This window comes from Notolepis coatsorum (genome assembly GCF_963971535.1).
Source record: "Notolepis coatsorum genome assembly, chromosome: 18".
Classification (NCBI taxonomy): domain Eukaryota; kingdom Metazoa; phylum Chordata; class Actinopteri; order Aulopiformes; family Paralepididae; genus Notolepis; species Notolepis coatsorum.
This window is the reverse complement of record NC_140182.1, coordinates 29,097,286-29,219,043: the sequence shown is the minus strand read 5'-3', so window position 1 is coordinate 29,219,043 and position 121,758 is coordinate 29,097,286. Positions and strand designations below refer to the sequence as shown.

Below are 121,758 nucleotides of genomic sequence, written 5' to 3'. Positions count from 1 at the left end.
TGTTGACCACGCCCCCGATCCGTAGGCCACACCCCCTTAGGCCACGCCCCCATTGTGTATCTTTTGAACCGTTTGTCGTAGAGACTTGCGGGTTGTGGCATTGTACTCAGTAGGGATATCCTCTTTCATTGGTCTATGTTGACCACTCCCCCGATACTTAGGCCACACCCCTTGTGCCACGCCCCTTTTTGTATCTTTTGAACCGTTTGTCGTAGAGACTTGCGGGTTGTGCCATTGTACTGAGTAGGGATATCCTCTTTCATTGGTCTATGTTGACCACTCCCCCGATCATTAGGCCACACCCCCTTTTTGTATCTTTTGAACCGTTTGTCGTAGAGACTTGCGGGTTGTGCCATTGTACTCAGTAAGGATATCCTCTTTCATTGGTCTATATTGACCACGTCCTTAGGCCGCGCCCCCTTTTTGTATCTTTTGAACCGTTTGTCATAGAGACAATACAGACCCTCTCCCATTGGCCGGCGGTGCACAGGCATCACCCACACTTTCACAATTTTCCTGCGCGGAAATGTTTTTTTGTCTATTTGTCTAATTGTCTATTTTTTTATTTATTTTTTTTATTTAATTTTTTTTATTAAAAACGAAGGTTCGAATGTCCGTTCGAAAAACCCTGACGAAGTTTGAATAACTTTATTCAAATTGAGGATTTAGTTTGAGGATAAAAAATATACATACATACAAATATACATATATACATTTCTTTTTTATTATTTAAATTATTTTATTAAAAACTAAGGTTCGAACGTCCGTTCGAAGAACCCTGACGAAGTTTGAATCCCAAAAACAGGCTTCGGGGACAGCCTTACCAAACATATTATTTATATTATTCAAATGGAACTCAAACATGTTCCGTTGTGATGTCACAGTATGATGTCATAATAGTACATTCTAGAACATTTGTGATGTCACAGTATGATGTCATAATAGTACATTCTAGAACATTTGTGATGTCACAGTATGATACTGTGACATCACAAATGTTCTAGAATGTCTATTATGACATCGAACATTCTAGAACATTTGTGATGTCACAGTATGATGTCATAATCAAACATTCTAGAACATTTGTGATGTCACAGTATGATGTCATAATCAAACATTCTAGAACATTTGTGTATCTATTCAACAATTCTCTCAGAAGATCTCATTGTGCATCTTGAAACTACTGAACATGACTGAACAGAGACTAAACAACATAGATTGAAGCCTGCATTTCTCAACCAAGGTGCCTTGCCTACTGGTTTCCTGTGGAAAGAGAATTGTCTAGTTTTTTTTTATTATTTATTTTCAATTTATGTTTGAAATAAATAAACGCATTCATTCAAGATATCTGGCCTCGCGCGGATCTCACAGCTGTGCCCGCACAGTGCAATACTCCAATTCAGCCATTGGCAATTCAGCCATTGCCCATTGGGTGGGTGGCGCTGCTGAGCGGCCCTTACAGCGCGGCCGTCAGAGTGCGGCCCTGAGAGCGCCGCTGGCTCTGCGGCTCTGCAGCTGCATACATACTATTGGTGTTACAGACTGCAACAATAATAAATCATGCGATAAGTCAAGGGACAAGGTACAAGATGTCACCTAACCAGAGTCTTGGATCTAAAACATCAAACTAATTCCTCTCTAATAATTCCAATTATCTCTCTACAACTTGTAGTACAAGTGCGCACAACTCAATTAGGGGGGAAGGTCGAAGACGCGATATTTGACAAAAAAAACTGATCGCGAGATTTCACTCGTAACCAAGGAAACACTGGGTTGTATGAACGCTGTGTCTCTGGGTGAATAATAATGCCAGCATGGAGCTGCCGGAGACGATCAGAAGACGTTTAGGAGATTTCTCTCGAAATGTGTTCGTCGACCAGAGTCTCCCTCAACTAACCCGAGAAGATCACGTCCAAAGTGAGTAGAAACCCACTTTATTTTATGCGGAACCAGCCCGATTGCAGATAGCCGACCTAGCTTGCAAGCTATGATGAGACTCTTATATGACTGGAACAACAACGTGTGCCCTTTAGAAAGGCGTCTGTAGCCTACTAACTAGTCTTCCCTTTTTTAGTTTTTAGTATCATTGATGTAACGCGAATGGTAGCAGTAGCAGCTGTAATTGACTTTCCCTGCGTGCTGTGTCTGTCTCTTTGGACGTTCAGGCAGAGAATTTGTCTCCAGTCTACCTCTCCAGATGTCCCTGTTCTTCAACATGTGGTTCTTCCCCTTGTGGTGGATCAGCGAAATCCTGATGCTACATCTAAAGGTGAGAACAGAGGGGAGTGTGAATGAATGAATGAATGAAAACTTTATTGCAGAATGGGTACAATACAGTACGGCTCAATACACACAATTGTTAAGGGGATGCAGACCAGAGAAAGACGTTTGTCTTGTTTACATCAGGGTCCCCCATTTTCAATTCATATTGACATTTATGACATACACAACATACATGACATTTATGGCATAGGGACATACAGGTATTTAGTACTGATACATTTGTGACATAAACGGTATTCAAATATACAGTACTGTTACCCATATATCCTGATATGATGGGGAGGGGACTGTACATTAGGAGGGGGTGGGTGGGTGGGAGAGAAATATACATACGGTGGGGAGGAGACTGTACATTTGGAGGGGGTGGGTGGGTGGGAGAGAAATATACATACGGTGGGGAGAGAATATATACATGCGGTGGGGAGGAGACTGTACATTTGGAGGGGGTGGGTGGGTGGGAGAGAAATATACATACGGTGGGGAGAGAATATATACATGCGGTGGGGAGGAGACTGTCTATTAGGAGGGGGTGGGGGGTTTGGACATTTACAGTGGCCAGTTTGGAATTGCAGCCTCCCGTAGGTGCTCTTTAAGAGCGGTTTTGAATGTGGGTAGGGATTCACATTCCTTTACAGCTTTGGGTAGGGCGTTCCACTGAGATGGGAGTCGCTTGGAAGTGTCTGCTAAATGTCCGCCAGTCAGTCTTGCTGTTAATAATAACAACGCAACTCTTTCTTCATAACTCTAATATGTTCTCCAGTACTCCTTCCTACCAGACTACTACAAGTTCATCCTCATCACAGTCCTGGTTCTCATGACTCTGATAGAGGCCATCAGACTCTACCTGGGCTACACAGGGAATCTACAGCAGAAGGTAGATACACACACACACACACACACACACACACACACACACACACACACACACACACACACACACACACACACACACACACACACACACACACACACACACACACACACACACACACACACACACACGCCTTTATTTCAGTAAGTTGACTAAGAACTAGTCTTGGGTAGCCACTCCAGACCTCTCTCCACACTGTCAGCACTAGAGAGAGGTCTGGCTGAACCTATTATCATTCTGCTATAGGGGCTCTGGCTTGTTTGTAATTATTTAAACCAATCACAATCATCCTGGGCAGCGCTAAGCCCAGGATGCAGTGACAGTGTCCTTGTAAAATAGTGACACAGATAGCAGGAGGGGAGGAGAATTCCCACTGAAATAGTCGGCTAATGGCAGCTTAGAGCCACAGTCTATATCCTGTGATTCAGACTAATAACAGATTGTTATTTACATTTCAGCAGGAAGGGTAAAGGGTAAGTGATATTGTTCGTCTAGCAGTCGAACTTGTGCATAGTAATATAGACATATTAGCGTAGTAGTATAGGGATAGTAACATAACAAGTAGATACTAGTAAAAGTAAGAAGACAGTTAGATGGTTCATTTTTAAAATTTTATTATTTCAGATATTGTTTGAAGAGGTGTGTTCTTAGTTGATGGTGGAAAATTTGCCAGGTTTCAGCTGTCCTGACTGTGGTCGGAAGTTCGTTCCACCATTGTGGAGCGAGGACTGAGAATAGCCTGCTTCTCTTTGATGACCCTCCCGGAGCTCAGATAGGAGTAGGTCTGAGGCCGCCAGAAGATGCAGAGCGTAGGGGTCTTGAGGGTGTGTAGTTAGAAGATGCAGAGCGTAGGGGTCTTGAGGGTGTGTAGTTAGAAGATGCAGAGCGTAGGGGTCTTGAGGGTGTGTAGTTAGAAGATGCAGAGCATAGGGGTCTTGAGGGTGTGTAGTTAGAAGATGCAGAGCGTAGGGGTCTTGAGGGTGTGTAGTCAGAAGATGCAGAGCGTAGGGGTCTTGAGGGTGTGTAGTCAGAAGATGCAGAGCGTAGGGGTCTTGAGGTTGTGTAGTTAGAAGATGCAGAGTGTAGGGGTCTTGAGGGTGTGTAGTTAGAAGATGCAGAGCGTAGGGGTCTTGAGGGTGTGCAGTTAGAGACCATTGACTGGAGGTAGGAGGGAGCCGTTCCCCTCGCTGCACGGTATGACAGGTCAAGGACCTTGATGCAGATTTCTGCTGCAATTATTTACAGTAATTGTCTGGGGGAGTTGTTGCAGGGGGTGGGACGGTTACACACACACACACACACACACACACACACACACACACACACACACACACCACAGTCTTCTACTGTTGGCCACTGGAGCAGTTGGAGGCTCAGTGCCTTGCTCAAGGCCACCCTCACCTGACTTACTAGCCAACATAGTATGCATTGGTGACTAGTCTGTATAACATGTTTGTTTACCACTATAATGGCTATAGCCTCAGGTGAGGTCAGTTCTAATCGGTTTTTTCTCTACCTGAAGGAACAAGAGCTGGCAGGGTTCTGATCTATTGTGTCTGTCTCTATCTCTAGATACCGGAGCTGGCAGGGTTCTGATCTATTGTGTCTCTAGGTACCGGAGCTGGCAGGGTTCTGATCTATTGTGTCTATCTCTAGGTACCGGAGCTGGCAGGGTTCTGATCTGTTGTGTCTATCTCTAGGTACCGGATCTGGCAGGGTTCTGATCTATTGTGTCTATCTCTAGGTACCGGATCTGGCAGGGTTCTGATCTATTGTGTCTATCTCTAGGTAGCGGAACTGGCAGGGTTCTGGTTGTTGACCATCCTGCTGCAGTTCCCTCTGATTCTCTTCCAGCTCTTCCATGAGGCCATTCTCGTCCAGCCCCTGGAGAGAGGGGTTCACATCGTCCTCGCCCTCTTCATACTCACACAGGTACGATTATACTGTACGTACCTCATGAGGCTCTGATGATACATACAGTACATGTACCTCACAGGTATGATTATACTGTACGTACCTCATGAGGCTCTGATTATACATAATCACACAGGTAACATTATACTGTGCATACTAGGGCTGGGCGATTCTTGCTCAAATGTGAATCACGATTTTCTCTAAGAATTGAGATCACGATTCTCTCACACAATTCTTATTTTTTCAATAAAATCATTTATAGGAAAACGCCAACATTTTGGGAAATTAGCTTATTTGCCATCTTCCCTGGAGTTAGACAAGAAGATACATACCTTTTTCATCTCTGTGTGCATGCATTAGGCTTAGGCAACGCCCGCACCGTTAACCTAGCTTAGCGTCAGTCACTGGAAGTAGGTTCCTCCAGCAGCCTAGTTTTGATTGATTGATTGATTGATTGAAAACTTTATTAACAGATTGCAGAATGGGTACAATACACTGTACAACTGTACAAGCAAAACTGTACATTGGAATATTGACAACCATGCTAGGTAATTTACTGTACATTGGAGGGGGTTGGGTTAGGACATTTACAGGGGCCAGTTTCGAATTGCAGTCTCCCGTAGGTGTTCTTTGAGAGTGGTTTTGAAAGTGGGTAGTGATTCACATTCCTTTACAGCTTTGGGTAGGGCGTTCCACATTGATGTGGCATAATTGCGAAACGTGTTTAGTCCCTTGTTTGAGCCGAATCTGGGTTTAACATGATTTGTGGAGCTCCCTCTGGTGTTGTGACCGTGGTATTCACTCAAGTTCAAGTTCTTTAATAGTTGTCATACAGAAGTACAGAATACTTTCATACAAAATGCTTCTTACTGTTACGCTCCAGAGACTGTGCTAGACAAGATAGTATCAAATAACATAATAACATAATATAGCATGAATTTAGAAGAAGAAAATGAGGTCACAGTGTTCGGTATAGACATATGTACAATGTTCTGAGTTACCATATAATATACAATACACAATACTATGCAGTGTACTAATGTACAGTACTATCTAGTGCAAAGCAGAAATGGGATGAGGTACAATTTTAGGTACAATTTACAGTAAGGTGTACGAGTTGTAGTGCAATCCTTCATCCATAAATATAAAGTGTGGGGAGTGGGTGCTACAGTGTGTTTGTTTAAAGTGGGTGTGTGCTATAAAGTGTGTGGAGTGGGTGCTACAGTGTGTTTGTTTAAAGTGAGTGTGTGCGTGTGGATGTGTGTGCTATGTGCGTTTGGTGGTTGTTGTTGTGTAGTGTTCATTCATTGTTCGTTTAGCAGCCTGATGGCCTGGGGATAGAAGCTACTTCTGAGTCTTTCTGTGCTCGCCTTGAGACTCCGGTATCGCTTGCCTGACCGCAACAGTTCAAAGAGGCAGTTGTTCGGGTGACTGGAGTCTTTAATGATTCTCTTAGCCTTGCCCTTGCAACGCTTGTAGTAAATGTTCTGGAGGGTGGGGAGCCCCCCTCCAATTGTGCGTTCGGCTGAACGTGTCACTCTTTGTAGTCTGCTTCGGTCTTTTGCAGTGCTATTCCCAAACCAGGAGGTGATGTTGCCGGTCAAGATGCTCTCTATTGTACATGAGTAGAAGTTCTTAAGGATCTTCTGGCTGACTTGGAACTTCCTTAGGCGCCTGAGGAAGTAGAGGCGTTGTCGTGCCTTCTTCACCACACTGTTAATGTGTGTGGTCCATGTCAAGTCCTCGGATATGTAGGCTCCGAGGTACTTGAAGCTGTTGACTCTCTCAACCGGTGCCCCGTCGATGCTGAGGGGGCTGTAGTCCTTGACCCCCGACCTCCTGAAGTCCACAATCATCTCCTTTGTTTTGCTGACGTTCAGGGAGAGGCTGTTTTCCTGGCACCATCCCGCCAGGACCTTGACCTCTTCCAGGTAGGCCCTCTCGTCGTTGGCAGAGATCAGGCCCACCACCACTGTGTCGTCAGCAAATTTGACGATTGTATTGCTACTCCGCTGAGCCACACAGTCGTGTGTGTACAGGGAGTAGAGGAGGGGACTCAGAACACAGCCCTGGGGGGCCCCTATGTTGAGGGTGATGGATGAGGAGGTGCAGTTGCCTGCTCTCACCACCTGGGGTCTGCCAGTCAGGAAGTCCAAGACCCACTGGCAGAGGTCATAGCCCAAGCCCAGGTCCCTGACCTTTGGGATGTATTTTGACATGTACATGGGTACCTTGGTCGTGTAGTGTATCTTGTAGACCAGGCCCATTGCAAGTTGCTGTACTCTGTCGTCTACTCTAAGCCATCCTAGGTTGTCAAAGTGGGCAGGGGTGAGGTGGGTTCTAGGAGTAAGGTCAAGCAGTAGTCTGACCAGTTTGTTTTGAGATGTTTGTAATTTTGTTTTTAGCGCCTTTGAGGTGCTTTGGTACCATGAGGTGCAAGCATAGTCGTAGTACCCTTGAATGAGTGCTGCTGCCAGAGTCTTCAGGGTATTCTTGTTTACCAGAGAGGAGATCCGGTACAAGAATCGAGTTTGTTGGTTGACTTTTTTTTATTACATTGGATGCCATTTTGTCACAGGAAAGATTAGCCTCTAGGATGGAACCCAGGTAGGTAATTTCATCTTTCCTTGTGACAATATTGTCACCCACTGTAACTGAGAAGCCGTCGGTCTTGCTGAGTTTGTTATTTGAACCGAAGAGAATGGACTCTGTTTTGCCCATGTGTAATGATAGTTTGTTATCAGCGAGCCATATGCAGATTTTGCCTAGGGACAGCTGAGGAATATTATACTAGGTCGGATAGTCCAGCAAAGTTACGTCCTATTCATCAATCTCACAATATTCGCTAACGTTAGACAGATGGAATACAGCCTTCCATCTAAAAACATAAATGAAAACTTACCACAGTCATGGTATCCATAATAACTTCAATCGGTTCGGATCCTTGAAAATGTAAACACTGGCCTCGACGTTAGAAAGTAGCACTGCGTTGCGTGAAATCACTGAGCCCAGAGAGGAGTGGTTAGGCAAAAAATTGTTCAGAGTATATCTGCTTAGAAAACGTAAATGTCTAATTCAATAATTTTTTATTTCTCCACGTGGTAAATACACAGGTCACAACATGTTTATAGGAACGTTACAGGAGTGTATTTCGTGACTGTTGGGAAGTAGGCTGAGAACTAGGCTGCTGGAGGAACCTACTTCCAGTGACTAACGCTAAGCTAGGCTAACGGTGCGGGCGTTCCCTAAGCCTTATGCATGCACAGAGATGAAAAAGGTATGTATCTTCTTGTCTAACTCCAGGGAAGATGGCAAATAAGCTAATTTCCCAAAATGTTGGCGTTTTCCTTTAAACAGACAACATAACATATATGAAAGTGCTTGACTTAAACTTAAACATAACATAATATGAAAGTGCTTGACTTAAACTGAAACATAACATATATGAAATTGCTTGACTTAAACTTAAAAGTCTCTTGTAACATACAAAATAACTCAAGTCAGAATCGTCATCATTTAAAAAAGTTAAGTAAAGTTAAAAAAAAAGAAAATATATATATATATTTTTTTAAATTAAAAAAAATCGTCATCATTTATAAATGAGATTGCATAGGTCTATGAATCAATCGCATACATACCTCATAGGTTAGATTATACTGTACGTACCTCATGAAGCTCGGATTATACATCCCTCACAGGTTAGATTATACTGTACGTACCTCTGGCCCTTCTATTAGCCCTGGGCCTATTCCTATTCTTATTTTTTCTTTATTGTAAATTCTCAGATTCTATTGTGCTCTATTTAATTTAGTTTATATCCCATTTAATATTATTCAACCTCTTATTTACAGTTGTACAGCCCTGCTGCCTATATTTTATTTTATTTCATAATTCTATTCTATTATATTGTGCTCAACTTAGTTCATATTTCATTTTATCTTACTCCACCTCTTTATTGTATTGTCTGTCCGCTAATGTCGCACCGAAAACGACCAAAGCAAATTCCTTGTATGTGAAAACGACTTGGCAAATAAAGACCATTCTGATTCTGATTCTCATGAGGCTCTGATTATACATACATTTAGGGGTGTAACGGTACACAAAAAGCACGGTACGGTACAGTACATACCTCGGTTTTGAAGTCACGGTTCGGTACGGGTTTTCGGTACAGTGGGGCAAAGTTTGGCTTTCCATGTTCCACTCAGGGGTGATGTAGTGTGCAGTAACTAATTGTACTTGTAGGGCTGTCAACGTATATTCTATATTGAAATTAATAATCGACTTGTAAAAATAATAATAATTATATTAGATTGTGAAAAAAACAGCCCCCGGTGGGCGGTCGTTAGTGGTTAACATACCGTTGTATTCGTTCGGTACACTACACAGCCGTTCGGTACTGTACTGTACGGTACTCACTGAAACGGTTCGGTTCGGTATGGATACGTGTACCTTTACACCCCTAGTACATGTACCTCACAGGTTAGATTATACTGTGCATACCTCATGAAGCTAGGATTAAAACTATGCTGTACGTACAGCACACCTGCACCTGAATTGAATATCTCTTTCCCCGTCTGAATCAAGAAGAATCAAGAAGTTTATTTGTCACATACATACCTACAGTGAATACAGCATACAGTGAAATGCGGGTGGTCATGCCCGCATTGATTGTGCAAAATACAATAATAAAAATAGGCATAGAAAAAAAGAAAATAGGTAAGACACAAGATATGCATGATAAAAAAAGACATGCTAAGTTCCTGAGAAACTGGTTCCTATGTACACTACTATACAATATACAATTTTAACTCTTAATGTATCTAAACTATACTATACAATGCTCTCTCCTCCCAGGCCCTCTCTGGTTTTGTGACGCTGCGGGAGATGGTCAGACACACAGAGAGTCAGTTCCACCTGCGGCAGTTTGACTGAAACCCAGGAGCTCTCGGGTCCTCCCTGCTCCGCTCAGCTAATGCAACAGAGACAGGCCTGCTGGCCACATCAGGTTATTCTCAACCCGTTTTCCCACCATCTATTCAATGGAAATCACATGGACTGGGACCATGGATGAGTGAGGTGTGTTTCTCTGGGTAATTGCAATTCAACCCAACAGGGTAACAGCACAGCAGACGCCCACCCTGCCTCCCTGCTGGAGGCAGGGTTATATGTGGGATATGTGTGACAAAATATATGAACAGAAATGTAATCATTTGGTGTCTTATTACTGGATCTTGTAAACAACAGTGTTTTACCTGCTCTACCACTGCACAGAAATTAGGCATTTTCTTTTGAACGTGGTTACCAGTGGTTACAGGCAGCCATGCTGGAAGAGAGAACTACACAAGGCCTCTACTGTCAGAAAATGTTGTTTTTGTGTGTGTTATTGTATTGGGTGTCATGCTTTTATCCTTACTATTCTACCATTCTCAATGAGAAGGAGTGCCTTGGAATTTTTTTAAAGACTTATTTTATGTTTACTCTTAACAGTTTAAGTGCCAGCCATTAACATGGGAAAGAAACATGGTTAAATGCCAGGACCCACTTCAATGATAGCGTTGTGAACGCATAATCTCTGTCTTAAATTATGGTTATGTGTCTAATCTGCCTGTCGTTTATCAATGATTTGTTTGCAGTCAACATTGTCGAAACGGATTGTTTTTTAATCGGTTCATTTTCGTTTTATAGCATTTTGAAAAGCCCTTGTTTTTCAGGAAAATATATAGATTCCGTGATGAAAGGCATTTACTGGAATATTCTAGCATACACAAAAACGTTGTCATTTTGCGGCCTATTTATGAATCGTTTTCAAATAAACGCTAGATTATCGATAGTATATGTGTACTTATGCACGCTATAGAGGCGGGCTGAAAAATCGATTATCTCATTTCCTCATCAGCGATCACACACACACACACACGCATAGGGCAAACGCTTATATCTCTGTGAAAACAGCTCTGATTATCCTAAGACTGGTAAAATAAATTCCTTACCTGAGATCAGATGTTATCCAAAAAGATTATTCCAATTCCTGATCGCCATTCCAAATATCGATCACGCTTATTGATTACAGTGTTGGGTCCTGTAAATACATAATCCACGCCTTTTCCGGGCCGGCGAGCACAATCGCTCCTTCAGTTGGCTTGAGGGAAAAGTAAAATGAGCAAACTGGCCACCCCCCCTTCAGCAGTGTAAAGTAATGGGGTGCAGTTACACAGGGAGAGACGATAGAGGGCGGTATCTTCCCAATTGAGCTCAGAGAGAGACTGCAGCACTAACCCGAGGCTCGATTGATGAAATATGAATTCAAATCGCCAATAAAAAAAAAAAAGACAAACAAACGCTATATAGCGTCGGGGGCACTCAAAGGTCGGCATGAACTAACGACAAAACGCGTCCGTGGCACTCAATGTGTTAATTGTTGCCTTATTCCTTCCTGTATGTCCATTTGACCCTACAGACCCTGCAGTGATCATTTTATCTTGTGTTTTAATCCAGGACATATTTAAGTGTTTTCTTGGTAATGTCCTTTCTTTGTTTATTGACTGTTGCCAGGAGAGCTGCATCCAGCCTCAGCCATCCCTTCTCCAAACGTCAGTACTGAGAATAGGTTCTAGGCTGGAAATCACCATAGATAAAAAAATATATAATAATAATAATAATAATAATAATAATAATAATAATAATAATAATAATAATAATAATAATAATAATAATAATAATAATAGAAATAATAATAGAAATACATCCACAGAGCTTTTAGAAAGATGTGGAATAAAAGTATTGCTTTTCCCCCCCAAAAAATATTGATTCATTCATTTATAATAAAAAAAATTGGCAGGTCCAAAATTAATGTTGTTATTAGCATTAATACATTTATTTCCCATTTCCCCCACGTGGAACGCACCTGATTGGATAAAGGACATGCTGGTGCTCTAGTGCGACATCTAGTGGCTGAATGTTATATATAAGCTCCTTCAACTTTGTATGTCTGGAACTTCCCTGTGTTTCAAAACCATAATAGTTTCAGTTTAAACTTTATTTGAACAGGGACAGCACACATTAATGAACATAAATGTAAATGTGTGAGACAGTGTTAGCCAAAGCTAATTTTCGACTGTTGTCCTTGGGCCTGGTGTTAAAAAGCCGCTAAATTAATTAATATAATACACAGCAACGTTGCCCGCTTATCCCCATTGATCTAGTCTTAGATCCATCCCTGCTGAAGGCAATATTATGAGTTGCATTGCCTCAACAAGTTGCTAGTGTATCATCGTCCTTACACAGGGGGAGGTTGCCTGGCAGGTTGCTCTAAGACTTCAGAAACCCTCAGTGGAGAAAAGCAGTGTTGGGGAAACTACTCTAAAACTGTTTACAGAACTACCAGCTACTTCACAATGAAAAGTAGTTAAATATAAATATATATATAGTTTGTCAAACTGACACTAGTACTACTTTGAAATAGTAGTTCAACTACATCCAAACTACATTATTGAAAATGAACACATCGGAGTCTGGAATCTCATATGCTGGTAGTTCCAACTGAACTGACTAAGTGTGGATGTGTTTGATTTATGGACTAGAACCTCACGTAGGCAGCCTGAGGACGGGGACTAGGGGGTAGAACCTCACGTAGGCAGCCTGAGGACGGGGACTAGGGGGTAGAACCTCAGGTAGGCAGCCTGAGGACGGGGACTAGGGGGTAGAATCTCACGTAGGCAGCCTGAGGATGGGGACTAGGGGGTAGAACCTCACGTAGGCAGCCTGAGGACGGGGACTAGGGGGTAGAACCTCACGTAGGCAGCCTGAGGACGGGGAGCAACTTTTCAGGTGGAGTCAGGACATTTTTTTATTTCTATGCCGTTGTCACTAAGCTACTTGACCCAAAGTAGCTACAGTACTAGAAAAGCTACTGAGATTTTAATGTAATTAAAACTACCACCCAACTACTGCAAAATGTAGTTCAACTAATAACTGTAACTACTCTAAAACACTGGAGAAAAGACACTCATTCATTGAATTGCAATTTGTTTATTCAAAGATAATTCCAAAGTAGGCGGGGTTATTTGTACAAAATCAAATAAGTGTGTGACCATTCATTATGGTGGTGAGTTATTAAAGAAACGTGTTAAAAGGTTATATGTAAGGGATAATGTATAGCTACGAGGTCATTGTCGCAAAATAATTGACCGACACGGAGTTTAGAATACCGAGGCGCCTCGCCCAGGTGTTCTAAACGTAGTGAAGGTCAATTATTTTGCAACAATGACCGAGTATAGCTATACATTATCCCGCTTATTACATGGCTAACTTACTAACAATATACCTAATTCATTTTACACCATCGACAAGACGAGATCAAATGCAGACGCAGTTGTTCTGTGGCTCCGTCCGCTGTCAGCCCAAATAAAGTTATTATTATTATCGCCGGCAGCCGGCAGGTGTGTGGACTGATTGCACTGATGCAGTGTGTGTCAGTGGGCTTGATTGCTCCAGCTGCGAACAGCGGTCATTATTGCCAATAATCACAGATGATTATAGCGATTATATTATCGAAAAATAATTCACAGCGCTATTGACTAATCACAATCAAGCATTTCAGCTAATGTTAAAACGCCATGTAATAAAAAGAAATTATTGTTTGCACTTTTCTTTTCTGTACAGTGTATTTTTGCATAGATATTTTTGTACTGTAATAAATTACTTTTACATAAAGGTTTGGTCTTTTTTAAACTTGTTCCATGCAACAAATGTACTTCCTCATATCATCTAATAATAACATAACCATAATATAGTCCTATGCACTGCAGAGTTGGATGACATTCCACAGGCTGTGTGACGTACAGGCAGCTCTGTGTAGGAGTGTTTCAGGCAGGGGTGTAAAAAGGTACCCAGAAATTATTCTTAATTGAAAGTATGGGTACCGTCTCAAAATCGTACTCAAGTAAAAGTCAGAGTATCTGGCTAAAAACACACTTGAGTAAAAGTAAAAAAGTTTCTACTTTTAAATGTACTAAGTACTAAAATGTCAAAGTAAAAACTTTTATTCTTCTATTCTTCTGATAGCAGGTCAAAGATCCCCACGTTCTAGTCTTGCACAAGGACCAATCAGCATGGGTATGGGCGGGTTAATTTTCCATTGATGGGGATTTGATTGGCTGTTTTAAAATAAAGTGCTGCCGCATGATTAATAACATTAACGTTAGTTCGGCCAGAGAAACAAATGTACTAATTAAAATGGTTGGACCTGCGATATTTGTACTTTGTAGGTCTCCATTTTAAATGTAAGGAGTAAAAAAATGTTTTTTTTCTCTGAAATGTAATTGAGTAAAAGTACAATTACTCAATTACTTTACACCCCTAGTTTCAGGCTGTGTGACGTACAGCAATGTGTAGGAGGGTGTTTCAGGCTGTGACGATAGTCTGTCAGTGGGTTCCAACACCCTCTTGCTTCACAGCTTTAATCTGTTTTTCTTTTGCATGGAGGCTACGCGTGTGAGACAACAGGTGATTGTAATTGTGATCACCATTAAATGACAACCGTGGCTCTGTGTCATTGTATGACAAAACATACGTGGCAAAATAATAAATACATAGAGAATCAATGTCTTGGCATGTGAACGAAACCAAGACAATTAAGTAAAACATAAAATAAAGGTACAGTAAACATTTCTATTGTGAACACCTTAGGGAGGCTAGATCACTAAATAAAAAAAAAAAAAAAGAAAGTAAGCTAAAAACATATCCCTTCACCATAGCCTTTTAATACATGCACACTGATTATTGTATTGTAATTGAGAGCTATTCTATTGCACTGCTTTTATTATGTCTTATTTTAAGCTAATGTCATACCTATTTCTACTGAATTCTATGTCTGCACTGGCATTGCTTTTATTCAAAGATTCAAAAAATCTATAAAATGATATCTATTGTATGTCTATTGTATGTATTTTTGGCTGCGATTCTTGTTTAAAAGGTGCTATACAAATAAAGTTTATTATTATTATTATATTTCTTAACATGCCTGTTGAAGCCTCATACTCAGAGACAATAAAGACGTGTCCATCATAGTGCCAGCACTACAAAACAAGGCTTTAATGACACAGAAGAACAACAATATACAGTAATAACAACACAGAAACCATCAACAAAACACTGGCGCTAGTATTCTATTGTTTGAATGTTTGGTGCTATTTTTATTCTCCCCCTTTATTTATATTGTAGTTTATACTAATAAAAAGAAGTGTGTTGAAATAAAACATGGCATGTTTTATCAGGATTGAGACAGTCTGTTTACATCAGCATGTACAGTATGTGTAGTGCATGTCCATGATGTAGTTGTCAGCTGGAGGGTTCTCTAGCCTGCGGTGGGGCAGACTCCAGGGGCCTGGTGACCCTCCTCTCACTGGGAGCCTCTGTAGTAGAGGAAGGCAGCCTGGTGGCCCTCCTCTCACTGGGAGCCTCTGTAGCAGAGGAAGGCAGCCTGGTGGCCCTCCTCTCACTGGGAGCCTCTGTAGCAGAGGAAGGCAGCCTGGTGGCCCTCCTCTCACTGGGAGCCTCTGTAGCAGAGGAAGGCAGCCTGGTGGCCCTCCTCTCCCTGGGAGCCTCTGTAGCAGAGGAAGGCAGCTTGGTGGCCCTCCTCTCACTGGGAGCCTCTGTAGCAGAGGAAGGCAGCCTGGTGACCCTCCTCTCCCTGGGAGCCTCTGTAGCAGAGGGAGGCAGCCTGGTGACCCTCCTCTCACTGGGAGCCTCTGTAGCAGAGGGAGGCAGCCTGGTGGCCCTCCTCTCCCTGGGAGCCTCTGTAGCAGAGGAAGGCAGCCTGGTGACCCTCCTCTCCCTGGGAGCCTCTGTAGCAGAGGAAGGCAGCCTGGTGACCCTCCTCTCCCTGGGAGCCTCTGTAGCAGAGGAAGGCAGCCTGGTGACCCTCCTCTCCCTGGGAGCCTCTGTAGCAGAGGGAGGCAGCCTGGTGGTCAGACGGCGCTTCTGGAGCCTGCAGAGAGACTGGTCAGACATAACCATTTTACATATCTGTAGATACTATAGTGTCTATAGCTGTAGCTAGTACATATCCCTTACCTACTCTTATTAGTTAAGTTACACTGCTGGCCAGTATGATTACTACCCTGGTGTCTTTATACCTGTATCACTGTACATATTATATTACAACTATGTACATACATCTGATTAGCACTATTACTCAGTAGTACTAATTTATATATTTTATACCCAGTTTAATCACCTGTACATTGTATATTACTATTGCACTTTACTGTTACATTTGCATGGTTGGATGCCAAACCCCTTTTTGTTGTACAGTACTTGTGCTGTATAATGACAATAAATGTAAGGCTGAGACCATTTATCGATAATTATCGATAACTGCGTGAAATCGATAAGTGGCGTCACTTATCGATTTTTTTGCATGTGTAAAAAAAATGTATACATTTTTTTTATACTATACTAAAATACTAGGTCTTGTGGCATGTTTTAGTTAAAACCTCCCTATTTCATGTAAATTCAGTTGAATTGCAACTCTGCACTGTGCATTCAATATACAGAGACCACCGACTATAACATGAGAAAGATCACTGTGGTAGTTTTGAATGGGGAAATCTGTAACACTAAAGATTACACTGAAGACAAAAGTATTGAACATTTGACACTGAAGGCACTGAAGGATAAAATAAATCAGGAGCACAGTTTTGAGTAAAACATAAAAAAATATCTTTTTTTTCTCTTAAAAAAATGGGGACAAATTTTATCTTGCAGCATATTTTATGTTTTCTTTCTTATATTAAAGTATATTTAGTTTTTAAGAATTGTAAAGGATAGACAAAAATAAGCATGTGCTTCAGCCTATTCCTTTTTTCGGTCATTGAGTTTGGATTTTGTGTGTGAGCTTACTTTGAATAGGTAGCTACATTTGTGATTTTTTCTTTTCTTTTTTTCTTTTGAAAGTCCACACATGTGTGTTTTTGATTTATCTGTAAACAAAGACCGAAAATAAACTATTCATCATCATCAAGATGGCGGCAACGACAAAGAATTGCTGCAAAATAAACATAAATTAGTTGTTTAAAATTAAATAATAATAATACATAATATTTTTATCATAATTAAAAATATCGATATTTATATATCATTTTGTCCCGATTTAACCGTTGGTAGTGCGATAGTAAAGGGTTAACCTTCTGTAGTGTGGCAGTGAAAGGGTTAATGAAATGTATTTCTTCTTATTGAAATCTATTGACTAGTGTAGCGTTGAGCTGCGCATGGACCAACCTCTTCCCCGGCAGCCCAGGCAGCACTGAGCCGGCTGGTCCAGGGTCAGCCAGTGAGTTCTCAGGGTCCAGTCCTCTCCCAGGCAGCACTGAGCCGGCTGGTCCAGGGTCAGCCAGTGAGTTCTCAGGGTCCAGTCCTCTCCCAGGCAGCACTGAGCCGGCTGGTCCAGGGTCAGCCAGTGAGTTCTCAGGGTCCAGTCCTCTCCCAGGCAGCACTGAGCCGGCTGGTCCAGGGTCAGCCAGTGAGTTCTCAGGGTCCAGTCCTCTCCCAGGCAGCACTGAGCCGGCTGGATCAGTCAGTGAGTTCTCAGGGTCCAGTCCTCTCCCAGGCAGCACTGAGCCAGCTGGTCCAGGATCAGCCAGTGACGCAATGACAAGAGCAGATGTTAGCAGCACATATTCAAACGAACACCAGCCACCATGTGTACATTCTGTACAACTACTTGAGGTGGACATCTATTTGGCAGGTGCATCCATGAGCCTCTCTTTCTTCCAACATGGCTGCCTGTAAGGCACTGGTAACCAAGAAATGGGCATTCTAAACATTCTGTGTGAGGCCTAAGGTAGAGTAAGATGTTAGATGATGTTAGATGATGTTAGATGATGATAGATGATGATATATGAAGTTAGATGATGTTAGATGATGATAGATGATGATATATGAAGTTAGATTATGTTAGATGATGATAGACGATGTTAGATGATGTTAAAAACACTACAAAAGATCAGGTGCAAAGAATAAATGAGGACAAGTTTGTATAGAAAAAACATGAACAATATTAAACACTACATGACCAAACAGCATGGATGAAAAACTGTTTCCCAAAATTAAGGTCCCTGAGTATGTTAGGTAATATCTTTTTTATGCTTGTTATATGTTGTAGGTTATATGTCATTTTGTGAAACTGTGATTTGCCTTACCTTGCTGCTATCTTTTTTATGCTTGTTTTATATGTCATTTTATGAATCTGATTTGCCTTACCTTGCTGCTATCTTTTCTATGCTTGTTTTCTATGTAATTTTATGCCATAGAATTAAACCATAAACAAAGTGGCCTATTGGGATGCTAGATTCTAATGTGAAAAACTGTGATTTTATATGTCTACACGACTGCTTCACCTGTCACTGCTAACTGTCTCAGGTTCATTACAGGTGACTGTTACACCATCACTGCTAACTGTCTCAGGTTTATTACAGGTGACTGTTACACCATCACTGATCACTGTCTCATTACAGGTGACTGTTACACCATCACTGCTAACTGTCTCAGGTTTATTACAGGTGACTGTTACACCATCACTGATCACTGTCTCATTACAGGTGACTGTTACACCATCACTGATCACTGTCTCATTACAGGTGACTGTTACACCATCACTGCTAACTGTCTCAGGTTTATTACAGGTGACTGTTACACCATCACTGATCACTGTCTCATTACAGGTGACTGTTACACCATCACTGATCACTGTCTCATTACAGGTGACTGTTACACCATCACTGATCACTGTCTCAGGTTTATTACAGGTGACTGTTACACCATCACTGATCACTGTCTCATTACAGGTGACTGTTACACCATCACTGCTAACTGTCTCAGGTTTATTACAGGTGACTGTTACACCATCACTGATCACTGTCTCATTACAGGTGACTGTTACACCATCACTGATCACGGTCTCAGGTTTATTACAGGTGACTGTTACACCATCACTGATCACTGTCTCATTACAGGTGACTGTTACACCATCACTGATCACTGTCTCAGGTTCATTACAGGTGACTGTTACACCATCACTGATCACTGTCTCAGGTTCATTACAGGTAACTGTCTCAGGTTCATTACAGGTAACTGTTACACCATCACTGCTAACTGTCTCAGGTTCATTACAGGTGACTGTTACACCATCACTGATCACTGTCTCAGGTTCATTACAGGTGACTGTTACACCATCACTGATAACTGTACAATAAGGTCCTCTTGTTGTTAGCAACAACTCCTGTGTGCCAACAATTCCTCCTAAATGACGTACATAGTTTAATAGGGAAGTAGCACTGTGCTGTACATTGCTGTAAAACTCAAAGATTATGTACTTTTTAGCTGCACAGAATGTACGTTTTTTGTAATAATTAGGATTTTGCAGGATTTTACGGCACTTTAAAAACAAGAGGAGAATAAGCATGAGCTTGTTAACCCTTTCACTGCTGCACTATCAAACGGTAAAGGGTTAACATTCTGTAGTGTGGCAGTGAAAGGGTTAAATGCCATGGCGGCCAAAACAAAGCATGGGCCACAAAAACAGTTGAGTCTCAAACTAAATACACACCTAGGTTTACATAGGCGATCTGAGTGAGGGGCTAAAACACAATAAAACATTTCCAGAACAACATGACATTCCCCAGGATATTTACGTCACTTTTAGTCAATGTTCCAGGTTTTCCATGACTGGAAATCTAGTCTCTGAATTTACAGGTTTTCCAGGACGAGTGGGAACCCCAACTTTTTTTTTGTTATTTAACCCTTTCACTGACACATGACAGGAGGTTAACCCTTTCACTACCACACTACAGACGGTTAACCGTCTGTAGTGTGGTAGTGAAAGGGTTAACCTGTATCAAACAGGAGGGAAGACTGTCAAGTTTTAAACTGTGGATACCAAACAGAGAAGGTAAAGACGACTTTGAACTGTTAAACAGTAATCCAGAACAATTTTATTGCACTGTAAAAAACTGGGATTTTATATGTCTGCACTTTATGTGCACTATTTTACTCTGTCTATTCTATCTTACTCTTTTTATTATTGTCTATTTAAAACTGAATCAAACCATAAACAAGGTGGCCTGTTGCGATGTTAGATCCTAATGTAAAAAACTGTGATTTTATATCTCTGCACTTATGTGCTCATTTTGTGCCTGTCTTTTTTCTGTTGTGAAGCACTTTGAGCCGCAGTTTCTGTATGAAAGGTGCTATACAAATAAAGTTTATTATTATTATTATTATTATTAACCTTCTGTAGTGTGGTTGTGAGAGGGTTAGATCCGAGCTGCCGCTCAGCTTGTGAATGAGAGCCTCACCTGTGTCACCTCTCTCCTGGGGATTCCTGGGGGGCTGTGTGTGCCGCAAGGTGTAGTGAGGGTCCAGTGCCATGAGGTGGCGTACTGAGACCCGGGCGGCTGGAGAGACGTTAGAAGAAGAGGGCAGAGGTTCCTGGCCGCTGGAGGAAACCCTCTCTCGATCCACCTTCAGCTGTACGACTGGAGGGGACCTGACACAACAACATGGATATCGTTGTAATAATGAATTAGATGATTAGCCGACATTATGAGTGTGACAGATATATATGGCAGTAAATGTATGGGGACAACGGATGGAAATTAGCCTCGTGCTAAATCCGGCCATTTTTACACTCCACAGTGTTCATTAATTTTGCATTGCCCCGTGCAAAAGAAAAATGCCTCCCAAGTTGAGCTAAATATGGTTTCTGGCACCTGTTCACTGATTCCCAAGGAGAAAGGAGGCTGGTTGGTTCCTGTCCCTCATCTCTGTGATATCATTCAGATCATGGCAAGATATTTTCCAAAGCAATATATCATCAGGCGTTCTCTGGCTAGCAGTATGTTAGGTAACAGTGTATTCACTTACTAGCAGTATGTTAATTAACAGTGCATTCACTTGGTAGCAGTATGTTAGGTAACTGTGTATTCCCTTGCTAGCAGTATGTTATGTAATGGTGTATTCACTTACTACAATAGCAGTATGTTAATTAACAGTGCATTCACTTGGTAGCAGTATGTTTCCTGCTATTGTTACCTGAGCACAGCTGTGAGTGAAGCTGGTAGGTGACCTGAGGGAGGAGAAAGACACACACGTAGATTGTACAGGAGAACGGTCAGTAGCAGGGAGTGTCTCTGGTGATATGGAGAAAACAAAGAGGTTCAGGAGGACTTTGATGACCGCAGTGCAGGGTGATGAGAAGTCATTTTCAATTAACATTCTCAGATATTTCAGAAATGATATTGTGAGAAATCCCATCATGTATGTATCACAATATATATTAAAAGAGAAAACATCCCACGGGTTCCCGATGAAGGGGACATGTCTGTATGTCTTCCAGCCATATGCTGATGTGTGTTTACAGGTTCTTACGGAGCAGTTAGCACAAGACCAAAGAAGAATCACTGTGGATTCCCCACCACCACTGACCCACCTCTCAGGCCTTGGTGAGAGACGGAGGAGAGAGGTGTCTGCTGCTGCTGGGTCTTTCCAGGGGGCGGCTCCAGGACACGGGGCAGCTGGGAGCTGGGGAGGACCTGGGTCTTTCCAGGGGGGGGCTCCAGGACACGGGAGCTGGGGAGGGGCAGCGGGAGCAGGACGGCGCTAAGGTGCAGCTGCTGAGTTGAACAGTGACGCTTCCCCCTCTCCTCTGGCTGCCCTGTTAAAGGGATAGTTCACTTTAGTACAACTTTGTCAAACAAACAAAATTGTGAGTCTTACCTACACCTAAGGTCATCTACAAGTAAGCTAGCGGCCACTACTGTCATCTGCTGTCAACACCAGCATCCCTCCCAGGTGTCAAAGTTCCTCATTCACTTCTGGTCTGGTATGAGTCCTGGTTGTTGCAATAGCGACTCCTACTGGTCGATCGGGGCACCTGTTCAGCAGGGAGGGGCTCTGGGGGAGATGGTGTGAACCTCTGCATGCGTCACACTCTCCCAGTGAAACTCCTCGCTGTCAGGTGAAAAGAAGCGGCTGGCGACATGTATCGGAGACCGACAGTAGTGTAGTCTACACCCTCCCCAGACCGACAGTAGGGTAGTCTACACCCTCCCCAGACCGACAGTAGGGTAGTCTACACCCTCCCCAGACCGACAGTAGGGTAGTCTACACCCTCCCCAGACCGACAGTAGGGTAGTCTACACCTTCCCCAGACCGACAGTAGGGTAGTCTACACCTTCCCCAGACCGACAGTAGGGTAGTCTACACCCTCCCCAGACAGACAGTAGGGTAGTCTGTCTCTACACCTTCCCCAGACCGACAGTAGGGTAGTCTACACTTTCCCCAGACCGACAGTAGGGTAGTCTACACCTTCCCCAGACCGACAGTAGGGTAGTATACACCCTCCCCAGACCGACAGTAGGGTAGTCTACACCTTCCCCAGACCGACAGTAGGTTAGTCTCTACACCTTCCCCAGACCGACAGTAGGGTAGTATACACCTTCCCCAGACCGACAGTAGGGTAGTCTCTACACCAGGGGTAGGCAACCCTAGGCACGCGGGGGCATTTTCATAGGCACAGGGGGCAGCATTAAAAAAAATAGATTTTCTTTTTTTTTTTGCTTTGAAATATTATAGTGAAATATTTTGCACTGTTGTCACATTTATCTTGTCGAAATCCTCCCACAGGTTCTTTTTACTACCACATATTTAATTGAGACCCTTTATTTGTTTATTATTTCAATTTAGCTGGAAATACATTGCTACATCATTCAGTAACATTTGCAGAGCCTTATAACAAAAACATTATTACGGTCACCATTGTGACCAGTGGGATTAATCAACAAATTTTATTATTTATTTTTCTATTTCATTGAACATTGCACATGTTAAAAGCCATTTTTTTTACTCAAAATGTTGAGTATTACCAAGTCAACTTGTGTTCTTAAAACAATGACAATAAACATAGTTTTATTAGGTTGAAATAATGTGGTTGTGTACTTATTTTTCTGTTAACTTATTATGGATTGAAAACTGAAAACCTTAATGCACAGTAACTGAACTCAATATTTTTAAGTTCTGGTAACTTATTATAATTGTTTTTACAATGTGGTCTTGCGATCAATCAAAATGTATTTACACGATATACCTCACATTCACCCTCCATTCACATCCTGGTGTTCTCCTGGTGTTCTGCATTAGGCCTGTAGGTGGAGCTATGACAACACACGTACAGTACACACACCAATGGTGTGTGATGTGTCCAAAAATGAATGGGCAAATGTGAGTGAAATGGTCGCACTGTATGCAGCTGTTTGTCTGCATTGCATTCCCCCCCCCCCCCCAACTCAGATTTAGGGTTGATACAACCATCATAATAATATTGTTAATAATAACAATAACAATAATGATGTAATAATGTAAAAATTATCATTAAAAAGACCTGATTATGAGAAAAAAAAATTACGATGCATGGAATATTGTTGAGGCACACTAGTTACAACTATATTTCAAACAGGCACTCCATGTCAAAAAGGTTGCTGACCCCTGGAATAGACTCTTCAAGGACGATACAATTTGATAACATCTGATAACATCTGATTATGAGGTTCTGTTTATAGCAATAAAACAACGCTTTTCCTCATAAGGTATTTCACGGTGTCGAAGTGTCGAATTCTTACGGAGGTGGAGAATTAGTATGGTTTATGGATTGCACTAACGGGGGAGATAGGATCTTATCAGCCAGTGTCGTAGACGTCAGGACCATTAAAAGTACACAACGCAGAGGAATTGGATGGAGAGCCAAACAGACGAAGACGTGATACTGGCCAGTTTGATCAGGATCTAACAGTTGATGCCGTTTGGACCCGGATTATTGCTTGCTTTGAAGTTGCTTGAAAGGAAGAGACTGTGTGCAGTGCCGAGGCGTGAAGGGGTAGCCATGGACGCGAGCCAAGCCAGCGAGCGAGCAAGCAAGGCCAGCGCCATGGACCCAGCGAGCGAGCCGAGCAAGGCCGGAGAGATAAACAGCGCCATGGACCAGAACAACTGACGGTGAAAAGATAAAGTGAGCCAATAAGAAAACGAACAATAGTGCATCCGTAAAACGTAATTAGTTTGACACAGGGAGAATGCCAGCTGTAATAGTGTGTTTTGGGACAGAGCAGAGCGGCACAGTTTTGTTTTGAAAATCGAAGGTGTTATCTGAAAGGGAACCAAAACAGTCATAGATGACGAAAGAAAGCAAAATAGGGCAGAAGGAGCCATAATGAGAGAGATGAGGAGAGGGGGGGGTGCTGAACCAGACTGAAATCTGTTATGGCGGGATTGTTATGACAAGACTGTCGCCTGAGACGGCCCACCTTAAACTGGTCGCTGTGGTCTCAAGACGGCCGGAATTTGTTTTGACGGGAGGAAAGTCGGTCGGGAATTTACCTTAAACTGTGTATTATGTCCGATAAGCAAGAGTTTAGTCCGGGAGAAGCGTCCCCTGATAGGAAAGAGAGGAAAAACAGCTGTGTTTTTAGGCCTTGGAAGGAAGGGCAGCGTTTGTTTGGTTGAGAGAGTAGCCATTATGAGCGAGACAAGATGGCCGCAAAAGGGGCCACGAGGAGGATGATACAAGATGGCCGTGAGCCACGAGGAGATAACAACAGATAAGAACCAGGAAGTGACACGTCAACTAAACCACCATAGAGGAGGAGTAGGTCGCCACCTAGTGGCGGAGAGGGGGTAGTGCTGGGGAGTTTTCATTACCCATAGGGGAATATTTAGATATAGGCCTGTACTACCATCTAGTGGCGGAGTGGGGGAGTGATTCAATAGTGAATCTAATGAGCACAGAGAGTGGATTATTATTATAATAATAATATTAGATATAGAGTTTAATTATACAATGGATTAAATAAGAATTGCACAGAAAGATGGTGCAGTTATTTGAATGGGTTAATTATGGAATAAAGAGATAGTTTGAATTCCAGTGGGGCCTTCTCACACCTAATAGATAGGCAGGGTCTTCAGAAGACACGTCACCAGAAGAACTGGCGCGCGCTGGGGGTCAAACTGGGATGAAGAGTTGCGCGGAGTGGGTATCGGAAACTGCTAGTGTCACGCCGGAAGACAACAAACAGGGAACCGCCCTGTAAGATGGATAATAGGTGTGGAGAAGGTGGTAGACTAATAGCAAAACAAGGGAAGTCGAATGTACAGACGACTGCCGGTGTTGTGTTTCTGCTTTCAAGGGGGGAATGACACCGACAGCGATGGAGACGACCAGGAGACAGACTGGAGGAGGAGGAAGCCGCAGGGGCCAGGCACCGCCTGGGACACAGATCATCCACGACGAGAGAGAGGAGACGGCGGCGGTGGAGGAGCAGATGTGGAGAGGACAGCCAGAGACACTGAGCAGTAGCAGACCAGGGGAGACATTTTTGCCTAGGGGACCGCGCCCTGGGAGGGGGACCAGCTCAGGAAAGGAGCCGTCACTGAAAGGGGCCCTTGCCCTAGAAGACGGGACCGGCCCAAGATGGGAGGTGTACTGTAAGAGGGAAGGGAGCGCTCTGATTTGGACGTGGGGTACCTAATAGGGGGGCCGAAGGGTTTAGGTGTGTCGTCTGAAAAGTTGCAATCTGTGTTTTTCTCTGTCTCTCTCTCTCTCTCCTCCATGACCGTTGTTTATCCTTTCTGGTTTAGGGGTGATGCGGGTAATGGGAAACAAAAGGAAAACAGCAGACGGCGGGGCCCTCATTGTTATGAGTCTATTTTTGTGTATAATTAATTGAAAAACCAAATAATGATTTATGATTCTGAAGGTTGATTAAGAATCAAATGGGGGAATGAGGGATTTGGGGTGCTTTTTCAATGTATGTGATGTATAGATTGGGGGAAGATGGTAGCATCTAACGGTGCCAGGTCAGAGAGGGCAGAAATGTGTTTGGCTTAGCAGAGGTTGGTTCAGAGCGAGTGAGCACCACACTGAGCAGGGTGTTTTGTTTTGCTGAAGACATAACACTGATAGCGAGTGTACTGTAGGCCCAGAGCGAGGGAGAGGGGTGACCTCTTTAATGCAACAGTGAATGAAACGTTTAATGGTGTGAAAGGTTATTAACGCAGTTGTCATGACAGCACGTCGCATGACAACCAGAAGGCGGGCCGTCGTTGCTACGGCGAAGATCTATAAGTCGAACGGTGTTTTCGGGTGTAGGCAGACTAGAATCTGACCAAGAGCGAGTAGGACTGAGATCACACAGAAGACACTCTCTCCCCTCATCACAGAGAGGAGGGGGGGGGGGGGGGGGAGAATGCCACATCATCATTAGCTTCGGCTAACGCGAGGAGGGTTAGGCTAAAGACCAGGCCTGAACACTATTGGACTGAATAACAAAAGGACGATAGACGAACGCACCGAAAGATCATTAGAATAGACTCTTCAAGGACGATACAATTTGATAACATCTGATAACATCTGATTATGAGGTTCTGTTTATAGCAATAAAACAACGCTTTTCCTCATAAGGTATTTCACGGTGTCGAAGTGTCGAATTCTTACGGAGGTGGAGAATTAGTATGGTTTATGGATTGCACTAACGGGAGAGATAGGATCTTATCAGCCAGTGTCGTAGACGTCAGGACCATTAAAAGTACACAACGCAGAGGAATTGGATGGAGAGCCAAACAGACGAAGACGTGATACTGGCCAGTTTGATCAGGATCTAACAGTAGGGTAGTCTCTACACCAGTGGTGCCCAACCAGTCGATCGTGATCGACAGGTAGATCGCGGGCTGATTTCAAGTAGATCTCGATTAATAAAATTCGATAAAAAAATAATATATATATATATATCTTTTTTTTTTGCTAAATCAACTCTGCCTCTCTTTGTTAACTACAACAAGCACTGCTGTTTGTTATTTAAGATGAGGTCGGACTCGGCACTGACAGATTTGTGTTCATTATGCTGCTTTTATAAAGCCTCAAATGACGGCTTACAATATTTCATGAAAGCAAAGTGTTTTGTTTGTCTAAGATTTAAAAAGGTTTAAACTTTACAGCACTGACAAAGTTGAATAAAGTGCTGTACAAGTGCATATTGAATGGGTATTACTAATACTATTAATACTAATACTAGCCGAGAGTAGGTACAATTTTGGCTGGTAGCTCTCGGCTAGGTGGTAAATTAAAAAGTAGATCTTGGTTCAAAAAAAGGTTGGGCACCCCTGCTCTACACCCTCCCCAGACAGTAGGGTAGTCTCTACACCCTCCACAGACAGACAGTAGGGTAGTCTCTACACCTTCCCCAGACCGACAGTAGGGTAGTCTCTACAGTCTACACCCTCCCCAGACCGACAGTAGGGTAGTCTACACCCTCCCCAGACCGACAGTAGGGCAGTGCAACGACCAGGGGGGATAACGACAAAAATTGGGGGATGGGAGAAAAAGTAGAATGGCAAAACGATTTTAAGTTAGGAGAGGATGGATTTTTGGAGCTGTTGGATACAGTGCCGTTAGCAATGCTGTTGTTTCTGCAAATGCATGATTACATTAGGTTCTAATAAAAAAATAAAAAATAAACCAATGGACAGTAATAGTGATGGGTCAATGTAGCGAGGCCCTAATATACCTGTGAGAGGTGGTTTGGTAGCCAGGCCCTAAAATACCTGTGAGAAGTGGTTTGGTAGCCAGGCCCTAACATACCTGTGAGAAGTGGTTTGGTAGCCAGGCCCTAACATACCTGTGAGAGGTGGTTTGGTAGCCAGGCCCTAACATACCTGTGAGAGGTGGTTTGGTAGCCAGGCCCTAACATACCTGTGAGAGGTGGTTTGGTAGCCAGGCCCTAACATACCTGTGAGAGGTGGTTTGGTAGCCAGGCCCTAACATACCTGTGAGAGGTGGTTTGGTAGCCAGGCCCTAACATACCTGTGAGAGGTGGTTTGGTAGCCAGGCCCTAACATACCTGTGAGAGGTGGTTTGGTAGCCAGGCCCTAACATACCTGTGAGAGGTGGTTTGGTAGCTAGGCCCTAACATACCTGTGAGAGGTGGTTTGGTAGCCAGGCCCTAACATACCTGTGAGAGGTGGTTTGGTAGCCAGGCCCTAACATACCTGTGAGAGGTGGTTTGGTAGCCAGGCCCTAACATACCTGTGAGAGGTGGTTTGGTTCTGGAAGAGGGGAGGTGTGGATGTGTTCTGGGCCAACGGTGGAGGTATGCAGCCCTCATGGCTTGCAGACATTCATCCTGTAATTAAATAGTTACAGCAATATTTCACAGTTTATTTTTCATCATGCACATCTCATCTCCACAGAGGGTTTAGCAGCAGTCCTCCAGTATCAGCCAGCATTCAGACATAGAATATTCCCCATGGTTTCAAGATGTGGTGGCAACTATGGCTCCTTGAGCAGCTTAACAATTAAAATATCAGTTAAACGCCTGGCAGGTAGTAGTAGTTTTCTTCCTCCCTTCCATAGAAAAACCCAGATTACACCATATAAAACACTGATTACACCATATAACATTGATTACACCATATAAAACACTGATTACACCATATAAAACACTGATTACACCATAGAAAAACACTGATTAAAGCATACAAAAACACTGATTACACCATAGAAAAACACTGATTACACCATACAAAAACACTGATTACACCATAGAAAAACACTGATTACATAACACCATACAAAAACACTGATTACACCATAGAAAAACAGTGATTAAAGCATACAAAAACACTGATTACACCATAGAAAAACACTGATTACATAACACCATACAAAAACACTGATTACACCATAGAAAAACAGTGATTATACCAGCATGCGAAACACAAGGAGACAGCTGAAAACACGAGCACATGCTAATGTTGTCCAGTAAAGTGTTTAGTAAATAGGGAGAGGAAGGAAGTATTCTGAGAGCATTACCTTGATTGGCTGACCATACTGCCACACGGTCACATGACCGATGACTCCAAGTCCTGTGATTGGACGACGGACCAGGGCTTTCCTCGCCATACTGTCCACCTTCAGAACACAGTAGAGTGGTCGGCAGGTCCTCATCAAAAGTCGGAACATTTCTCGAATTTGCCACCAGGTAATTGCACTCGAATGGCCAACCATGTGCTAAATACCACTTGGGCAAGTTCCATGATACCCCAGTTTACAAGTTGTGAGTTGTGAGGTATCATTGACCCTCATGAACATGGAGTATCATAAGACATCATCAGAAATATGATGTTGACATGCTGGGATTCCTAAACATTGGGAACCCGCACCCCACTGCAAACGATGTCTGATTAAGTAAAGTGTTTCAATTAGGGATGTCCGATATTATCGGCCTACCGATATTATCGGCCGATATTGGCCTAAAAATGTGATATCGGAAAATATCGGTATCGGTTTTAAAAAAAAAGTTTACATTTATTTAACCTTTATTTACCCAGGCAAGCAAGTAATAACAAATTATTATTTTATTTATTGTCAAAGTATGCATAATGTTGTGTTAATTACACGACAAGAGATATGTAATGTTAATTACCTGAAATTATTCAGTTTTTTGGGGGGGGGAGACCCTGCCTGCATATATCGGTATCGGTTGATATCGGTATCGGAAATTAAGGGTGTGTTCACATCTGAAAGTCCGGGGAAAGTCCGGACTTTCTGGTGGACCAAATGTGAAAATGATACATTGTTTAATTTTGGTCTGCGTTCACACTACCCTGTTTGGTGCGGATCTAATTTGTAAACAAAGGACATGCTGTCGCATCTATTGGACACAAACGTAATCAGTTGCCGGCAGCACAGTTATTATGGAGCAATCTCTCGGATCAATCAAATCAAATAATGAACACATGTATGTTGTCATTTTAAACAACTCACCATTCATTCATTATGCATCAGCAGCAGCTAAATTAACGTTATTATAGTTCACAACACAGCAGCGCGTTTTGAATCGCTAGCCTATTAATTATCGTCTCAGCAAGCACAGTCAATACTTTTTTCCGTAGCCGCATTTCGCGGAGACAGCTGTGTATAGCGAGAGAGAGAGAGAGAGAGAGAGCGAGAGAGAGAGAGAGAGAGAGAGAGAGAGAGCGAGAGAGAGAGAGAGAGAGAGAGAGAGAGAGAGAGAGAGAGAGAGAGAGAGATTTCCTTCCTGCGTAAGCTGTCAACTACTAGACAGCTGCATAGAAGCAGCTCGAGATGCGTTGTTGTTACAGAGCTGCTCCACGCTGCTATTATGAAATTACCCAAAGCTTTTTTTTTAAGCTTTTTTTTTCTTTATCTGAATGTCCGCGAATGTCCTCCGAGTCCTCACGCAGGAGAAAGTTGGGGGGTCCGCGCGCGGCGCGAGTCTAGAGTAGAGAGAGAGAGAGGAAGAGAGAGACTGCGTCTAGAGAGGAGAGAGAGAGGGAGGAAGAGAGAGACTGTCCGCGTGCGGCGCCAGTCTAGAGAGACTCAGGACTGGAGGCTACTTTGCTTCCTGGATTAGGTACTATAGTTCGATTGAAACGAACCGAGTCCCAACTTTTCAAGAGGACCATGGTTCGGTTGTTTGGTCCTCATTATAGTTCGGTTTGCGTTCACACCTGTACAAACCAAACGGACTATCGATCTAAAGGGACCATGGTCCACTTAAAGGGACCATGGTCCACTTAAAGTGGACCAAACAGAGTAGGTGTGAACGCGCCCTAAGAGTTGGACAATATCGGTATATCGGTATCGGTAAAAAAGCCAATATTGAGCATCCCTAGTTTCAATCCAGTGTTTCATGGAGTTCAACATTTTTAGACATTTTGATTGCATTACACATTTTCCAGGGGACCCCATTTTTATGTTAACACACTGTGTACACAATGTGTACTTCTACTCTACTGTGTACCTTCTCTCTTCTTCTACTCTTGATTGATTGATTGATTGAAAACTTTATTAACAGATTGCAGAATGGGTACAGTACAGTACAGCTCAATACATACAATTGTTAAGGGGATGCAGACCAGAGAAAGACTTTCGTCTTGTTTACATCAGGGTCCCCCATTTTCAATTCATCATAACATATATGACATACATGACATACAGATAGACAGTACTGCTACATCTATACATTTATGACATACCAGATTTGCAAATACAGTACTGTTTGTGATACGAAAAGAGTCCAGAAAAGAGAGTATATACATTTGACGTAGAAACTGTACATTGGAGGAGGTTGGGTAGGTGGGGGGGGGGGACTGTACATTGGAGGTGGTTGGGTGGGTGGGGGGGGATGTTGGGTAGGAGGGATGGGTGGGGGACACTGTACAACTGTACAAGCAAAACTGTACATTGGAATATTGACAAGACCATACTTGGTCATTTACTGTACATTGGAGGGGGTTGTGTTAGGACATTTGTAGGGGCCAGTTTCGAATTGCAGTCTCCCGTAGGTGTTTTTTTAGAGTGTTTTTGAAAGTGGGTAGTGATTCACATTCCTTTACAGCTTTGGGTAGGGCGTTCCACATTGATGTGGCATAATTGCAAAACGTGTTTAGTCCCTTGTTTGAGCCGAATCTGGGTTTAACATGATTTGTGGAGCTCCCTCTGGTGTTGTGATCGTGGTATTCACTGACCTTCTCTCTTCTTCTACTCTGCTGTGTACCTTCTCTCTTCTACTCTACTGTGTACCTTCTCTCTTCTACTACTCTACTTTGTACCTTCTCTCTTCTTCTACTCTGCTTTGTACCTTCTCTTCAGCGTCTTGGTTATGTCTAGGTTGGCTTCTGTACCTCATGCTTGTGAGTTTGATGTTTCTACAGAGCTTAACATTAACTGGACGATGCTTGCGTTTCACTTAGACCAGGTGGAAAAATAATCAAAACATACATAAAGCTCAATATTATAATAACTTTAATTTATTTTATTTTTTTAATCATGATTTTAGGTCAGAAAAACCGGAAATTTGGTTAAAAACAGATAAATCACATCCCTGCCTACTCTGCTGTGTACCTTCTCTTCTTCTACTCTGCTGTGTACCTCCTCTCTCTTCTTCTCTCTCAGCGGGGTCTGGATCCCCACTTTCACCTCCTCTTCATTGGGCAGATCAGGCTCCTGTAAACACTGTTCACACATCAGTCACAATAATGTTCAACTGAAATTTAAATGACCGCAGGACATTACCAACATGCATTATTAACAGCTTGTTTTACCATGTATTACCAACATGCATTATTAACAGCTTGTTTTACCATGTATTACCAACATGCATTATTAACAGCTTGTTTTACCATGTATTACCAACATGCATTATTAACAGCTTGTTTTACCATGTATTACCAACATGCATTATTAACAGCTTGTTTTACCATGCTCAACAAACAACAAGACAAATCATTTCTCAAAGGAACTGTCCCCTCAGGTTATTGTTTGATGCAAGACAAGACATTATTAATGTGTTATTATATCAGTTTGATGCAAGACATTATTAATGTGTTATTATATCAGTTTCATACAAGACAAGACATTATTACTGTGTTATTATATCAGTTTATTGCAAGACATTATTAATGTGTTATTATATCAGTTTGATACAAGACATTATTAATGTGTTATTATATCAGTTTGATACAAGACATTATTAATGTGTTATTATTAGTGCTGTCAGGCGATTAAAATAATGAATCTAATTAATTACAGGATTTGTAATTAATTAATCTAATTAATCGCATTTTAATCGCATAACCATTTTAGCCTGATATTCTATATTCTATAATCATATTTCAAATAGCATGTGTCCGGATGGCAGAATTCAGTACTGTATCTACAAAACGTTCTGTTTAATCATCTTTCATTTATTAATTTGCTTAGATTTGTCAGGTCTGGTCAATTTTAGCATGGTGTTATTCACAGTCAAAGATAAAAAATGTTTTATTGATATTCTCATTTGGTTCATTACAATTTACTCAAGCCTAGTAACAGACACAGTATTTCTGACACTGGGAATACATTCCCTGAGATCCATAGATGTCCCTAGAATCAGATACCAAGAACATGGACCATATTAAAAAAAAAGTCTGTAAATGTGTATTCTACGTTCTTATGGAATGAATGAGATAAAAAAAATTTAAAAAATATATATATATGTAATTAATTTTGAGTGAATTTTTATAACGCAATAATTTGCTGTGTAATTAATTAATCTAATTAACGCGATAAACTGACAGCCCTAGTTATTATATCAGTTTGATACAAGACAAGACATTATTCATGTGTAATTGTGTCAGTTTGAGAAATGTACTGGAAACACTGTCATACATTAAAATGAGCATGAGACTTGGAATACTGTGAACAACCATAGTAACATAATTGTTGGATGCATTTAGAATAAGATCATTTAATTTCAGTTGGACTTTAAAACTAATAGAATCAAGAATCAAGTGCATGTGTTTGCAGAATGTGTGTCTCTATTGTCTCCACTAGCCAGGGTTTAGCTGTGCTGTAGCCTGTCTGGCACACAGTGAGCGTCTTAGAACCTGGCCAAACCTGGCTGGACTCTGGCTGAGACAGACACCTTTCACAACCTGGTCAAACCTTGCTCAAGCTAGCTGGGACTGTTGTATCATCATGGTTTAGCTTGTGTACCACAGTGGTTGATGTGAATTTTGAAAGGTTGCCTAGCAACCAGAGAGTTTACAAGAAACGCAATGGAGACGCAAACCCAACCATACCAAATCTGGCCATGGCCAGTCCCAGCCAGGCTGAACATAGCTAATGGAGACAATGCATGTATCTTACTGTGTTTGTGGTGCTAGTGATCCGAGGCTCTGTGCTCTTCACTCTCTCCTGTCTCTTACTGTGTTTGTGATGCTAGTGATCCGAGGCTCTGTGCTCTTCACTCTCTCCTGTCTCTTACTGTGTTTGTGATGCTAGTGATCCGAGACTCTGTGCTCTTCACTCTCTCCTGTCTCTTACTGTGTTTGTGATGCTAGTGATCCGAGGCTCTGTGCTCTTCACTCTCTCCTGTCTCTTACTGTGTTTGTGATGCTAGTGATCTGAGGCTATGTGCTCTTCACTCTCTCCTGTCTCTTACTGTGTTTGTGATGCTAGTGATCCGAGGCTCTGTGCTCTCCACTCTCTCCTGTATCTTACTGTGTTTGTGATGCTAGTGATCCGAGGCTCTGTGCTCTTCACTCTCTCCTGTATCTTACTGTGTTTGTGATGCTAGTGATCTGAGGCTCTGTGCTCTTCACTCTCTCCTGTCTCTTACTGTGTTTGTGATGCTAGTGATCCGAGGCTCTGTGCTCTTCACTCTCTCCTGTCTCTTACTGTGTTTGTGATGCTAGTGATCCGAGACTCTGTGCTCTCCACTCTCTCCTGTCTCTTACTGTGTTTGTGATGCTAGTGATCCGAGGCTCTGTGCTCTTCACTCTCTCCTGTCTCTTACTGTGTTTGTGATGCTTGATCAGGACCTGAGACTCTGTGCTCTTCACTCTCTCCTGTCTCTTACTGTGTTTGTGATGCTAGTGATCCGAGGCTCTGTGCTCTTCACTCTCTCCTGTCTCTTACTGTGTTTGTGATGCTAGTGATCCGAGGCTCTGTGCTCTTCACTCTCTCCTGTCTCTTACTGTGTTTGTGATGCTAGTGATCCGAGGCTCTGTGCTCTCCACTCTCTCCTGTCTCTTACTGTGTTTGTGACGTTAGTGATCCGAGGCTCTGTGCTCTCCACTCTCTCCTGTCGCTTACTGTGTTTGTGATGCTAGTGATCCGAGGCTCTGTGCTCTCCACTCTCTCCTGTTGCCGGCGGTTCCTCTCCTTACAACTCCTCAGGTGCTTCTTCTTCCTCAGCAGAGGTCTCTGTAGAGGAGAGGCACGAGGGGACACACTCAGGGGACTGGGAGGCACGAGGGGACACACTCAGGGGACTGGGAGGCACGAGGGGACACACTCAGGGGACTGGGAGGCATGAGGGGACACACTCAGGGGACTGGGAGGCACGAGGGGACACACTCAGGGGACTGGGAGGCACGAGGGGACACACTCAGGGGACTGGGAGGCATGAGGGGACACACTCAGGGGACTGGGAGGCACGAGGGGACACACTCAGGGGACTGGGAGGCATGAGGGGACACACTCAGGGGACTGGGATGCATGAGGGGACACACTCAGGGGACTGGGAGGCACGAGGGGACACACTCAGGGGACTGGGAGGCACGAGGGGACACACTCAGGGGACTGGGAGGCATGAGGGGACACACTCAGGGGACTGGGAGGCACGAGGGGACACACTCAGGGGACTGGGAGGCATGAGGGGACACGGACTGGGAGGCACGAGGGGACACACTCAGGGGACTGGGAGGCACGAGGGGACACACTCAGGGGACTGGGAGGCACGAGGGGACACACTCAGGGGACTGGGAGGCATGAGGGGACACACTCAGGGGACTGGGAGGCACAAGGGGACACACTCAGGGGACTGGGAGGCACGAGGGGACACACTCAGGGGACTGGGAGGCACGAGGGGACACACTCAGGGGACTGGGAGGCACGACGGGACTCACTCAGGGGACTGGGAGGCACGAGGGGACACACTCAGGGGACACACTCAGGGGACTGGGAGGCACGAGGGGACACACTCAGGGGACACACTCAGGGGACTGGGAGGCACGAGGGGACACACTCAGGGGACTGGGAGGCACGAGGGGACACACTCAGGGGACTGGGAGGCACGAGGGGACACACTCAGACTTACTGTCTTCTCTAGAGTCAGACAAGAAGATAGATACCTATTTCCTACCTATGTGTATTCTGTAGAAAACTATCCGGCTGTAAGCTAGACTAGCTTAGCACAAATTAATGGAAGTGTATACGGACCAGCTAGCCTAGCTGTTGGCCAAAAACACCTCTCCCGGTGTTTTAAGCTAGGCTAGTGATCCGTATGATTCCATTAATTTGTGCTAAGCAAAGCTAGCTTGCAGCCGGATAGCTTTCTTGTGAACGCACAGAGAGGAAATAGGTATCTTCTTGTCCGACTCTGGAGAAGACGATAAGCACATTTACCACAATGTTGTTCCTTTAAGGGGAGGGGTATAAGGATAAGATAAGATAAGATATTTTTTTATTGATCCCCTTGGGGAAATGCAGGCATCATAGCAGCATGGGGAGGGGGGGTACAGGTAGTAAAACAGTGTAAACAATAATACAAATCAATATAATTAACATAACATAATTAACTCTGGACATGTGCGTAATGGTCAACAAGGTGCGAGATGAGGGTATGTATGCCCTCTCAGTTATATTTGCCCTACAATAAATAGTTACAACATATAATCTAATCTAATAATCTAAATTGAATCTATATATAGTCTGAAAAAGACTAAATGCTAAAAGCTAAATATATAGAATATATAGTCTAATAATCCAATAATCTAAATCTAATCTAATATATAGTCTAAAAATGCTAAAATGCTAAATATATGATCTGATGAAGTATACAGTTTCAGTATTCACATAAGGTGTGGTATGCATAAGGTATTGTCCTTTTAGGTTCCTAGTAGTTGGATGTCTGGCAGCAGTCCCTGCCCACTGTTGTGGAGCCTGATGGCTGCTGGTATTAAGGACTGGCCGAGGCGGTTAGTTGAGTGTCGGGGGGTTATGACTGAGTCTGTGACTGAACGTGCTTCTCATCTTGACTAGCTCGTCATAGAGTATAAAGAAACTGCTCTTGCCACTATCACTGAACTATATCCACTGGAAGAAAAAGCAACCATGGCTATCTGCAATTAAAACATCACCAAAACAATATCGTTTTTTTGTTGTTGAAACTGTGTGTTCTTTATATGTGCTTAATATATGGACAGGTATTGATTGCTCACCTTGGAGGTCAACCACACACTCTGTGATTCTAATAATATATTTGATTTAAAAGTGCATATTTCAAGAAACAATGACACTTTACAAAACATCTTACTACCCTTCTATTCCGTGTTATTATTTCACGTATATCAGATCTATCTCATGTAGAATATACGCTGTGCTAGATAGATAGCAGCCTCTAGTGTTACCTGCGCATGGCCAGCGTCCGCTTGGTTCAGCAGGTGGACCGGCAGCCCGTCAGAATCTGTGCTGTTTGATCCGCTGGTGCTGTGAGGTCAGAGAAGAAATGTTTCCATCGTGTAGAATGTACACTGTCTAACCCTTTCACTACCACACTACAGCAGGTTAACCCTTTCACTACCACACTACAGAAGGTTAACCTTTCACTACCACACTGACACTACAGAAGGTTAACCTTTTACTACCACACTATTGATTGATTGATTGATTGATTGATTGATTGATTGATTGATTGATTGATTGATTGATTGATTGATTGAAAATTGTATGAACAGATTGCAGAATGGGTACAATACAGTACGGCTCAATACACACAATTGTTAAGGGGATGCAGACCAGAGAAAGACTTTCGTCTTGTTTACATCAGGGTTATCAGAATGTTAACCCTTTCACTACCACACTATAGCAGGTTAACCCTTTCACTACCACACTACAGAAGGTTAACCCTTCCACTACCACACTACATACGGTTAACCATCTGTAGTGTGGTAGTGCAAGGGTTAACCTTCTCTAGTGTGGTTGTGAAAGGGTTAACCCATTTGTCGTGTGGCAGTGGAAGGGTTAACCTTCTGTATTGGCGCAGTGAAAGGGTTTAACCCGTTGGCAGTGTGGTAGTGAAAGGGTTAATACCTGTGCCCTGTCAGACCTGCACTGTGTCACTTTCATCTCACAGTTCACAGTGTCAAGCTCACAGGGGGGTGAGGGGGGGGGGGGGCGATGGTGTATGGTGACTCAGGGGGTAGAGTGTGGTCGCCGGGGTAATCAGAAGGTTCCCGGTTTGATTCCGGCTTCTCCCGGCAGCGTGTCCAAGTGTCCTTGAGCGAGACACTTAAGTGTCTCTTCTGAAGTGGACACTTCTGAACCACTTAAGTGTTAACCCCTAACTGCTCCCGAGGAGTAGGTTGGCACCTTACATGGCTGCTTCCACCGTTGGATAAAATATATATATATATATATATATATATATATATATATATATATATATATATATATATATATATATATATATATATATATATATATATATATATATATATATATATATATATATATATATATTAAGGCTGTCAAAGTTAACGCGGTATTAACGTGTTATCGCCCGATTCTATTAACGCCATTATTTTTTTTAACACACGATTAACTTTTAAGAAAAAAAATATATATATCTTTTTAAACTTTTCTTTTTTTTTAAACTTTTTTCTTTTTTTTTACTAGACTTCACTCAGGTGTATTATTGATGCTCTCATTGATACTATGTTTGTTTCTGAAGTGTGTGTGTGTGTGTGTGTGTGAGATATATATATAGAGAGGGGGGTGAGAGAGATGAGGAAGGGGCAAGAGAGAAAGAGAGCTGGGAGAGTGTGTGTGTGTGTGAGAGAGAGGGGGGGGTGTGATTACTCAGCCCTTATGTGGGTGAATGTAACAAGTTCCTAACGTTTTCTTTCCCCTATTATTTCATGCACACTTTATTCATTGTTTTAAATTATTATTTTCTTTTAAGTTATTTTGTGCATCACTCTGTTTTGAATTTGATGCAAATTTGCAATGCATGAGGGTCATCATTTTGTGTTAAATGGCTGCATAAAGCAAGCATTTGTTGACTCGCATGTTGATAAGAGTATTAAAACTTGGAACTTGAAAAAGATCCGTTTTATGGTAGAAAAAAAATGCGATTAATTAACTATGGACAATCATGCGATTAATCGAGTTAAATATTTTTAATCGATTGACAGCACTAATATATATATATATACTGTAAATGCAGTCCATTTACCCCTCAGTGTAACACTACAAGATTCCTCATTCACTTGCCTCCACAACCACAACCATACTATATACCACATGTCTGATGTACTAGTACTATACAACTATACTGTATACCATGTGTCTGATGTACTAGTACTATACAACCATACTATATATATAACATGTCTGGTGTACCAGTACTATACAACCATACTATATACCACGTGTCTGGTGTACTAGTACTATACAACTATACTGTATACCATGTGTCTGATGTACTAGTACTATACAACTATACTGTATACCATGTGTCTGATGTACTAGTACTATACAACTATACTGTATACCATGTGTCTGATGTACTAGTACTATACAACCATACTATATACCACATGTCTGGTGTACTAGTACTATACAACTATACTGTATACCATGTGTCTGATGTACTAGTAGATCAGATCAGAGACTGAGATGTTAGACTCAAGATCAGAGACTGAGATGTTAGACTCAAGATCAGAGACTGAGATGTTAGACTCAAGATCAGAGACTGAGATGTTAGACTCTAGATCAGAGACTGAGATGTTACCTGGACTCTAGGTCAGAGACTGAGATGTTGCAGTCAGAGTCCAGCTCTCTGCCCAGCCTGTCTTTCACCTCCTGTCTTAACAACACTGACAGCTCAGTCAGACAGCGACTGGTCTGAAACACACACACACACACACACACATTTACATTTAGTAATTTAGCTAACGCTTTTATCCAAAGCGACTTACAAGTTCTGTACGACAAGTCATCAGGAAGGGCACAACTCTATCAGCTGAGTAACAATGTTCATCAAAGTGTTGAGTGCTGGGCGCCCCAGTGGCGAACCACATAGCACGCTCAGCCGCGACACGGCCGACCCGGGTTCGACTCCCGACCCGTCGTTATTTGCCGAATGTCTTCCCCCCACTCTGTCTCCCATTCCTCCTCTGTCTCTCCCTACTGGACTGCCCAGTAGAAATAAAGCGATAAAACGCCAAAAAAAAATCTTTAAAAAAAAAGTGTTGAGTGCTACAGTGTAGGTTAGTATATTAGGACAAGTGCATGACAGTAAGGTTAGTTAGGGTTAGTCGACGGCAAAACACACACACAGGAAACAATGGAACATCACAACAGCACAAACACATAGCTTGAATGGATAGATAAGTCTCTTCCTAGTATTTCACCCCATTCAGAAAAGGGTTATAAGAAACATAGTTCTGCCTTCAAAAAGTTTTATAACATAGTTCTGCAGTTCTCAGAGTTTTATGAGAAACATATAGTATTTGCCTTCATACTGTTTTATAAGAAACATTATCTACACACGTACACATAATATGTAAACATATATCCACAGATGTGTAAACAGATATCCACAGATATGTAAACAGTTATCCACAGATATGTAAACAGATATCCACAGATATGTAAACAGATATCTACAGATATGTAAGCCGATATCTACAGATATGTAAACAGATATCCACAGATATCTAAACAGATATCTACAGATATGTAAGCAGATATATACAGATATGTAAACAGATATGCACAGATATCTACAGATATGTAAACAGATATCCACAGATATGTAAACAAATATCCACAGATATGTAAACAGATATCCACAGATATCTACAGATATGTAAACAGAGATATGTAAACAGATATCCACAGATATAAACAGATATCTCGTATTCACTCATTGGCAGCCAATCACGAGTATACTCGTGATTGGCCGCCAACGCTTGGCCGCCAATAACGAGTATACTCGTTATTAGATCGTTTGATCTTTTTCCTTTGATCCCCGTTCTACACAGTTTCTTACTTTGCCGGACATAAACCAAGCGTTTTGTAATGATCACGTTTTCGTGGTAAGACTATCCTATGTGAAGGCACATGTGTATATGGTATATACCTTTGATTTGGGAGTATTTGGGGTTTCATGGGATCAACCAGAACGGTTTGGGCTTATTGCATATATCGCGTTTTATCTCGCGAACTATGGGAAAAGACTGAATTATCTAGGAAATGGGCGATGTTTAGCGTGTAATAAACTACAAACTACAAACTACAGTGTGTAGAAACAAACGATTTTTTCCATGTTGGACTACAAGTAGTGTCTACCAAATGAGCCACACCATTGTCTCCACAGCTATAATACAGAACACACACACAGCTCTGCAAACATTGTGAAACACAGCAAAAGTGACCATTTTAATCTGGCCTGGAGCGGCGGAGATATGGAAAGCGTATGGCGATGAATGAGTTAACAGACCTTGGTTGGGTCAGGGTCACAGAAGTCGAGTAGGGTGTCACACAAGTTGTATCCCAGAGACTTCAGGTCCTGCGTGCTGAAGTGAGTCCCCTTTCTGTTTCCTGGAGTATAGAAGGCCGGGTCACATGGAGAAGGAAAGGAAAATTAACAGTCTATTCATCATTCTGTATCTCTGTTTACACCAAACATTTCCTGTCACCCATTGATATTAGCAAAAACAGAGGATAAACGTGTGTCCAAACTGTTCCCTAGTAACGCAATTCTACTGAAACCACCTATAGGAGAACTATCCCATCAGATTCTACTGAAACCCTCTATAGGAGAACTATCCCATCAGATTCTACTGAAACCCTCTATAGGAGAACTATCCCATCAGATTCCACTGAACCCCTGTATAGGAGAACTATTCCATCAGATTCTACTGAAACCCTCTATAGGAGAACTATCCCATCAGATTCTACTGAAACCACCTATAGGAGAACTATCCCATCAGATTATACTGAAACCCTCTATAGGAGAACTATCCCATCAGATTCTACTGAAACCACCTATAGGAGAACTATCCCATCAGATTCTACTAAAACCCTCTATAGGAGAACTATCCCATCAGATTATACTGAAACCCTCTATAGGAGAACTATCCCATCAGATTCTACTGAAACCACCTATAGGAGAGAGCAGCTCATGTTCACATATTGACTGGACTTTCCTAGACCATGGAAATAACACAAGTTCTTAATGTGGGTGGTGTTGAAACTCTGAACCCTAATATGCATAATGTCAAATTTGATTGATTGAAACTTTTATTAACAGATTGTAGAATGGGTACAATACAGTAAGGCTCAATACACACAATTGTTAAGGGGATGCAGACCAGAGAAAGACTTTCGTCTTGTTTACACCAGGGACGGGTCCCCCATTTTCAATTCATAATGAATTGTAAGTAGGGTGCAACTAGCACCGTGCAATCCATTCTTTGTGGATCTAGCCCCCTCACTTCAAAGAACGATAATACAAGTATGCACACACACGCACACACACACAGGCCGCAGGTGTGTTTATCTGACCCAGAGTGGACCCTGCGAAGGTAGCCTCCATGGTGTAGCTGTTCCTGACGCCCAGTCTCCACATGGCGATGCGGCCCGTCCCCTCCTTGCCCTTCTGCACCCGGAACTTACAGCTCCTGAAGGAGAACTGAGGGGGAGGGGTCAGTGAGGTCAGATAGCTCACTGTCAGCAGAACAACACAAGACAGTGATCATACAGTCATATATAAAGATACTGCAGCACAGTGATCATACAGTCATATATAAAGATACTGCAGCACAGTGATCATACAGTCATATATAAAGATACTGCAGCACAGTGATCATACAGTCATATATTTTTTTGTATCCACTTTTTCTCCCATTTTCTATATTTTCTCCCATCCCAATTTCGTATCATCCAATTCAACCCTCCCCTGTCACGAACGCTGTTTCTTGCCTCCCACAAGCCGGCTGCAATGTGGACTAAGTCATACATAGCACAAGTCCCCTCCGGTACTTGAGGTAACAGCAGTCGCATCTTTTCACCTGCGCAGCTCGATCTCTCAGTGGCGAGGAGTAACGCGTGGGAGGCTCACGCTGCCCCCGACACTTCCTGATTCTACTGCGCAGGCGCACCAACCGACCTGTAGGAGTCGCTGTCCACAACGCCCGATCCCCACCCATCAGTTTCCCACCCCCTAATACGGCCAATGTGTCTTAGTATGAACGACCAGCTAAACTGAAAGCAATGTGGAGCGCTGGGCTCGAACAGGCGAGCCCAGCGTCTCCGCATTCGTGGCGAGCGCCTTGCCCACTACGCCACGTAGCCGCCCTATCATACAGTCATATATAAAGATACTGCAGCAGCACAGTGATCATACAGTCATATATAAAGATACTGCAGCAGCACAGTGATCATACAGTCATATATAAAGATACTGCAGCACAGTGATCATACAGTCATATAAGTAAAAGAACACCTGACTAAAAACTCTATTTTGTCTACATTTCAGTCAGGGTTTCACAAAAACCACAGTACTACTTACTGCTGCTATGAAGGTCATAAATTATATAACTGAAGCCTTAGATAACAAGCAGTGCTGTATTTCTCTTTTCATAGACTTCTCTAAGGCCTTTGATACCGTTGACAATGATACTTTAATTGGACGTCTTACAGCTATTGGTTTTTCTGAACATGCGGTTGGATGGATTGCAAACTATCTCACAGACAGAACCCAGGCTGTGCAGTTAGAGGGTGCTACCTCGGAGGTACTGAAAGTCCATAAGGGGGTTCCACAAGGGTCCATTCAATCTGGGCCCATTATTGTTTACTCTATATATAAATTGTGTTGGGCAGAATATTCCAAACGCAGCCTTTTCATTTCTATGCTGATGATACTGTCATCTACTCTGCTTTGCACCTACTCCTGCTAAAGCTTTTGTGTATCTTCAGTATGCATTTGATAGAGTACATGAGCAGCTCTGTCAACTGCAACTTGTTCTAAATGCAGAAAAAACAAAACTCATGTTTTTTTTTTACTAATTCTAGAACAGTAAGATCAACATTGTCCGATAAAATTGTTACCAGACATGGTCAACAAATTGAGTTGGTATCTACTTTTAAATACCTAGGATTTTTAATTGATGACCACTTGTCTTTTAAAGCATATATCCATTATGTTGCAAAGAAGCTGAAGCTTTTACTAGGATTTTATTTTAGAAATAAGTCTTGCTTTTCTTTTTGTGTGGAACGGAAACACGGTTGGAGTCTATCTTTCTACCTGTGATTGATTATGGTGATGTGTTATATATGAACGCCTCTGCTCATCTGTCTCCACATGCTGGATAGCGTGTATCATGGGGCTCTGAGATTTATTACAAACTGTGGATCTCATACTCACCATTGTGTATTATATTCAAAAGTGAACTGGACTTCCTTATATGCACGTCGACTCAGTCATTGGTATGTTTTGATTTACAAGGCCATTCTTGGTATGGTTCCGATTTATTTACAGTCATATATAAAGATACTCTAGCAGCACAGTGATCATACAGTTCTATCTCCTGATTGGATAAAGTAGGAACGGGATACCAGGAAATGTATTTTCTGTTTACTGCAGAGCAGAGGGACTGGGAGATCCATGTTACTGACCAAACACTCTATATCAGTGATGGCTGCTGTCAGCATGTAGAGCTATTTATTTAACACTTATTTTAACAATAAAATACCACTTACAGCCTTTGTCACTAGCTAAATCCCCATTCATTTTGACCAGCTAACCCCCTCCACGGCACGTTCTGTTGCCTACATACCAACAGGCAGGTCCCGCTGGCCTGCAGAAAAGAAGCTTTCTTTTGGAACAGCCTTGAGAGCAACGCTGCACTGTGAGGCTGAAACCAGGCAGCCAGCCAGGCACGGACCGACTGCACTGTGAGGCTGAAACCAGGCAGCCAGCCAGGCACGGACCGACTGCACTGTGAGGCTGAAACCAGGCAGCCAGCCAGGCACGGACGACTGCATTTTTGGCTAGTGAAAATGCTGAGTGGCTAGTGACTTTGGAAAACCACTAGCCACAATGGCTAGTGAGCCAAAAAGTTAACGTCAAGCCCTGGTCATAATGATAAAAAAGTTAAAGCACTTTAACAATATTGTATTACCAAAGAAAGACATGAAAAAGATGTCAAATCACAGTGTAATTTGCACCGAAAAACCAAAACAGTCAAATATGGTTATACGTAATTTAAATTTTTTTAAACACTACAACTATCATATCTTGACCATACCATACGCTTGAGCGTGTTTACCTTGTCCGCGGCGTTCTTGCTCATCATGAGAGGGAAGACTCTCTCCTGCAGCTGCAGAGAGGCAGTGTCCGTGTTGTTACAGCCGTACATGAAGACGTTGTTCTTGCGGCTGTGGCCGTGGAGGTCACAGTACAACACCACGTCCCTCTCTGCCACCAGCCTGGGGGACACAGCGGTAAACAGACTGGGTTTTAGACAGATAGTCTCTAGTCTTCCGGCCACTCAAAGCGATTTATAACTTGTGTCTCACATTCACCCATTCACTCTCGCACAAGCTCGTCTGGAGTGGTTAGAGGTTCAAGGACGCTTCAACTAGCTCGTCTGGAGTGGTTAGAGGTTCAAGGACGCTTCAACTAGCTCATCTGGAGTGGTTAGAGGTTCAAGGACGCTTCAACTAGCTCATCTGGAGTGGTTAGAGGTTCAAGGACGCTTCAACTAGCTCGTCTGGAGTGGTTAGAGGTTCAAGGACGCTTCAACTAGCTCGTCTGGAGTGGTTAGAGGTTCAAGGACGCTTCAACTAGCTCGTCTGGAGTGGTTAGAGGTTCAAGGACGCTGCAACTAGCTCGTCTGGAGTGGTTAGAGGTTCAAGGACGCTTCAACTAGCTCGTCTGGAGTGGTTAGAGGTTCAAGGACGCTTCAACTAGCTCGTCTGGAGTGGTTAGAGGTTCAAGGACACTTCAACTAGCTTGTCTGGAGTGGTTAGAGGTTCAAGGACGCTTCAACTAGCTCGTCTGGAGTGGTTAGAGGTTCAAGGACACTTCAACTAGCTTGTCTGGAGCAGTTAGAACACATTATAGTTGGAGAACACATTATCTCTCAACACAATATCTGCCAAGACCATAACCACACACATTAACATTATCTCAACACAATATCTGCCAGTACACAACCACACACATTAACATTATCTCAACACAATATCTGCCAGTACACAACCACACACATTAACATTATCTCAACACAATATCTGCCAGTACACAACCACACACATTAACATTATCTCAACTAGTGATGCACCGATGTGAAAATTGTGGCCGATACCGATAACCGATATTAATATTGCTGTTCTGGCCGATACCGATATTTACCGATGTCGATATCTCTGTATAGAAAACACTTTTTTATGATAATCAAATAAAGAGCTATTTTCCAAAACGCATAATTTTTTTACTTTTGTAACTTATTTTCAGAAATGACTGATATTTTGAAACTATTTAAGGCCAAAACATGTAAAAAGAAAAAAAAAACATTAAAAAAAAAAAAAAAAAAAAAAAAATTTAATATCGGCCCTATCTTGATATCGGTCCGATACCGATGTGTAAAAAAACGGCCATATCGGCCGATATTATATCGGCGGCCGATATATCGTGCATCACTAATCTCAACACAATATCTGCCAGTACACAACCACACACATTATCTGCCAAGACCACAACCACACACATTAACATTATCTCAACACAATATCTGAAAAGACCACAACCACACACATTATCTCAACACAATATCTGCCAGTACACAACCACACACATTAACCCTTTCAGTGTCACGGACGACATATCTCGTTTTATCAGCCCCCCCATTGAGTGCCCACGACGACAAATATCGTAAAAAAGAATTATTAGCGATCTGAATTCATATTTCATCAACCGAGTCTCCTGTTGGTACACCAGCCCCTACAGGAGCTCAGATTGGAAAAAAGCGACCCCTCATCTATCCCTGTGTAACTGCAGGATAGTCGCTTAGACTGACCTGGGATCTGTAGATCTCTGGGGGGGGGAGCCAACTGGCTCCTTGTGCTGGCGAGCAGTCTGCTCAAGAGGGATCTGCTCGCGGGACGGAAATCAGCCTGGAATATATATTTACAGCAGCCAATAATCAATCAATAAGCGTGATCGATATTTGGAATGGCGATCAGGAATTGGAATACTCTTTTTGGAGAACATCTGATCTAAGGTAAGGAGTCTATGTTACCAGTCTTGGGGTAATCGGAGCTGTATTCACGGAGATATCAGCGTGTCCCCTATGTGTGATGTGGCTGTTTGGTGTGATCGCTGATGAGGAAATAAGATAATCGATTTTTCAGCTCGCGTCTATAGCGTGCATACGTACACATATACTATCGATAATCTAGCGTTTATTTAAAAACGATTCATAAATAGGCCGAAAAATGTCAATGTTTTTGTGTATTCTAGAATATTCCAGTAAATGTCTTTTATCATGGAATCTTTATATTTTCCTTGAAAACGAGGGCTTTTCAAAATGCTATAAAACGAAAATGAACCGTTTCGACAATGTTGACTGCAAACGAGTCATTGATAAGCGACGGGCAGATTAGACACATAATTTAAAACATAGATTAGGCGTTTTTAACGCTAACATTGAAGTGGATGGTGGCATTCAACGGGGTAAATCAAGGTTAATCAAAGGCTCTGAAAGTGTTAACATTAGGGCTGACCCCTATTAATCGATTAGTCGACTAATCGGTCGAAAGGAGCCGTAGTCGACTGGCCAGCATCTTAGTCGAATATAATTTTAAAAAAGAATGTAATTTTTTTTTTTTTTTTCATTCTTTCCAAAAGAAAAGAGGCCTAGAAGCGTGGCTAACGCTAATGGCACGCATACCAGAGGCTAACTGCCTACGAAAACAGGCACAGAGGCACTGAAAGAGGATTTCACCCATCTAATGAACACACTAGACTAGACAAATATCAAGATGTATCCATCAGTGGACCAATTGCATGCTTTTGCAGAGGACAAGAAGCCTTCAGTCGACTCCTTCAGACATTAAGCACCCCCCACAGCGCAAATGGAATGATACAAAATTAAAAAAAATAATAATAATAATAATAATAATATATATATAATACTTTTTGTTTTCTTTTTTTTGTCGACCAACAGTCGACTAACGGCAAATTTTGGCCAATCCTAGTCGACCATCCAAATCCTTAGTCGGGGACAGCCCTAGTTAACATTATCTCAACACAATATCTGCCAGTACACAACCACACACATTATCTCAACACAATATCTGCCAGTACACAACCACACACATTAACATTATCTCAACACAATATCTGCCAGTACACAACCACACACATTAACATTATCTCAACACAATATCTGCCAGTACACAACCACACACATTATCTGCCAAGACCACAACCACACACATTAACATTATCTCAACACAATATCTGCCAAGAAAGACCACAACCACACACATTATAGACCACAACCACACACATTATAGACCACAACCACACACATTATAGACCACAACCACACACATTATCTCAACACAATAGTCATAGTGTGGAGTGCAAAGTGGCAGGATGCATTAAAATAGCAGCATAAACAACAATGAAATAAAATAGTTCTCTTACTGTACCATATATACGTCTATAACAATACAATCTTGGGGTGCGGCAGTGGTTCAAGAGGTAGAGCGTTCGTCTGGTAATCAGAAGGTTCCCAGTTCGATCCCAACTCCTCTCGGCAGCGTGTCGAAGTGTCCTTTGAGCACTTGACACTTAACCCCTAACTCCTCCCAATGAGCATGTCGGCACCTTGCCTCCTCCGTCGGTGTGTGAACGCGCAAGTGAATGTGGGGCATAAGTTATAAAGCACTTTGAATGAAAGCACTATATAGACATGGTGGTCCATTTAATACCAATACTACTTAATACTACATTTAATAATACGATTACACTGACTAAGCGATGGACATACTGCTCGGCCTACTGAGTAGGGATGGGCGTGAGTAATCGATTAATCGCGGCTATGAGAAAACTCTATCTTAAATTATGAATATATTTATGAAGAAAAAAAATACATATTTTTTATTAAATACATTTTTTTTTAAAGAAACAACATTTAAATATCCAAGCTCTTTTTTTTTAATAGTTTTTTATTGTTTCGTTTTTTTCCCCCTCCACGAGTAATACACGATCACTCGAGTATAGCATGCGATCAATCAATCTGGATTTTCTTTAAAATGCCCATCCCTACTACTGAGTGTGCCGTTGCTGACCTTTCGACCATGGCCCTGGTGTGCCAGACGCTGGGGAAGGATTCTCTCAGCAGGGTTCTGTAGTTGCGGTTCAGATCCCTGCCGGCCAGAGAACAGCGGTAGTTCCCCACCACCACCCCGTCTGGGTTCAGCATCGGCACCACCTACACATGATCATAGTGGGGATAAGAGAAGAGAAGAGAAGATATTCCTTTATTGATCCCCTTGGGGAAATCCGGGCATCATAGCAGCATGGGGGGAGGGGAGGTACAGGTATCGGCAGGGTAATAGTAGAAAGACATAAATATAAGCAATAGAATGATAGCAAAGATAAAAGATAAACAGTGTAAACAATATAATTAACTCTGAATATAAGAATATGATAAAGTAAACAGTGTAATCAAAGGTGCAGATGAGGGTCTGTATGCCATGTTCAGGGTCTTAGAAACATATTGACATTTTTTTTTGATCCACTTTTTCTCCCATTTTCTATATTTTCTCCCATCCCAATTTCGTATCATCCAATTCAACCCTCCCCTGTCACGAACGCTGTTTCTTGCCTCCCACAAGCCGGCTGCAATGTGGACTAAGTCATACATAGCACAAGTCCCCTCTGGTACTTGAGGTAACAGCAGTCGCATCTTTTCACCTGCGCAGCTCGATCTCTCAGTGGCGAGGAGTAACGCGTGGGAGGCTCACGCTGCCCCCGACACTTCCTGATTCTACTGCGCAGGCGCACCAACCGACCTGTAGGAGTCGCTGTCCACAACGCCCGATCCCCACCCATCAGTTTTCCACCCCCTAATATGGCCAATGTGTATTAGTACGGACGACCAGCTAAACTGAAAGCAATGTGGAGCGCTGGGATCGAACCAGTGGTGCAGTCGTGGTCACACGCGGTTACACGCAGTGTTACCAGATCACATGTGCGTGCGTGTGTGTGTGTGTATAAATCAGTTCTGTGCGCATGCACGTGGCGTGGCGTGTTACCAGTTCCCATATTTTACGACTGCACCACTGGATCGAACCCAGCGTCTCCAGCATTCGAGGCGAGCGCCTTGCCCACTACGCCACGTAGCCGCCCACATATTGACATTTTAAACTCGCAATGTCATTCAGTGGATCTTTCTTTTTTTTAAGGGATTTTGGTTATATTTTGGGTGCATACTGATGACGTATTTCACCTTTTTTGACGATTTACAACAACGAGGGTAAACTAGGCTAACGATTTAGCTAGTTTTGACATCAAATTGAGAAGATATTCTATTTGCAATATTGAAATTGACATTCCTGATAAGCAGTTGTGTGAGGTTTTGCCCGCTGCTCACTACCTTTTCTCTGGTTCTTTAAGCCTACTGTTAGGAATTCCCTACTCACTCTCTCTAGCCCCCACCCTCTCGTTCTTTACTCTCGTTTACTCTCAGTGGCCACACCTGGACTATTATCAATTACCTCTCGCACCTGTGGTGGCAGGCTAATTAGTTCCCCTGTGGGCTTTAAATACCAGGGCTCTTCCCCTCGTTTCGGCGTGGGGTCGTGTTGTATACTCGCCGAGTCATATTCTCTAAACATCTAGACTTTTTCGGGAGATCCTCTGTCTGCCTATGCTGTTCCATTCTCCGGCGTCGAGATGTTTGCTCCAGCCTTCGCCAGCTGTCGCCGTTGCCTGTGGGGGAGACTGGTCTGCGCTCCCTGTACTTCCACGGGAGGCACCCCAGCGTTCCACTGCAGACCCCCGCGCAGCTGTTCGTCCTGACGCACATCCAGACCAGCGCAGACGCTCTCCAGTCCTCAGCGCGCAACGCGCATCTTCCAAGGACGCTCGAGCTTGGCACGCTCTCCAGACCAGCGCGCAACGCGCATCTTCCAAGAACCCTCGAGCTTGGCACGCTCTCCAGACCAGCGCGCAACGCGCATCTTCCAAGGACGCTCGAGCTTGGCACGCTCTCCAGACCAGCGCGCAACGCGCATCTTCCAAGAACCCTCGAGCTTGGCACGCTCTCCAGACCAGCGCGCAACGCGCATCTTCCAAGGACGCTCGAGCTTGGCACGCTCTCCAGACCAGCGCGCAACGCGCATCTTCCAAGAACCCTCGAGCTTGGCACGCTCTCCAGACCAGCGCGCAACGCGCATCTTCTAGACCTTCGTGCTTGGCACACTCCTCCTCGCAGACGCACCCCGACGCGTCTCTCGGTTCCGGTGCGCACTCAAGCAGTGGCGCACCACTCTGTTCCTCGGCTCGGACTGCCGGCTCCCCGGTGGCGATACCCTCGCCACCGCCGCCTGTTCCAGCACCACTCTGTCCTCGGCTCGGACAGCCGGCGCCCCGGTGGCGACGCTCTCGCCCCGCTGCCTGTTCCTGCACCACTCTGTCCTCGGCTCGGACAGCCGGCACCCCGCCGCTGCTGTTCCTGCACCATTACGCATTACGGTCTGGGTGAGTTTTGACTGTCAGGATCATCTCCGTTTTCGTGTGTTTCTTAACACTGAAGTTTACCACCTTTTTAATCTGACAGTCACTCACCCAGCGTTGTGCCTCTGTTTGTTTTCACTGGGATATTATTTTGGACGTTACATCTCCCACTGTGTGTTTGTTCACACCAAAGATAGTATTCTCTTTGTATTTGTTTTGGTACTTTGCTCTTTGTGTATTTTTCACGAAGATAGTTTTACTTTGTTTAACTTTGGTATTTGGACTGGTCACCTCTCCTGCATCTGCTCTGTTTTTCCCCTTTGTACATTAACCCTCTTCTCTCTCCCTCTCGGCCGCCGTTTACCCACCTCGGAGATCTGCCGAGAGTTCTGCAGAGCGGCCCAGGTGTTCCCACCAGTCCTCCCTGTCCCCAGCCCGCCTCCGCGGGCCTCTGTCCCTAGTTCTCCTAGTCCCTAGTCCTCTGTCCCTAGTTCTCCTAGTCCCTAGTCCTCTATCCCTAGTTCTCCTAGTCCCTAGTCCTCTATCCCTAGTTCTCCTAGTCCCTAGTCCTCTATCCCTAGTTCTCCTAGTCCCTAGTCCTCTGTCCCTAGTTCTCCTAGTCCCTAGTCCTCTGTCCCTAGTTCTCCTAGTCCCTAGTCCTCTGTCCCTAGTTCTCCTAGTCCCTAGTCCTCTGTCCCTAGTTCTCCTAGTCCCTAGTCCTCTATCCCTAGTTCTCCTCAGTCCCTAGTCCTCTATTCCTAGTTCTCCTAGTCCCTAGTCCTCTATCCCTAGTTCTCCTTGTCCCTTGTTTACCTAGTCTCTAGTTCCTCTGTCCCAAGGCGTTCCCTTAACCTTCCCTTAGGCGTTCCCTTACCTTCCCATAGTGTTCCCTTTTCCTGCCCGCCTCTTAAAGGCACCTTTCCTTCCCCTCATATTATATTCCTGTATTTGTGATTCTCCCTTAAAGGGACAGTGCCCTTTTCCCTGTTTTTCCCTGTTGTTCAATAAATATCTGTTTCTTGGCAAACCATCATACCTGTCTTGTGTTGTGCGATTGGGGTCGGTTACAAACCATAACAGTACGACCCCACCAAAATCGACGACCCCAGCCAGCACAGACGGTGTATGTTGAGTTTGCCTTTTTTTTTCTTGTTCCCTCTAGCTCCCCTGTTAGCCCTGTTAGCTCCCCTGTTAGCTTGTTAGTCTCCCCTCTAGCTCCCCTGTTAGCCCTGTTAGCTTCCCTGTTTGCCCAGTTTAGCTTCCCTGTTAGTCCTGTTTAGCTCCCTTGTTAGCCTGTTACTCCCCTGTTTAGCTTGTTAGTCTCCCCGGTTAGCTCCCCTGTTTGCTTCCCGTTTTGCCCTGTTTGACCCCCCTGTAGCTAGCCATGCCCTGGCAGCTAACCCAGTCCCTCAGCAGAGCCCCTGTCTGCTAGCTTAGCCCCGGCTGCTAGCACAGCCTCTATGTTTATGCAGCCCTTGCTGCTGGCATAGGCCCTGTAGCTAGCCATGCCCTGGCGGCTAACCCAGTTTCCCTCTGCATGGCCCCGGTCTGCTAGCTTGGCCCCGGCTGTTAGCACAGCCTCTATGTTAATGCAGCCTTGCAGCTGGCATAGGCCCTGTAGCTAGCCAGGCCCAAGCAGCTAACCCGGTCCCTCTGCATGGCCTCCATTTTTTTTGTGTAGTTTATCCCACTGCTAGGACTGCCTTTTCAGCTAGCAAGGTCAGTTTATCTCACACAGCTAGGACTGTCCTTCCAGCTAGCTTGTTCTCTCATGCTGGTCCAGCCCTGTCTGCCAGCCTAGCTCGGCAGCTAGCGCAGCCTCTATGTTGATGTAGCAGTACAGCTAGCATAGGCCCTGTGGCTATCAGTGCCCTGGCGGCTACCCTTTCCCTCTGCTAGCCTAGCTCCGGCAGCTTGCGCAGCCTCTATGTTGATGTAGCATTACAGCTAGCATAGGCCCTGTAGCTGTCAGTGCCCTGGCAGCTAACCTTCCCTCTGCTAGCCCTTTTTCCGGTGCTACCATGGTTACCCCTTTTGCTACCCTGCTTGCCCCTCAGTTCTCTAGACCAGTTCTCTAAACCAGTTCTCTAGACCAGTTCTCTAGCCCGATTCTCTAGCCCAGTTCTCTAGACCAGTTCTCTAGACTAGTTCTCTAGACCCAGTTCCTCTAGACCAGTTCCCCCAGTTGCCCCTCTGCTACCCTAGTTACCCCTCGGCGACCCTGTTTCTTTTGCTAGCCCCACTCTTGTGGTGGCTTCCCCTGCTGGCTTGGCCAGTACCGTCTTGTTTTGCCCCCTGCCACTCTGTCTGTATTTGTTTTGGGTCGCCGGGTGGCTCCCCGTTGGAGGGGGGGATACTGTGAGGTTTTGCCCGCTGCTCACTACCTTTTCTCTGGTTCTTTAAGCCTACTGTTAGGAATTCCCTACTCACTCTCTCTAGCCCCCACCCTCTCGTTCTTTACTCTCGTTTACTCTCAGTGGCCACACCTGGACTATTATCAATTACCTCTCGCACCTGTGGTGGCAGGCTAATTAGTTCCCCTGTGGGCTTTAAATACCAGGGCTCTTCCCCTCGTTTCGGCGTGGGGTCGTGTTGTATACTCGCCGAGTCATATTCTCTAAACATCTAGACTTTTTCGGGAGATCCTCTGTCTGCCTATGCTGTTCCATTCTCCGGCGTCGAGATGTTTGCTCCAGCCTTCGCCAGCTGTCGCCGTTGCCTGTGGGGGAGACTGGTCTGCGCTCCCTGTACTTCCACGGGAGGCACCCCAGCGTTCCACTGCAGACCCCCGCGCAGCTGTTCGTCCTGACGCACATCCAGACCAGCGCAGACGCTCTCCAGTCCTCAGCGCGCAACGCGCATCTTCCAAGGACGCTCGAGCTTGGCACGCTCTCCAGACCAGCGCGCAACGCGCATCTTCCAAGAACCCTCGAGCTTGGCACGCTCTCCAGACCAGCGCGCAACGCGCATCTTCCAAGGACGCTCGAGCTTGGCACGCTCTCCAGACCAGCGCGCAACGCGCATCTTCCAAGAACCCTCGAGCTTGGCACGCTCTCCAGACCAGCGCGCAACGCGCATCTTCCAAGGACGCTCGAGCTTGGCACGCTCTCCAGACCAGCGCGCAACGCGCATCTTCCAAGAACCCTCGAGCTTGGCACGCTCTCCAGACCAGCGCGCAACGCGCATCTTCTAGACCTTCGTGCTTGGCACACTCCTCCTCGCAGACGCACCCCGACGCGTCTCTCGGTTCCGGTGCGCACTCAAGCAGTGGCGCACCACTCTGTTCCTCGGCTCGGACTGCCGGCTCCCCGGTGGCGATACCCTCGCCACCGCCGCCTGTTCCAGCACCACTCTGTCCTCGGCTCGGACAGCCGGCGCCCCGGTGGCGACGCTCTCGCCCCGCTGCCTGTTCCTGCACCACTCTGTCCTCGGCTCGGACAGCCGGCACCCCGCCGCTGCTGTTCCTGCACCATTACGCATTACGGTCTGGGTGAGTTTTGACTGTCAGGATCATCTCCGTTTTCGTGTGTTTCTTAACACTGAAGTTTACCACCTTTTTAATCTGACAGTCACTCACCCAGCGTTGTGCCTCTGTTTGTTTTCACTGGGATATTATTTTGGACGTTACATCTCCCACTGTGTGTTTGTTCACACCAAAGATAGTATTCTCTTTGTATTTGTTTTGGTACTTTGCTCTTTGTGTATTTTTCACGAAGATAGTTTTACTTTGTTTAACTTTGGTATTTGGACTGGTCACCTCTCCTGCATCTGCTCTGTTTTTCCCCTTTGTACATTAACCCTCTTCTCTCTCCCTCTCGGCCGCCGTTTACCCACCTCGGAGATCTGCCGAGAGTTCTGCAGAGCGGCCCAGGTGTTCCCACCAGTCCTCCCTGTCCCCAGCCCGCCTCCGCGGGCCTCTGTCCCTAGTTCTCCTAGTCCCTAGTCCTCTGTCCCTAGTTCTCCTAGTCCCTAGTCCTCTATCCCTAGTTCTCCTAGTCCCTAGTCCTCTATCCCTAGTTCTCCTAGTCCCTAGTCCTCTATCCCTAGTTCTCCTAGTCCCTAGTCCTCTGTCCCTAGTTCTCCTAGTCCCTAGTCCTCTGTCCCTAGTTCTCCTAGTCCCTAGTCCTCTGTCCCTAGTTCTCCTAGTCCCTAGTCCTCTGTCCCTAGTTCTCCTAGTCCCTAGTCCTCTATCCCTAGTTCTCCTCAGTCCCTAGTCCTCTATTCCTAGTTCTCCTAGTCCCTAGTCCTCTATCCCTAGTTCTCCTTGTCCCTTGTTTACCTAGTCTCTAGTTCCTCTGTCCCAAGGCGTTCCCTTAACCTTCCCTTAGGCGTTCCCTTACCTTCCCATAGTGTTCCCTTTTCCTGCCCGCCTCTTAAAGGCACCTTTCCTTCCCCTCATATTATATTCCTGTATTTGTGATTCTCCCTTAAAGGGACAGTGCCCTTTTCCCTGTTTTTCCCTGTTGTTCAATAAATATCTGTTTCTTGGCAAACCATCATACCTGTCTTGTGTTGTGCGATTGGGGTCGGTTACAAACCATAACAAGTTGGTTGCTATTTGCACAAGTCAGTTTCTCTAACGACGTGAATGACGTTGAGTTTCCAGTGAGGACGTCACCTCCTGTTCCCACCTGTCTTCCCTCTTCCTACTGTATACCCAGCCTCTCTGGTACCCTGTTCCACACCGCACAGCAGTCTTCTTCTACAACGTGTGTAGGGTAAATCGACTGTTCTCATGCGTATACCGCCACCTATGGGCTCTGGTTTATTCTGCAATGGCTTCAGCGGCCAATCAGAGCGCAAAACGGCAACGTGGAACTGGAACAGCGTTGTAGAAGGCATTCACGCGTCCCCATCACTCTTTCCACTGAGTGGCAGTAATGTGTAAAGTTCAGTGTTCCAACCACCACTGAATCTCAAATTAGGAAAAAGCAGTGTTGTCTTCTGGGTAGAAAACAGGTGGAACTTGCCTTTAATGTAGCCGTGTATCTACTGTGTAGATAGGAACCACCTCCTCTAACTTTACTCTAATTGGCTGTACTGTGTAGATAGGAACCGTCCCCTCTAACTTTACTATAATTGGCTGTACTGTGTAGATAGGAACCGCCCCCTCTAACTTTACTCTAATTGGCTGTACTGTGTAGAATAGATAGTAGGGCTGTCCCTAGGCTGGTAAAGCTATGCCTCCTAAAATGTGAATCGGAAATACAGAAATACCGGCTACAGGCTTTCCGGTTTCCGGGCACCCCCTGATCTGTTTATAGTCCCCAGCGAAACAAACAACAAGCAGGTCTGTCGAGGGAGGCGATAACGAGGTTGTTTCTGGGGGGAATACATTTTCATGAGCACCGTGTCGTGATTTCAGGGGCGGGACTTCCTACCTGATTCCCACTTTCGGCCGTAGTGCTTTACCAGGCTTTATCTCTCGAGATAAAGCTGGGAACGAGGTTAGGCTGTCCCCGACTAAGGATTTGGATGGTCGACTATGATTGGCCAAAATTTCCCGTTAGTCGACTATTGGTAAAAAAAAAAAAAAAAAACATGCAATTGGTTGACTGATGGATACATCTTGATATTTGTCTAGTCTAGTGTGTTCATTAGATGGGTGAAATCCTCTTTGAGTGCCTCTGTGCCTGTTTTCGTAGGCAGTTAGCCTCTGGTATGCGTGCCATTAGCGTTAGCCACGCTTCTAGGCCTCTTTTCTTTTGGAAAGAATGATAAAAAAATAAAAATAAAAATAATATTATAATTTTTTATTTTTTTTTACTATTCGACTAAGAGGTTGGTTAGTCGACTACGGCTCCTTTCGACCGATTAGTCGACTAATCGACTAATAGGGGTCAGCCCTAGTAGATAGGAACCGCCCCCTCTAACTTTACTCTAATTGGCTGTACTGTGTAGATAGGAACCGCCCCCTCTAACTTTACTCTGATTGATTATTGTATTTGTTATTAAAATACATTTGATTAAGCAAGTAGCTTAATTAAGATCCAAATTCAAATGTTTCATGAGTCCTTATTTAAATTTGCTATGGGATCATGTTAAGGCAGAGGGAGGGTGACATTCACAGGTGTGCAGACTTGAGCATGTGAGGTAAAACATGCACTGGAGCCCTGAAAAGGAGCTGCGCCCACAGGAAGCAGAGATGGAGGGTGTGACAGAAATAATCGTTAGATTAGTCGACTAATAGAAAAAATTATCGACAGATTAGTCGACTACCAAAATAATCGTTAGTTGCAGACCTACTACACACGCTACAATTAAAAAATCAAATGCATATAATAGGTATTATGTTTCATCATGAATGCATGAAAGGGGGGGGGGTCGTTTCTGATTAATTGATTGCCAATAACGGTATTCGTTATTACCACAACATACGCTGATCAGGGAGATGGCTATGAAAACCTTGCACGATCAAGCTGAAATTGACGTCAAATTGTTCTTACCTGTGGCCAGTGGGATTCCAAAAAGTATATTCCAATTATTTGATCGCCATCTGGTAGATCGTATGTCATAGATTTGGTCGACGACATAACCCACCACAGCATAATGAATCGGGGGTCCCGAAAACTATTCAATGCGATCGGGTGAAGCCCTAGGTTCAGGTTAGTAGAAAAGAGCACTCAGAGCGGTTTCAGTGTGGCACCCGGTCTGGAACAGGGGTTACTGCATTCTCGATACAGCGCTACCAGCAGGATCTGGCCGGTACTGCACCTTCGGAGTCCCAATATGCCTTTTCCAGGCAAAATACAGCTCCCTGACATTGAATAGGGTATTAAAATCGAGTCAAAAGCGCATATATACGTTTTTGGCCGTCAACCGCTGGCTCCCAATAACGTAAATATACGTGGTTGGCCGGGAATGTGTTAAAGCCTCCCTCACCTTAAATACAAACGTGTCCCTGAGCAGCTGGGCGTCGTCGGACTCTCCCAGGAGGAAGTCCAGGAATCCCTCCATCATCCAGGAAGCGTTGGTCTCCCCGGGGTGCACCCTGGCCGTCACCACCACCGCCCGCTTCACCCCCCCGCGCTCTGCCGCCCTGCCGCTCCCCGGAGGAGACGTCACCGACAGCACGTGCACGTTGTTCCCGGCCAGGCTGTGGCACAGCACCCTCAGCTGGCAGTAGGCGCGGGTGGGCGGACGCGACGCCAGGCGGCTCAGGTAGCGCTGGAGGTCGGAGTAGGTGTAGGGGTAGCAGTGGGCCAGGTAGCAGGTGTCCGAGTCGTAAGGGAGCTGGCAGGTCCAGGTCAGCGAGTACTGGGCGACGACACTGGTGCTGTTTTTGTCCTGTTTAGCCTGGTTAGGAACGGGAACAGCACCTTTTCTGAGTGAACATCTGACTTCATTTAAATATTCACTTTTTTTGGGATACTTTTTGTAAATTGTCCTTTTTTTATTTCTTTATTTCACACCATCAAATCAAAATATTGACCATGACAGAAAGTGTATATAAAGGTGCTGAGTAGAGGCAAGAGACCCAGATGGGCCTATACGAGGCCTCAACTCATGAATTAAATCATTACAAAAAAAATATATATATATATATATATATATATATATATATATATATATATATATATATATATATATATAGTTAAATGAAATAAGTTCATAAAACAATTTTCATAATATTATGATAATAATAAGATAATAATAATACAACAATGTGGTGTTTATAATAATATATTATATTATAGGCTAGAACCTGACGTTGTTCTGATCAAACTTTCAAACTAGGCATTACAGATCAAATATGACTCAAGATATAACAATATCATATCAAACCTACCACTAAAATGTTGTCAGAAATATATTTTAGGTTAAACTTTAGGTAGAAAAATAGGTTGGTGATTGGTCATTATAATGGTCAACCGCTTCCACCTGGTTGTTGATTGGTCATTATAATCTATAATCCCTCCCACCTGGTTGGTGTTTGGTCATTATAATGGACAACCGCTCCCACCTGGTTGTTGATTGGTCATTATAATCTATAACCCCTTCCACCTGGTTGGTGATTGGTCATTATAGTGGTCAACCCCTCCCACCTGGTTGGTGATTGGTCATTATAATCTACAACCCCTCCCACCTGGTTGGTGATTGGTCATTATAATCTACAACCCCTCCCACCTGGTTGGTGATTGGCCATTATAGTGGTCAACCCATCCTACCTGGTTGGTGATTGGTCCTTATAGTGGTCAACCCCTTCCACCTGGTTGGTGATTAGTCATTATAGTGGTCAACCCCTCCCACCTGGTTGGTGATTGGTCATTATAGTGGTCAACCCCTCCCACCTGGTTGGTGATTGGTCATTATAGTGGTCAACCGCTCCCACCTGGTTGGTGATTGGTCATTATAGTGGTCAACCCCTCCCACCTGGTTGGTGATTGGTCATTATAGTGGTCAACCGCTCCCACCTGGTTGGTGATTGGTCATTATAGTGGTCCACCCCTCTCACCTGGTTGTTGTTGCGGTAGTATCTGATGTTAGCTCCGACGCGGTGCCACCCGACGCCTCTCTCCCTGGCGGCCCTGCTGGAGTACAGCAGAGGCCTCATGCCCTGAGAGTACAGACTGCGTGCCTTGGTCAGGTTGGTGATGGTGAAGCGGTAGGTCAGCCCCGCCCTCATGTTCCTGACCCGGAAGTAGAACCACTGGGTGTGCTTGGTGGTGTACAGGTCTGTACGCACGGTCAGCTCGTAGTCATGGACACCACTGGGAGAGATGAGCAGAGAGAGAGAGATGAACAGAGAGAGGGGGGGTGAGGAGAGAGAGAGAGAGAGAGAGAGAGAGAGAGAGAGAGAGAGAGAGAGAGAGAGAGAGAGAGAGAGAGATGAGCAGAGAGAGAGATGAGCAGAGAAAGAGAGAGATGAACAGAGAGAGGGGGGGGTGAGGAGAGAGAGATGAGCAGAGAAAGAGGGATGAGCAGAGAGAGAAGGATGAGCAAAGAGAGAGATAAAGAGATGAGCAGAGAGAGATGAGCAGAGAAAGAGGGATGCACAAAGAGAGAAAGAGAGAGAGATGAGCAGAGAGAGGGGGATGAGCAAAGATATAAAGAGAGAGATGAGCAGAGAGAGAGATGAGCAGAGATAGAGAGAAGGATAAGCAGAGGGAGAGAGAGAGAGAAGGATAAGCAGAGAGAGAGAGAGAGAGAGAGAGAGAGAGAGAGAGAGAGAGAGAGAAGGATAAGCAGAGAGAGAGACAGAGAAGGATAAGCAGAGAGAGATGAGCAGAGAGAGAGAGATAGAGAGACAGTGAGAGAGAGATGAGCAGAGAGAGAGAGAGAGAGACAGTGAGAGAGAGATGAGCAGAGAGAGAGAGAGTATAGAATGAAACAGCTGAAATGTAAGGAGAGCTTCTCCGTTAGCAGGATAGCAGACTCACACTCTCACAGCCTTCTGCAGGTTCCCGCTCTCGAAGCGCGACTCGAACTCCAGGACGCCGTCCCCCGGGGGAGAGGCGCAGCGCGGGGAGCTCCTGACGGGCCTCCGGCTGCCACCCACCCGGGAGCAGGTGAAGTAAGGGCTCCTGGTGGCTTCAAATCAAATCAAATCAAATCAAATGTATTTGTAAGGCCCGACAACACACGTTAATGTCCCCATGGGCCGGACACGTCTTCTTTAAACGAGTCAAGAAGAAACATCACAATAAATCAAGAACAAAACAAAAACACCATAAAGTCCAAAAAAGATTCAAATAAATAAATAAAATAAATGCAACACTCCCACGCGAAGGTAAGGAAAAACTCACTAAAACCTAGCAATAGGAAAAAATGCACCACAGGCAATGTAGAGGAGAGAAACCTTAGAAGGGCCATTCAAGGGGGATCTCCCTTCTTAGATGTCGGTGATAGTAGTGTTGCAATAAAACAGGCGAAACACTTGGTAAGCATGCACTCACAAGCGTAATGAAACACAGATAAGTGCATGCAATAGCAACTGAACATTTTGAAAGATTAAAAATAGAGCTGATGGCGGATCTATTTGAGGCAACAGAGAGGGACAGATCAATAACCCGGGAGCAGGTGAAGTAGGGGATCCTAGTGGCTTCAACAGAGAGGGACAGATCAATATGTGATACACAAATTATCAATAACCCTTTCACTATCACACTACAGACGGTTACCCGAAATAAAAACCCATTGAGACCGAGGTCTCTTTTTCAAGGGTGATCTGGCCAAGAAGGCAAGTAAGGAATTATGACAACACATACATAACAAAGCACAATACACATACAGTAGACTACCATACAACCGAGATTTTATGTAACGATTGTGCCACCGTGGTTACCGGCAAGCCACAGCATTCTAGAATTTCGAGATAGAATTCTGAGCAAAAACATGCAACATGGTTGACATCATGTGGCTGAAAGCGGATTCACCAGCAGCCCACCACACAAAATACACAAGATTTGCAATACCCACCCACTACCGTCTGACACTGTGATTGTTATTAGGGATGCTCGATATTGGCTTTTTTTTACCGATACCGATATACCGATATTGTCCAACTCTTAATTTCCGATACCGATATCAACCGATACCGATATATGCAGGGTTTCCCTCACCAAAAAACTGAATAATTTCAGGTAATTAACATTATATATCTCTTGTCGTGTAATTAACACAATATTATGCATACTTTGACAATAAATAAAATAAGAATTTGTTCTTACTTGCTTGCCTGGGTAAATAAAGGTTAAATAAATGCTAAAGAAATTAATAAATAATGATTATTTTTATAAATTTTTTAAACCGATACCGATATTTTCCTATATCAAATTTGTATGCCAATATCGGCCGATAATATCGGACATCCATAATTGTTATTTGTGTATTGTTATTCTGTATATTGTTGTTATTTTGTATATTGTACAGTATTGTAACATTGTCTTATTGTATAGTATTTTATGTTTCTGTATAGTATTTTATGTTTCTTGTATAGTATTTAACGTTTCTGTATAGTATTTTATGTTTCTTGTATAGTATTTAACGTTTCTGTATAGTAGTTTATGTTTCTTGTATAGTATTTAACATTTCTGTATAGTATTTTATGTTTCTGTGTAGAATTTTATGTTTCTCTTTTATTACTGTACCTCAAGTTTGAGTCCCAAATCTCGTTGTATGCAAATATAATGACAATAAAGTACAATCTAATCTAAGAGGAGGATGGAAGGCTGACTTGATCTATGAGGCATCTTTCCATCCAGGTCAGTCTCCTTGTCTGCAGTGGGCCTTCGTTGAATTAAATCATACACTATTCCTCAGGAGACAATGGTGCATGTATCTAGAAAGATACCAGTTCGTATCTGAGGTGATCCAGCTACTCAACAGACCTGTCGGGGGAATGTTTGCAGAGTGGTTGGTTACCAGTGGTTACAAGCTGCCATGTTGGAAGACTGACAACAAAGCAAATAAAACAACTAATTTCTGTCAAAGGAACGCGCCAACGTTTTGAGAAATCCACTTATTCACCTTCTTCCCCAGAGTCAGACAAGAAGATACGATGCCAATTTCCTCTCTGTGCGTTCAGTAGAGAGAGAAATCCGACTGTATGCTATCCTAGCTTAGCACAATGACTGTAAGCGGGGGAGTAGTGTCTAGCCTAGTTAAAGGTGAGGAAATACACTTTCCAACAACTCCAAACCTGTTTTATTTACATGTTGTATCTGGTGTATTTACCAGGTAAATACAACCATTAGATTTCCAACATAGCAACCAGTAGACAACCGGCCCTTCCAAATGTTCTCAGACAAGCTTTTATTTGCTCATGAATTCAATATATGTATATTCTCCTCATTATAGACTTACCAGGGTCAGTGCAGAGTAGACCATGTTACCCTTCTCATTATAGACTTACCAGTGTCAGTGCAGTAGACCATGTTACCCTCCTCATTATAGACTTACCAGGGTCAGTGCAGAGTAGACTATGTTACCCTTCTCATTATAGACTTACCAGGGTCAGTGCAGAGTAGACCATGTTACCCTTCTCATTATAGACCAGGGTCAGTGCAGTAGAGTGGTTGTAATTTTTTTATTTTTTATTTTTTTATTTAAGTTTTTTTTGTCAGGCCACTGAACTTAGAAGCAGGCCAGGACAGTGTTTCTAGTTGTATTCTAAAATTCTATTCTATTGTATTCTAAAATGTGACTATATGGTTTTATATTAACTTAATAAATAAACAAAAACGACATAAAACGCTGAAAACAACCGAAGCAACAATAGTATTTTAATGAGGCTATTATTATTATCATTATTATTTTGCAACAAGTTAGCCCTCTCATAAATAGCACATATAAATGAATAACTAACTTGAACTAACTTAATAGGATTGAAGTGATATTTGGCTTAAAAAATCGGTCGCCTGGCAAAAAAAAAAAAAAAAAAAGCCAGGCGATGTGCATTGGGCCGCGGCTCTCTGACGCCTTATTTTCTGGGCCCCGGCCTGAAAAGTTTGGGAACCCCTGCAGTAGACTATGTTACCCTTCTCATTATAGACCAGGGTCAGTGCAGTAGACTATGTTACCCTTCTCATTATAGACCAGGGTCAGTGCAGTAGACTATGTTACCCTTCTCATTATAGACCAGGGTCAGTGCAGTAGACTATGTTACCCTTCTCATTATAGACCAGGGTCAGTGCAGTAGACTATGTTACCCTTCTCATTATAGACCAGGGTCAGTGCAGTAGACTATGTTACCCTTCTCATTATAGACCAGGGTCAGTGCAGTAGACTATGTTACCCTTCTCATTATAGACCAGGGTCAGTGCAGTAGACTATGTTACCCTTCTCATTATAGACCAGGGTCAGTGCAGTAGACTATGTTACCCTTCTCATTATAGACCAGGGTCAGTGCAGTAGACTATGTTACCCTTCTCATTATAGACCAGGGTCAGTGCAGTAGACCATGTTACCCTTCTCATTATAGACCAGGGTCAGTGCAGTAGACCATGTTACCCTTCTCACTATAGACTTACCAGGGTCAGTGCAGTAGACTATGTTACCCTTCTCATTATAGACTTACCAGGGTCAGTGCAGTAGACCATGTTACCCTTCTCCTCTCCGACTGGCATGGGCATCCTCTCATAGCCCGTGGCCTGATAGAAGGGTTCTGGTTCTGGGGGGTCCCACTCTGCATGCAGAGAGAGAAATAACTTGTTAACACCAGAGATTCTCCTAAAACTCTGGCTCTCACAGTTTGGTCCAGGGGGGGGGGGGGGGGTTCACTAATGTTTTACTCACTAGAAGTAAGAATGTATAGGCGTGTATAATAATGTATGAGAATGATTATTGTTTTGGCTTTTCATTAGCAAACCGGGTAGCATCTTCAATGCGCATATCCGATGTGAATCCAACAAATCCAAAGGAGATCCCGGGTATAATGAATAAAAGAACTGGGCAAAAAACTCAATCTAACACACTACATGACGGATCAGGGACAGGAGTTTGTTCACACATTACAAGATCTTTCACCAGGAGGAATCCCTGACGATTCTGAAGTGACACGTCATGGAGTTTTGATCATGGAGGCGTTTGTTTTGGTCAGAGGAATACACTGGAGTGGATCTCTCTCTCTCTCTCTCTCTCTCTCTCTCTCTCTCTCTCTCTCTCTCTCGCCCCTGCCTACTCCCCCTTATTACCGGAGTACCCGTTATATTATCGACCCCTGCCCGTCTGACTACCCTGCCCCACACACTCACCCTGAACTGTACGAGATTCTCCCCTGTGTCACTCCATTCCTGCCCGGATACCTGGCTACTTCTTTTCTTATTAAATATACCCGTGCTGGGTTTTAACGAGACCTGTCTGCCTTTCTCTTGTCTTGGGTTCAATACGCCTAGCCCTGACACAAGGAAAGGTTTTTAGTGGTTTCTCTTTTGCTCTGAGAGAATGATCATTCTTTCCTTGTCCGGGTCTCATCTTCCCCATGGGCTGTATAGTAGGCTATTTCCCAGATCTCCACCCATCCCCCTTTTTAAATGTTCCGAAAATCACAAATGAATAATTTTCTTGTTCTGATTCAGACAAGACAGCTTTTAGATGTTCAGTTTCTTCATTCTGTTTGTGGTCCCTCACTAGTTCAAAGTCAATGTAACTCAACCACAGCAGAATGCTCTCTCTCTCTCTCTCTCTCTCTCTCTCTCTCTCTCTCTCTCTCTCTCTCATTGGCTGTTGGCCTACTCAACAGTGATGGGCGTCTGCGATGAATCGGCGAGTCATGGTCCGTTCTCACCCAAAGCAGCCAGATTTCCAATGTAGAGGAGCGTATGGAGCCACAAGGTACACCATGTAGAGGAGTGTATGCAGCCACAAGGTACACGATGTAGAGGAGCGTATGCAGCCACGAGGTACACGATGTAGAGGAGCGTATGGAGCCACGAGGTACACGATGTAGAGGAGCATATGCAGCCACGAGGTACACGATGTAGAGGAGCATATGCAGCCACGAGGTACACGATGTAGAGGAGCATATGCAGCCACGAGGTACACGATGTAGAGGAGCATATGCAGCCACGAGGTACACGATGTAGAGGAGCATATGCAGCCACGAGGTACACGATGTAGAGGAGCATATGCAGCCACGAGGTACACGATGTAGAGGAGCGTATGGAGCCACGAGGTACACGATGTAGAGGAGCGTATGCAGCCACGAGGTACACGATGTAGAGGAGCGTATGCAGCCACAAGGTACACGATGTAGAGGAGCGTATGCAGCCACGAGGTACACGATGTAGAGGAGCGTATGCAGCCACGAGGTACACGATGTAGAGGTGCGTATGGAGCCACAAGGTACACGATGTAGAGGAGCGTATGCAGCCATGAGGTACACGATGTTTCAAGTTTCTTTAATAGTTGTCATACAGAAGTACAGAATACTTTCATACAAAATGCTTCTTACTGTTACGCTCCAGAGACTGTGCTAGACAAGATAGTATCAAATAACATAGTATAGCATGTAATTTAGAAGAAGAAAATGAGGTCACAGTGTTCGGTATAGACATATGTACAATGTTCTGAGTTACCATATAATATACAATACTATGCAGTGTACTAATGTACAGTACTATATAGTGCAAAGCAGAAATGGGATGAGGTACAATTTAGGTACAATTTACAGTAAGGTGTACGAGTTGTAGTGCAATCCTTCATCAATAAATATAAAGTGTGGGGAGTGGGTGCTACAGTGTGTTTGTTTAAAGTGGGTGTGTGCTATAAAGTGTGTGGAGTGGGTGCTACAGTGTGTTTGTTTAAAGTGAGTGTGTGCGTGTGGATGTGTGTGCTATATGCGTTTGGTGGTTGTTGTTGTGTAGTGTTCATTGTTCGTTTAGCAGCCTGATGGCCTGGGGATAGAAGCTTCTTCTGAGTCTTTCTGTGCTCGCCTTGAGACTCCGGTATCGCTTGCCTGACCGCAGCAGTTCAAAGAGGCAGTTGTTCGGGTGACTGGAGTCTTTAATGATTCTCTTAGCCTTGCCCTTGCAACGCTTGTTGTAAATGTTCTGGAGGGTGGGGAGCCCCCCTCCAATTGTGCGTTCGGCTGAACGTGTCACTCTTTGTAGTCTGCTTCGGTCTTGTGCAGTGCTATTCCCAAACCAGGAGGTGATGTTGCCGGTCAAGATGCTCTCTATTGTACATGAGTAGAAGTTCTTAAGGATCTTCTGACTGACTTGGAACTTCCTTAGGCGCCTGAGGAAGTAGAGGCGTTGTCGTGCCTTCTTCACAACACTGTCAATGTGTGTGGTCCATGTCAAGTCCTCGGATATGTAGGCTCCGAGGTACTTAAAGCTGTTGACTCTCAACCGGTGCCCCGTCGATGCTGAGGGGGCTGTAGTCCTTGACCCCCGACCTCCTGAAGTCCACAATCATCTCCTTTGTTTTGCTGACGTTCAGGGAGAGGCTGTTTTCCTGGCACCATCCCGCCAGGACCTTGACCTCTTCCAGGTAGGCCCTCTCGTCGTTGGCAGAGATCAGGCCCACCACCACTGTGTCGTCAGCAAATTTGATGATTGTATTGCTACTCCGCTGAGCCACACAGTCGTGTGTGTACAGGGAGTAGAGGAGGGGACTCAGAACACAGCCCTGGGGGGCCCCTATGTTGAGGGTGATGGATGAGGAGGTGCAGTTGCCTGCTCTCACCACCTGGGGTCTGCCAGTCAGGAAGTCCAAGACCCACTGGCAGAGGTCATAGTTCAAGCCCAGGTCCCTGAGCTTGGCTATGAGTATGGAGGGGACTATGGTATTGAATGCCGAGCTGTAGTCGATGAATAGCATTCTCACATAGTTCCCCTGCCTCTTGTCCAGGTGTGATGCTGCTGTGTGCAGCACATGGGCTATGGCGTCCTCCGTGGACCTGTTGGGGCGGTATGCAAATTGCAGGGGGTCCATGTTGATGGGGAGGGAGGAGCAGATGTAGCCCTTTACTAGCTTCTCAAAGCACTTCATGGCTATGGAGGTGAGAGCTACAGGGCGGTAGTCGTTGAGGCAAGCAGGCTTGGATTTTTTGGGTACAGGGATAATAGTGGATGTAGAGGTGCGTATGCAGCCACGAGGTACACGATGTAGAGGAGCGTATGGAGCCACGAGGTACACGATGTAGAGGAGCGTCTGGAGCCACGAGGTACACGATGTAGAGGAGTGTATGGAGCCACGAGGTACACGATGTAGAGGAGCGTAACGCAGCCACGAGGTACACGATGTAGAGGAGCGTCTGGAGCCACGAGGTACACGATGTAGAGGAGTGTATGGAGCCACGAGGTACACGATGTAGAGGAGCGTAACGCAGCCACGAGGTACACGATGTAGAGGAGCGTATGGAGCCACGAGGTACACGTTGTAGAGGAGCGTAACGCAGCCACGAGGTACACGATGTAGAGGAGCGTCTGGAGCCACGAGGTACACGATGTAGAGGAGCGTATGGAGCCACGAGGTACACGATGTAGAGGGGCGTATGCAGCCACGACGTACACGATGTAGAGGAGCGTATGCAGCCACGACGTACACGATGTAGAGGAGCGTATGCAGCCACGAGGTACACGATGTAGAGGAGCGTCTGCAGCCACGAGGTACACGATGTAGAGGAGCGTATGCAGCCACGACGTACACGATGTAGAGGAGCGTATGGATCCACGAGGTACACGATGTAGAGGAGCATATGGATCCACGAGGTACACGATGTAGAGGAGCGTATGCAGCCACGAGGTACACGATGTAGAGGAGCGTAACGCAGCCACGAGTTACACGATGTAGAGGAGCGTATTGATTGATTGATTGAAAACTTTATTAACAGATTGCAGAATGGGTACAATACAGTACAGCTCAATACACACAATTGTTAAGGGGATGCAGACCAGAGAAAGACTTTCGTCTTGTTTTCATCAGGGTCCCCCATTTTCAATTCATCAGGACATATATGACATACATGACATACAGATAGTCAGTACTGCTACATCTATACATTTATGACATACCAGATTTGCAAATACAGTACTGTTTGTGATACAGAAGGAGTCAAGAAAAGGGAGTATATACATTTGACGTAGAAACTGTACATTGGAGGAGGTTGGGTGGGGGGGGGGGTTGGGTACGTTGGGATATTGACAACCATACTGGGTAATTTACATTGGAGGTGGTTGGGGGGGGGGGGGCACACTGTATAAACAAGCAAAACTGTACATTGAGGGGGGGGGGGGGGACACTGTACAAACAAACAAAATTGTACATTGGACTATTGACAAAACCATACTAGGTAAATGACTGTACATTGGAGGGGGTTGGGTTAGGATATTTACAGGGGCCAGTGTTGAATTGCAGTCTCCCGTAGGTGTCCCTTGAGAGAGGTTTTGAAAGTGGGTAGTGATCCACATTCCTTTACAGCTTTGGGTAGGGCGTTCCACATTGATGTGGCATAATTGCGAAACGTGTTTAGTCCCTTATTTGAGCCGAATCTGGGTTTAACATGATTTGTGGAGCTCCCTCTGGTGTTGTGATCGTGGTATTCACTGACCTTTGGGAAGTATTTTGACATGTACATGGGTACCTTGGTCGTGTAGTGTATCTTGTAGACCAGGCCCATTGCAAGTTGCTGTACTCTGTCGTCTACTCTAAGCCATCCTAGGTTGTCAAAGTGGGCAGGGGTGAGGTGGGTTCTAGGAGTAAGGTCAAGCAGTAGTCTGACCAGTTTGTTTTGAGATGTTTGTAATTTTGTTTTTAGCGCCTTTGAGGTGCTTTGGTACCATGAGGTGCAAGCATAGTCGTAGTACCCCTGAATGAGTGCTCCTGCCAGAGTCTTCAGGGTATTCTTGTTTACCAGAGAGGAGATCCGGTACAAGAATCGAGTTCGTTGGTTGACTTTTTTTATTACATTGGATGCCATTTTGTCACAGGAGAGATTCGCCTCTAGGATGGAACCCAGGTAGGTAATTTCATCTTTCCTTGTTACAATATTGTCACCCACTGTAACTGAGAAGCCGTCGGTCTTGCTGAGTTTGTTATTTGAACCGAAGAGAATGGACTCTGTTTTGCCCATGTGTAATGATAGTTTGTTATCAGCGAGCCATATGCAGATTCTGCCTAGTTCCGAGCTGAGGGTTTTTTCAACCTGTAACTTGTTCTTGTCAGAGACCAGCAGGGCTGAGTCGTCCGCAAACAGGAACAAGTTGCAGTCACAAGCTGACGACATGTAATTTGCATAAATTAGGAACAGTAGCGGTCCTAGTATGCTTCCTTGTGGAACACCACAGCTCACTGTGAGGGGGGGGGGATAGGGTACCGTTTACCTCCACCATCTGTTCCCTCCCCTCAAGGTAGGATTGCATCCAGCTCACTGATAGACTATCAAAACCAATTGCTTTTAGCTTGTCAATCAGAATGGAGTGATTGACCGTGTAATATATGGAGCCACGAGGTACACGATGTTAGGATCTATGGGTAACAGTACTGTATATTTGCATATCGTATATGTCACAAATGTAACAGTACTATATACCTGTATGTCATGTATGTTGTGTATGTCATAAATGTCACTATGAATTGAAAATGGGGGACCCTGATGTAAACAAGACAAACGTCTTTCTCTGGTCTGCATCCCCTTAACAATTGTGTGTATTGAGCCGTACTGTATTTGTACCCATTCTGCAATCTGTTAAATAAAGTTTTTCATTCATTCATTCATTCATTCATTCATTCATTCATTCATTCATTCATTCATTCATTCAGGTATTAAACACATTCAATCTTCCCTCAGTACGTTAACATGTTGTTATATCAGAATCCATCTGTCGTGGTTCTGTCTGGTGTATCGTAGCCCACACAAGTAATCGAAATGTCAGACGGCCACGTCCCTCGTGGTGTGACACAAACCCACCGATGTGCTGCACGACGTCCTTGATGACCTCACACTCTATGGGCCAGCGGACACCTTGGAAGGGACAGGAGGCGGAGGGGAAGGAGAACAGGTCTAGAGGCTCCCGGAGCCTGGGGACAGGACGGTCCCCGTGGAACTCTATCACCACCTGCCTGGTCCTCTGAGCCTGGAGAGACACTAAGATCAAATCAGATAAGATAAGATAAGATGCAGAAGAAATGCAGGCATCATAGCAGGAGGGGGAGGGGAGGTACAGGTACATGGTGATAGTAGACACAATACAGGTCATACAATTATAGTACAGTAGAAAAGTAAAAAAATTAAATAGGCAGTGTAAACAATATAACAATATAATTAACTGAGTACAAGCATATGAGCAAGTAGCCAGTGTAAACCACGGTGCAGATGAGGGTCTGTATGCCCCATCAGTTATATTTGCAATAAATATAGTTACAATAGACACTATAATCTAAATATATACTATGAGTAAGTAAGTATACAGTATACACAGGTGCAGTATGCATAAGGTACGTATGGCGTGATATACAGTACATCATACGTTGTCCGTTTAGGTAGTCCGTTTAGGTGGGAGTCAGACACACTCACTGGATAGAGACAGACATATATATATATATACCTTCAGTAAAGTTAAGGTATGGGTTAGGTTTATAACCAGTTAAGGTATGGGTTAGGTTTATAACCAGTTAAGGTATGGGTTAGGTTTATAACCAGTTAAGGTATGGGTTAGGTTTATAACCAGTTAAGGTATGGGTTAGGTTTATAACCAACTTATTTTTCCTTTTTCACAATAGTAGCGGTATCCCATGGAGCCACACGACCCAGAATAACCCTGCATGTTTTTCACAGCTCTCCTTAACCCTTTCACTACCACACTAGCAAAGGGTTAACCCTTTCACTGTGACAATACAGAACCTTTCAGTGCCACACGACAAGGGGTTAACCCTTTCACTACCACACTACAGACGGTTAACAACTGTAACAGAATGATTATTTAACCGTCGTTAGTGTGATAGTAAAGGGTTAACCTTCTGTAGTGCGGCAGTGAAAGGGTTAACCTGCTGTTGTGTGGCAGTGAAAGGGTTAACCTTCTGTGTATTGTCTTGTCACAGTGAAAGGGTTAACCGCTTGGTAGTGTGGCAGTGAAAGGGTTAACTTGTGATTGCGGGCTTTACAAATACATTTGATTTGATGACACACACACACACTTCTGACACTTCTATAGACCAAGCAACAGAGCGAGCTACTGTATAGAGCTGCTGGTCGCAGTCACTACAGACAGCTCAGCCCATGCCTGACTGTGTGTGTCTCACGTTGCCTCCTCTGCTCCTGCTCCGCGTTGAAGTCCCTGTTGTCACGATGGGCCCGGGGGTGAACCTCATCCCCACGGCTTCTGCTGGAGCCTCCTCCATGGGCCTGGGGGTGAACCTCATCCCCACGGCTTCTGCTGGAGCCTCCTCCATGGGCCTGGGGGTGAACCTCATCCCCACGGCTTCTGCTGGAGCCTCCTCCATGGGCCTGGGGGTGAACCTCATCCCCACGGCTTCTGCTGGAGCCTCCTCCATGGGCCTGGGGGTGAACCTCATCCCCACGGCTGCTGCTGGAGCCTCCTCCATGGAGGCTGGCATCTCTGGCTAACGAGACGGAAAGGATCACAGATGTGTCAACCTCAATAATTTCTCATGGCTTGACTTTAAAACTGTGTTTCTTATTTTGAGGTTTTACGTGTTGCAACCAGTAAAACTCTTATTAATCTATTAACCTACATGTTACAACCAGTAAAGTTCTTATGAATCTACTAACCTGTTACAACAACCAGTCAAACTCGTATTCATCTACTAACCTATACATGTTGTAACGCGTAAAGTTCTTATTCATCTGCTAACCTGTTACAACCAGTAAAGTTATTATTCATCTATTAACCTGTTGCAGCCAGTAAAGTTATTATTAATCTACTAACCTGTTGCAGCCAGTAAAGCTCTTATTAATCTACTAACATGTTGTTGGAGCCAGTAAAGCTCTTATTAATCTACTAACATGTTGGAGCCAGTAAAACTGTTATTAATCTAGTAACCTGTTACAACCATAAACTCTTATTAATCTATTAACATGTTGCAGCCAGTAAAACTCTTATTAATCTACTAACATGTTGCAGCCATGTAAAACTCTTATTACATACTATTACTAACATGTTGCAACCAGTAAAGCTCTCATCTCATCACTGGTAAATTAATATATCTCTTCTGTAACAAGGCTTTCAATTTCATCAAGCAGCCTAACTAGATCTGAATCAAGCAGCCTAACTAAACAAAACAATTCCATTGGGTTTCAATAGACGTGCCTACTCACCTGTTGTAAACAGACCATAATAATGTTGAAGATGGAGCGAGATTAATCTAGTATAGGCGTCCCCACTCCCAGTGGTGCTCTTGGAGAAAAATAAAGACATGTATTTATAAGTAATATTCCACATGTCAATGATGCACAAAACCAAACATGGCTGTTATAAAAGCTGCTGTTAGTACTGACCGGTACGTCCGTCCTCAGCGCCGGGCTCATTGCACCTGGTTTTCTCACCGCAACATGTTATCTATAAAGGAAACTATAAAAGAAGGAAGGGTCATCACGTCAGAATACCAGCGTTCTCTTCTATGATGTGCTTGGTGCCAGACTTTGGTGTCAGTTCTATTGAAACCTGTATTAAAATCAAAAATACAGGTGCAGCTCAATAAATGGAAAAGTCCATTTATTTCGCAGCATTGATGCAGTAATGTGTGCAAAAGGAGCCCCAACTTACTACTGAGTGAACATACTTTTCAGTAGGCCGACATTTCTATATAAAAATATATATATATATACAAGTATGGTTTTGTCAATATTCCAATGTACAGTTTTGCTTGTACAGTTGTACAGCAAATCTAAACGTTAACCCTTTCACTGCCGCACTACCAAAACGGTTAATCCTTTCACTGCCGCACAAGTACAACAGCCGGTTAACAATTCGCACACATGTGCGTTCACGCGCTACAGTGATGTGACGACTGACGACCCTTCCTTCTTTTATAGTTTCCTCGATGTTATTATCCTTGTCGCCAGCTAGCAGCCTAACATTGTTTATGCGAAGTCGCGTACAACATGTCTCCCAAGGAAAGTAATATCAGACCCAAAGACAGACAGTCGAAGGCAAGAACTTACCTTTTCAATTGTATATTTAAATTGAACAACTCGTAGTCCTTTTACAAAAAAAACCTTCGCTGTAAACTTCCAAGAGGTTCATCAGCACAAACTTACTAGAAGCAAACAATCTTTCGGTTGCCTTGAAACACCGCGGTTACCATGGAGATCTGCAGCCCTCCCACTGGGCGTGGTTACTGGATGTGTCACAAATCAGTCTGCCTCACACTCTCCCTCCATCTTTCAAATTAATAGGAATAAACCAATGTTGCCATTGCCAAAGCAAGCATTTAACACATCAGACAATAAACAAAACAAATAATATACGTTCTGACTATAGTAGGTGAAGGTATATACATATTTTATACATTGTGTTTAAGTAAACATACATTTGATGCAAAATAAAATCAATTACACTGCTCCAAAAAATTAAAGGGAACACTTAAACACATCCTAGATCTCGATGAATGAAATATTCCAGTTGAAAATCTGTAATTCATTACATAACGGAATGCGTTGAGAACAAAATAACATAAGAATGATCAATAGAAATCAAAATCATTAACCCATGGCGGTCTGGATTCAGAATCATACTCAAAATAAAAGTGGCAAAATCAGATCACAGGCTGATCCAACTTCTGTGGAAATTCCTCAAGACAATTGAAAATGAGACCCATAGTAGTGTGTGTGGCCTCCACGTGCCTGTGTGCACTCCCTACAACGTCTGGGCATGCTCCTGGTGAGACGACAAATGTTCTCCTGAGGGATCTCCTCCCAGATCTGGATCAGGGCATCAGTCAACTCCTGGACAGTCTGTGGTGCGACGTGGCGTGGCCGGGTGGATGGAACGAGACATAATGTCCCAAAGGTTCTCGGTTGGATTCAGGTCTGGGGAACGTGCAGGCCAGTCCATAGCATCAATGCCTTAGTCATGCAGGAACTGCTGACACACTCCAGCCACATGAGGCAGAGCAGTGTCATGCATGAGAAGGAACCCAGGGCCCACTGCACCAGCACATGGTCTGACAATGGGTCTGATGATCTCATCCCAGTACCTAATGGCAGCCATGGTACCTCTGGCTAGCACATGGATGTCTGTGCGGCCCTCCAAGGATATGCCTCCTCTCCAGACCATCACTGACCCACCGCCAAAACCGGTCATGCTGGAGGATGTTGGAGGCAGCAGAATGTTCTCCACCCACGGCGTCTCCAGACTCCGTCACGTCTGTCACATGTGCTCAGTGTGAACCTGCTCTCATTCGTGAAGAGCACAGGGAGTATGGCTGGGCAATTAATCGAAAACTAACCGCGCTCTCGATTCATAGACCTATGCAATCTCATTTCTAAGCTATGATGATTTTTTTTATGTAAAAAAAATTATTAAATAAGAAAATAATTATTATTATTATTTTTTTACTTTTTAAAATGATGACGATTCTGACTTGATTTATTTTGTATGTTACGAGAGACTTTTAAGTTTAAGTCAAGTACTTTCATGTTATGTTTAAGTTTAAGTCAAGCACTTTGATATGTTATGTTGTCTGTTTAAGAAAGAGTGCAATAAATGATTTTGATAAGAATCGCGTGAGAGAATCGTGATCTCAATTCTTAGAGAAAAATCGTGATTCACATTTTAGCAAGAATCGCCCAGCGATTTTCCACAATATTCTAATTTATTGAGCTGCACCGATAGCAGCTATCTGAGGAAATATACATCAAACAAAATATATGAAACGTTAGCGAAGTTAGTTAACAATGCAACAAATTCCAGATGATTCTGACATCTGTTTAACTTTAAATGGCAGGTCATACACGAGGAGATGGCTGGTCCCATTCAACCCAATGTCCCAATGTGGAAAGATTTGCCTCTAGGATGGAACTTAGGTATGTAATTTCATCTTTCCTTGTGACAATATTGTCACCCACTGTAACTGAGAAGCCGTCGGTCTTGATGAGTTTGTTATTTGAACCGAAGAGAATGGACTCTGTTTTGCCCAGGTGTAATGATAGTTTGTTATCAGCGAGCCATATGCAGATTTTGCCTAGTTCCGAGCTGAGGGTTTTTTCAACCTGTAACTTGTTCTTGTCAGAGACCAGCAGGGCTGAGTCGTCCGCGAACAGAAACAAGTTGCAGTCACAAGCTGACGACATGTAATTTGCATAAATTAGGAACAGTAGCGGTCCTAGTATGCTTCCTTGTGGAACACCACAGCTCACTGGGAGGGGGGGGGGGAGAGGGTACCGTTTACCTCCACCATCTGTTCTCTCCCCTCCAGGTAGGATTGCATCCAGCTCACTGATAGACTATCAAAACCAATTTCTTTTAGCTTGTCAATCAGAATGGAGTGATTGACAGTGTCGAAGGCCTTTTGTAGGTCCAGCATGACCATGCCGCAGTATTTGCCCGCGTCCACCTCTTGTTTGATGTGGTCGTTTAAATAGAGAAGGCATGTGTCAGTGGAGTGGGATGTTCTGAAGCCAGATTGGAATTCGTAGATTCGATTTTTTCCCGCAAGGTACTTTTCAACCTGTTCGTATACTATTTTTTCCATGACTTTCGAGATGGAGGTAAGGATAGAAACAGGGCGGTAGTTGCCTGGGTCTAATTTGCTGCCCTTTTTGTGCAGGGGTGTTACTCTCGCAATTTTGAAGTCCTTGGGGACATGTCCCTGTTTTATGGAGAGGTTTATTATGTGTGTGATGACTGGGGTGATGGTGGCTGCTGAGTCTCTGGAAGAATTTGGAGGGGATGTTGTCATGGCCAGTGGCCTTGTTCGGTTGGAGGGCGCTCAGTTTTTTAAGTACCTCATCTGTTGTTACCATTTCCAGTTTTAAGTAGTCTTTGTGGACCCCTAGGTTCTTGTAGTATGCTACTATGTGTTCTACCCCATAATGCCCTGAGTGGGAGGGTAGTTTGTTTACCAGTGTTGTGGCTATGTTTGCGAAGAAAATATTTAAGTAATTGGCTACATCCAGCTTGTCTGTGATGAGCGTGTTGTCCGTCTTTATGTTTATGTTTGAGAATCTGGTTTTAAGTTTTTTTTTTACTGCAGCCTAGTTGATTATTGAGTAATTTCCAAAGTTCACATGGTTTGTTTTTGTTTTCCTCAGTTTTGTCATTGATGATTTTTTTTGCTGTTTTGATCATGGAGTTAACTTCATTTCTTAGTCTGTTTCTTTCCAGTTTGAGTTCAGTCACGTGGGCTTTTGGTAAGCTTTGACTGACTTTTACGAAACTTTTCCAGTTTTCATAGCGGTCGGTATTTCAGTGTGCATCCACGGCTCAGCGCGATTTTTTACCCTGGTGGTTGGTGTTGTTTAGTATTGTTGAGAATTTGGTTTTGAAACCAAGCCATGTTTCTTCAACTAGTGTACCACTGAGCTCTTCTGACCAGTCCAGGCTCTCCAGTTCAAGGTTAAAGGCTAAAGGCCTCGCTAGAGTAGGTTTTGAGGTATCTAGATGTGACTGTTTTTTGTGACAAAGGAACAGATAGCGGTCCTCCTACGGCTCCCTCTACGTCTCCTGGTATCTCCTCCATGCTCTTGACAGTGTGCTGCTGGGAGACGCAGCGAACCTTCTTGCCACAGCGCGCACATTGCTGTGCCATCCTGGAGGAGCTACTTGACCGTTGCTGTGGGGTGCAGACACCGCCCTCTAGTGGTGAGGGCACTGACGAAATGCAAACGTAAACAATCAAGTGTTGCTCCCTAACTGGACAGGTTGATATCCCAGAAGTGTGATGGACTTGGAGTTACATTTGTAATGATGTGTTACCTTTATTTTTTTTATAGCAGTGTAAATATATATAGGTATACACACACACATATCTATTATTATGCCTAGGCTATATGACACCAAGTTAATTGTTAACACTTTGGCGACCAGTCTTGCGCTGATTTATAGGCCAGAGGACAGAGCGTTGTCAACAAACCGATGTACTTTCTAACCGCTATATATTATATCATTTATATTTAAATTTATATATATATAAATTAAATTTTATATATATATAATATATATATATATATAATTTAAATTATAATATATATATTATATACTTTATAGTATTGCTATCTGTCCATTCTCATTGTCACTTGAGTGCATAAACCGTGCCTTCATAATGGCTTAAAGAAAATAAAAATCCATCGGTTGGTTGTCATTTTATAGCGCCGTAAATATAAGGTTTATCGCAGTTTTCGCCTAGTCTTTTTTCTGGGGAGCTAGATAATAGGCTAAAGGCTAGTCACGTTATATCAAACGCCATTTCTGCTGTATATATACGAATGAAATAAAACAAACTGCGTAGCATCCGGACTATTACAGAGCATCTATGGATGAAATGGGGGCGGCGGGGAACGCCGATTACTATTATTGATTAGCAATACAGTGTGCGTTCAATATACCATTTTCACTGATCAATCACGTTGCGTTTTAAAACAATGTCCAATCCAGCTGTAATTTGGGTGAATAGTATCCTATCGTCAGGCCATGTGATCACCAGCAGCATTTCGTCATTAGTCATCGGAATCTGGTAGATCGATATGTCCATTGGTTAATCATAAATCCCATTATTCCAGGCTGAAATCTGCGTTCGGTAACGGGATCAAAGATGGAGGGTGTTCGTTTGGAACCGAGGCTCATATGAAACGCCCACAGACAGTAAAATAATGATCGCCCTCAATGATACTGCAGTGGAGTGATGGCGCCCCTAAGCGGATCTGGCCGGTATTGCATGTTTCAAAAATCAAATATGTGGGTAGGTCCTGCAAGTCGATCGGCGACGTTAATAGCGTTATTAATATGGAATAAAACAATAACAACTCGCCACGAGTTAACTCGTGGCTCTGGTCCTCAACGGGTGGAATCGAAACACGAGTTAACTCGTGGCTGGTCCCTATAGTGTTAATACACTAAACAGTACATCAGTTATGTAGACAATACAAGTAAACATAACAAAATAGGAAAAACTATATATACATATTTAAAACTAAAATAAACTATAAATACTACAGTATATATATACATGTGTATGGACACATATGCACTTGTGTAGATACAGTACATAAACACCTCTCTCCCTTAACATTCATGTCAACAAAACACATGAAATATGAGAGACAATCAGATTCAAATAAAGGAGTTTTAGAATTTCAGAAAAAAGTTTTAATAAGTCTTTACAAAATATACAATTTTCCCGACATTCCCTTCCCACCCCATGAGAACAAGGGCAGCTCCTGCTTACGGTTACACATAATGCAATGTACACGGCTGTAAAGATGCTCTTCAAAATGGACAACCCCTCCAGACAAGGAACACTGGTGATTATATGAAGTGGCTCTAGAGAACACTGTTGGGAAATAGTTATGATGAATCCAGGGGCATTTGGCACATTTACATTTGAATGACGTCTCATCGTGCGATTCCGACAATGGGAATACATTCAGGGCATTTCGGAAATTGAGAAAAAAATAACTAGATTTTTCAATTGATACCAATGAATTTTTATATACATTTACATGTAAATTCCTTTATTATCTTTTTTTTTAAATTTTTTCAAGGACACTGAGTTTTCTGCAAGATGCTGAGGATATGGACACGTTACAACTGGACACAGTGAAGAACTGTACGGATAAGAGACAAAAAGGGTGAGGAACTCACATTCGGACAGAAATAGGAGGAAATTATGTAGAAAGGGAAAAACATAAAATCGGAAAAGAACAGCAATTGTGTGCTGCCCAAAAAAGCAACTCTTTGCAAAAAATTGCACCCATGGATCACAAGATATAAAGGTGTTCAAACACGAAAAGGTTTGATCGCAACGTCTCCGGCCTCGTCTCCTTGGTTCAAATAAACATGACGCAGAAGTCGAGGCTTCAGATAGAAACCAGAGGTTTTAAAAAATGTATTTATTCTATACTTCCGCTCCGAAAGGTTCTGAGATGATCAATGACGTGGGTGCATGTGTATGGATGATCAGTTTAAGAGTAGCCAAAGAAACTCAAGCATTCACAGCACAGCCAAATACTTCAGCGCTTTTTCCATCGAGTTATAGGAGACGAGACGGGTAGCTGTATGAACAAGGGGGGTACCACTTGTTCACTGCCGATACCGTTACGTTTACTGGTCAGATTCAGATTATTTTATAGTTAGTTCTGGTCCTGTGGAAAAGATCCATTACTCTTACTGAGAAACATATACGCAACATTGGACAAAATTCTCGACTCAAAAGATCCAACATCCTTTCAACGTGTGAAAAAGGGCAGAAAACAAGTGGCTCTGGTACATTTAAGTGTCGGGGGAAGTTCTGGACAGCCTGGTTCTTTCCCAATATCGTATACTATTATGACTGTTGTGGTATCAGTGCGTCCCTGTGAAAGATGGCAGATGGTGAAAAGGTGCAAGGTAGGAGACAACACTTTCACCCAACTGCCAGCGGATATGAGAGAAATGAATATCACCACATTTCAGCGTTGATATTTAAATTACAGGGATATGAGAGAAATTAATATCACCACATTTCAGTGTTGATATTTAAATTACGGGGATATGAGAGAAATGAATACCATCACATTTCAGTATTGATATCTAGATGTCACAATATCTCGTTACATATTCGTCTCATATAAAATAGTCCAATTTGTATTAATCGCATTGAACTGCATGGTAATGTCAAGTGTGATATCAAACCGAAACCCATTTAAAGTAAAAAAAATAAAATAAAAATAAAACACTATTACCTTAAATATTTGAGATGTTATTTTTAAGACGTTTGGGTTAATATCTTCTGATCATTCATTTAAAATAGATTTGTGTACCACAATACCAAAGTTCTAATTACTTCTTGACATGAAGATGATTAACAAGACTTGACATATTGCCCAGCCCTGCATCAAAACAGACCCGGCCCTGCATCAAAACAGACCGCGAGTCAAAAAGACATACCAGACACTTTCACCATTTTTACCAACCAAACTCCTTATCAGAATTAGGGCTGAACGATATGGGGAAAATATCTAATTGCGCTTATTTTGACCTTATATTGCAATTGTGATACGATATTGGAGGGAATGAAAAACGTTTGCCTAATACTCAATTTTGATAGAAAAATATATTGAAATGATCATGGTGTGATTTTTGCAGCTATCTGTACCAGACAAAGATGTTTTCTTAAGCCTGTAGAATACAATTTGTAGGCTGGCACCAAAATACTTAATTTGGAATGGTATGTTGGCACATTTCACTCTTATCAAATACAGCGATTTGTATATTGCATAAGGCCATATTGCGATATCCATAAAAACTGTTCAGCCCTAACCAGAACACGACAAGTATCCACAAACCAGTTGGATACTTGTCAGAGGGGTTTGTACAAGAGACGATGTACCAGAGGAGTGAAGATTTACCAAAAATGTGTCTACCATTTAATCTCCTACCCTGTGGTGTGGCTTTTTACAGCAAATAAATGTACGATAAGGACAATCAAACCCCTTCCCCTTCAACGAACCAGCAAAGCCCAAGATACGAGAGGCTCCACTCTGAAGGATGACAGGAAGGAGGAAGCAGATTTAGAAAGATAAGGTTAAAAGGTATTACAGTAATTACTTAACTTATCTTTCTTCCTGTTATACTTTGTAACTTGTCTTTCTTCCTGTAATACTGATCAAGGGTCCAGCATTTACAGTGGGGAGGTATTGGGAGTGGGTTGGTGTGGTGTGGTGTGTGGTTTGTGTGTTTCACGGGGTAGATGTTACGTGTTGTTCATCATCTTCCTCTTCTTCAGTCGTTCCCGCCAGTTATCAGGAAGCGCCTCGAAGTTTGCGTTCTTTCCAGCTTTTCCCCTGAAGGGAAAATAAAATGTAAAATTATTTTTTATTTATTTAAAAAAAGGACAACAAGAGGAAACAGGGTTAACATCATAATAATTTATGAGGCCATAAAATGTTAAGTTGAATTCTCACACCCAAACAAGGTGTATCTTCTAGTACTGACGAGAGGTGCAGAACCAGATAAATAACATGGTGCTCTAGTGCGATGTGTGAATGTTATCCATTACTCCTTACACACAAATTCTTAAAATTTGTGGAATTCCCTTTCATCAAAAGATTAAAAACAATCATGCCTTTAACCCTTTCACTGCCGCACTACCAAGCAGTTAACCCTTTCACTGCGACAATACATAGCAGGTTAACCCTTTCACTTCCACACTACATAAGGTTAACCCTTTACTATCACACTACCGACAGTAACAGTCGGTAGTGTGATAGTAAAGGGTGAACCTTCTGTCGTGTGGCAGTGAAAGGGTTAACGGATGATGCCACTAGGCGTGTTTGAGATTGATTTCGGCTCGCCTCGAAAGTAGACGAGAGTAGACGATTGCAGCCGGGGGAGGAGTCAGAAAGTCGAACACTTCAGATTTGACTACCGCCTCTCGCCTAGTCTTGCATGGCAGATATCGCGTTCACGTTACCACACAGGGGGGGCCGTGTGCAAAATTAGATTAGATTCAAATGTATATATACTGTATATTGAGGCAAAACAGAACTATATATACAGTATATATTGTCTGTTAGGATCTATGGGTAACAGTAATGTATATTTGCATATCGTATATGTCACAAAGGTAACAGTACTATATACCTGTATGTCATGTATGTCCCTATGCCATAAATGTCATGAATGTTGTGTATGTCATAAATGTCACTATGAATTGAAAATGGGGGACCCTGATGTAAACAAGACGAAAGTATTTTTCTGGTCTGCATCCCCTTAACAATTGTTTGTATTGGGCCATACTCGCTGGAGATGTACTGTGGCGCCTAGCTCTGAAGGCTGTGCATGGCTCGCTCCCGTGAGATTTCCGCGGCTCGCCTAGTCAGATTTCGAGAGCAAGTCGGACAACATTCTAACCATCATGCAACGCGCTTGGCAAGGCCGTAGTAAAAACTGCGCAGACCTGCGTCCGCCTCGCCAATCTCAAACACGCCTAATGATTAATCAACGGAAATAATGCGGGGAAAAAAGGGAAACTAATGAATCATTTGTTGGTCGAAATCCACCATTCTGTGCACGTTTGTGAGTGAAGAGCTGTGTCTTACGTGAGGAGCTGCTGCTTCCTCCAGTCCTCGATGTTCCTCTTGTTGAGCTGGGTCCGGTCCTCGTCGCTGGAGCTGCTCTTCTCCTCCTCGTCCAGCTCCTTCTGGATGCTCTGCCACTTCTGCACCAGAGACGGCATCTTGATCTTGCTCTTTTTCGACTACAGAGAGGGAGGAGGGGTGAGAGAGGACCGGGGCTGCTGGTACTAGTCTTATCTTTTCTAGTCAGTGTAAGAAAAACAAATAAGCAGCAGAGTTCAACTCGCCGTTCTAGTGAGTACAATGTTTTCACAAGAAATCCTCGGGTGTTAAAAAGGTAAGTTAAAAGGTATTACAGGAAGAAAGATAAGTTAAAAGGTATTACAGGAAGAAAGATACCGTAAGTTAAAAGGTATTACATCACTCGCTGCAACAATCCCATCTTTTGTTATTCAAATTCCATATAGTATAATAACTACATCCTGATCTGCAATGCACACTTTTTTAGAATTGTATATAGTCATCTTTATTTTAGTCATCTTATTTTATTCTATACTAAATGTATTGTATTGCACTGCACACTTTTTAGAACTGTATATAGTAATCTTTATTTTAGTAATCTTATTTTATTCTATGCTAAAATTATTGAATTTTTATTATTGAAAGCTGCTATAGGCGAGGGACCACAATAAATAGATTTTCACTCTTCTTGCTGTAAAGTACTGAAATAAGTGACAATAAAGGAATCTGAATCTAGAAAGAAACGCATCTGTATTTTTGACGGTATTGAAAATCATACCGTCAGGATTTCTAAATGCCCTGGTATACCGTAATACCGCCAAAGCCTACCGGTAATTTCCACTCCAGATGATAGAATGATGAGTCTATATACTTAAACTAAAGACACCAACCTTATCCTTCTTCAGTTTCTTGGTCTTGTCTGTGGGCAGGGTTTTGACTCCCGGGGGATCGCAGGGGGGCTGTGCCGAGGGCAGGGGTGGCTGGGAGGGGAGGGGCGGTAGTGGCGGAGCGGGGGTTTCGGCAGGCAGCGACGGCACGGCCATGGCAGTCCAGTAGGAACTGGCTGACATGACGGGAGCTGCAGATACAGATAAACACGTCAAACAGGTGGAAAGGAAACATAGCAATAACATATAAAATAGATACAAAAAAACACTGATGCAGAACTGAGGAACTAGATAGTTGGTCTCTGGGAACATTTTAATTTCTTCAAAATCATTTTTTTTTTTACTTATATTATTATTCTTTTTTTCCTCTCTTAGGTAGTAAGATAGTTCTTTTTTAAATGCAGGACTAGATAAGCTGTGCTTCCTTCTGCCCCTTCTCCAACTCATTCTCCAAAACACTCCCCACCCCTCCCTCACCGTCGGTCCATCCCTCACCATCCACCCATCAACCCATGCCTCCCCTCCTTCCATCCACCCATCCCTCCTCCTCCATCCATCAACCCACCCCTCCCTCCTTCCATCCACCCATCCCTCCTCCTCCTCCATCCATCAACCCACCCCTCCCTCCTTCCACTCCTCCATCCCTCACCGTCCGTCAATCCATACAAATTCACCCATCCCTCCCCCTCCCTCTCCATCCACCCCTCCCTCCCTCTATCTAGATGTAGTTTAAGCTCACCAGCAGCAGCAGCAGGAGCAGGCTGTGTGTAGATGATAGCATTGCTGCCTATAGTGGCAGCCTTGGTAGGCAGACCAGCTTTACGTTTCAAACCCTTCCCCAGAGGGACCGATGACTCCACCACCTGAGAGAGAGCAGAAATAACATCACATAAGTTAGCAGTCCATATAAGACAAGGTATTGCTATTTTTTCATCTACATCATTTCATGGTGCTGTAATTAACAAAACAGAATTCAATGTCCCTGATGACATCACTGGTGGCCATAATCAAACTCATTTACTCTCAATAACATGTGCAAAACTGTTGGGTTTTTGGATGTGTGTGCAAAATAAATCATCATTGTTTTTTGGTGAAGTGCCCCTTAACACTTTGGATGCCAGCCACGACATAACACATGTTATCAGACCGCCCCCTGAATGCCCACCACGACAATTAGCGTGATTTTTTTTATTTATTAGTGATCCGAATTCATATTTCATCAACCGAGTCTACCGTTGGGAAACCAGCCCCATCAGGTGCTCGGAGTGAAAAAAGCGCCCCCTATCGTCTCCCAGATGGTAATGCACCCTTTTGGAATGCACTCAATGAAAATGGATGAGAAAAAAAAAATCCAGAATCCACATTTTACTTCTCACGCATGTAACCGGAGATGATCCCAGTCATTGTGGACCATCAGAACAGCGTGTAATGTGTTTACAGTATGTAGCATTGGATCAATAAAAGGATCGATTTTTGGTCGGTTTTCACACAGATATAAGCTTTTCCCCTATGTGTAATGTGGATGTGCGAGCGATCAGGAAATATATCAGATCAGATAGCCTATATAGCGTGCATACGTACACAATACTATCGATAATCTTCCGGTTTAGCTGCAATATGTAGCGCACGCATTTGGCAATAGCTCCGCTCCCATCAACGTTAATTTAGTTTAAAAAAACCTTATTTGGACAATACCAAAAGAGATTAGACTACGTACATCGTATGTATTGATAAGACCTTCTACTAACTATATCAAAAGACAACATGGTTAAGGATAAGGGAAAGACGGGAAAGAAACAAGAAACGGCAACTTCAGCGGCGCAGAGCGAAACACGATCAAGAAGAAACGTTCAAGGCGACGCGGGTACAGATCCGTTGGCGACAAGCCCCGACGAGGAGAATAAAGAGGAAAATACACCGGGACCATCGACTATTGTCCCCGACAGAGAGACAATAGTTGTCAACATAACAGGAGCGACAGGAACAAGCTCCGTGAGAGCTATAGCAGCTGATCTTGAGAAGATAATAGCAGACAAATCCATCGTCATCGTCACTGCACCTATACCACCAACTGACACAAGCAGTACAACCATACCACCCGATTTCAACTCACTGACTAACCTGATGAAAGAACAGATTACACACATCGAGGAGCTCAAAGCACACGTCGATGCTAAATTCGATCACATCGATGCTAAATTAGAAGAAGTTAAGAAAGCGGTCGCTGCACAGTCCGAGCGAATCACGACAGTGGAGAATTCGGTGACAGATATTACACGGGCAGTCAAAGTGAACGAAAACACCATCTGCATTGGCATGACAGAGATGGCAAAAGAGATAGAAAGTGTGAAAGAAGCATGCCGGAGGGAAATACAAGAGGTTAAAGATGAAGCGATGGAGAGGCTACTCGAATCCCAACGCTACCACAGGCGAAATAACATCCGCATTGTAGGGCTTGATGAAGCAGTCAATTGCGCAGACGACAACTTTCCAACAGTGCTATCAGTGATTTTGGGTAACAACTTTCCAAACACAGTGCCGAAAGTGGACCAAGTTTACAGAATCGGTTCTCGGGAGCAAAGAAACAACGGGCCAAGAGTCATCATTGTTACTCTGCGGAAGACATCAATAAGAGATGACATCATCAAAATTGCTCGCATCCAACGTGGGAAGCTGAAACATGGTGATCATTCAATATTTATCTACGAAGATCTAAGCAAAGACGCCATCGCTCGACGTCTACCATACAAGGAGGTGATGCAAAAATTGTTCAAGTCTGGCCACAGGCCAAGGCTAACATACCCGGCGCAGCGCCGTTATCGATCGTGGGCAGGGACGGCCGCAGGATTGGATTACACACACCTAAAGAGGCTGAGGATTATTGGAATCGATATGGAGCAGATACCCCAAGGCAGAACGACATTGTCTGAAAACAGATAAGCCGATTCATCTCCCTCTTTCTCTGTGTATATCAGTATTAGAATGACTTTTATTGTGTTCATCAAAGTAGCAGATGATATGCAGGCCGTCTATACCAATGCGTATTGTGTATAATACGATTCGTAATACATTATAATTTCAGACCTCTGGTCTCCGGGGAGACAAGAACATATCATTGGCAATAAGATCAATCTGGAATATTCTGGATTTATCGCTCGACTGCCCTGGGTCTCTTAGATCATTCTGGAACACAACAACAGTCTATTAGTACTAGTGTATTCTACAACCTTCTAGAATATAATGCACCATGACAACGAAGGCCTGCAACTCTAACATTAAACATCCGGTGTATATAAACATAGCATATAATCAATTGACTGAAGTTCAATCAGTCCTTAATAATACTTTAAAAATCAACCACACCTAAACGTATGAACACAACAAGGTTATTCTAACAATTTAAGTAATCACTCCACTGATGAAGAGACTGGCACATTGAAGCTCTAAAAGGCTCTGTTTTTCTATTTTATCTAATCACTTAATTCGGTTCTAGTGGCTTCTCCACGCTGAGTATTATTCTATCTCTCACTCCTTATCTTTATCTTTTTTTTTATTATTCTATTTTTTCTCTCTTTCTTTTAACTTACATTGTTCTTTTCCATTGTTCTTCACATTAAGGTGTCAATATTTCTCTACAATCTTTTCCTTTTTCCTGACTTTCCTACATGTTAGTAGAGGGTTCAAATGAATATGTCGATGAAAGTTTATTCTCTTTTTTTTTCATTTTTCACAATATTTCATTACAGTAAGGGAAGGTGCAAGACCAAAAGCGACATTCTATTGTATTAGAATGAAAATGTTAGATCCTATGGCAATTAGCATAGGAAGATTAGGATTACAATGCTCAGTTTGGGCAATCCGGTGGACTAAGGGAGAAAGTCATACGCGGAGATGTGTTTTTGGAACACAGGCCTGTACGACTCTCTGGGCGAGGGGAAAATAGGGGATTTTTATTTGTATATATATATGTTTTTAAGCTCGGCTCTCAACGGGACCTCATTAATTGGATGTACATCTATTGTAGCTTCGCACTCCAGAAGCATTACCAAAAACTACACAAAAACATGCATAGATTATGGCTAGTTTGAATATAATGATATGGAACACCGGTGGGATAAACAAACAACACAAACGCAAAAGCGTGCTCACACTGATGAAAAAAGAACATGTGGACGTGGCTCTACTAAGCGAAACGCACATTTTAGAGGAAGACATAGATACGTTAGCAGATAACATATACCATAATATTAGTCACTCTTCTTTTGGTACGAGAACTCGAGGTGTAGCCATAGTCGTCAGACGTAAATTAAATATCGAATTAAAAGGGGTATGGTCGGATGCTGAGGGGCGTATAACTATAGCTAGGATTGTACATAACAGGAAAATAGCGTTGGCAGCGGTATATGCCCCAAATTTGTACGAAGTGGGTTTCTTCACTTCACTAACCGATGAAATGTTAAACCATCCCGAGTACTCATTTATAATAGGTGCAGATTTTAATGCCATTTGGAATCCAAGGATGGACAAATCTTACCTTGCCTTTTCCAGCGAACAAAAAAATTCATCTAAAGCATTAAAAGATTGGTCAAAGACTACAGGGGTAATTGATTTATGGTGTTCACTTAATCCCACAACCCGAAAGTACTCCTGTCGATCGGCGAGACACAACACATTATCCAGAATTGATTACGTCTTTGCATCCCCGAGACTATTTGATAAATATGAAGTGGAAATGATACCCAATGCGCTTTCAGATCACTGTTATTTAATCCTAAAAGCAACATTTGGTATACTATCTTCCCGGGCCCCAAGATGGCGTTTTAATACTATGCTGCTTAACAACAAGGAATTCATTACACAACTCAAAGAAGCTCTCACAGTATTCCTACGGGAGAATGCAAACGCGGTGCAAGACCCCAGAATAATATGGATGTCGGTAAAGGGTATGATCAAGGATTTCACGGATAGATTTTCCTCCATATTGCGCAAAAATCAATGCACAAAACTGTCTGAAATGGAAACGCTTTACTCAACGTTATTTAATTCTTTAAAATACAACAACTCAACTAGACTAGAAAATCAAGTTAACATTCTAAAAACAGAGATCAATGCAATATACAGACAAAAATCGGAAATGCAAATACGCAGCACAAAACAGCAGTATTTCCAAGGTTCTAAACCTAGTCACCTATTAGCCATGCGATTAAGAATTAATGCAAAATTTGCAGATATAACTGCCATTAGAAAACAACAAGTACTTGTAACAGACCCCAAAATAATAAACGATACATTCAAAGAATTCTACTCCGACTTGTATAATTCAGAAACGACCTTCGATCAAAACAAATTGGACACATATCTTAATCAAATTATTCTCCCTAAACTTTCGGAGGACGACGCTAAACAGTTAGAAGCACCGATCACATTAGAAGAACTCAAGAAGGCCATATCCGGAATGAAAAATGGTAAGGCTCCGGGAAGAGACGGTATCCCATCAGAAATGTACCTTTCTTGTTGGGACATATTTGGACCCTTATTACTAAATATGATCTTATACTCAGTCAAGGAGGGGAGCTTCCATAAACACCACAATATCGCACTCATTTCAGTCCTTCTCAAAAAAGACAAAGACCCCACCGAGTGCGGTAGTTACAGACCTTTAAGCCTCCTCGGAACCGATGTCAAACTGTACTCTAAGGTATTAGCCATCAGATTGCAAAAGCATATGACGTCTTTAGTTCATCCGGACCAAACTGGCTTCATAAGAGGTCGCCTGATCAATGATAACATAAGACGAATACTGCACGTACTAGATGCAGACAAAGAGGACACCACACCTAAGGCGATGCTATCCCTGGATGCTATGAAAGCATTTGACAGGCTGGAATGGTCGTTTCTATGGGCAGTATTAGAAAGGATGGGGTTAGGAAAAGGATTCATTGATATGATTAAAGTATTATACAAGGACCCATCGGCCATGATTACAACAGGCACATTCATCTCCGAAATCTTTCCGGTATCACGCTCAGCCAGACAGGGTTGCCCTCTTAGTCCCGGACTATTCGATCTATCATTAGAGCCTTTAGCACAATATATAAGACAATCCCAATACATAGAACCAATCGTAATCAAGGGCACACAACATAAAATTAGTTTATATGCGGACGACGTAATATTGTTCATGCAAAACCCCAACACCACATTGCCGCATCTACTCAAGTTGATAGAGAACTTTGGTGATTTATCGGGATTTAAAATAAATTGGCCGAAGTCGGCTTTCCTTCCACTTAACATCCATGCAAAAAAAGACACAACCCTCCCAGGTGCGATACCCATGGTAAAACATTTTAGATGCTTGGGTGTGGAAATATTTCCCACCATAAGACAAACGGTGAAGCACAATTACACAAAAATACAGAACAAAATCAAAGACGACCTGGACAGGTGGGCAAAACTTAAAAACTCAGTACAGGCAAGGGTATCAATAGTTAAGATGGATGTATTACCAAGAATCAACTTCATCAGCTCAATGCTACCGTTACCCCCTCCAGAGGGCTACTGGAAAAGATTACACTCCTCCACATACAAATTTATTTGGAATAACAAACCACCTCGCATAAAAAGATCCACCGCACAGAGAAATAAAGCAGACGGTGGCATGGCAGTTCCAGATTTTTTACAATATTTTAAGGCTTTCACATTAAGACCATTGACAATATGGTTTGATCCCCAGGCTTTGGTATCTTGGAGAGAATTGGAAGAAAACATAGTAGCCCCACAGAGACTGAAGGACATAGCACACACTAAACTTTCAATCAAGCACTGTGAGCGGAAATTTGGCCCCATAATTACCCATGCAATCAGAACATGGCGGGAAACACAAAAAAAATATCCTAACCCTCAAAAATGGCATAATCACACTCCCATATTCAATAACAATGCACTCTTAATGGGAAAACGTCCTATAAGATTCCCTATATGGGAAGAGCAAGGCATACACTCATTAGGGGATATTTTTAATAACCAGGGCTTCTGTAGTTATGGAGAAATATGCACAAAGTTTAACCTCACCGAGTCCACATGGCTTTTTTACATACAGTTACGCCTATGTTTGAAGTCTCACGGTGTTCCATTACACATACCAGTTGAACACCACAGATACCACAAATTTTTCTATGAAAGAGAAACATTGGGAGGTTTTGTATCAGGTTTTTATTATCAATTACCAACGTCCTTGTATGAAACCCTTCAACTAGACACTGTCTGGAGGAGGGATATTCCAGACCTGGAAAGTGACTTTGATTGGCAAGAAGCATGGGCAAATGTCCGTCTTACATCAAGGAACCCGGACCATCAACAAATCAATCTTAACTATATTCACAGGACATACTTGACTCCTATAAGACTGAACAGAATGGGCCTGAAACAGGACTCAAAATGCTCCCAATGTACAAATGGAGACGAAGGGACATTTATGCACATGTATTGGGACTGCCCACCAGTTAAGGCATTCTGGAAAGATGTGACCCATCAATTATCAAAACTCGTATCTTGGAATATACCAGTACACCCCTCTGTATTGCTTTTAAATGATGTTTTTGAGTTTGCAGTAAATCCACAGCTAAAGAGATTGGTCTTATCGGGTATCACAGTAGCTAAAAAACTGATCGCATCACGCTGGTTTCAACCGGAAAAAATGTGCCGGAAAGTTTGGTCTCTTACATATCTCGATGTGATATATCAAGAAATATCTACAGCAAGAATTCTGGGTCTCAACGAATCCAAAATGTCAATGTGGGTAGAAGTGGTGGAGAGAATAAAAGCTAGCTTATAATGGTAGTGTCTGGTTAGGAGTGAGGGATAATGGATGTACTATCCAAGGAGGGGTCCGGGAGGGGGGGGTTCGAGCTGGAGCATATGTGTGTAGGGTTTTAGAAAATAGGTATTAGGGGTATGTCCTATATAAACATTTATATAATAGTTAATTTCGCTGGATATACACTGTATACGTTTTTTTTGTCTTGTTTCTGTACTTGCATGTAATTTTAACCACCTTGACTGTTAGTTTCATTATGCATTATGTGTTGAGTACTGACTTTTAATAATTTTTGTTTTGCAATAATATAAAAAAAAAAAAAAGAAAAAAACAATACTATCGATAATCTAGCGTTTATTTGAAAACGATTCATAAATAGGCCGAAAAATTTGAACGTTTGTGTATTCTAGAATATTCCGTTTATTATGGAATATTTTAATTTTCCTTGAAAACTAGGGCTTTTCAAGATGCTATAAAACGGAAATGAACTGATAAAAAACAATCCACTTCGACAATGTTGACTGGAAAATGAGTCATTGATAAGCGACGGGCAGATTAGACACATAGCCATAATTTAAAACATAGATTAGGCGATATTAACGCTAACATTGAAGTGGATGGTGGGCATTCAAGCACTAAATCGTGTGCCCCCTGCTGGCACTGAAAGAGTTAATGCTGATAGTGAGTGACAGTGAGAGTGAGTGACATCATAGCTCTATGACAGCACCAGGTGAGATCTCTATGACCAGGTGAGATCTCTATGACAGCACCAGGTGAGAGATCTTTATGACCAGGTGAGATCTCTATGACAGCACCAGGTGAGATCTCTATGACCAGGTGAGATCTCTATGACAGCACCAGGTGAGATCTCCATGACCAGGTGAGATCTCCATGACCAGATCTCCATGACCAGGTGAGATCTCCATGACCAGGTGAGATCTCTGACAGCACCAGGTGAGATCTCTATGACCAGGTGAGATCTCTATGACAGCACCAGGTGAGATCTCTATGACATCACCAGGTGAGATCTCTATGACAGCACCAGGTGAGATCTCCATGACCAGGTGAGATCTCCATGACCAGATCTCCATGACCAGGTGAGATCTCCATGACCAGGTGAGATCTGACAGCACCAGGTGAGATCTCTATGACCAGGTGAGATCTCTATGACAGCACCAGGTGAGATCTCTATGACATCACCAGGTGAGATCTCTATGACATCACCAGGTGAGATCTCTATGACCAGGTGAGATCTCTATGACAGCACCAGGTGAGATCTCTATGACATCACCAGGTGAGATCTCTATGACATCACCAGGTGAGATCTCTATGACCAGGTGAGATCTCTATGACACAGGGTTCCCACAGACGTTGCAAAATGAAATTCGAGGACTTCCAAGTACTTTTCTAAGGACTATTTTTCATTTTAAAAGGGCATTTAAAAAGGATACAATTCACTTTTAAATGCTGTTTTTATAGAAAAAAAATTTGATCAAATATGTATGGCTTAAAACCAATTTCCGACAATTAGTTAAATAAAAAAATGAAATGTCTTGATTCAGAACAATTTTATCATGGATGAAGAAAACCTTCAATGTGAACCTTCAATGTGTCAAAGGACCTTGTGCGAACCCCGATGACGGCACCAGGTGAGGTCCTACCTTGGCGACGACAGGTAAGGGAGGTCTCCCGCCGGTGTCCTCCTCCGTTCCTGGGGCCGGGGGCTCCCCCTCGTCATCGTCCATCTCCATCTCCACCTCCATGATCTCTCCATCGCTATCGGGGGGTGGGGGAGGAGGGGGTGGGGAAGCGGGGGGAGGAGGTGGGGGCGGGGGGCTGTCGGGGAGGGGGGGCTGGGGAGGGTCTGCTGGAGCCACAGGAGTAAAGCTGGACCATTCTGTTGAGGGAACGGCAGTGTTATCACTGTATAACCAGGGTTCCCCTGAACTATGGTATCGGGGTGCAGTGATACTGTATAACCAGGGTTCCCCTGAACTATGGTATCGGGGTGCAGTGATACTGTATAACCAGGGTTCCCCTGAACTATGGTATCGGGGTGCAGTGATACTGTATAACCAGGGTTCCCCTGAACTATGGTATCGGGGTGCAGTGATACTGTATAACCAGGGTTCCCCTGAACTATGGTATCTGGGTGCAGTGATACTGTATAACCAGGGTTCCCCTGAACTATGGTATCTGGGTGCAGTGATACTGTATAACCAGGGTTCCCCTGAACTATGGTATCTGGGTGCAGTGATACTGTATAACCAGGGTTCCCCTGAACTATGGTATCTGGGTGCAGTGATACTGTATAACCAGGGTTCCCCTGAACTATGCTATTGGGGCGCAGTGATATCACTGTATAATTAGGGCTTCCCCTGAACTATGGTATCGGGGCGCAGTGCCACTAATGATTATTTATTTTGCAGTGAAAGCTTGGGGTCAGCTTAGAAATAGATGCATCTTATCCAATATGAGATTGCCCGGAAATTTATGTTTTTAAGTTGCAGGAAATTACAGCAAATGGCTTCTTTATTGCAATTTGTTTTCGCCACAGCCCCCCTTAGGACCGCCCCCTAGTGGTGACTTGTAGGAAAGCCCTGTAATCTGTACAGTGGTGACACGTCCCACCCTCCTTCACAACTCCTCCAACACCACAGCTTCATATTCTAAAATGTCATATTTCTATATCTTTTCACGCTATTCTAGACGCGTTGTATTCGCTGCACCCAGAGGGCCGGCCGAAAGCAATGAACGTCTCTAAAACTGACTGACAGAATGACTGACGGTGAACGACTCCACAAAAAGTAATTTCAACAAACTCATCAAAAGCTCATGCCGGCTGCTTCCTGAGACGAGACACCCTGCAGGTGGTCAGACTGACCTGTGACCCCAGCGGGGATGGGTGCAGGTGGGGGAGGGGCGGGCGCAGGCGACGGAGGGGTGGGTCCAGACGGGGGGGGTTTGGGTTCTCCTTGGCCGGCCGTCTGGGTCACCGGGGGGCCCTTGGTATGCTCCTCCTCCTCCTCCTCCTCATCATCCTCCTCCTCCTCCTCGACAGGGAAGTCCCACTGGGAGGCGCTGGTCCGATCGTTGACATAGAAATAGCGTCTGTGCTCTCTAGAGTGGGACAACAGAGATAGAAGGCACACGTCTCAACCACTGGCCTGGGGGACTGGCTGAGGGCAGGGTTCCCTGGGGGGAGGGGAGGGGTGGTGGGGGTGGGGGGGGTAATGCTGGACTGGACAGATACTTCAGCTGTCCAGGAGAAGAGCCAAATTAGAAATGGGACATTGAGGACACGATGATAGGGAACCCACCTTGCTCTCGAAAATTTTTAAACTTAAATAAAATTAGAAAACAAAATCATCTTAGTTGGATCCTGAAAAGTTTATCAAAAAAAGTAGCGCTAAAGAAGTTCCACATCGTGGTTGTCATGAAATGCTGGGATTGAGACAACCACTCCGTCCCAAAACACAGGAGGACGATGCCGAACAGAGAGCATCATCATCACCATCATCATCATCATCATCATAAACAACATAAACAAGGAGGACAACAACAGGCACACAGTTATGTTGTTGACATAATAAGACAAATAGAATTGGTCTGACCTGCTGGATCCACGTCAGCGCTCCGTCTTCACTTTTACTATGAGGCTTGTGACACTCGTTGTTTTCCCATGGCGTCACTCTGTGTCAGCATTGCATTCTGGGGGCTGTAGTCCTGTAAAGTGCAAAGCTCTCCCACCACAACCACTTTCCTACCATGAACCTCCCCCCCGCCCGCCACCACCACCGCCGCGGCCCCTACTCCCTTCAGACTGGACCCCGTTTATCGGTCTAGAAAACCGCCCTGACAAAATGAGGGCTCGAGTCTGTGAGTCTCTGTGGTAGGAGGGGCTTATCGGGAGCCAATCGGGAGCCGGGCAGGCCCAGAGCGGCAGCTCCCTTACCCAGTGTCTGCGAGGCAGGCGGCCAGCCAGGCCCGCCCACAGAAACCCGGCAAAAGTCCGTTTCTGGTTCTGCCTTTTTTTTTTTTTATCCACTCAATGACTGGTTACAAGCTTCTCCCCCAAAGGCCTGTTTTAAGAGGTTTTAAAGCGTCTGCGCGGGGTGTAGTAGTCAGATGATGAGGGGGAGTTTGTAAACATGTGAAAGGTAAGGAGAGCGTACCTGTCCCAGTGGCAGGACCAGCCTTTAGGGGTGGCGTTAAGCTCAGAAAGTTTTATGTGCTCGGCGGCTTCCAGCAGCCTGCGCCGGAGATAGGTCCCGCTCAGAGCACCCTCCCTCCAGTCAGCGATCCGCGTCTGGGAGGGGTGGAGAGAGAGAGGGGTGGGGAGAGGGAGGAGTGGTGGAGAGAGAGAGGGAGGAGGGGTGGAGAGAGATGGAGGAGGGGTGGAGAGAGAGATGGAGGGGTGGAGAGAGGGGTGGATAATGAGAGGAGGGGTATAGAGAGAGGAGGGGTGGATGAGAGAGGGGGGGTGGAGAGAGAGAGGGGGGGGGGTGGAGAGAGAAGAGGGGTGGAGAGAGAGAGGAGGGGTGGAGAGAGAGAAGAGGGGTGGAGAGAGAGGAGGGGTAGAGAGAGAGAGAGGAGGGGTGGAGTGAGAGGAGGGGTGGAGAGGGAGAGAGAACAATTATATAACCAGTCATTCTAAATTAAAATGGTTAATTAGCATTTATTTAAAATATTATTTTGCATTCCGTTTCATAGGGTGAATGTGTAAGAATGTTAAATGAAGTGAACACGCGAGATAGTAATAAGAGGTCTAGAGACCATTTCCTAGTTCCTACTAGCTGCCAGTGCACAGAAAGTGCTGAGGCTAAATGAAAATAATAAGAAGCTGGGTTCATTAATTTGATCTCAGAGAGAGACAACAGTTAGAGGAGACCAAGAGGTGGATGAGTAAGAGGAGAGGAAAGACAATAGAAGAGACGAGAGAAGAGAGGAAAGACAATAGAAGAGACGAGAGAATAGGAGAAAATATAAAAAGGAGATAATAAGAGAGAAGAGAAGAGATGAGCGAAGAGAGGAAAGAGAATAGAAGAGGAGCTAATAATAGGAGAAGAGAAGAAAGGAAAGAGAATAGAAGAGAGGAAAGAGAATAGAAGACAAAAACCTGAATAGAAGAGGAGAGAGAATAGAAGAGGAGAGAGAATAGGGGAGGAGAGAGAATAGGGGAGAGAATAGGGATGACAGAAAGCAAGACCGATGGGGGGAAAGATGGATTACAGTTGGGTACCTTATGAAGGCTCATAATGAGAATTTGAAATATTAAACACGACCACATGGCTCATTGCCAACTGGTATAAAACAAAAATGAATTGTTAAATATTTCAGAGGTTGCACTAAGACATATCCTCTGTATTCGGTTAGCACTTTTGTTGGCTATGTGAATAACCCATTTAATCAATAACACAAATACTACAGCCGCATTTGTACAAATGCAATCTTGTAGATAGACCTTTTCAAATTTTGTGCAAAGGGTAGATCAAAGAACAATTGTGATGAGATGTGGAAGGCTAGGGGATGAAGTCCACAACAAGGCTGTTTTCTCAGTGTGACACGGACCTGTAGACTGATCCTCTCACCTCGGTCTGTAGCAGAAACTAACTTAGAACCTGTAGACTGGTCCTCTCACCTCGGTCTGTAGCAGAAACTAACTTAGAACCTGTAGACCGGTCCTCTCACCTCGGTCTGTAGCAGAAACTAACTTAGAACCTGTAGACTGGTCCTCTCACCTCGGTCTGTAGCAGAAACTAACTTAGAACCTGTAGACTGGTCCTCTCACCTCGGTCTGTAGCAGAAACTAACTTAGAACCTGTAGACTGGTCCTCTCACCTCGGTCTGTAGCAGAAACTGACTTAGAACCTGTAGACTGGTCCTCTCACCTCGGTCTGTAGCAGAAACTAACTTAGAACCTGTAGACTGGTCCTCTCACCTCGGTCTGTAGCAGAAACTAACTTAGAACCTGTAGACTGATCCTCTCACCTCGGTCTGTAGCAGAAACTAACTTAGAACCTGTAGACTGATCCTCTCACCTCGGTCTGTAGCAGAAACTAACTTAGAACCTGTAGACTGATCCTCTCACCTCGGTCTGTAGCAGAAACTAACTTAGAACCTGTAGACTGATCCTGTCACCTCGGTCTGTAGCAGAAACTAACTTAGAACCTGTAGACTGGTCCTCTCACCTCGGTCTGTAGCAGAAACTAACTTAGAACCTGTAGACTGATCCTCTCACCTCGGTCTGTAGCAGAAACTAACTTAGAACCTGTAGACTGGTCCGCTCACCTCGGTCTGTAGCAGAAACTAACTTAGAACCTGTAGACTGGTCCTCTCACCTCGGTCTGCAGCGGAAACTAACTTAGAACCTGTAGACTGGTCCTCTCATCTCGGTCTGTAGCAGAAACTAACTTAGAAACTGTAGACTGGTCCTCTCACCTCGGTCTGTAGCAGAAACTAACTTAGAACCTGTAGACTGATCCTCTCACCTCAGTCTGTAGCAGAAACTAACTTAGAACCTGTAGACTGGTCCTCTCACCTCGGTCTGTAGCAGAAACTAACTTAGAACCTGTAGACTGGTCCTCTCACCTCGGTCTGTAGCAGAAACTAACTTAGAACCTGTAGACTGGTCCTCTCACCTCGGTCTGTAGCAGAAACTAACTTAGAACCTGTAGACTGGTCCTCTCACCTCGGTCTGTAGCAGAAGCAGGTGTAAATTTGAGATGGTCTTTTTGTTGATTTCCAGGAACTCCATCTTGCTGGTTAAGGTGTTGGCCAACTCTCCAATCTGAAACTAAAATGAACAGTTTTGAGCACAATACAGTCGTTTCCTTTTTCTTCTACAACAAGTTAAGGTTGCAACGATTCTCCATAACCACAATTCAATCCAACGTTCAATTTCCAAGTCATGACTACAATGTTTGGGCTTCTGTGTGTGACATGACCCAACACCGTCTACTTCAAGTAAAGGACACAGAGTTTGATATGGAGGATGGAGACATAATAAACACCAGTCTATCTTAGATGGAACGGATAGGAACAGTGAAGGATGTCTGGTTCATGGAGTCAGTAGGGAACATACCGTAATTCCTCTAATAGTAACCCCGGCTTGTATTTGTTTCAACTGTAGCGGGTACCAGGCTTGTATTAGGAGGAGGCCTGTATAAGAGGGAGGCCTATATTTCAAATTTTCAAGCGGATCATAATGAATAAATCAACATTTTGTGTCAGTTTGAACCCAGTAAAATGTACTGGGTTCATTTATTGAAACCAAGTACTGTATGAAATAGTAAACAGTGCAATTAGGTGGTCACTGGTCATTTCAACGTTTTCAAAGTGAAATAAAGTAACTAGCTCAGTATGCAGCTCAGTATATTAGTAACCCGGCTTGTATTAGGAGGCCGGCTTATAATTGCTTAGCTCAAGAGCGCACCCGGCCATTAATAGAGACCCGGCTTGTATTTGAGACCCGGTTACTATTAGAGGAATTACGGTAACCTGAGCTCTAACCTCGTTGAGGCAGAGAACTCATAATACATAGATTATAGAAGCAAGAAGTCCAGACAACAACGAATATTAATAGTACCAAAACATGTACCAGTAGTAATACTACCATCACCACTGCTGCTACTAGTACTATTACTACCGCTGCTACAATGAATATTCCTTTACCTCGAGTACTAGAACATGTACCACTATTAATACTACTACCACCACCACCACTGCTGCTACTAGTACTATTACTACCGCTGCTACTACAATGAATATTCCTTTACCTTGAGTACCTAGTAGTACTAGAACATGTACCACTAGTAATACTACTACCACCACCACCACTGCTGCTACTAGTACTATTACTACCGCTGCTACTACAATGAATATTCCTTTACCTTGAGTACCTAGTAGTACTAGAACATGTACCACTAGTAATACTACTACCACCACCACTGCTGCTACTAGTATTATTATTACTACCGCTGCTACTACTACTGCTGCTACATTTAGTTACTACTACAATGAATATTCCTTTACCTTGAGTACCTAGTACTAAAACATGTAGCTAGCACCACTGCTGCTACTAGCACTACTATTACTTCTGCTGCTGTTACTATTACTGCAATGAATATTCCTTTACCTTGAGCTCTGGGGTCTCCACCTCTTCTTTTACCAGGGCTTTTGTAACCGTTTTCTCCTCCATTTTGTCTGCTTCCTTCTCGTCTGCTTCCAGAAGTTTCTCTGGGATTTTACAATTCGCTGCAGGACACAAGAGGAATAGTATTTACTTATTTTTTTATGATTAAAAAACGCTTATTAACACCACAAATCAGACAATGTTACATCAATTTGAGCCATTGACTGAGCTGCTGAAAGTTGTCAAAGCTCCCGACTTCTCAACACCAACACGCAACAGGCATATACAAACACCACAACTCGTTTGTTGACTTGGAGAAATCATTGGACTGTATAATTCTTAGAGATTGATGAAAAAATACAGAGGCGTGACTTCATCTGTGTCACAATTGACGAGACGTTCAATATAACAGTGGATCTAAAACTGATTACATATCTGAAACTAGAAAGTGGGGGGAAAGCTGAGACCTGTTTTCTTGGCAATCATACTGTTGAAGCTGGTAATGCTCAGCTCAGTGCTATTATGACAAGGTGGTGGGTGTGCTGCGCGAGAGGGGTAGACATGAGTCGGGTCATCGGTCTGGCCAGCGCTATGACGGGGAAACGCGCAGGAGTGGGTGCTTTAAGGACAGTCCCTATTCCATCCAAGTGCACTGCGTAGCACATCGTGCTGCAATGGCAGCAATTGATGCAGCAAAAGCCGTGGGTAAAATAGATGAGTATAAGCGCACTGCTAATGGAGTCTACTCATTCTACAAACACTGCGCAACGTTAACTAATCGCCTCCGCCAACTGGTGGCATCCCTCAGCGACGAGGATATTATGCGGAGCCTGAAACAGTCCTGTGCCGTGCGCTGGCTTTCCCTACATCGCGGAGTAGAGGGCATCCAATCCAACTGGCCATTTCTCGTCAAGGAGCGTAATGTTATTCTGAAGAGCAATGTGTTATAATATACTAATGATGCAAAAATCAAGACGGCTTCTTTTGTTGAGAAAACATTACGCACGCAGTCACGCACACCAAATGCGCGATTTTAATGTAGCCTAATCCATCCGCTTGTCAAGGCGAAGCTGTAATAGGCCCATTTAATTGTTATATCATTCTCAAATCGTTTTCAGTCCAAAATATAATACTACGCTGTAACATAATGTTGTCATTCATGCATTGAAAATAGATATGGCAGTTTTTTTTATCATATGTCCGACAAACTGTAATCATTCCGGACATTCTGGCCGGCAGTATAAAATCCTAGCGTGACCCCTGATATATATATATATTAGGGGTGTAAAGGTACACGTATCCGTACCAAACCAAACCGTTTCAGTGTGTACCGTACCGAACGGCTGTGTAGTGTGCCGAACGAATACAACCGTATGTTAACCACTAACGACCGTCCACCGGGGGCTGTTTTTTTCACAATCTAATATAATTATAATTATTTAAAAAAATATTTACAAGTCGATTATTAATTTCAATATAGAATATTCGTTGACAGCCCTACAAGTACAATTAGTTACTGCACACTACATCACCCTTGAGTGGAACACTGTACCGAAAACCCGTACCGAACCTCGACTTCAAAACCGAGGTACGTAGTGGGCGGCTAGGTGGTGTAGTGGGCAAGGCGCTCGCCACCAATGCAGGAGACGCTGGGTTCGAGCCCAGCTCTCCGCATTGCCATCAGCTTGGCTGGTCGTTCATACTAACACAATTGGCAGTGTTAGGGGTGGGAAAGCTGATGGGTGGGGATCGGACGTTGTGGACAGCGACTCCTACAGGTCGGTTGGTGCGCCTGCGCAGCAGAATCAGAAAGCGACGGGGGCGGCGTGTTCCTCCCACGCAGACCCCCGCCGCTGAGAGACCGTGCTGTGCAGGTGAAAAGATGCGACGGCTGCTTCCGAGTACCAGAGGGGACACGTGATGTAAGGCTTCATCCACATTGCAGCCGGCTTGTTGGAGGCATGGTCTAACAGCGTTCGAGACAGGGGAGGGTAGAATTGGACGAAATTGGGATGGGAGAAAAATAGAGTGGCCGCGGAGAGAGAGTGATCATGGCGTGACTGATGACGGCAGGGTTCAGAACCCAACGTGGCCGCGGAGAGTGATCATGGCGTGATGACGGCAGGGTTCAGAACCCAACGTGGCCGCGGAGAGAGAGTGATCATGGCGTGATGGCGGCAGGGTTCAGAACCCAACGTGGCCGCGGAGAGTGATCATGGCGTTATGACGGCATGGTTCAGAACCCAACGTGGCCGCGGAGAGTGATCATGGCGTGATGACGGCAGGGTTCAGAACCCAACGTGGCCGCGGAGAGTGATCATGGCGTTATGACGGCATGGTTCAGAACCCAACGTGGCTGCGGAGAGTGATCATGGCGTGATGGCGGCAGGGTTCAGAACCCAACGTGGCCGCGGAGAGTGATTTAGAGTCAGAGCAATCTAAAAAGCCCCGTTTGGAAATAGTGATTTTTTGTCACTAGATGGCAAACTTGTGGAATCTCAAGACAAAGTTGTATGTAAGTAAGCTATTGTAAACTACAACTGGCCAACCATATCCTTTTTGGGAGTTCTAGCGTCAAGAATGAAAGTAGTCTATCTTTCAGTTTTTTTTAATAGCACTTTATTCTAAAATCATCCCTCAGGGTAAAACTTCTAGATATTGAAAAATGATATAGAGACAGAAGCGTCATGCAGGTCCCCAATGGTTTGATTACTATTTCCCGTTTCATGTCAAGGAAAAGATAGTTCCATGTTTATCACATCTTTCTGGGAGGCGCGTTGCAGTGTCATTTATTTTGTAAATATTACCTATACTAGTAGTCATGTCTCCAATTGTATTGGTTTGCCCTCTTGTGGACATAATGTGCAATAATAATAAAGGAAGGAGGTATTGTATAGTTTAGATACATTAAGTATAAAAATGGCGGAGTTAAAATTGTATAGTAGTAGGAACCAGTTTCTCAGGAACTTAGCATGTCCTTTTTTATCGTGCACATCTCGTGTCTTACCCATTTTCGTAAAAAAAAATTGTATGCCTATTTTTATTATTGTATTTTGCACAATCGATGGGGGCATGAGCACCCGCATTTCACTGTATGCCCTGGTATGTATGTGACAAATAAACCTCTTGATTCTTGATAATAGATGTCAGAGTGTTTTTTTTGTGTGCCAATTTTGACAGCCCCATAGCCCATCCACTTGAAGGCTCTTCTGCAGACCACATGGTTTATTTGAGTTACTGTTGCCTTCCTGTCAGCTTGAGCCAGCCTGGTTGTTCTTTATCCCCCCCCCCCCCCCCACCATTCTCTGTAAACTCTAGAGACTTGTGTGTGGAAATCTGCCGTTTCTGAGGGCGTTTTCAGGCGGGTGATGAGTGAGTGGCCCGAGCTTCTGCTGTTAAGACTCTGGACTGACCTGTCTGTGTTCTCCTGCTGTTAGACTCTGGACCGACCTGTCTGTTCTCCTGCTGTTAAGACTCTGGACTGACCTGTCTGTGTTCTCCTGCTGTTAGACTCTGGACCGACCTGTCTGTTCTCCTGCTGTTAAGACTCTGGACTGACCTGTCTGTGTTCTCCTGCTGTTAGACTCTGGACTGACCTGTCTGTGTTCTCCTGCTGTTAGACTCTGGACTGACCTGTCTGTGTTCTCCTGCTGTTAGACTCTGGACTGACCTGTCTGTGTTCTCCTGCTGTTAGACTCTGGACTGACCTGTCTGTGTTCTCCTGCTGTTAGACTCTGGACTGACCTGTCTGTGTTCTCCTGCTGTTAGACTCTGGACCGACCTGTCTGTTCTCCTGCTGTTAGACTCTGGACTGACCTGTCTGTGTTCTCCTGCTGTTAGACTCTGGACTGACCTGTCTGTGTTCTCCTGCTGTTAAGACTCTGGACTGACCTGTCTGTGTTCTCCTGCTGTTAGACTCTGGACTGACCTGTCTGTGTTCTCCGGTGCGTCTGAGCTTCTGCTGTTAGACTCTGGACTGACCTGTCTGTGTTCTCCGGTGTGTCTGAGCTTCTGCTGTTAGACTCTGGACTGACCTGTCTGTGTTCTCCGGTGTGTCTGAGCTTCTGCTGTTAAGACTCTGGACTGACCTGTGTCCGTGTTCTCCGGTGCGTCTGAGCTTCTGCTGTTAGACTCTGGACTGACCTGTCTGTGTTCTCCGGTGTGTCTGAGCTTCTGCTGTTAAGACTCTGGACTGACCTGTGTCCGTGTTCTCCGGTGTGTCTGAGCTTCTGCTGTTAGACTCTGGACTGACCTGTGTCCGTGTTCTCCGGTGCGTCTGAGCTTCTGCTGTTAGACTCTGGACTGGCGGCGAGGACGAAGGCAGTCTTCCAGCGGGCTTTCTTCACCGGGACAGCGCGGGGCCCAGGGCTGGCGTCCTGGCTGGCCTCGGAACAGGGACTGGACCCCCCTGACCTCCCATCACCCTCCTCCAGTGCACGCAGCTCAGCCTAGGGGTCAAGAGGTCAAACAGAAGATGGGACATTCTCAGGAGCTGAAATTAACACCTTCCTCCTGTTCCTCTAGTCTACACAACCCCACCTTCCTCATGTTCCTCTAGTCTACACAACCCCACCTTCCTCCTGTTCCTCTAGTCTACACAACCCCACCTTCCTCTCCTGTTCCTCTAGTCCAGGGGTTCCCAAACTTTTCAGGCCGCGACCCCCAAATAACGGTGTCAGAGAGCCGCGACCCCCACTATTATAGGAGGTAAAAAATTAAAAAAAAAAAATCTTTTATAACTGGAAATGTATGGTTGAAACATGCAAACGTTCAAACGCACACACACTAATAAGCATTGGAGCCTTTTAACCATGGCCGGACTGGGGAAATCATTCAGGCCAGGAAATATAGCCCCAGTCAGGCCACTTTTTAAGCAGGGGGTCTGGGGGTCCCCCACCAGGAATTTTTTTGTTACAAAGACTTCATTTCCTGCATTCTGGTGCAGGATTTTTTTTATTTGTACCCTTTAAATGCCAGTGTTTGTGATGGCATCACAAATGATTGTTAAAAAACAGGCTAGCATAATGTATGATTAGCAACACTGATTTTGATGGATTTTCTGTTTTTTTGTAATGTCAGATTGAAAAAAATACAATCTTTTATTCAACTTCAGCCCTGATCATAACACCACATTCATTTTATAATTCTAACCCTTTAAATGCCAGTGTGTGTGATGGCATATATTTGCAATATATCAAATGCAAAGTACCGGTAGATGGGGGGGGATTATTACAGGCTAGCATGTGTCAATGACAGTTTTTTGTAAGGGTCCCGCCTCCACCAATCACATGCGGCTCCCTTTGTGTGTGTGTGTGAGAGTGAGTGAGTGAGTGAGTGAGTGAGTGAGAGATTTTTATTTTATTTAACCTTTATTTTACCAGGTAGTCACTTGAGATCAAACTTGTGTGAGTTGCAGTGATCTCCTGGTTGTTCCCCACCTAGGTTATCTAACTATTGCGCTGCTGCAACTAGAAACACTGGCCTGGCCTGCTTCCAAGTTCAGTGGCCTGACTGCATTACATTTTTTATTTTTATTTTTATTTTATCATCTGGCGACCCCCCCCCCCCCCCGGTTCGCGACCCCCACTTTGGGAACCCCTGCTCTAGTCTACACAACCCCACCTTCATCCTGTTCCTCTAGTCTACACAACCCCACCTTCATCATGTTCCTCTAGTCTACACAACCCCACCTTCCTCATCTAGTCTACACAACACCACCTTCACTACACCCACCTTCTTCCTCTCCAGAGCCAGCTCCAGCTCCATAGTGTCCTCCTCCGTCTCCTCCTCGGCCGCGGAGTTCTCCTCTGACTGGGCCCTGCTGGGCAGCTGCTTCGTGTCCGCGGGGAGCGCGTCGGGCTCGTGTGGAGGTGTAGCGGGGGACCCGGGGACGCTGTCCTCCCCGTCCGAGTCCACGCTGGTCTCCTCATCCTCCTCCTCCTCCTCCTCGTCATCCGCAGCTTCGGGGAGGCTGAGCAGTGTCTTCCTCCACTTCTCCTCCGACTCCTTGACGTCAGAGGGGATGAGGGGGCCGAGGAGGGAGGCGGCCACGCCGCAGCGCTCCTCCTCCTCGCTCCGCAGGGCGACCACGCTCTCCATCACCTCCTTCAGACACAAGGACCAGCAATGAGAGACTGGAACTCTTGAGCAGGGCTGAATCTAATTCAGAATAATATTGCAATTGTGATGCGATTCACAATAATAGGAGGGAATTATAATTGTTGTCATTATTTTGCAGAACAAAGATGTTTTCTTAAAAGGGGAACACCACCCGAATTAAGAATTCCAGTACGCCATTTCCATTGCCTAGGAATAATTTTGATTGATGTTGAAATCATGATTATTAAACATGATTAGTCATCGATTCGAGAACATCATATAACGACGACTGAATTTGCTTTACCTGTCTTCTTGACCAAAGGCCACCTTTCTTTCATCTTCTACAAGTTACCAAAGACATTTCTAAATAACTGCAGAAAGGCACCGTGGCTCCCTCCCTCCCACCAGCAGAAACTACTAGGAGGGGGAGGGGCAGAATGCACTGCTGTGAAGGAAGGGTGAGTTGCGTTTACAACACAAGACAAGATGAGACGACATGCGGCACAATAATAGCTTCACCTCTTCATTATTTTGATTTCACGATCGTGGGAAGACAAAATCATAATTGACACTAGATTAAATCGCCCAGCCAGGGGAGGAAACTAACTTTTTGGCTTACCAGCCAACTGGCGAGTATCTGATTTTTTTTACCAGCCAAACAGATTTTTTACCAGACAAAAAAAATCGCTAATTGTGATAATTACTTCTTTGTACGTCTTCGTCTAAATTGATTTTCAATCATAGTAAATTAATCACACTGTCTCTACTCTTCAAAATATTACATCATTAAATCACATATTAACATTAAAGAGGGAACTATTCTGGACTGGGTTGGGCTGAACTGGGCAGTGAAAGATGCTGGGTTGGGCTGGTCTAGGTTATACTGAATGATGAATTGAAAATGAATTGAAAATGGGGGACCCTGATGTAAACAAGACGAAAGTCTTTCTCTGGTCTGCATCCCCTTAACAATTGCATGTATTGAGCCGTACTGTACTGTACCCATTCTGCAATCTGTTAAATAAAGTTTTCATTCATTCATTCATCACAGCTCAACTACTAGGAATGTGTGTCTGACTCTTAAGTGCAGGAAATATTCATCAGAAAGGGGGGACATGATGGAGGGAATGGAAAGAGCAGGTTTGACAGGAGCAGGGTTGAAGGGCATATTGGAGTGTGGAGGAAGTGGACAAGGCATTAAGCAAACAGGACTGAAATGGGGGACCCTGATGTAAACAAGACGAAAGTCCTTCTCTGGTCTGCATCCCCTTAACAATTGTGTGTATTGAGCTGTACTGTATTGTACCCATTCTGCAATCTGTTAATAAAGTTTTCAATCAATCAATCAATCAATACTGGTTTAGGTTGGACTGAGTTGGGCAGTGAAAGAACCAAGCATTTCACTGTAATGTAATAGCTAAATAAAACAACTTGAACTTGACTTGTTACATTTGCACTCTGGTTGTATGCCAAATGTATTCTGGTTGTACTGTACTTGTGCTGTAAGATGACAATACATTGGAACCGAATCGACAACGCTAGGGGTTCAGCAGGTGTATTCTGAATGCCAAGTATGACAACATCACCGTTGTGAAGGGCATATGGGCGAGTGGTGATATGGGGGGAACCCCGGTAATAATAAAATGTCACTCGGCTGCATTTAAGCAAAGCCGCTCAGTATAGTCCACTATGCTGAACGCGCGTTATGGTAGCTTGTTACATGCTAGGTAGCTAGCCGGCTAATGCTGGTTGACTTGTCATTCTCATCCGACTCGAAGGAGACGCGTCGCGTGCTGTTGTTCGCCCCCATGTCAGACCGCACTGATATCCGAAAGCGACGACTCTACATGCAATTATTTTCATCCACTGATGTGTTTTTGTAAGTTTGTCTACGTTGTCAAGCCGGCTGCCGGTGGCAGGAGTCTGTAGGTCCGCGCGCAGTGGTCTGTCCACTTCCCCTAGATGGGCGGCATCTTCTAGAAAATGAGTGTTCATTGGAGGAGCTTAGAGCGCATCTGTACAACGATGATGTTCATTGGTTATGGTCTGATTATTATGTGGCGCAAATGGGAGGAATCAAGGGGGGAGTCAGAGTTCGGTTTGTGCCAGTGAGCGAATCAGCAGATTGCAGAATGATTTGTTTTGTAATTACTAGTACTCGCCAGACTGGCGAGTGCTCTTCATGAATTACTCGCCAAACGTAAAAAATACTCGCAATTGGCGAGTAAAGTGGCCTAATTTCCTCCCCTGCGCCCAGCCTTACTATCAAGCCCATTGCAAACGTGAGTACAAGGCAAAAAAGGGTGTAGTTCCTAGGGTTGGGTACCGAACGACCTACCGTACCTCAGTTGTTAAAAATGTGTGCAAACTTCAAATTATTTATAATCATTATTATTTTGAACAATTTGTTTATATATATATATATATTACAGACACATATCTTTAAATAAAAAATTATGTTTTACAAAATAACAAATATAAAATGATTAAACAACCACTCTAGCAGCAATGAACTATTCTGCGGAACTAACTACACCTGAAGATGTCGATGCCTCAGTGTCGTCCACGGAGGGCTCTTCAGTGCTGGCTGCAGCTTGCTAGTTGCTACGTGTAGCTGCTGCTGCTGGGGGCTTGCATTTTTTTCGCATCAAAAACGCTACACTCCTCAGCTTTCAGAAATATGCTGTGCTTGACCAGGTGTTTCCTCAAGTTACTTGTGTTACCCGGGCTGCCCAGCTTTGCATTTTGCGCTACAAATATTGCAGCGCTGTCTCACCTTTGTAAAGTGTAACATGCAATGAGAGACTGGAACTCTGAGCAGGGCTGAATCTAATTCAGAATAATATTGCAATTGTGATGCGATTTACAATAATAGGAGGGAATTCTAATTTGTGTCATTGTTCTCAATTTTGCGTTGTCTGCATCTAGCTTTGTAAAGTGTAACCACACCTGCAACCGTTTTTGGCTTGCCATTGCCCCGACTGCTTTGTTGTTGTTGAATCAAGTTAAATCCTAGGTAAGCGTGTATTGTGCAAGCGAACGTTGACATGAACGTGCGGCACACTTCATAGGTTTCGAAACGTTGACGTCAGACTTTATAAAAAAGTTAAAGACATATCACACTGATTTGGAAACGTACCTTCTTCTTTGGCTCCTTCTTCAACTCCGGTCCAGAAGCAGGGTCCGGCTCAGTAACGCAACCAGTAGTCGGTGTTGTACCATTGCCATTGACGACAGAGCTGCAAATAGGAATTTAAAAAATAAAATATACAAGGTCAGAATACATACTCAAGACTCCCTGCAGTGTTTCCAATGAGTTATCTGATGGAGCAATAGAAAAAAATTATTAATAGGCGGCTGAGTGGCGCAGTGGGCAAGGCGCTCGCCACTAACGCAGGAGATGCTGGTATCGAGCCCAGCTCTCGGCGTTGCTACCGGCTTGACCGGCCGTCATACTAACACAATTGGCAGTGTTAGAGGGTGGGAAAGCCGGTGGGTGGGGATTGGACGTTGTGGACAGCGACTCCTACAGGTCGGTTGGGTGACGCCGGAAACAGGAAGTATCGGGGGCAGCGTGAGCCTCCCACGCGTTACTCCTCTCCACTGAGAGTTCGAGCTGCTGCGGTGAAAAGATGCGACAGGCTGCCTCCTCGTGTACCGGAGGGGACAGATGATGCAAGGCTTCTATCCTCACTACAGCCGACCAGTGGGAGGCATAGTCTAGCAACGTTCAAGACAGGGGAGGGAAGAATTGGAAAAATTGAAAATGGGGAGAAAAAATTGATAAAAAAAAGGAAAAAAAATATGAATGCGTCACTGTATCAGTTTGATACAAGACATTAATAATGTGTTATTGTGTCAGTTTGATACAAGGTGAGACATTATTATGTTTGATACAAGACAAGACATTATTAATGTGTTATTGTATCAGTTTGATACAAGACATTATTAATGTGTCAGTTTGATACAAGACAAGACATTATTAATGTGTTATTGTATCAGTTTGATACAAGACATTATTTATTAATGTGTCAGTTTGATACAAGACAAGACATTATTAATGTGTCAGTTTGATACAAGACATTATTAATTATTAATGTGTTATTGCGTCAGTTAAATACTAGGGGTAGGACGATACATCGATCTAATTATTAATGATCCAATAGGATCGATGCAACGTAAAAAGATCGGTTCATATCGATACTCTTATTTTAAAAATCCCGTGGTGAGTCTCATATCCGCCTACAGCACTAGCTCCAGACAGTCTGCCTATTTGGTCGCATTTTGCGACCAGAAATAAGTTCCTGCTTTTCTCCCCTGCAACGGGTCAAATGCATCTAACATGCTTTTCATCCTCGCCATTCCTTTATGCCCACATCGCGTTAAAGACTGAAACTAACGTTAGCTGCTTATGCTAGCTAAGCTAAGTTGCCTGTGAGCTAAACAGCGGAGTTCTATTAGTGAGGAAGGGGGGGGGGTCTCTCTCACTCTCTCTACATTCAATGTCCCTTTCTCTGTGTGTGTGTGTGTGTGTGTGTGTATGTGTGTGTGTGTGCATTCGCGTCCCATGATCTCTGGTCTTTGGAAAGATCAGAGGAGTTTGATAGTATTTACTGAGGATGGACAGATGTTGATATTTAAAAACGTAAAAATAATGCATAATAAATGAATACATGATCATGCAACATAAAAAAGCAACGGTTTGGGAGAGGTTTTAGATTGTGTAGTATTTACAGTGAACAGGAGGTCTATTTGTATTAAAAACAATAGATTGTTTTTCATTTAAATGTCTGGAAGAGCTCAAACAGAAAAATGTCAAATGATATTTTCGTTGCCTTTTTTGAGTTGATCCAAATGTTACTGATTGTGTTAAACATATATCGTCTCATATCGATCGCAGGCACCTGAATCGAATCGTATCGTGGCATACTTGTGATATTGGCAAATATTGTATCGTTGTCCAAATAATCGATATCGTGATGAAACTGGTGATTCCCACCCCTATTTAATACAATACATTATTAATGTGTTATTATAACAGTTTGGGAAATGTATCTGTGCTGGGGCCTGACTGATATTGGGGTGGGCCGCGACAAATACACGCATGTATGGGAAACAAGGCTTTAAAGGAAATAATTGTGAAATTGTGACTGTGTATACTATGACGGCACTAGCTACCCTGCTTCAGACACATGACTCAAGGACGTGCGTGCATCCGGTCTATTCTCTTAGTCATCGTTGGGGTTTTGGCTGAAGTCTCTTACCGGTCAGCGGCCTGCTGCAGGCCCTGCACCTGATCGGCCAGGTAGTGAGGCAGCTCCCAGGCCACCTCATTGGTCAGTGTGTTCCAGTAGTAGTGGCAGCCGGAGGTGTCGTCCCAAACCTCCTGCCAGTCTCCCATCTCCACACCCACTGCAAGCACAGAGAGAAGGGGACTTCATCACAACCAAAACACTCAACATTATGCATCTGTGTAAAATTGTGTTAAAGGGGGATAAAACATGGAGATACTATGTCAGAACAAAACAAACTGAAAATACCAGTGGTGTAGACTAATCCATATGCCACCAAATATCAACCAAACAACATGGGCTTTAAAAAGGTGCTACAGATAAGATTTTTATGTAGAGTAATAATTACTTTTTTGGCGGAATAAAGTTATTGCCCCCCTCCCCCACACACAAGACTTATTGATTAACGAGGGTCCAAAATGTATGTTATTTACATGTTGTGTGCATGTATCCCCTCCCCATTTCCCATTTCCCCACGTGGAATGCACCCAATTGGATAAATTACATGCTGGTGCTATAGTGCCACATCTAGTGGCCGTATGTCATCTATTCTATAGCACCTTCAATCTCAAGGCGATTCGTTTGAAAACGAATAGCTACTAGCTAAATGACTAACAGCTAAATGACTAATAGGTTGGTGTGTTACTGGTGAAGTGGTCATGTAGTTTGAGCGCTGGCCATGGTTACCTCCAGCTAGCGAGTACTGGGTATCGTACTGGAACGCCGTCACAGCGGCCACAGTACTCGGCTGTTGCTCCCCCTCCTCTGGCGTTGGTTGCTGGGCTTTAGCTTCGGGCCCGGGGGGGCTGGAGGACGCCTGGTCCTCTGTGCTCGGCTGCGTGGTAATTGCATCGATTTCCTGTAAAAATAGAAGGACGACGTTAGGGTTTATATATATATATATATATATATATATATATGGTTTTCCTTTCATATTCACATTTTATTCAATGTTTTTACAGCCAAACTTCAGGCCTAAGACTGGAATATAAAAATAACACTTCTTTGACATCTTCCAACAATCCATGTACTAAAAGCTAGGGATGCACAGAAACTTCTGCCACCGAAAATTATCGTCCGAAAATGGTTAAAAAGGCTCTTTCGGGGCGCCCCAGTGGCGAACCACATATCGCGCTGAGTCGCGGCACGGCCGACCCGGGTTCGATACCCGAACCCGTCGTTATTTGCCGAATGTCTTCCCCCCACTCTGTCTCCCGTTCCTCCTCTCTCTCTCTACTGGACTGCCCAGTAGAAAAAAGCGATAAACGCTAAAAAAGAAATCTTAAAAAGGGGCTCTTTCGGCCGAAGGTTTTAGCACCGAAAATATATCACAGAATGTCAAAGAACAGGGTTACGTAACGTTCGTAACCTAAAGTGTTGTTGTGATGACGTAATCAAAACGCGCAATGTGAGCAGCTCTTCCTGCGTTCTGCAGCCTGTGATAATTAACTCCTCTTGGGAATCGCACTAACGCTAACGCACTAACGCTTCCATTCCTCTTTGACACGTCTCTCGTAAGCTACGTCATCCCCCGATAAGAGTCTCTGGAGATGTAGTAAATACAACAGTCCTGTGTGTGTGTCTTTTTTTTTCATTTTTTCCCCGATTTTTCTCCCATACCACTGTTAGTCGTTATGCCAATTCCCAACCCCCTTCCCGGTTGTTGCGCACTTTCCCCTACTGTTGGTCCGAGAGGCCGGAGACTGTCACATGCTTTCTTCCGACGCATGTGCAGCCAGCCGGCAGCCAGCCTGGCCGCGCAGATTCTCACCGGGAGAGTGTAACGTGTGGAAGGTCGCACTACCTCTCTCCAGATCCTACCCTTGCTGAGCAGGCGCCCAGAACGAACTGTAGGGGTCGCTGTCCACAACGCCCAGGACCCACCCACGGCTCCCCTCCCCCTAACTCAGCCAAACGAGTTAGTATAGCGATCAGCCCGATCCAAGGCAATGCTGACTCTCCGGGAGTCGAGACCGCAGCCTCTTGCATTGGTGACGAGCACAATCTCCGCTACGCCACCTGACCGCCCTGTGTGTCTTTATGCAGATCGTTATGCAGTTTTAAAGCACCTTGGCTTTGTTCTGAATGCACTTTGTTGCAGTTATCCTACAGAGAAAAGAAAATGCACTTGACTTTAATGCACATTTTGTTGTATGCAAAGAGAAAATGTTTAAATTGTATAATCTTTCAGCAGTCAGTCTGGAATTAATGTATGCATTCAAAAGTGCTGAATAAATGTTTTATGGGCCCATAATAGTGATTATTAATATTATTTAAGTTAAGTTAATCCATAATCATGTCTTTTGCCATAATCAGGTAGCTGAAAAAAAAAGAGAAATAAATTATATATATATTTATATTAATCATTTTCGACCTTTCGGCATTCGGCCAACTGTTTCCTATTTTCCACTTCCGACGCGCTGCCTGGGAGGAGCGGGAATCAAACCAGGTACCTCCGGAATACCAGACGACTTCTCTACCTCCCACTGTCGTATATCAATCCGATATCCAATACTGGTATCAGTACATCCCTTGTAGCAACAGTAAATGTCTTTGCCAGGGGCAGCATTGTGGGGGATTGTAGTCGTCTTGATGTCCAAAGGCCAAACACACACCACCAGCCAGCCACACACCAAACAAAAGGTCAAACGGGGTTTGATATCCTTTGAAAAGATATACTACTGTCTCGGTTCTCACACGCTAAAACACAGCGCACATTCATTTTATGTCATCTTCCGCCAGACACTCGGAACTCGCTTGTCTACCGACAACCATTTAGGTTCCGTGTCCCTACTAGGTCTGTCTTAGAGTTGAAATAGCCAAGAGCAACTGACACAAGGCCCTCAGCTTTGGATGACTCTAAAAGTTGATCTTGCACCCTTTCTTGTCCCAAATGCCACGGTTGGCAGCTGGGGGGTTTAATAGGATGCGCAGGAGTTAATATTTTGTCATCTAGAAAAATCTACTATTTTTAATAGAAATAACATTATTCCCTGTAATCCATATTGAAAGCTAGTACATTTTAAAATGATAGTATAAGGGACTACGTTTGTTCCAATAGCATAGAATTAAATGGTGTTTTGTCCAAAGTGCCTGAAGTCATGGTAAGTCCAGATCCAGCCCTTACTCTTTGAAAGCCATGATATTTTACTCTTTGAAAGCCGGGATAACCCTGATACTTTACTCTCTGAAAGCCAGTGGAAACCCCTGCTACTTACAGCCATGAAGTTGGCCAGTATGTCAGCTGACTGGTTGAGTTGAGTCTTGACAGCTGGAGGTGGGTTGTCTCCTGAGTCTTCATCCTCACTGTCCTCATAGGCCCCCAAGAGAGACAAGCCCTCTAAAAGAAAAACAGACAGAAAATGTGTGTAAACACTTTACTTGCTTTATAATATAATTACAAATAAAAATTTTACTGTCTTTTACTATTATGCACTTTGCTACAATGTAATCGACTGTGCCTATGTTACTACCTACTATGCTAATATGTACTACTATGCACTCAACGTGTAGCACTCAAGTTTGACAAACAATATCACTTACCCTTAGCTGCCAAGAGTTGTACCTGTACAGAACTTGTAAGTTGCTTCGGATAAAGGTGTCAGCTAAATTACTTAAATGTAAGAAATAAAGTACACTATTTGTATTCAACAAGTGGAGCTTTTGCATGTTATAGCACATTGGTTGTGTTCTAATTATAGTCATAACAAATATGTACAATAAAGGCCAATGCATGTAATGTTCTGATGTGATTATGAATTGAAACACAGTCTGTGCTTAGAATACATACACACCAAACACAAACAACTCACCTGGGGCCTTCGCTGCAGGTGCAGGGGGCCTCATAGTGTTTTTCAGGAATGGGTGTCCCTCGGCCTCTTGTTCGTCTGTAAAAACCCATACGGTTCGTTGTTAGCAGGTAAAAAACAAACTGGTCAGACGACTACTGCTTGACCTTACCCCCAGAACCCACCTCACCCCTGCCCACTTTGACAACCTAGGATGGCTTAGAGTAGACGACAGAGTACAGCAACTTGCAATGGGCCTGGTCTAGAAGATACACTACACGACTAAGGTACCCATGTACATGTCAAAATACTTCCCAAAGGTCAGTGAATACCATGACCACAACACCAGAGGGAGCTCCACAAATCATGTTAAACCCAAATTCGGCTCAAACAAGGGACTAAACACGTTTCGCAATTATGCCACATCAATGTGGAACGCCCTACCCACAGCTAAGGAATGTGAATCACTACCCACTTTTAAAACCACTCTCAAAGAGCACCTACGGGAGACTGCAATTCGAAACTGGCCCCTGTAAATATCCTAACACAACCCCCTCCAATGTACAGTAAATGTCCTAACCCAGTAATACACGAGACGAGACCCTCTTCTTGGACCAAGTAAGGTTGTCGATAATCCAATGTACAGTTACCCCCACCCCCCTCCCCCCTCCAATGTAGTTTCTTCGTCACATGTATACTCTTTTTTTTTTTTACTCTTTGTATCACAAACAGTAATGTATTTGCAAATCTGGTAATATGTCATAAATGTATAGATGTAGCAGTACTGTCCATCTGTATGTCATGTATGTTATGATGAATTGAAAATGGGGGACCCTGATGTAAACAAGACGAAAAGTCTTTCTCTGGTCTGCATCCCCTTAACAATTGTGTGTATTGAGCTGCACTGTATTATACCCATTCTGCAATCTGTTAATAAAATTTTAAATCAATCAATCAATCATTGGTGGCTACGTAACGTCACGAGTGCGCAGTAGACCAGCTAACATGTTAGCTAAGCTAACGCCAACCGCCAGCATAACCGACATAACGTTAAATATCAAACGCCAATAATAAACTACGACCGATACGGGGCACAATTGATCCAATATCGTTAAACGAGTTAATCCGAAAACGCGTCTAATTCAGCAACTGAGCCAAGCGGGTTTTACGGGGGAAAGGCCCGCATTCTATTCTCCCCACGACCGACACATTGCACGTTAGCCCCGCTAGCTAGCGAACAACAAGCCATTTTGCGCCGCGTCCATTGTCTCTCTCTCTCACCCTCGGAGCCCGAACCTGCTTCTTCCCTCCCGCCAACCGCGACACGGATCCCGGGAGGAGGCGACAGCTGCAGTATTGTCCTTCGTCCCACCGCCGTTCCTACTGCGGGACGAGTCTTCTTCCCCATCTCTCTCTCGCTCTCTGCCCGCCGGTGTGTGTCTGCAGACCGCCGCTCTGCTTCTCTCTCTAGGCGGGTCGGTGCGCTCCTCCTGCTGCTCAATATGGGATATCTGCAGAGCCGCAAGCCCAACGTTTGGGCGGGGCTTCGGGTCCTGTACTTGGTTTGAGGCGGACATTCGGGTCCTGTACTCGGTTGAAGGCCCGTCTAAAACCAAGTACAGGCCCCGAAGCCCCGCCCAGACGTTGGGCTTGCGGCTCTGCAGATATACCCTACTCCGTTCCACAGGAAGCTGCCTCTATCCACGTCCGGTGTCAAAGGGCGTATCGTGCTGATTATCATTCTGTTATTGTCGCGTCGATAGCGGCTGCTAATGTTGTGATGAACGCGAGTTATTATAGTTAAAAAACACCATCGTCAGAAATGCTCAAAAAAGATACTCTCTGCCGTTACACACACACAACGTTTTCTGTGTCCGTGAAATGAATTGTGGAGAGGAATGCTACACGAAACTAATAACAAGGGCGGAGAACGGGAGAGGAGCAGCTTATGTGTGACTGGAGCGACCCAGGGACAGCCAGAGAGAGGGGCAGCTGGGACTGGGAGGCAGTCGGTGTCAAGGACAGGAGACTGCGGTACTACAGACACCGCTGGGCAAGGCGCCATGGGGGGTATGTTGTGGCTGCAGGGTGTCGCTGGTGTCACACTTCTCAAAGCTCGACGGACCCTGCTCCAGGCTGCCGTCCTGCTCTGTGTTCTGGTCCTGCTGCTCTGGGTGTCCATCTTTCTCTACGGAAGCTTCTATTACTCCTACATGCCTACCGTCAGCTTCTCCACACCCGTCCACTACTACTACAGGTCGGACTGTGACACCTCGGAGTCTGTGCTTTGTTCGTTCCCCACGGCCAACATCTCCTTATTGAGGAACGGACGGGATCAGGTGATGGTGAGCGGCCAGCCTTACCGGATCTCCTTGGAACTCGAGATGCCAGAGTCTCCGGTCAACGAACACCTCGGCATGTTCATGATAAAGATGTCCTGTTACGCCGAGGGCGGCGTTAGCGTGTCCTCTGTGGCTCGCTCCGCGATGCTCCACTACCGCTCCTCCCTGCTGCAGACCCTGAGCACACTGCTGTTCTCTCCCCTGCTGGTCACCGGCGTGGCCGAGCAGAAACAGCTCATCGAGGTGGAACTCTACCCGGACTTCAAGAGCGACGTCTACCGACCCGCCGTCGGAGCCGTCGTGGAGATCCAGTCCAAACGGGTTCAGATCTACGCGGCCCAGCTGAGGATCCACGCTTACTTCACCGGTATAAGATACGTGCTCTACAACTTCCCCCTGGCCTCCGTGGTGATCGGCGTGGCCAGCAACTTCACTTTCCTCTGTGTCATCGTGCTCTTCAGCTACCTGCAGTTCATCTGGGGCGGGATCTGGCCCCCGGACCAAGTGCGCGTGGTGATCGGAGACGACACGCGACTCCAGCGGCGGAAGGAAGAGGCCAAGAAGCGCCTGGGTTCAGCCTCGACCCCGCCGAGAAACGCGGAGAAGCTCGGGGCGGCCGGCCCTCCGATGGAGCCCGAGAACCTGTCCTGTGATTTACAGAGAAACGAGTCCCCCGCCAAGGAGCCCTCGGTGGCCCTGGAGGCCCCTGGGACCTCTGAGATGGACGTCGTCGACGAGGAGGAGGCTGCTGGGTCTCAGGGGCCGGAAAAAGGGACGCAACGCCCCGAGATCCTGCTGGACGGATCTCCGAAGCAGCAGCCGGGTGAAGCCACCACACTCCGCCAGAGACCCGGCCCCTGGATGAGCCTATGAGCTGATTGGATGAGGCTGTGAGCTGATTGGATGAGCCTGTGAGCTGATTGGATGAGCCTGTGAGCTGATTGGATGAGCTGATTGGATGAGCCTGTGAGCTGATTGGATGAGGCTGTGAGCTGATTGGATGAGCCTGTGAGCTGATTGGATGAGGCTGTGAGCTGATTGGATGAGGCTGTGAGCTGATTGGATGAGGCTGTGAGCTGATTGGATGAGCCTATGAGCTGATTGGATGAGCCTATGAGCTGATTGGATGAGGCTGTGAGCTGATTGGATGAGCCTGCAAGCTGATTGGATGAGGCTGTGAGCTGATTGGATGAGCCTGTGAGCTGATTGGATGAGGCTATGAGCTGATTGGATGAGCCTATGAGCTGATTGGATGAGCCTGTGAGCTGATTGGATGAGGCTGTGAGCTGATTGGATGAGCCTGCAAGCTGATTGGATGAGCCTGTGAGCTGATTGGATGAGGCTGTGAGCTGATTGGATGAGCCTGCGAGCCGTCAGGCTTAGCATAACGAAAACTACTTCATCGCCGATGTCACGTGAAAACCTAGTAACTCCAATTTGACTTTGTACTTAAATTCCGTGATGGTGATTTATGCTAGGGATGCCCCGATCACGTTTTTTGCCACCGATACCGATCACCGATCGTCGTGATCCATATCGGCCGATACCGATCCGATACCGATTGTTTTTGATTAAAAAGAAATTAAAAATTATTTTATATAAAACGTTTTTTTTTTTTTTTTTTTTTATAAAATATATATATTATATAATTAGACTTGTACTTGTATTATCTGCGACTGCGAGACATCGCCACCACGCAACAAGTCAAAATGCTCACTATCTGCAAACAGCTCCACTGTCTGTGTGTACTCTAGTAGCCCAGCTCAAAAGGATTCTCCGGCGCTGCAGCGGGACCCCATTGGTAACGTTAAGTGCTTTGGTCGTTTCACATTCAGCAAGCCCTCAGCTCGAATACGCATTAAATCAATGTTATAAGACATTGATATCAAGAGCTATCTGTAGCTACTGCTAGCCGGCTAGATGACGTTAAGACAGAACTTTAGTTCAATGGGACATTTCGTTTTGAACAGTAAACGAACGTCAGCTAACGCAAGCTAACTGAGGTATGAACATGAACTACTAGACTTTCTGGATCATTTGTTGATATCAGGAGCTATCGGTAGCTAGCCGGCTAAATACCGTTAGACAATGCCTACTAAACGTGAATAGTTGACTGGGTAATTTTGTTTAAACAGTAACGATAGCTAGGTAGCTAACGTTAGCGCAGGTCGAATGCAGTGCACTACAGACTCGAGCAGAGGAGCCGCACCTCTTTGTTTACAAACTCTACACGGGGGCGGGCGGGGCTAGGGAGGAGGAGCAGCGGCAGTTTGCAGGTCGTGTGTGTCTAAGACAGACAGCGAGTGAGAGCTTCGCTTGATCGGTTTGACGGTTTCCGCTATCGGCGAATATGACTAATTATCGGAATTCACAGATTGCATATTTATACTGAGTATCGGCCGATAACGATCGGTGGCCGATCGATCGGGGCATCCCTAATTTATGCCCTTGTGTGTGTATTATGTTTTGTCTCCCTGCAGCATATGATGCTCTGGTATTGGATATTGGGCAGATATACAAGGCTAAAATATAGATATCAGTATCGGGAGAACCTTCCCAATCCTAAACACATGATTCCAAGAGCCACGTGTAAAGCTATGAAACAAAAGCACTTGATTTTCTGTATTTTGACACACGTACAAAGATGTTACACATCTCTAATGGAGAAAAAAGTGATTAGGCTATATACCCCAATAATCTTCAGTGAACCCCAACAATGGTGTCTAGGCTGTCCAGTAAAACGAATGGATCGGATCGGTACTCTGTCCTGTTCCTTGAATCTGTATCGGTCTTGAAAAAGTGATATCTGTGCCTCCCAACATGAAACCCATTCAAAACCAACCGTGCAAATTTACAAAACTGGGTTCCTGAAAAGTTGTCTTTTAGGAGATGCAAGATTTTAGCCTGACTTCACTGATATTGATAGTCAGTCAAGTGAACCTGTTGAAGGACTCGTTCACACAAACGGATGCATGCGGAAATCTTTCCTCTGTTCCTTTCACTTAATAAGCTTGGGGTTTATCGTCCTGTCTCCATAACACATTTACCTCGTTTAACCTTGAACCTCTGCTCTCTACAAAATGTACATTTCTTTGTTAAAGACAAGTATGTGTTATACAGTTATATTACTTTTTTTTACCAGTGGTGGCAACTCTTGCCGTGGCTGACTACTGCTGGGTGAGGCAGGGAAAACACAGTCCGACAACTTAAGTTAAGGTGCTGTAAGTGGTATTATTTGTGTTTAAAATAAGTGGTCTGCAGTACATAATAATATATATTAATAAATAATATAATTATTTTGTCAGACCATTGAGTGGAGTTTTCTCTAGGATACCAGAAAATATATTTTCTGTTTACTGCAGAGCGGAGGGACTGAGACCCATGTTACTGACCAAACAATCTACATCAGTGATGGCTGTCGGAATGTAGAGCTATTATTTTAACATGTACCGCAGTGCCTGTTTTCGTAGGCAGTTAGCCTCTGGTATGCGTGCCATTAGCGTTAGCCACACTTCTAGGCCTCTTTTCTTTTGGAAAGAATGATAAATCTTTTTTTTTATAAATATTATTATTATTATTTTTTATATATATATATTCGACTAAGAGGTTGGCCAGTCGACTACGGCTCCTTTCGACATATTAGTCGACTAATCGACTAATAGGGGTCAGCCCTAATGCACATACAGTACACACGTTGATACACTGTAGAGCTGCACTGGGCCTGCTGATAAATGAGGAAAAACTCTATTCTGACAGCAAAATCCCCCACCACTTAGAGCTCCTTAAGTTGTCGGATCTGTGTTTTCCCTGTATCACCCAGCAGTGGTCAGCCACGGCAAAAGAGTTGCCACCACTGCTAAAAGAAAAACAAGTAATATAAAACTGTATTAGCTTTTTGCTACAACCTTCTCCAGAACCAACACAGGTATTGGACACAGAACCAAATGACCCAGCCACCGCTGTATTTAGAAGTGACCGGGGGAACCACTGATGAGCCACGTTCCATTCTGAGCTCTACCCTCCCTCTTGGTTGTTCGACAGTCAAGCTACACTTCCATCGAGTGTTTAGAATAGTCTCTGTGCATCTGTATCTGAGTGAATACGTCCCTTTTAAAAGCATTCAGCCTGCTTCTATACCCAGACCCAGTGGAATTGTCCATACAAGCCCTTCTGACTTCCTCCTTCTCTGCAGACAGGAGATACGTGGTTTATGTATTAGAACTACATAAAAGGTTACAGTCTCATTTCTAGAGCATAGATGTGCGCAACACAAATGGAAAAACTGCATGAAGTGGTCTTGCTTGCAAACATATTTTTT

The 121,758-nt window shown here is 44.0% G+C and overlaps 4 protein-coding genes across 4 annotated transcripts; 2 read left to right on the top strand and 2 right to left on the bottom strand.

Moving 5' to 3' along the window:
* The first annotated feature begins 1,786 nt into the window (after positions 1-1,786).
* tmem17 (transmembrane protein 17) lies at positions 1,787-11,506 on the top strand. The gene is made up of 5 exons (XM_084335529.1): positions 1,787-1,917; positions 2,166-2,269; positions 3,044-3,157; positions 4,943-5,086; positions 9,923-11,506. The coding sequence occupies exons 1-5, from the start codon at positions 1,815-1,817 to the stop codon at positions 9,998-10,000; spliced, it is 543 nt and encodes a 180-aa protein (XP_084191655.1). The 5' UTR covers positions 1,787-1,814; the 3' UTR covers positions 10,001-11,506.
* Positions 11,507-17,315: 5,809 nt separating this feature from the next.
* On the bottom strand, positions 17,316-73,375 carry agbl2 (AGBL carboxypeptidase 2; the record flags this gene model as incomplete). The annotated part of the gene is made up of 23 exons (XM_084335133.1): positions 17,316-17,633; positions 20,507-20,612; positions 21,158-21,191; positions 21,555-21,779; positions 28,197-28,293; positions 32,040-32,150; positions 34,773-34,920; positions 35,285-35,347; positions 35,433-35,471; positions 35,588-35,595; positions 37,091-37,169; positions 39,475-39,587; positions 41,188-41,288; positions 42,255-42,381; positions 45,020-45,179; positions 49,053-49,195; positions 58,327-58,740; positions 59,900-60,155; positions 60,825-60,975; positions 64,463-64,570; positions 70,799-70,964; positions 72,130-72,450; positions 73,346-73,375. 23 exons carry the CDS (start codon positions 73,373-73,375, stop codon positions 17,316-17,318), a joined length of 3,318 nt encoding a protein of 1,105 aa, XP_084191259.1.
* Positions 73,376-79,167: 5,792 nt separating this feature from the next.
* On the bottom strand, positions 79,168-116,543 carry fnbp4 (formin binding protein 4). The gene is made up of 17 exons (XM_084335513.1): positions 116,380-116,543; positions 115,123-115,197; positions 114,529-114,650; positions 111,998-112,169; positions 111,284-111,431; positions 109,159-109,258; positions 105,654-106,025; positions 104,173-104,368; positions 99,924-100,042; positions 98,478-98,582; positions 95,962-96,095; positions 94,671-94,906; positions 93,448-93,683; positions 84,710-84,833; positions 83,974-84,161; positions 83,087-83,244; positions 79,168-81,829 (listed from the first exon to the last, which is right to left on the bottom strand). The coding sequence occupies exons 1-17, from the start codon at positions 116,504-116,506 to the stop codon at positions 81,739-81,741; spliced, it is 2,703 nt and encodes a 900-aa protein (XP_084191639.1). The 5' UTR covers positions 116,507-116,543; the 3' UTR covers positions 79,168-81,738.
* Positions 116,544-116,868: 325 nt separating this feature from the next.
* LOC311245613 (seipin-like) lies at positions 116,869-119,126 on the top strand. Its single transcript, XM_084335522.1, has one exon. The coding sequence runs from the start codon at positions 116,997-116,999 to the stop codon at positions 118,311-118,313; it is 1,317 nt and encodes a 438-aa protein (XP_084191648.1). The 5' UTR covers positions 116,869-116,996; the 3' UTR covers positions 118,314-119,126.
* Positions 119,127-121,758: the final 2,632 nt, after the last annotated feature.

Coding starts and splice junctions, on each gene's coding strand:
- tmem17 (XM_084335529.1), top strand. CDS start 1,815: ATGGAGCTGCCGGAGACGATCAGAAGACGTTTAGGAGATTTCTCTCGA. Junction 1,918..2,165: donor CCGAGAAGATCACGTCCAAA/GTGAGTAGAAAC, acceptor TTGGACGTTCAG/GCAGAGAATTTGTCTCCAGT. Junction 2,270..3,043: donor TCCTGATGCTACATCTAAAG/GTGAGAACAGAG, acceptor TATGTTCTCCAG/TACTCCTTCCTACCAGACTA.
- fnbp4 (XM_084335513.1), bottom strand. CDS start 116,506: ATGGGGAAGAAGACTCGTCCCGCAGTAGGAACGGCGGTGGGACGAAGG. Junction 104,369..105,653: donor TGGCTCTGGAGAGGAAGAAG/GTGGGTGTAGTG, acceptor CTTGACCCCTAG/GCTGAGCTGCGTGCACTGGA. Junction 83,245..83,973: donor AGAAACTGAAGAAGGATAAG/GTTGGTGTCTTT, acceptor CCCTCTCTGTAG/TCGAAAAAGAGCAAGATCAA.
- LOC311245613 (XM_084335522.1), top strand. CDS start 116,997: ATGCTACACGAAACTAATAACAAGGGCGGAGAACGGGAGAGGAGCAGC.